A 142,860-nucleotide genomic window follows, 5' to 3' on the forward strand; every position below is an offset into this window, starting at 1 on the left:
TTAAGATGTATGGACTTCAACTCCCAGAATTGCTGGCTGGGGAATTCTGGGAGTTGAAGTCCTCACATCTTAAAGTTGCCAAGTTTGAGAAACACTGCTTTAGATACATGTTGGGTTCAATTCACTCTCACAAGAAAGCAGAGTCAGGACAAAGACCCAAACTAATTTTGAAATATTATAATTAAAACTGAATTTTTAATTAAAATTATTTAGTTGAAATAATGTGTGAGGAGGGTCAACCCACTGAATGAAATAATGCCTCTCATCAAATCAGTTACAGGATTTGGAAACTTTCTTCCCCATTCTGTAGTTGCAGTAGCTGATGGAGAGAGGTCTGCTGTTTAAAATTTAAATATGGCACATTAGTATTTTAAAAGAATACTAATATTAGTATTTTTAAAGAATGCTTTTCTTTCTTGCTTGGGCTTCAGAGATAGGTGGTAAAAACGTATTAAAAACCACCACTTACAATATGACGGGTGTTGCACCTGCGCTGCCCACAGAGAGGTGGCGCTCAAGTGCGCGCCGAAGACTGCGCGTGAGCACTTTCCGCTCCTGCAGTGCGATACTGTAATGGGGCCTCCAGATCTGGCCTGCAAGTTGCCCGGACGGCCACGAGAAGGGAGCAAAGAGACAGAGACAATTGTAACTTTTTGCTGCTATCTAGCGGATATCTCACTGACGCAATGAGCATGAAACTGAGCAAACTCAGGGAGGCAGTGAAGGACAGGAAAGCCTGGCGCGATATGGTTCAGGGGGTCACGAAGAGTCGGACGCGACTTAACGACTGAACAAGAACAACAAAGCGGACACCTAGATTCTTCCAGCTCAGATCTGGTAGCAGCAGTAGGAGATAGGGACAACTGGCTGCCTTCCCCCGTAAGCGGAGGAGGAGATGTTGCAGTGGTCGTGCGTGCCTGCTGCTGCGTGGGTGGGGGGGTCGCCGCAGGAGGCTTCCAACCGGTGAGTGGACCGGGGCCCCGCTCTCTTCGAGGAGCGACGACTTCAGGGCTGCTTGACACAGCTCCTCCCTAGCCAGAGCTGCCGGCCGGACGCCAGCCCTGCAGAAAGAGAGCAGCGGCGCGAAGCACCCTTGAAAAATCAGCGCGCCGAAGGCTGCTCCGCCGGGCCGCCCCGGACTCGCGGAACGGCTCCTTTTCCTTTCGTGCGCCCGCCGTCCTCGCTCCTCCCTCGCCGGCTCGAGAGCCCCGCCCCACTCCCAGGGAGGAAAGGGAGGGCGGAGCGCACGAGCTGCCGCCGCCGCCGCCGCCGCCGCCGCGCACTGGAGCCGCCGAGCCTCGAGCGAGGACGAGCAGGCAGGTAGCGAGGAGCCGGAGGAAGGAAGCCAGCAGAGCAGCGGGCGGGAGGACGGGCGGCTTGGCTCGCCCTGGCAGCAGCGGCAACGGGGTGAGCGGGGCGGCGGGAGAGGGGAAGCGGCGGCGGCTTGGTCGGTCTCTCCTCGCTGGCCCTGCGCGGGGCCCGGTCGCCTCCCTCTCGCCGCCAGGCCGAGGGGCCCTGCAGCTGCGTGTTGGCTCGGAGCCCGGGAGGGAAAGGAGCAGGCAGGGTGCTCCCCCTCCGGAGAAAAGGAAGGGGCGCCTCGCCCCCGCCCCCGCACGCGGAGGGACCGGGTGAGCGGCTGTGAAACTACTGCGCCCCGGCAGCCGAAGGAGGGCTCCGGAGGGAGAGGCTCTGACAGCCAGGCTGGAGCCGGGCCAGAGAGTGGCTACCCGGAGTGCACGTAACGTGTGCGTGTTTGCGGCCGGTCGAGGTTGCGAGGCGGGGGTTGCAGCATGATGGGGAGTCGTGGACGGTCACGGGGGTTTAAAGTGGTGAAGTACTCCAACATTTCTTGGAAGGGAGAAAAAAAGGTAGGGGCGCCAGGGGGAAGGCTAGTTGGATCGGTTGGACAGCACTGATACCTTTCCCCATTAGTTAGAAGGTTGCTGCCTCTCTTTGCGCTCCCTTGCTGTTCGTCCTGCTCCTTCAGGACTGGATGGATCTTTCCGCCTCTTTCTCGAAATAGGGGTGCCCACCCTCTTTAGCTAGAGGGTCATTGTGCGTGGTTGAAGGGAGTGGTCCCTCCTTTTAGAGGAGTGTTTCTCAACGTTGGGAACTTTAAGTTGACTGCACTTCAACTCCCAGAATTCGATGCTGGCTGGGGAATTCTGGGAGTTGAAGTCCAGTCATCTTAACGTTCCCAAGGTTGAGAAACACTGCTCTAGAAGGACCAGAGCTTTGATGGGATTTTTCTCTGTGGGACAGAGAAACCCAGGGACCAAAGGGAGCTGTTCCTTCTTTGGCGGCCATAGTGTGGGTGCCAAGCAGAGGCATTTTCAGGCTACTTTTGGTAACAGTATAACACGGCTGGCATTGGCATGGTTGCTTTTCCTTCTCATGTATATAGTGGTCTTCTGAACGTAATGACATAATAAGAATTTTCATTCTTACTAGTTATAGTGTAATCCCCATTCTAGCTGAAGATATTCTGCTTCTATTTGTATCTCCAGCAGCCACTAGTGACAAGTTGCTTTGATGTGCGGGTGGATCCAAACTTATTATGTTGAAGTCATTGGCATGCTGGGTCTTTAATGCCAAATACTTGAATTACTGCCAGAAAGGCTCCACTTCCTCTCATCCCCCTTCCCTTAAATTTCTGCTTCTGGTTGGTTCCATTAATGAGGAAGTAAAATATAGAATTTCCCCATGTCTCCCATGTTACAGAATGTAAGGAAAAGAAACTGGACTCTCCACTTCTCTCTTTTGAACTTCTGTGGTTGGGGGAAGATTGCTGGCACTTTGCTGCCATCCTGTTTCAGCTTTAGCACAGCTTTAGGCCTTTTGCAATAGCAGTTTTGCTAAGGATCCCCATTTGGGTCAAAAGACAATCCTTAACTTCAGTTGCTTTTGTCTGCCTTAGATGAATAGCTCTCTCCTTGAAAGGACCAATAACTTCCTGCCAGCTGTAAACTTTGTAACAAGCCTCCTTTTGAATATTGCAGTGGCTGAAAGCAGCACTAAACTGAATTACATGTAAACCAGGGATGTTCAATGTCTGCTGTTGCTATCATAGATATCATCCAGTGTGAGGTTGGTGCATGGACTCATTCTCTGTGTTGAGTTGTACATACAGTGAATTAGAAATTATTCAGGTTACAATAATATCTGCTTTGGGGAACCTGAGCAGCTGCTTGCATTTCTAGTTAATGGTCATTTTTCCCATAGAAAACATATTTGATGTGACCTGGCTGGTTCAGCCAAGTATGTGACTTATTTGATGTCACCTGGCTGGTTCAGCCATGGCTCTACAGTGACTGAAAAAGTCTGTAGCCTTGCATTCCAAGTGCACATTAGACTCATTTGATGGGGAGTTGGCAGCCTCTAAATTGCTCTCCCTGCAGAATGGAAATAAAAATGAGCAGTTCATAAAAGCGAAGATGTGACTCCTGAAAGCTAGCAATGTTACCAAATAAGTTAGACATGCATGAATATTTTTTACTTCTTGGAGTACCAAGATTGGAAGACAAAAATACAGTGGGAACCCACTCTCAAATGTATATTTAGCACTTTAAGTTATTATTATTTTAATGCCTTCTAGTCAGTGTTGACTGCTAGTGACTGCCTGGAAAGTCCCTGCAGTTTTCTTGGCAAGGTTTTTCAGAAGTGGTTTGCCCTTGCCTTCTTCCTAGGGCTGAGAGAAAGTGACTGGCTGAAAGTCACCCAACTGGCTTTGTGCCTAAGGCAGGACTAGACCTTACAGTCTTCCTGTTTCTAGTCTGGTGCCTTAACTACACCAAACCTGCTCCCTTTAAGCTATTGGAAGCTAGAATTATTACTGATTTGTCAGGCTTATAATATTTCAACATATTCAATTTGGATTGCTCTTTTTCAGAATGATGGAGTGACTCGGTTTTGAAATTGAAAAATGAGCTTATCTGGTCATTAATACAGTTTCTTGACTATAGGATTTCCTATTTTGAAATAGCAACAACATCTCCAAAAAGGGAAATGCAGTATACTATTTGCAGTATGTCACAAGACAGGAGAGCAGTCACATTGTCTACACGTTATGCCAGTCTTCTATTTTAATGTGATGTGGGAAGTATAATTCTTCTTCATGTATATCATTTCCTTCACAAATAGTACTCCCATGTCATTCCATCATGTGTATACTTAAAGAATCCTTGGGGAATGGGGAAATCTTGTTTGTGTAGATTTTAAAGGAGTTATCTTTAGGTGTGTAGATTACTTCATATGTATCACAATGCAGTTCCAAACCATCTTAACAACCTGCATGTATTGGGCAATGGCAAGATTATATTCTCTCTGGTTATAAAACTTTCAGAATAATTGACTTGCTATAGCAGTAATCCATGAGGTATTATTTGTGTGCCAATAGCTGCTATTTGTAGAAAAACTAGAGATTGTCCAGATACCCGAGATGCTTAAAATAAGAACAAAACTGTCAATGAAAACTAAATGTTATGAATGAAGTAAAAAATTATATTTTTAAAAAACTTAAAATGAAAAATTCATGTTTATAAAACTGATGTCTGTAGTTATATGTTTACAACACTTTAAATTTAGATTTCAGAAGATAACAATGTCCTGTTAAGAACTGGAAGCTTTCATGGCATTTACTTGTTACCCTAGTTAGTATTTGCAGTTGAGCTTAACTGTAGCAGCAGTTTGAATGTCAGGATTTATAATTCAGTACCCAATGTCTTGGTTTTAATTATTTCATGTTACTTAATGAAACAGTTTAAAATGGCATGTAAAATGGATTTCCAGCTTCACTGGCCTTTTAGTTAACCCAGAACCCACTGAAGTGCTATTTTTCAAATCGGTAAATTGTCTTGATATGTTGAATCCAGATGCTTATATTCTAAAATAGTGGAAATACATTCCAGTGAGAGCTTTAGCAGTGCAAATTCCACTGACGTGAAGTAGTGTAAAAACATTTACACTACTTACATAAACTTTCATAGAATACATGTTCGTTTTTAAGGTGCTACAAGACCTTTTGCTGTTTCTGCCACAAAAGTTGACCTCTCTTTTTGAATCTTACTGTAGTGATACCTGAAAATGCTGATTGCATTGTGCCCATTACTACTCAGTCTTTGCAAAAGCAGTGTAAAATACATATGGCTATAATTCTATTAGAACAGCTTGACAGTACCAGTCATTGTATCCTATTGCCATGGATTTTTTTTTCCCAAAATAGTAATGTATATGTGTCAAACTAATACCTGTACTTGATTGCCCTCAACAATCAAAAGGTTTGGTAATTCTGTTATTGGACAATTTGATTACTATATTCTACTGAATTTCTGAAGAACATTTTTTTGCAATTGGTAAAAAAATGTATTTATGTCAGTAGAACATGTGTAGTTTTTAAGGTGGAGCTGAACTAAAACAGGAAGTCCTGTGTTCAGCTAATTCTGTAAACAGATCTATTTTCATACATGTTATTTTCTCCAAAGCTTGACACTTCAGCAGAACAGTGTTTGGTGTTTTAAAAAGTCATAATGTTCATCCCTACTATTTAGTAAAGGTTATGATTAAAAAAACATTATATTGTGTACAATAAATATGTGATTGACAAAGGCTCTCTTTGCCAGATAGATTGGATGACCTTGATCAGAAGAATTGAGGAAATACTATTAGTTCTGAATGGTAGTGAAAGTGATCATTGGAAAGTTAATTATAGTTATGTGAGTTTGAATAAGTTTTCTTTGGAGGCTTGTGTTGCAAACACTTTATAGGCTGAGCATAAAACTAAACAATTTTCACATTAAAATTTACAGCATAAATACATGTATATGTTCATGACCAGATGCATGTTTACATGTATTTTATGCACAAATGACTTTTTGCATTGTAAAAGGAGCCAGTATTGTAGTGCTGGATTTTTGCAGAAAAGTTGGTGTTAACTCTTACTTCAGAGTTAATACTCATATGATTGTAGTGTAATAATATGATCTTAAGTATTTTTATTAAAATAAATTCCTTTGGGTTCAAGGATACCTATTTCCTAATATATATGCTTTTTAGTTTAGATTGGAGTGGCTGAGTTTATTTGTGCAGGGTATTTATATTTTTGTGCACTATTTTGTATAAAGAGTGTCAGAACTGCAGCCATGCAGTGAAAAAGTTTACGCTCTAATATGCCAAATGATACAGATTTCATGCCCCACCCACACCCAGGGGGGCATGGTTGGCATAAAGTAGAACTGAACTTGGCAGCTATAGTACCTGAATAATAACAAAATATTTTTGTTTCTTTGAGTCTTTAGAAATGTGCTTTTGTACAAAGTTAATCATTTCTAATTGACTTGCTGTGACAGTTGTTGAACCCAAATTTATGGCTCTGACAATTGTCATAATTGAAGAAGGTCTGACATTGTTGAACCCAGATTTATGGCTCTACTTACTAGTTCTATCAATGTGTTGTTGCAGGAAAATATTAAAGTGAAATACACTTCATATGTACAAACTTTATGATTTCAGGAAGCTTTGGAACAAAGAATGATTGTTTACTGATCAGCCATGGAATATTTCCTTTAAATAATCTAGTGACCTGTATATCCCATAGACATCTCTTTGATTTTGGTGAAAATTAGCTAAAACATGGATGAACACTCAGAATTTCAAAAGTGAGAAATGTTTCAATATCTATGGAGTGGTGGTGTTCTGTAGATGTTTTGAAGTAGAGCCCATTACCTTATGAACATCCAACAAGCCTAGTTAAACAAGTCATTACTCTCTATATAATGCATCTAAGTTTTATTTTCTCCATGTTTACTTTTTTTCTCTTCCTATCCTATTTATGAAGAATGTTGCAGTTTTGTGGCAATGTTGCAAATAACAGGGAAAATGAAATTCTCACCAATCTCAAGTTTAGTAGATAAATTTATTTATTTATTCATTCAATTTGGATAGCCATCTATTTCAACAAGTGTCTTTAGGTGATGATGAATGATTTCCCCGCGTTATGTAGTTTTGAAAGACGAGAAGCCAGAAGATAGAAAAGTTTACAAAAACAAGGTTAATATAAGGTTAAGATTGCAGGCATTGAAACCATGACTGGAGAGCACACATTTGATTTAAAGATCTGAAGGTGATTTAATCAGAATCAGTTGTAAATCCTATTTGGAAAACCAAATAGACTTGTGAGTCCATCTGGAATTTAGAGATCAAGGAAGTGAATAGAGTTCTCTGTTTAATGAGCTCTGCCACTTCTGGCCTGGATTCAAGAGGTAATTAATACATATCTGAAGAAGACAGTAATGCACCCCCTCTTGAGGAAACTTTTTTTTTAAATCATCTTTATTGGACAACATCTGCTGTGTATGCAGTCTTCCTTTTTGGGGAAGATTTTTGGATCCCTTCTAGTCATGATTCAGGCTTGGGTGTGGGACGGAAATAGCATTGGTCTCCCTGGTGAATGATTTATGTTGGGACCTGGATGGAGGGCATGTTCCCCTCTGGTTGCACCCTCTCAGCGGTGTTTAAAATAATTAATGATAGTATCCTTTATCCTTAACTCCTGTAACCCTTGTTGGGAATGGGAAACACCTTAATAGAGTGATTTTGCTTCTTCGTGAGCAGGTCATTCCAGTTGGTGTACATGGGAGAGGATGTTTGAGCCCTTGATTACACCAGTGAAGGTATCACAAGACTTGGCTGCCTCCCCATGTTATTTAGTATATACCAGAAACTGAAAGTTTTTGAATAAATAAATTTCAATCAGATCCATTTGTACATCCCTATTAAGCAATCAAAGATTTCTGCCTGACTAGATAAAACTATCGATTTTGTGTTCTTCATCCTTTTCATCCAAATTCTCTCTGTCTTATTCATGAATATTTTTTTTGGTAAAAGGGGTGTGTGTGTGAGAGAGAGGAAATAGAGCATGAACACACATACCCCAGCAAAATTCTCTCCCATCCCGAAATATGTCGCATTAAAAATTGCATATATACTTTTAGTTGGCAAGGGGCACAGGATTCAATCTGGTTATGTCATGAAAAGAGGTAGAACTAGAATTTTCATCCCTTTTTTTGAGAATGATTTTGGGTGTGTACCCCATTCCCCAATATAGGTATGCAAAACCTATAGAAGGCTTAATACACCTAATTATACATTTTATTTTTTAAGAATTAAATAATTCATTTATTTATTTCTCAGACTGATAAGCACTTATGTCACAGCTGTTTCTCATGCCACTATGTGTGATGGTTTGATAATTTCATCAGCACAGACTTGATGTGCTCTGCATGCCTTTTGAAAATATGGATTGCCCACCACTGAAGAAGGGAATGAATTATGCCATCCAAATATCCATGGGTGTGCTCTTGGAATCTTAAATGGGCAAATATCCTCAATATGTACACAATAAATTAAATGTATGACTTTGATAGGGAATGACAAGTATTATTTGGCTATTCTGACTTATCTTTTTAACTTATCTTTTATAAGGGATGTATATGAGATAGCCACCTTGATTCAATTACTGCAGAAGAAAAAGATGTGGTTAAATACTACGTTATCTCACAGCTGTTGATTTCTTTAGAATTCATGCGGTAGTTACTATATTTTTCTCAAATGCTAATGCCTAAACTGGCTTGGAATGAGTAGAGATCAGAGTTTTGGGTGGGATAATCTTCATTGTTGATAGTCCCTTTTCTCTGTATTCAATGATTACTGACATGTATTTGGTATTATAGGATATAATAAAAAGGAGTACAGTATTTATTTCCTTGTGAAGTTATTTAACAGGATGCAAAATAAGAATTTTGATGTTCTTCCTTAGAAGTGTTTCTTATTCTCTAATGAAAAGCAACACAATTTAAATTTAGTTCTTGTATAACTTGTAGCCTCTATATTTAACTAATTCTACAATTATACATATGTGCTTTTACAACAGTGATTCCCGGATTTGATAAATCCCTGTGGATTGCAGACAAATCCAGAACTGAACCTATCTAGTTTCTTTGTTTGGAACTTAGTATATAATTAACACACACAAAGGAAAAAATCCCCCCACTTCTCTGAGTGGAGCTTAGCAATTGAAAAATATTTGTATTTAATGCTAAGTTATAACTGTTCTAGTCAAGTTTAAAATATGAAGGTTAGCATCTGGAGTGAGTTCCTTCTGTGAATGATTGACTGTGAGATTTTTTTAAAAAATAAAACTATATTTGAAAGCAGTTCAATCCATTCTCTCCCCCTCCCTGAATTAGGTAGAAATTTACCTGTATTCTCCTTAGAAAAAACTTGTTCAGTAGAGTACAATATTCTAAAATGAAATTGCTTACTGTTAGTTACATTGTAAATATACTAAGCCAAAATCCCCATGATTTTTTACTGGATTGGCTGATATCCAAAGATAAAATTATATATGATCTTATTTAAACTTGGTGGCAAACGGCATTTGCATCACATTGACTAACTGAATAGTTTCGAAGGCTAGTTGTAGACTGAGATCAAGGATGAGGTCTCCTTCAAGTCAAATTCATGCCTGGTGACTTCCTGGACTTTTCATATTGCTTTCTTGGCAATAATATGAAAATGGTTAACCATCGCATTCTTCCAGGTTGTTTTCTTGATTTTCATTATTCTAGGTCCAATTCTGCTTAGCTTTTCAAAACTAGTAAAAAAAGGTTGTGCCGCCTCACTGGGCAGAGTAGGAGGACAAGAGTGTAGCATTTAGTTAGAATCTATTTTTATTTTCCCCTTTTGATGTCACATTCCTAAGAAGTAAAGTGTTGGGACCCACATCACATGCCAAAAAAGGGTGGGGCTGTAGCCCAAAGTGAGTGAGACTGCTCACTTTCCCACCCCTCTTTTACCTCTATTTCTTTTTTCTGTCACCCCTTTTCTTTCTGTTTTATGCTATTTTATCTCTCTTTTCACTCTTCTTTCCTTCCAGGGAAGGGGCAGATGGCTTTTTGAAAATTCATTTGTAGTTTCTATTTCAGCCAGTACAGGTGAACCTTGCTATTTATGGCGGTTATATTCCAAGGTCAACCACATATGATGAAAATGTGGATATTGAAACCTTGAGCCTATGGGAATGGGAGGAGGGAGGTTAGTTTGAGAGTCCCATAAAATGATTGAAATGTCCACAGAATTCTCCAAAAATATAAGCAGGAGTAAAAATACTGTACCAAGATCATATCACAATTTCCACATTCCCGCTCTGTTTTATTATGAATAAAGGCTAGGCAAATAAAAGCTAAAGAATAACTATTTTTGAACATTGTAACTATTTTATTTTTTTTAAAAAAGCTCTAGAATGCAGGTAGTTCTTGTTTAGTGACTACCTCGTTTAGCGACCATTCACAGTTACAACAGTGATAAAAGTAACTTTATGATCAGTCCTTGCATTTATGACCTTCACAAGTCTGTAAAGCAAAGGAAAGCTGAAGGCAGTCCCAGTTTCACATAGCCACCTCTTTGCTTAATGACCAAGTTGCTGGTCTTATTGTGGTTGCTAAATGAGGAGTACCTGTACAGAAGAAATAAGCAATGGAGTTCTTTTGCTCCATTGCTAGAGTTAGCTGCTTTCCCTCCAGCATTCACAGTAGTATCATTTTCCTTGTTTGATCTAGTTTTGTTATTTTTCCTATCCCAGTGTTTTAAGTCTACAGTAGATGTATTTCTTGAGTAGTATTTTAAAAGTGAGTGAGATTGCAAGGTTTCTTCTGGGCTAGTAGTAGTAGTAGTTTATTAATTGATTAGTCTTATGACCATATCAAAGAAAATAAAATATAGGTAAAATACAGGATCTAATTCCAGGATAAAATAGATTTTAAAAAACCAATAAAATACATATGTGATAAATACAAAGAATCAGCATTCAGCTAAATACATCACCTTTACACGAAACTCCAATCTGTTTGATATAATGGGTTCTTAGCTGAACTGCCTTGTCTATAAACTTGGCAGTTCTGCTCAGAATGTGTATGTTAAAGCCCAAGAGGAAATAGGACAATCTGGGATTCAGGTCCCAGTGGGCTGTTCTTTCAAGTAGGGAAGTTAAATATCTACTCCTAAAAGGGGCATAGATTTGACAGTCAAACAAAACATGAGCAATATTTTCGATGGCTGGGGCACCACATATACACATCCTCTCATGATATGGCAGGTGATGGAAGCACCCGTATTTGGCCACGGAATCCAACAACTCAAATCTTGCTCTAGAATAGGCCCTTCTTAAGAACTGCTAGTAAGGAAGTGCCCAGAGTTTCTGAAAAGCTGGCACCTCTTCTGGCAAGGCCTTTACTTCCTAAGTAGGCCTAGCACAGCAGCAGCAAATGGAAGAAATAAGGGGGAAAAAAACCACCTTGAAATTCAGCTGTGAGAGGAAACTTCCTGTGTTTGTTAGATATACAAAACTTTTAAGTATCTTATTTAGGATCCCTTTAAAGAAACCTTATTCTACAGCTCCAAGGTCTTCTGGCATGGTATATGCATTTGAGTTAAAATGAGGACTTGTCTAATCAATGTTTTAGATTACAGTGATTTTTTTCCTCTGAACCATCTGGTATATAGGCAGGATGGTATAAATATGGTTTCATTTTTGGATTCAGTTTTACTGGCCCATCAAATAGTCATAAAACAAAGGATAAAGTATTCCATAAATGTATTTATTTCTCATAGTGCTGCCTCCTTGCATCATTTCAGCAATCATTTTTTACGCTTTGTTATAGTCTCTTTAACACAATTGCAGCCCTGGAGATTTTCATGCCACTGATGTTGACCATGAGAAGCTATTTTGGGAACTCCTGCAGTTTGGATTTGTGTGCATACCCAGAGAACCAGAGCATGCAGATCCTTCCATATAAACAAAAAGGTACCAGTTTGTTCCCAAAATAGTAACTTAGTAAAGAAAATGGAATAAATCTAAGCCTAATTTTTTAATCCTTCTTCAGGAAAAAAAAAAGATTTGAAAGTTTTACTATACTTTTTATTCTGTATTTTCTTTCTATATATGCCCTTTAAAGAATGATTTTTCTGGACTAGATTCCAAATGTTTCCAAGATTTACAAAGACTATTTGTAGGCTGTCCCTTTTCCCAGTAGCATTTAATAGGTCAAGTTTTATGATGCAGCATTTGGGGAAAGACTGCAGCTTTTTGTAAGTTTCCAAAGAGGGACTTGCTCTTTTACAGTACTCTGTTGATATACTACCACAGATAACTAATGAACCAATTAATAATTCTTGAGTGATAATTCTGGTAGAGGTTCTTGCAGATCTGCCCTAGTCCAAAGGTTTTAGCTTTACTATATATATCTATATTTTAAGAGATTGAACTTGGCATTTATTTGTCCAGCCTTTATCCTCACGTGATACTTCTGTAATTGAAGTGTTCAACATGCAACAGTGAAGCTGGGAAGGGTGCTTGAAAGCCTACCATCTGTGTTACAGTATTTGGATGAGATAAGCCTGCTTCTTTTAGCAGGGATGCTGCATGATGGTAACCCCAGAAACTGACCATGATCTACAGTTCATTGAAAGATCAGAAGATAAAATTAAGTTTTATCAGCTTTGAAGGGTAAATTACAATTCTGCAACTCCTAGGTTCTTTTCCTGAAACCTTTGTGGAAGAGAACTGAAAAAATGAGGTGCATTCAGGGTCCATCCTATTTACTTTTTTAAAGATATAATTTTAACATATGTGTTTCTTAATAACTTAATTACAGTAATCAACTGGTTTGATATTCTTACATTTAAAATTAAATATTCTTTCTTTTTTCCCTTTTATTATATTGTTTCAATATAAATAACAAATATTTAATTCCTATATCATCTCATGAAAATGACAATATACAGTATTGTCATATACATATACAGTAGAAGGAATGAAATAAGGTATGTACGTTGCTGTGGGTTTCTTCTTAAACCTGCAACTAGCAAGCACAGTAGAAGAATGAGATCCGGGGCTGCCATATCTAATCCAACCAGGATGATCTTTTGAGCACAAACAGGTGACAGATTTTTTAATAACCTTCAGCAACTGGAAACCTATTGGTTTCAGTTTCAATGAAACAATCGCGACAGTAGCTTTTTAGCAAACAAAGTTGCATTATTTTCTATAGTGACTTTTGGGGCAATATTCTGTACAATTGTATTAATTCAGTATATGTAAACATAAATCATGGCAAATGAGGGCAGGAAAATGTAACTTCACAAACAAAGTGCTGAGATCTTTGTAGAATTTGTAGAAACTAATAAAAAATGATCTTGTTGCCGTGATAGATAGGACAGTGAAAACATTATTTTAGTGTGAAGTGACACTGAAAAAAATACCTATGCTAGGGAGCATTATAGAATGAAAATTGCCTGTGTCATGATGCCTTTATATGCATCTGCAGTACCATTACATAGGAAGGATTGTGAAGAGTTTAGTACACCATTAGTGCAAAGAATATCCTGTAGCTGGAAACCATGTGGAGAAAGGGAAGCATTTGAATCACCTTCTCTGGTGCATTAAATTTTTGAATTTAGAAAAAAGGAGATTGTGTCAAGTTGAGTTGCACAACTTGTATCCCCTAAAGACTTTCCAAGGGCTTTTGCTGAATTGTAATTCTTAATGTGACAGAAAGGGGGAAATTATGTGAGAAACAATTATATTAAGTTATTTAATTAAATTTATTTTTATCACATTTAAATTAAATTTAGCTCTTGTCTTACCACCTTCTTGTCCTGGCTCACTCACTTTTTAAAGCATGGTGCTCAGCACATCATTCAAATCCAAGTCTCAAATCCCTTGGCCTCAAGAAGTGTATTAAAAGTAGAGATTTATAGTAAGATGAGTTGGAATGTTCTTTATTTATTATTAGAGTTTTTATCCCATCTTTATTTTGGTTAACTCAACATCATAGCCAATGTTCCTGTCTCCTATTTTCTCTCCAACATCAATTCTGTGTGGTAGGTTGGGCTGAAAGAAAGCGACTGCCCAAAGTCACCTAGCCGGCTTTTGTGCCTAAGGGAGGACTAGATCTCACAGTCTTCCAATTGCTAGCCTAGCATCTTAGTGCAGCACCAAACTGGTTCTCCTTTTCTCTCTCCCTGGCTTTCTTTGCATCTTTCTTCCATAATGGTAAAAATCTGGTTGACACAATGAAATGTACAGATAGTCCCTGGGTTAAGAATGCTCGGCTTACAGATGACCCATAGTTAAGAAGGGAGCCTATTGTAGCAAAATTTGAGTCAAATACACAATGATTCAAGTTAAATACACAATGGTTTGAGTTCATTACACAATACTACTTATACAATATTATACAATAATACTGTTACGGCTTACGTACAAATTCGACTTAAGGACAGACCTTGGGAACGGAACTTGTTCTTAAACTGAGGACTACCTGTATTGGCAAGTGATTCATAATGGAAAAGAAAGGCCTTTTTCACAAAGCACATACAGGGTTTTGTGGCTTCAGTGAGATTTCCTCCCAATCTCTTGGTAGTTCCTGTGCTCATTTAAAAGCTGATAATATGGCCCCAGTTCTGCATCTGTGGTATATCATTTCCTAATGTGAAATCTTGCAATACATATCCATGACTATAATCTATTAATTGAGTATGCTAAAGTAGCCTACCATATAGCTCAGGATGCTTGGTAGTATTATTTTCATCAAGTTTACTGTTTTCTAGATGTTAAAGTCTATGTTAACTAGCAAAGTCTTAGCGAGCTGTTTTAGCAAACTAATTAAACATGCATTTAGTACTGCCTTATTAATTAATATGTAATTTTAATTCATGTTTCTCTCTAGTGCCTTTCAAGGCCATATTTTCCTTGCTTATTTAACATATAGCTTCCCATGCAATCATATTCCATAGTGGTTTATAATAAAATATTAAAATACAGTTAAAAGTATAAAAATATATTAATACATACTTGAAGCACTTCTATATATTTATGCTGCTTGTTGCTGCTTGGTGTAATAATGCTTTCTCTCCCTGATGCTGCTTTGATAATGCCTGATGTTTAGACGTGAGATAAGTGATGTCTAAACTGAATTACCCACTCAAAATGATCTGGGATGCAAACTGCATAAATAGGTACGGTGTCTGAATGGATGCATGCATGCACACTGAATGAGTTTGGAACTGATCCCTTGGTATTTGTTTGTAAGCAGAATTTAAATTCCCTTCACAAATAGATCTATTTTTAGTGCCTTTTGAGTTACTGTTATTACATGATATTCACTAATATGAACACTTTAAAGTCCTTTTCTTGAGGTATATAACTTGCTCAGAGTTTTACCCAGTGCCTTATTCTGCCACTGTTATGAGGGTTCATAATTAATGCATGTAACCCTCCATTAACCAATGTGTTCTTATTATAGAAGTATACTTCTAAAAATCACATGTAGAGAACACATGTAAAAGATAATAGAAATGTTTAAATTACTTTTCAATATTACTCAAGATTCTTGATTTCTCAGAGACAAAGACTATAGAAGAATGTAATAAAACCATGTTAAAACCATATGCCTTCCATTTTTAAGGCATATTTAGGATTGGATATGCAGATTAGATTCTACAGAGTTTCAACATATTATACAGACAGTAATTTGTGACTAAAGCTCTTTAAGTTCATACATCACATTAGATGATAATGTGGTTGATTTGATTTTGGCTTACTAACTTAGCTATTGTTGCTTAGTTATGTATGAACTCAGAGAATTATAATTTATTCAGTAAACTAAGGTTAAACTATACTAGGTGTAACTATGATACTATTTTTCTTACTTTGATATTAAATCTAATTTATAGTGAGTCTATAATAATGTAATTTTGTAGAATAAAAACTGTTATAGCTCAGAACAGTATGACTGTAATAGTTTTTTACTAGCTTTATATCAGATTATTCAAAAAAGCATACTTATTTTGTACCAAATTGAAAGCTTTTTTTCCCATAATCTTTTAAACTGCTCCTAATAGCAACTGTTCGGAATATGCTGTTTTGTTATCAACATTTACTATTTCTCTTGCTTAGAATAACATTACTTGGCTGACGATACTAAACATTAAAATTAAACTAAAAAAAATTGGAAGCTAAAAAATATAACCTAAAAGAGGGAAACCTTTTATATGTGTACCATACAGTAATGACTTTAGAAGAAAGAAAAGATTCTGAAGTGAAATATCTCAATATTTTGTTTTAAATTAGCTACGTGAATAAATTCAAAAAATTGCTAGTTTATAGGACCTCACCTGTAGGATCTCAGGCTAGTGCTTAAATACAAGACTTGGTTGTAGCTGTGTAACAGGCTGCAATATTTAACATTAGATAATTGCTTACCTGTCATTTATTATACTGATTTTCAGTAATAGAACAGCATAGTTCTTAAGATTTTCCTGGGGGAGGAAAAAAGTATCCAAGTATGAAATTTCAGAGGTTGCCTGATTTTAAGATGAAGATTCCTAACTGATTGGTTATTAAACTCTAAAGATAATAAATAATGGAAATCTGACTTGCTGAACAGAGTCTCTAAAGAAACATTTTAAAGTAGTGATGATGTTGTCTGATTGTTTTGACTTCCTAGGAATCAGTAATACAAGGATTTCTGTTACCGTAAACTAGTACTATTTTTGCAAAAAATCTGCTGCCCCATATTTTGTTTATCCAGTAATTTTAATATGACATGTAGTCCAATTCCTTACTTTCATCCCAGTGTAACTGAACTATAATGTGGGTCATCTTTTCTCTCCCCCATCTTTTGTGGCTCCTTAATCCAAGCCTGTGGCCCATTTAGAGCTAAGCATGCCTTGTGGATCTGGAATGGCCTGTCTTTCCTTTAACACAAATTGAAGTTTGAAACCAGTGTGCATATCAGAATAGTTAAAAGAAACAGGTTTCTCAGAGGTATCTTGCATGGTGTGAGATGGCAACAACAATCAAAACTTTCTTACAATCAGTTCTTCCTTTTAATATTTATACGGAGAGTATGTAAAAAATAAAGTCATCCGTAGGCACTTCTGTCTCTCAGCAGTTACTTATGAAGTGATTAAAACTGCTTCCTAATGGTAAAGCATTCCTATGTCTGCACAGAAAAGCTTGACCCTTCACCACAGACTGACTTCTTTGTGTCCTGCAATGCTAAACTATAAGAAGCTTTTCTCATTTCTTATCCCCCCCACACACACATTTCTTCACTGAGGATAGGTGCCAAATTAATTTTCCTAAGAGGTGTATGGGTGGCCTGCCAGAATCTCTCTGTCCATTTACAACAGGCAGCTTCAGAAAGACCCCAGTCTTTGAGAAACTTTGGCAAATGTTATAAACAGTAAAAAAGTTGGTTCCCTTCTTTGACTACTGAGGCCTAGTTTGGCATCTCCACTATAGTGGGGTGCCACACTGCTGACTCAGAAATGAAGAAAATAACTACCGGGTTAGCTATGCCAGTGGGAAATTCTTATCCTCTATTATTGCAAGCCTAGTTTGCATGTGCATATTTCAATGAAGTTGAATAAATTGTTGGACTTGTTTTCACTGCTAAAGGAGAAAAGCAAATAGCTGATCTAATACTGCAGATGTCGACTATTTATTTATTTACTTATTTAAGTTACATGCTGCTGTAACACAAGACTCTCAATGTCTAACAAGGTATAAAAATACAATAAATATATAAACCAAAACAAGATATGTGACATCAGGCCCCAAAAGCCCTCCAGGAAAATTCTGTCTTTAGCCTTTTCCAGAGGCAAACAATATTGGAAACTGTGGTTTGGATAAGCTATGATTAGCTAGTTTTGTACATTGATTAAAAAACCAAAAGTGGAGAATGGATAAATGGCCAGTATCCAAAATGAAGGGATGTAATTAAGATGTCCCATAAGACCTATAGTAAACTAATGATTTCTAACTGACTTGTAAATAATCAGGAGTCAAAGATAAGCAGTGAGATTGTTAAATTTTTATAGAAATGGTAATTAAAATGTATAACCCTGACCGTACCTATTTGTTGATTGAGCCATAGTAGGCTTAGTTCAATCATTCCATTTTTTATTCTGCTTTTAGGTACAGGTTTCTAATCTGTCAAATTTGGAGTAGACATGGGTTGCACTTTAGAAACTTTGAGATAGTTTCTTCATTTTTAACCATGTTTTAAAAGCTCTGTAAGCTAATACTGTAATATCACTAGGTTTTCTGAAGAATTCATCTTTTGAAGGGCACATCTTGTAATAGCCATGTGAACTAAGAAAGGGATGTTGAGGGCTAGTAGGCATTTTAACAAAAAAGTTGATCCAATGAAAAAGGGTACATTCTGTGTTTGGGATTGTTAAGAAAGTAAAATTGCCAAAATATCACAATGCACTTATATTTGGATTACAGGATGCACACCTAAAAAGGATAGTATAGAGCTTACAAGAAGAGAGAAAGACAAAAACATTACTCCATTTTCAGAAATTATGACATTTGGGTCTTTTTAATTTGGAAAAAAGCTGCACGGGGGCGGGGGTTGTATCACATGGAGAAACTAGATAAAGAAATGTTTTTATCCCTTATTTAAAATCCTAGAATCTGATTACTTCCGTTGAAGCTAAGATGATGGCAAATTCAGGACTGATAAAGGAAGCACTTTGTTGTAAATTTATTGAATTTTCAGGAATTGTTTTATTTGAGTTCGTGGATTGAGTGCTGGACTGGATGGCCTAAATGGCCTTTTCCAATTTGGTAATTTTGTTATCCCACAATCATAGTAACGGTCCCAAATTTAGATGGCTTTAAAAGGGAGTTAGATAAATTCCTAGCAGCTACAGTGTTTGTATGTGGAAGACAGGGAGAGAGGCATGCTGTTGTAATTATGTTTACTTCTGAGAGGTATCAGATGGGTAGTACTGGAACATATTGCTGAACTAAATAGGTTCCTTGTCAGGTCCAGCATATCTGTTAGATAACATTGATGTGGTAGAATAGACTTTACCTAGGTAATCATATTTGTGAATGTTGACTATGAACTGAAAACCAGCCCAGCAAACAAACAGGGAGGAAGTTTTTCTCCTATTCAGTATATATATGTTCAGGGACTTGCAGTATGTATTTTGCTTGTTTGTTCTTAATCCAACTATGTGTTGTAATTTAAGAAAAATTAAGAAGTGGGGCTTCTTTACTGTAGCTTTAAGTGGTACATTCCATTCTGCTCACTCATTCTGCTGCATGAGTAAACTCTCCCTCACTCTGTGCAAACGGCAGAACCAAAGACATTACAATTCTTCCTGAAGTCCTCTAAAAGCCACATGTGGGTGGGGACTGTGGGAGCTTGCTGTGCAAAACAGGGGACTAACCTGTTCAGATGCAAGAACATAATCTAAAGTACGAAAAAGGCCCATGTTGCAATGGATAGAATAAACACTAACTTCTATTTTCAGATGCTTTTTGAGTAGCATTAAGGATTGTGTGCTTGATAAAATGAACATCCTCACCCCCCCCCACTACTTTTAAAGTCGTGCTAATATTAAACAGCTGCATGTTTGAGTTAGGAAATATTGCCACAAAAGAATGTCTGGTACCTTTGATTCCCTCCCTTAGGGAGCTTATGCACCATGGATAGGTTGGAAGCTGTGAGCTGCATGGTCAAAGATATTTCCACTAACACAGCACCTCAAACATGGAAAATTAATCAAACATTTTGGTAGAATATATATAAAAGGTGTGGAAAACTAGTTGTGTGTTGTGCATTCATTAAATATGCACCCATCTGGTCTAACTTTTAAGTTAAAAATATGCTCTTTACTTTGGAGCCTCAAAGAATTTGCTGAAGGGTAAACAAATGATTTTAGGGCACGGTGAGAGGTGTTGTGTGTAGGGAAATGAATTGGTACCTTTTGACATAATCAAGAATGTTATTCTCACTGCCTTTCATTTGCGTCGGATCCAGACAAAAGTGTGCCAAGTACTACTAACCTAAAATTGGTGATGTGTTTTATGAAAAAAGCAGACTTTTGATGAACCTCCCAAAATGTTGTTGTGATTTAAAATTTAGGTTGAATTCAAGAGTTTTCTAATGTCAGTACAATTATTGCCTGATTATTGACAGTCCAATGCTTAGACTGAAATACTGTAGGGTGGGAGTTGGCCCATGAAAAGCCTGAGCAAAGCTCCTTAAGCAAACCAGCATATATTGTAACTGAGTTGTCCTTAGCAGTTCATTCTTGACAACGTAATCCTGCCCCCAATTAAATTTAAAGAGATACCAAGAAAACTTCAAATAGCAAGTCTTTCTTCTGTAAAAGGGAAAGTTTTAATATTTTTAAACCTATCACGTACTTACTTAGCTATATTTAAGTTTACATTTAAAATAAATACTTAAAATATTTATTTTAAATATAGACTTAGCTTGGCATCAATGACCTATCAAATCATAAAAATATAAATGTGACTGGTTCTCAAAGTTTTATAGTGGGAAAAAGAAAGTTGCTTATTTTCAACTGAAATTATTTTTTCCCAGTTTGGTAACTCTAATGGATGCATATTGTTTTGTAGGATTTAGCCCAAAGATACTGCCTGTGGATGTATCAGAAGATACATCAGAAACCCTGAAGTGGAAAGGTATTGGTATGAAAGAACCTGTACCAATTTTTTCTCAGAAGTGGCATTCTCTAAAAATGTTTGGCTGCAGCTCTCATCACCAGCCACCTGGGTAGAAAAAAAAAACAGAACAAAGAAAACCCTGTCCGACATGATTTTGGCAATCCTAGAGTACCAGATGCTACTGGAACTACATATGTTGTAGCCATACCCGAGAGACTGGACACCAAGGCTCTTAAAGCAAGTGTAGTGCAATATTGTCTTTAACATTTAATCATATACTGAGTGTGTGGATGATAAGAAGCACAGTTATATTTATTTAAAGTGTTCGGTGTGTTCCCTAAAATAACCTCCACAAAACCATGATTGCACAAGTTGTATGGTTTATTAGATTTGAATATATTGTCAGTGAAAATTGATTCTCCCAAAGAGATGAAGTGGCATGATTTAAATTAATGATTACATGTGTTATTTGTATATTCTTTAGTGCAACTTAGGAGACACCTTTAAGTCTCACAAGATATGGAAAACAAAGGTATATGCCAGGCTTTATATTCCTAGCACTGTACCTGAGGGATGGGAGCATCAAATGAAGCTAAACCATGGGAAATGCAGAGCAAACAAAAGGGTGTGCTATTTTATGCATACTTGTTAAAGTGTAAGTTTTCTATTATATAAGAAAATTAGACAATGGAGGAGAACTCAGTTATTACTAGTCATAGTACACCAGTTGTTGAAAAGTAAGAATGGAAGGGTAGTATTTTCCTCACATCTGCTTGCTGTAGGTTACTCGGAGATAATTGATCAGCCACTGTGGGAAACAGGTTGCCAGACTGGAAGGACCTTCAGTCAGGTGCAGCAGGGGTCTTAAGTTGCCAAAAAGTAGTTTTCAGGCAATTAATCTAATGGGCTAGTAGTATAGTTTCTATGTACATATTCAGGAATCTGATGATTGAAGCAAGAGCTTGTTCATTAGTCTTTTTGCTTGAAATTTTGCTTTCCTCACTAATATCTAGCTGCCTGGCATTAGAGGTACTATATATTTTCCACAAACTGTTTTTATTGGCACACTCCATTTTGGCAGTGTATTTTAGTCATTTCTTTCTCTGTAATATGAAGTTACAGCTGCCGATATGTTGGGGGTGGGTGGGGGGTAACTTCACTGTTTTTTGTTTGTAGGTTCCTTGATATTTCAGATTCCCACAAGTCTTCTCCCCAATTCAATCAGGCCTGTTTGCAGATGTTACAAAACAGTTGAGAAACATGTAACCAAGAAGCAGCTAAAAGTGGTAAAAAGTAAACCTGAAGCAGAGGCAGAATTAAAATCAGCGTATGTCATGTAAATGTCCTCCCAACATAATACCCCTATACTGTATTTTTTGAATGCTGAAAGCCAATATGATGTAGCAGTTAAAGCGTTGGATCTGAGCTGAGGAGATCCAAAATCCAGTTCTTACTTGACCGTGGGACTTGCTGGAAAACTTTAGCAAGGCTCTCTCTTTGAGCTGAACTTAACTTGCATGATTATTGTACTAGGTGCAATATGAGGTGAAATCTTCACGTGCACCATTTTGGCCCATAAGGGAAAAAGCAGGCTAAATGTATGATAATAAAAAGCCAGCATCTCCCATCCACATAGGGTAACTTAGGGAAGGCTGAGCTATAAGTATCCTTATCTTTCATTACCCAAGCTCTAATTTAGTAGGGAAATTGTTTCTACCATCCTCAGATTGTACCCCACTGAATATTCATACAATATAGAATAGTCACTTCATTTAAGCTCCTCTGCTCTTTATTTCAGTAATCTTATACTTAGCTATGGTAAAGTCTCACTGTACCTCTTTAAATAGTATCAACATAATTTATGAATTGATTACAAATACTTGCTTTATTCTTTAGTATTCTCCTAAATACTCAGCTCTTGGACTGCATGATAATTTGGAGGTTCTAAACTTTAGGTAATTCTTGTGTCTGCACCACTATGGTTCAAAGCCCACTGCTAGAAAGTGATAAATGTGGCTTTATTTCTGTTTTGCTTTTATAACACTTTCCTCAAAATACTGGGTATTAAAGAGATGTTTTGAAGGAAGTATGCTTGAAGTCCTTTTGATTTTAAATTTTAGGAATATTGGAGAGAATTATGCTGGGAAATATCAACTGACCTTTATAAATGTAAAATCCAATTACTGCACTTCCATGCCCCCTGACTTCTATTTATTTCAGCCTAGCCTGTTTCATATTTCTATCTTAGATAGCATTGAACTTTACAAAGTTTGTAGTGTGTCAGCTCCCAGTGAGATTTAAACTAGAAGGGAAATGAGGCAGCTCAGTTTATATAGATGGCTAGAAAGTTTGGAAAACAAGTGTCAGCCCACTTTGGTGAATTAACTAAAGGTCATCTAGCATTATTTATTTATTTTGTGTGTCTTGTCTAAATATGATCTGCATAGGTCTAACACTCAACTGTGTATATTTTAGCATTTATTTTCTTTGTTTACATGTTCAAAATAGAGATAATGGCTGACACAGTGTATAATTCTGTGACTTTTTGATATGTGCATGTTCAAAAAAACCAAGTTAAGTTGTGTTCCTCCTTTTAGATAACTTCCTTTGTGTTCATTGGTCAGTTTAGTTTAGACTGTCACTGCTGAGGAAGAGAAACATGTAGTATTTTATATATACCACATACACATGTAAAATATTCAAATAGGAAGAGTTGGAGATCACTTGTAAAATATGATCACATTTCTGTTTTGCTAGGCCAGCAATGAGGAACTTCAGATGTTGCTAAACTACAGTTCCAAGCATCTCTTTCAACTGGCAATTGATTGGATGTTCAGGAATTCTAGTTCAGCAACATCTGGAGGGCCAAAATATCCCCATCCTTGCACTAAATAAATTGTTCTTAGGTCAGGGTGCCTAAGAGCAAAGGAACAATAAGTTTGGGAGGACTGAAGATGGTGGCATTTTGTATTTTTGATCAACTTAATCTTAAAGTATTGTGCTGAATCAGTTCAAAGACCTATTTAGTTTAGCATTCTGTTTCCACAATGGACAGTCATATATCAAATAAGTCCATAAGCAGGCGTGAGTGCACTAATACCCTCCATCTCAAATTCCTTTCTAAATGGTGTCGAGAACCATATAGCCTCTAATTCTGGAAGTAGTATAAAATGATCATAATGGCTATCTATTGTATTTGTCTAGTTTTCTTTTAAAACTGCCCAAGGTAGAGGCTGTCATTACAAGCCAGGGTTTACATGTGAGTGAGCAGCATGCTGGTGTACATTGGTTAGACAGTACCTCATCATTCCCTCCATAATCAAATACAAATAAGAAACTATGGGTAGTTTCATCCATTGTTTGTTTATCATGCATTCTGAGAGTCAGTTAATAGAAGTACTCAGAAGAAAAGGACTACCTTATGGGTGCTCAAGTCACCTTGAGGTGAAGGTACTTCAGGATTGAATCGCGTTTCCTGTTGTTTTGTTTAAAGCATCCTTTAGTAATCCTCTAACGTTGCTTTGTTGTCTTGAAGGCATTTACAGTGGCGCCTACTTGAGGCTAGATTGCATGCAAGAACAGCACTTTTTTTCCCTAGGTGACTATTCTTCCAAAGATGTGTATATGATTTGTTTATACTTTTTAAAATAGGGAAACACTGTATACAAATGCTAAAAAAAGTGCAGTGCTTTTAGAAAGTAATTATTTTATCCATATATGGGCAAGTTTTGATTTCTATGCTTGGTTGTTCTGAGTTAGTTAAATAGTTTGTTTTCTGGTGTGAGTCGTTCTTACTAGGTCAATATTTATTTGTGTTTTGGTTTAAATATATAACTATTATAGTGTTTGGAAAGCTATACAAATGTGAGACCTCATGGAATGGTCCAACCCTGGAGACAAATGGATTCAAATGGGTTTTCAAAAGATTCTCAGGGATTTTCCAACTGATGTGTTTGTTATAATGGCCTCATCAATCCTGGCTAGGTTCACACATCAGACTAAGCTACAGTGTGGTTTCTTTCAATTTAATTTAGCATTATGTATAAACATAATAATTGTACTTTGTAAGCATGTGAACCAAACTATCTTGGCTAGTTCAGCAAATCATAATTAAAACAGCACATAGTTTGAACCTATCCACTTTGGATGGGACATGATGCCCAAGGGCTCTTTCACTTTCGACAGAGCCAGATTATCTCCTTATTCTACCTCAAGCTAAGGGCACTGGAGCAAGTAGAATTATGGCTTGTACATCAGTGGAGAAATACTTTCACTCCAGCTAATCAAATGCAGATTTGAACTCATTATTCGTACAGGTATTTTCTAGCAGCATTGTCTCCCTGTGTAATCCAGAAAAAAACTGTTTAATGTGATGGAAGGTTTAATAGAATTTGATCCTGAAAGAGAATTGGACAAATCTATAAAATGTTACTGTGAAAAAATTGGAAATACTTGGAAAGTAAAATTGCCTGCATCCAGTATGGTTTAGACCCAAGATGCTGAACTTCAAAGATAGAATCAACATCCAGTTATTAAAGCTTGCATATAGAGATATGATCCTTGGATGAATGCTAACAGCCATTTATATGCTTGATCCCATCCTGGGGTCATTGCATCTAATAAGCAATAATGATAAGATAGATCCAGGACATTTTAAATTCTTCTTTGAAAGATATGGAGTGACACAAACCTCTTGTAAAGAGTCATCAGGCCACTTCTGAAAAAATCTTCATGTAGACTCAGAAACAATATCTATATGCCAGCAGCTATCTCTTGTTGGGCAGGATGTTTGAATGGCTTCTGACCAGTTCCAGGCACTTAGGATACAGTGAACCTTAGATTCTAGAAATTTATAGAATCTTCTAGTGTCATTGAAATATTCTTGTGCCAAAATAACAGTAATGCAGACAAGATTTAATGATGGCTGGGTGATAGCTGGGTGACACTACCAAAGATGCTGTGAGTCAACTTGAAACTTTACATTTGGATTTAGTACAGATATCCTCTTGATCATTCTGTGTGGACATCTTTGCTAAGAAAGAGGTATTGTCCTGCATGTCTCAGCAGCTTCATTATTATCAACCATGGCATCCTCCTGGATCAGTTGTCAGAACTTGGAATCAATGAAAGTATTTCCAGAATGTAGTGCTATGGGATTATTTTGCTCTGTGGCAAATATGCAATATTTGTAGCGGCATTTTATGCTGCCTTTTTTCTAGAAGAGGTTATGAACCAGGTAATGCACTGGTTGAATTGCTGGTAAAGCTTAATCTGGATAAGACAACATTACTATTTGTAGGAAGAAGGATGATTTGTTTGCTCACTTCAATAGTATTTAGTCTGTTCTGCAGAGAAATGTAATCACCTAAAGGATCAAATACACAATTTGGAGCTGTTCTTGGACCTGTTATTGTTATTGGTGACTTAGATAGCCTTATTCTTTGGGAATTATCTTTATCAGATCATGTTGATATACTAACAGTGGTCTTACCTGGACAGGGATAGTCTGGTATCCACAGTGATATCTTCTGATTGGATTACAGCAATTTTTTATATGTAGGTCTTCTTTAATAATGATTCAGAAACTTCAGCTAGTTTAAAATAATACTGTTGAAACTAATTAGGCTACCTTAAGACACTCATGTAATGTCGGTGCTTGCTTGCTTGATCATGTGACATCTAGACAGTGTTGACTCTTAGCAGCTACTTAGATTTTCTCCATGATGATCTGTCCCTAACCTGGTCTTTCAGGTCTTTCAATGGTGTACCCATTGCCACTGTAACTGAGTCTATCAACCTCGCTGCTGGTCATCTCTTCTCTTTCCTTCCATCTTTCTCAACACGAGAGCCTTCTCCAGAGAACTAGGTCTTCACATAATGTACCTCAAGTGAGAACTCTGGGTTGGTTTGTTCAGTGATCCATTTCTTTGCTTTCTTGGCTGATATTCTCAGGAGTTTTCTCCAACACCAAATTTCAGAAGTGTCAATAGTTTTCAAAGTCTAAATCTCAGTGCTTAAGGGATGCAAAAACACTAATCTGATCTTGGGTATGTTCAAGCAATATGTGAGGCTTTCTGAAGAAATGTTCATTGATTGAAAAGGCAGATTTGGAAATGCTTGTAAAACAGAATCCTTCAGCTTAATTTTTTTTTATGTCTATTGCCATTTTTAAGGACTATTCATTATAGCACATATTAGATAAATTAATATATTTTTTCCTGAAATGTTTATGGAGAAGGAAAGCAGAATTGTTCTGTTGCCTTTTAGGCGACAGTTTCTACAGCTAATATTGTCCCACTGCAAATTTTAAGTAGTACACAATCTATTTAAGCAAATAAATAGTTTTGAATATTCATTCTAGCTATATTACAGGTATATCTGTGCTCATCTTCTTGTGGAACTTCCATTCTTCAATCAGTTAAAAAGCTTTATTGAGAAATGAATAATACTGGTTGTGATACCCTATTGGATTATGGATTCTGGAAACTAAGGAACATTTATCAAAATAGTATATTTTTTAAAGGCACCGTATATACTTGCAGATAAACTGACAATTTTAGGTGCCACAATGCACCCCCCAAAAATGAGTTTAGCTTATCTGTGGATGGGCTTCTCTGCAAGTTTATATGGTATATTACACAATGCATTTCCCTTTTACTGTAGGAACTAGAGTTGAAATGGTTGTCAAAGGAAATTGGTTGCACAGTATTTTTATTCTTTTAATTCCAGTCTTTTTTTATTAGAAGGACTGTGGTCTTGATCTAGTTAATATCTGATGTTTATAGTCTCTGGACTCATGTTTGTATTGAAGGTATGGAAATTGAAAGATCCATGACCCTCCTTTGTCTGTTACAAATGGAAGAGGAAAAGCCGATTGGGCTTTTTTCCACCTTGTGATGCATCCTGTGTTGAAAATGCTTTGCAGTGCTGTGCTATGAGAGGCCCTGTGCTAGCAGTGTGTTTTGGCAGCCGAGGATGACGTTTAATCTTGTGGTTGTTTAAAATGATTCCCCCCCCCAATATATATATAAAACCCACATACATATATGCATACACACACACACACACACACACACACACACACACGACTTTCTGTTTTCACAGTATTAATATACAATTGTTCCTCTGTGTCAAAGTAGTTTTACTATATCTCTCTTTTAATCAGCATAAGAATAACACCCCCCATCCCCATTTGCAAAAAACAAAACAAAATACGACCAGCTTAAGTAGACTTCTATCCTTTCTGTCCCACAGACACATTCAGTCCTGTGAAATTCGTGCCAGTACTGCAGTCCATTTAGAGAAGACTCTGCTGCCAATAAAGTCATGTTTTGTTCTAAGTAAAGGGTGTGACCTGCTATTTTCAAGCTCTGCCACTGGGTTTCCTTCTGTCTGCTTTACATCCCTTTAAAGTTCCTGCAAATGTCAATTAGCAGAATTGAAACTAAAGTTTCCCAGTGGAATGGTAGAAGTCTTAGGGCGCGTGTGTGTGTGTAGCAGGCTGAAGAATTGGGAACTATTTCCTAATATTAACGCTAAAAAATAAACATTATTTACAAGGGGATCGCCTTGGCTTGCTTTGTTTTTTGTTTTGTTTTGTTTTGTTTTTGAGGAGTTAATATAATTCAAAATGGCTTTGGAGTAAGGAAATCACGAAGGTAGTCCTAAGTAGCATGAATTGACAGTTTTGAAAGTTCAGCATTTTACATGGAGAAAAGTAAACAGTACCCCTCCCCATCCCCAATCTGACCAAAGACAGCGATTCCCTGAAGAGTCATGGATAACAAATGGACAATGCCTGTGAGCAATGGCTGTTCTTACTTCTCTTCTAATGGATGCATCAAATGAAAGGAAGATATCTAAATCCAAGGGTTTAGAGGTTGGTGGAGAGACTAAAATAATCTGTTTGTTTTTTACTTCAAATGGGTAAGATACCAGATTTACTGACCTGAAATAATATCTGCCATACCTGAAAAGCAGAAGTGGCAGTGCAGGATGAATTGAATGCTGACTTAAGGCCCTCTATGTCAGTGCTTGTCAGATGCTAGGGAAGATAATGATTCATATGGGCAACAGAAGAGTAGGCTGAATAACATCCAGGAAGGAGTGTGTAACTTGTGCATCAAATCAAGTAGCCATGACTGGAGGAGAATGGATGGAAAAACCCTAAACAATTCATTTTTTCTTGTATATGGCTATTGGTATCTTCCCCTCAACACACATTTTGCACTTTCTTTGTTTTGTGGTAATGTAATAAAAAATCTGAAGATAAGCTTGCCCTCTTGCAGCAAAAACAACCTTTGTTTGTCTGTACGTGGCATAGAACAACAATGGTTTCATGTATCTCTCAATATTAATGTAAGTTGTTTTATGAACCCACTTATTGTAGGTTGTATAAAATGTTTTATGGATCAGTGTGATGTATGAACCCAGTTATTGCGGCTTAAAACTGGGCTCAGGCTAGTTTCATGGGTCCTTGAAACTGCTATTTGAAGTGGAAACAGGATTGTACTGATGTCTAATGACATGAAATGCAGAAACCTATGCAGGTCCAAACTATGCTGAATAATGAGGAGAAAAAGTTTGGAGACTCCAGGAGAACAAATGTTTATGTTTGGTATATAACCCTGACTAGTCACCAGAGAACAGATTGAAATATTACATATCTATGTTGGGAATAGTTACTAAGAGCTGGTGTTCAGTTGATAAAGTAGAATGCTTTTAGTGAAATGCTAAGAAGGTCCATTACACAGAGGAGAACACATGTTTTGCCATCAGGTTCAAATTCTTTTCATGTTGTTTGGTTGAGGCTGGAAAAACTCACACTTGAAACTTTCTGCATTGCTACTACACTGAACAGAGAATTGGGCTCCGTAGCCTAAATGACCACTTCCAATTCCATAACTCCATGTTGACAGTATTGAATTACATATGGATAATGCTGCTGGCAATAAGACTTTCTGTTTAGTCCAGTAGCCTGGCTTAATATAAGATAACTTCCAGTGTTCCTAACCATATATACCCAAACTAGTTTGTTTCCTTCATAGCGGTCTACTTCTTCTGTACTATACGGCAAATTGCATTTGAGAAGAAAGTTTGGAACCAAGTGAGTTTCAGCTTCAGAAGCTTCTCTCCCCCCACCCCCAAAAAGGAAAATAAAATCTTTCCCTTCAGCGTGTCTTATATTTTGGGTCCTTGTTGCAGTCAAGTGGGGAATAGCTTGTCTCATTTTTTTTTAAATGTCTATTTTAGGGTTGGTTTGTTACGGTTAGGTTGTATTTCTTTTGGCCTTTGAGTCAGACAAGTTCCATGTAGTTTTTAGGCAACGTTGGTTTGCCATTGCCAACTTCCTATGGTGAGACAGAGATTATAATAAGATGATAGGTGAGTATGTATTCACGCACGTTATACAATTAAATCTTGTTCCATCAGAACGTGATACAACAAATTTCATGTAGCGTCCTCTGTAGTTGATGCCCCACCACTTTCTCCAAAGGGAAGATTGGAGACTGGGCAGAGGTTGTCATATATGGCTGGACTGAGAGATGGTCTCTTTAGGAGAGGGGACTTCATTGTTTCCTTCAAGGCAAATGACACCTCTCCTTTTCTCAAAGAGGTGTTAATAACTCTCCAAGATCAGCTGGACACCTCTCTCCAGCTCTCTAAAGGAAACATAAGTCCAGTTCACAGGTGGTAGAGCTCAGTAACTCGGTCTTTATCCTCAGACTCTACAAGATCAGAAGAATCCCAGATAACATTGGAAGTGTTTCCCCAGTCTATCCACAAAGAATCCTGCAGACATGTGACAGTAATCTGCAAGAGAATTGTCTGCTTACTGTTCCCCAAAAGGGAGCAGCTCACCCTGAATTGAACCACTAGATAAGAATCTGCAGATGCATTTATAGAGAAGTGCAAACACTTCATTTTTATCATTATATTGGCCTGAATATAAGCCCGTAACTGTGCTTGGTAATATTTACTTATAGTCTTCTACCATTGTTTCCTGTTGTTCATTTCCTAAATTCTTTGGCATACCAGGATCAGCACCCAGAGAGAGATTGAGGGTATTGATCATCTGCAGATTAACCAGAAAGTGATCTGACTGTAGCAAACAACTGATGACAGTGTCCTTCACTTTGACATGTGCCAGCTCCTCCAAGGTATTAAGTATGAAGTTGAGATAACTTCTCTAGCTAAAATATTGTTTGTTTGTTTGTATGCATTTCAACCCTACACACAAAAACTTGTTTCCATCTTCTGCTTTAGTGCAGTTGTTTGTTTCTAAAAGTAACCTTGAAAGCAATTTGCTACTGGTAAATGGAGAGTGAAATTTGCCGCTTATAGTGCCAGGCAGGTATCCAAGGAACTTGATAAGCTAATGCCATGCCATGTTTGCTTTAATAGAACTGTGTTGTGTTTTTCTTGCCTGTGTAATAGTGAACAACTTCATAAAGGAAGTGGCTAGAGATAGTATATAGGTTGCATCAAATCACAAATAGATGTTAGTCACATCATTCTTTCTTTGACTCAAAACTCTTTCCTATCTTAAGTTTTTATTCATTTATTCATTCATTTATTTGTCAAATTTATATGGCCACCCATCTCACACAAAGTGACTCTGGACAACGTACAATAAAACCAGGAATTAAAATATTTTACAAACCCATTAAAAATCATATAAATAAACATGAGAGGAGAGATGTTACAATACAGCCAGTGTGCAGGCTCCCTATTACCAGAGTTTGTAATGACATTGTGGATCCATTTAACAAAGGTGAAAAGAAGTATCTAAAGAATATATTTTTCACTTCCTTAACAATACACTTCAACTTGGTTAATAATAGAAGAATTAAAATCAAATGACTTACTCCTACAACTGTTCTGTCTGTGAGAATAGTCTGTATTATATAGTACATACAGTCATAATGTAGTACATTGTCTTGAGTTACAAAATTGGTGGTTCTACTGGTGCAATTTGTTGTCAACCAATCAGTTGGATATGGAGGGTATAGAGGAGCATTAGATTATAGCAAACTAGTGACCTATGTCATCTGAAGATTTAAAGCTTACCCCTCAAACAGCAGCAACAACAGCAGCAATGGGGGATTTTCCTGATGAATTCCAAGGTGTAAGTAATTGCATGAGTTGTATTGTTTGAATTGTCCTATATCTTAAAAGGCAAAGTGAGAAAATTATTCTTTTTTTTTTTTTAGCAGCTCAGTTAATTTAATTGATATTTTAACATGCAGACAAGCTCTATTGAATCCTGATTAGTCTGAGAACTATCCTTTACAGTAGGCTAGACTGGTAAATTAAAAAAAAACAAAAGATCCTAGAAAAGGGCAGTGGAAAACTACTCTCATATTGTTGTGAGGAATTCTATATGGACATGTCTGGATGTTTATAGTCCAATTGTGGTAGGCCTAGGCAAAGTGGGGGGAAAGCTGATGGTGCAGAGAGAATTAGGAATTAGAAATAGTTCATGTAGCTGTAGAGTGAATGAGCTGTCTGGGTAATTGGAAAAATACTAAAGGCTTTGTATATTTTAATAGAACACCCAGAGGGGTTCACAAGAAGACTGCATTTTCTTTATGGCTGAGCATTTGTCTTCTAGTAGAAATGCAGTTAAGGGTTACATAGCTTACGTGAGTCCATGACAGCAAGTTAAGGAATGTTTAGAAGAAAAAGGTTAAAGTGGATGCAATGCAAATGGATTGCAAAAAGGACTTTTAACTGTATATTTGTCTGGTGCAAATCCTGATTTAAGGCTTGCAGCTATAATGGAGTACTTCCACCGTCTTCAGTTTTTTGATAGAATGAATGTAAATTAATTGATTGAGGGAACAGGATATTAGTAGCTTTTCCTCTGATATATGCAGCAGATTCCTCATTAATCACTTCTATAAATTTTAGTTGAAAGCTTAATTTGGGGTAGGTTAAACAAAATGGGGCAATCTTTTATGCTAAGCATAAACCAATGCTCTTCTGAGAGATTGGAGCAGCCCTTGAGAGGCTATGGAAGACAGCATGGAAACTCAGACCCCCTACTCCATTAGTCTTCTGCCAAGGTTGCACAAAATCCTACATTCTGTATAGTAAGGGTTTGCCTATACATCTTCCCTGACTTAGCTCTGAGATGGCGCATTTACAGCTTGTTGAGGACATGTCCTCATGACAGAACCTCCATCTTGTTGCCAGCCTGCTGTTAGGGCAAGTTGAAGTTGAGTCAAGGTGATCCAGCAGGAACATGGTATTTTCTGTGGGAAAATGGAAGAAGACCTCCTATGAGAGCATTCTGGGTTGCATGAAAGAGGAGTCTTCAGAAGACAACCTGCTGGATTCCAATTGGAATGATAATGAAGCCCCCCTCCAATCCAGTTATGGGCTTCATGCCTCTGTGGCCATCTGTACTGTGGCTGCTACAGAGAGCCAACACTTCTCTTATGTAGCTATCCTCTTTCCTTTTCATATTTGGTGAGGGGAATATCAAGCTTGTGGAAGACTAAAAGTTGGATCTTCATAAGGTTGATATTCCCATTGGTAAGCAGAGACCTGGATCTCTCCAGGAACTTACTTAACCTAGAGTTTAATGGTTTATTATGTAAATATTAGCATAACATGCTTAGGATTTCATTTCTCTCTTTGTCTCATCCACTCATACACATCAAAAAGTAAAGATACTTATATTAGCTATAAGAAAAATCCCTGAATCTACATTAGGATAACATCTTTAAGCAAACTCAAAGTCACCAAATAGTATTGGAGAAGGTGAGCAGTCCAATACCAAGATTATCCAACAATCAGCCAGATAAATTTGAGGGACTGGCATGGAATTCCCCTCTTCACTGTGTGGCACAGATGGAAAATGAAAAGCAGCCATGTGAGACTGTACTATAGTTTAGGGGGAAGAGAAGCTGAGCTTTGGCAAGCAGAACTGAAGAGGAACTGGGAGAATTATTTCCCTTACTGTTCTTATTGTGGCAGTGACTCAAACACAGAGCTCCAGTTGAATCACTGCCACCAGCACTTCCTCTTTGGTCCCTCACCCTGGCAGCCTGCTGGAAACCATCATCCCTATCCCTGACAGCAACAGCAAATGTCACTCTTTTGTGAGGACAGCAACTCTACTTTCCTGAGGCATGGTAGAAGGTTCACTGTGGGGGCAGTGGTTTTTAAAATAGCATACTTTCCTCTCCTCTCAATAATAGGAGTAAAACACGTCAATGGGACAGTGTGGATGCCCCCTAAGGTACATAGTGGTACAGAATGCAGCGGTGTGGACAGTTCTTAATGCCCCTAGGAGGGCATGTATAACACCTCTGTTGCATGAGCTGCATTGGTTGCCAGTTTGTTTCCAGGTCCAATTCAAGATGTTGGTCATCACCTTTAAAGCCCTTCATGGCATGGGACCAGGTTATCTGAGGAACCGCCTTGCCCCGGTCATCTCAGCCCGCCCCACTCGGTCCAGCAGAAGGGGCAGGTTGCAGACCCCACCCGTCAAGGAATTTCGATTGGTGGGGTCTAGGCAGAGAGTCTTTTCTGTTGTAGCGCCCGCCCTATGGAACATCTTGCCGCCTGAGGTGCGGTGTGCCCCCTCCCTCATGGCCTTCAGGAAAGAGATCAAATCCTGGCTCTGCCAGAAGGCTTGGGGGCCAGAGGGGGGCCCGCACCTATGGAGATGGCTGGTGGGGTGAGGGATTGTCCCCCCCCCCCCCAGCATCTTACAGGTTTTTTAGGGCCAAATTATAGGAGGTTTTAGGCCATTTTTATATATGTTTTTAACTATTTATAGATTATGTCTATGTCTGGAGAGTTCTGTGTTTTTTCTTTTTTATTATTGTGAGCCGCCCAGAGTCACCCATTGGGGGAGATGGGCGGCATACAAATTTGAAAATAAATAAATAAATAAATAAATAAATACTGGAGAGACAACCACTGGCCTCAATGCTGTATCATATGACCAATACATAATTTAAAACAAGACCAGTGCTCTTATATGGCGGAACTTTGCTAGTAAAGATTGGGCTGTACAGTATTTCAAGACACTATTTAATTATCAGTGATACTCTGTACTGCTGCAAGGAGATCATGAAGATTCATATGGGATTTTAAAATCATGTTGGGTTTTGTGAATGCTTATCTGTTTAAAAATAATCAGGGACTGTTCTGTAGGTTGCTTAGATTTTATCTTCTGTAACCTTCTCAAACAGATCTCAGTTGATGGGTTGGATATAAATAATTCAAGGGAATTTTCCTTTGCCAAGCCAGAGAGATGATGCTGAACCTTCTAGTGATTCTGGTCGGGTTTATTCTCTGTTTATGGCAGTCTTTCTACCATTTGGGAAGTCTCCAAAGAGGAAAAATTTGTACTTAAGAATGGAAAATGTGTTGTACATATAAAAACATTAATAGAGAAGCTGCTCTGGTCTAGATTTCTGTCTTTGTCACTGGTGTTTGCTGAGTCATTAAATTCTGATTTTGGCTTCTGGTAATCCTCTAATTCGGTAACAACTTTTCTGTGTAGTTTTGTTCATTATATCTGTTGACAGAATCTTGATAGCTAAGTAATGCTGACAAGTTTGTATGGTGATATACATTCATAGGATTGTTTTCTGACCAAAGAGCATTGCTTTTGTATTATTTGAAAAAATTGAGCAGTTAAAAATAATTACAGAAGTGGCATTGCAATGTGCCAGTTATAAAGCTTGCATCATGCTATTTCAGTTTGCAGAGAGAGAGAGAGAGAGAGATGCATACTTATTCACATATCTAGCTCATTACAGTAATATCTTAAGAACTTTACAGGAGGCTTTTCTCAGAGTATTTTTTATTTGTTATGTGAAGACTAGGAAAGTGTCTTTTTCTGATTTACCTTCCCCATGGAGCTTGACTTGCAGTTATTTGACTCAAGGTCAAAACTTTTTTAATGTTGGTATTTTTAGTTGATCAATGCATTGTAGCTTATTGTATTCGCTCTATCTTACTGCTGTTTTATTATTGTGCTTTTATTGATTTTCATGACTACATGTGTGTTTATACTGTATACATATAATATAGCAGATGATATATTACTAAGTATAATGGTAGATTTGTGCTTCAGTGAATATGCAAACATGCATTTAATACCATTTTTTAAACTGAATCTTTTTAGATAGTACTAGTGTTAATTCTTGGACTGCCATGCTTTTTAAAGTAGAGTTTTACTTCATTGCCAGAATAATATAATTTGTAAATTAAGTATATATCCATACTTCAGAGCACATTGATTAGCCAAAGCTTGAGAAGGAATTTTCTTTGGCTCTATTTTATTTTCCAAACTTTATGAATTTAGCACAGTACTGCACAAAAATACCAACTGTAATAATGGTATTTCCTTCATTGGCTATGTATTTGACTAGGTATTAATCCATCACCAATTAATTATACTTTTCAAAAGAGTTGACAAAGTTACTAGCCTATATGTATTTGAACTTGTAATTGCAATATAAAAGTGAGAAAAATAGATGCTTTTTTAAAACCTTCCTTTAGGCTCTGTTGGGAATAAATAAAAGCCTTTTTGTTAATAAATCAAGAATACATAAGGTTGATAATCTCCAGTGGAACTTTTTAAATAATGTTCATGAGCTTGATGGTACTTCACCATTTAATTTATCCAGCATAACCAACTGCTAAACACGCCGGGAGGAAGATAGCATGTCTCCCTGATAGCTACTTCGAGCTAATATGCATCACATAAGTTTGGGTAATTAACTCAGCATGAATTCTAGAATCTCTCAGTTTCCTGATGGAAATGAAAAATACAGGTATCAAATTGTTGCAAGAGCTTATTCGTTGACATTTCAAATCACGATAGGGATCAATTGCAATATAGCACTAACAGCTGCACAGGATGAAGATGCTGTCAGTGGGAGGATCTGAGGCCAGAAGTACTGTACTACCTTATCCAAAGGCCTGTTGGGCTCCGGTTGGCAGGGTGAAGAAGAATAGCATTTTTGCTCTTTTCTGGTCTCTTTTCTTTTTTTCCTCCTCTCCCTTTGGTTCCAGGCACAGCAGTCTAGAACTAGCTTGGAGGAGGTGGAGATCCACTGTCTCTCCTGGTGTGCCCCACAAATGACTCCTTTCTCTAGGCTGCAGGGTAGATTTCTGGCATCCAAAAAGCCACAGCATCATTGGTTTCCTAGTGGATAGGTAGGAGCCTCAGGGAAGTTCAACAAACAAGCTCTCTGCCCTTAGACAGAGAAAGAGAGATGGGATGGGGTGGGACACCTCTTACCGACCCCAGGATCATGATGCCCAAGTCTATCAATTTAAATGCTCTGTGTGTGCGTGTGTATTTCTAAGCAGAAAAATTATGAAATGTCCAAAAGCTAAAAGGAGCCATAACCCAATGGAAAATGCATTCTTTATATGTAGAATAATCCATTGCGTCTCCCTGTGAAGATTGTGAAGGAGAGCTAAAAAAAAGAAAGTAAGAAAGCTTTCCCAGATGCCCTGGGTTAGATAGATCAATGGTTATCTGACCAAGTCAATGTATATTGCATTAGCTTAAATATAACTGGACTGAAAATTCGTGTTTATGTGTCATGTTTTGATTAAATTGTTCAACAGCTAAGTTGCTCAATAGTGCTGCCAGTTCTTGATTTAAAGGATATTAAGGAGATAAGGATATTAATTTTCTTTGTGTGGCTGCCAATCTGCTTCTCCCTTAACGGTCGATTTTAAGCTGTGCTTAATCTTGCTGCTGCTTTTCATGACAGCTTTACTTTCACCCTCATCCACCTCAGGCAGATTCCAGCACCTTAACTCCCCCAGCCTGGGTGCCCTCCAGATGTATAGACTCCAACTCCCAGAATTCTCTAGCTCACAGCTATTGCTGAGAATTCTGTGAGTAGAAGTCCACACATCTGAAGAACTTCCTGATTAAGGAAGACTGAGGAAATGGGGTTTTAATTTCTCCATTCATACTGACTCTGTTGCCTGTCCTTCCAGAAAGTTTCAGCTGCTCTAGTTGAAGTGCTTCCTGTCACTACCACTAGCAATTTGCTGCTCCAGTTGCAGTTGCTCTCCCTGTCTGCCATCGGTCTTGCACTTCCCATCCCCTTAAAGGTGGGCAAAGGGCCATACTACTAATACATATATGGATTCAAACAGTGGATAATGAGCTATGCAACATCAGCTGTTGCCATTATTAGGGCTGATCAGTTGTTACGATATCCAATTACAACCTTTTTTTAAAAAAAATTATAACTCCTAGAAGCAATAGCAGTTGAAAACAAAAGTTAATGATAGCTTGAGGTCAATGTCTGATGTCCCTTCTGATCATAATTTTTTAAGCCAGCAGGGATGGTAATGATTGCCTAACGTGACCTCTCACATAGCAGCATGAACTATCAAAACAGACAGTGCTCATTGTCAAGTCCTCAGTTCCAGGAATTGAAATGCAGCCTTTCATCCAGAGCTGTCTGTCATGTGGCAGCCTCTGTCTCTTCACCTAGGGTTTACTTTGATCCTTGAATCTCAGTGTGTATAGAATGAACCTGAAATCTTTTAATCTGCAACACAGTCTGTTCCTCTCTAATCTTAATTACCCCTTCTCTTTATGGCGTTAGTCTCAGCTCATCTGTGCATAAGCCAGTATTACAGGGAAGTTACTGAATTCTTGAATTGTTTACTGACTCTAGAACAGTTTGCATGTCTTAACTTAGCAAGGGTGGCCGGTCAATCTTTTTCTTTTTAAAAAAAAAGACTACAGGTTGTTTGAACTGTGATTTCATTTTTGGTCAGTTGAATATGTATGGCTTCTAAGTACAGTATGTTTAAATATTTTGAGAAGTAATGCTTGCTCAGATTTCTGTCTCCTAAACTTGGAAGAGTTTAGGAAGAATAAAACAGTTTTCTATTCTGTTTTTGAATACTGTCAGATTCCAGCTTGTGGTTTCTGTAGATAATACTTTGAGCTGAATGTAGACTATATATATATATTTTTAAAAAGAGCTAAATAGAACAATTGAGAGCTTTGTGTGGTTCTCTGTGACTGATGGGTAGGCAGTCTAATGCCTATGAAGCACTGGTGTGTTTGTGGATACTTCCCTTAGTTCCTGCCAGATTCTCTGTGTTACCTGACTTAATTTTTTAAAAGATTATTTTAATTAAAAATTCAGAATGGACCTGCTAGTCCAAAAACACTGCCAACACCTTCTGTGTTTACCTACACTAGAGACACATACCACACACATGGTTCCTTTTGCACATTTTTGTGACAAATATTATCCAGCAACCTCCATGTTAATTGAGTGATTCCGACTGACATCATTTTTTTCTTCTGTATCTCTAAAACTGTAAACTCAGGCCTGGGGAAGTGGTCCGTGGTCTCCTGAGAGCCATTGTTTGTTCTGTGTGGATTATCTTATCTGGATAATGCTAAAAAGAGTTGAAAAGGCTCATTCATGAGTTCTGGTATAAGCCATTTCTTCCAACTCTGACTGATTCTTGCTGTTTTGGCACTTTTTAAAATTTGCTTCTTTTGTTTTTTACATATGACTTATGGTTACTGGGTATAATCTTGCTGATTAAGCGTTTTGCAGTTCTTCTTTGGGCTAGGAGTTTCTGTGAACAGATACTGACCAAGTAAAAAGTAAGCTGTAGAATTTCCCACTTAGACTTCACATAGTTTTTAAAATCTTACCCTTATCAATTTACATTTATAATCAGCCTTATTGATAAAAAGGGGGAAATCGTTGTGAGTTTTGAAAAGCATATATCCTTTTATATTATTCTTTGAATTATAGCTTTTCTTCTATCCCATGCACTTTTTTGATCTGTTCTGTTTGATCTAACTAGGGCTCAGAAATTGGTCAGTAGGGTATTGTCTGTTGCTAAATAGAGAAATTAAATGCCTCATAAATAGAAGGCCACACATCCACGTGGACTCCTCATGTGCTGGGACTTTTGCCTCTATCTGTAGCATTTTGAAACTTTCAATCCCTAAAATTGTTTTTGAGGATCCCTTGGGAAGTATTCCCTCCTCTGGTTTTCCCATGAAAAGCAGCCCTGTCAGCTGAGAAACTGCTGTGAGTGTGATACACAGCTGGATTGAACATTCTCATTTAGATCATTTTTCTGATATGTTTTCCCCTGAGTTTTTTTTTGGAAGCTGTTGAACCATTGAATTTCAGACTCTCACCTGCATCCTGATAATATTTGGCGAAACAGCTTCTTAGCTTCTCTGCTTATAAATCAGGTGGAGAAGTTCTGGTGCAACTATTGTAGGAGGAAAGCCATATTAGTCTAGGGCAGCAAAAAATCAGAAGGAAGACATCTGATGAAGTGAGCTGCAGCTCAAGAAAACTTATGACTGTTGATAAAATTTATTAGTCGGAAAAGGTGATTTGATGCAATTGTGTATTCACTTTGAATAATTTTCTAAAATATATTTAAAATACATGGATATATATTTTTTGCATTTCCCAGATTGCATCACTCAGCTACCCAAATGTTGATACCAAATGTGTGGCAAGTGGGAAAGCTATTTTGAATTATTGGATGACAAGATTCTTGGCAATTACAGTACATAGTTGCTTATCTTGAGCGTAGCATCTGCGAGTTGCCTGATGAGCTTACAGCACCTACTATCATGTATCTGTAGAAGGTGATGGTATGGAATGAGGTACTTACTATGCAAATACAAGGGAGTTCCCATTTGAGATAAATAATTGTACAAGAAGACAGAATTTTGAGGGGTGGGAGCGATGAATCAAGATTTCTCTTCCTTTGAAGATATTACATGTGCATTATGAATGAACTCAGCTTTTTTTCTCTACCTGATGCAACGGATTTATGGAAAGTTATAGTGGGTAGATATAATTCATTTGCATCTTCCCCATCATGTAAGAGGATTTGTCCCAGACAACTTATAGGATTTCATGTTTAGGACTGCCAGGTTTGTGGACAAGGCAGCTCAGTTGAGAGCCCGACATATAGAACAGAATGGAGTATCATGTAGGGGTGATGGTCTTATATGAATCTGGATTTATGATATTAGCGATATATTATCATATTAATTTATAGTAGTATATTTAGTACTATCCCATTTTGTTATTATAATATTTTATTGTATCACGGATTTTGTGTATTAGTTATTTGTTTTACCTTTGCTGATGTTTCTTATTCTTGTTGATATGGTTGTAAGACTAATCAATAAAGTTGAAAGAAAAGGATTTCATGTTTGGGAAGGATTCTGAGCACATTGTTTGCAATGTGACATGATTGGTCTTTGCTTCACCACAGTGGCTCATGGAATGTTTGCATAAAATCTATTTCAACTTAGTGGAATTATGATATTTCACCACCAGGAGCAGAATAGCAACATTGGACCTTTTTTTTTTTTTTTTTGGTAAAAGGATCCAGATGGAAGCAGTTCTCTAGACACATTTTGCTGTGATTCTTGGTCTGTTAACACGGTGATTTCTTTATAGTAAGTCTTAGAGATCTTAAATACATATGGATTTTGCCAGTCTTGGCTGTAACAGTAGTGAAGCCCAGGAGACTAAGAAGATTACTTTTTCTTCATTCCTTGAGATGGACTGGCAAAATTGAAGTTTTTGGAGCAATTTATGCCTATCATTTGGAAAATTAACCAGGAATGAATCTTCTATTTGGTTGGACTAGTTTGGCTAGTTTTTTTTTTTTTTTTAAGTCTTTAATGTCTAAAATGCCTTTCTTAAATTAAGGTGTTTTATGTGACTACATGTGATTCTAACATAATGTACCAGTTTGTTTTGCTCCCTTCATATAGCACAGTGGTTTGGTTGATATGGGATACAGTACTGTAATCTGATCGAGAGCTCTGAAAGTGGAGGGTGCTGCTAAAAAGTTGAACTTATGATTTTCAGTTGCTATGGGATCAGCAGCTTGCTTCCAGCAAGGAACTGCATGAATACAGTTTGAGAGCGCTTTATCTTGATAATTTTGCCTAGTGTGTCTTTTGGTCTTCCTCCCCAATTAAATTACCTGAGTTTGAGGCTGGTGATGTCCTTGATAGTTCATTGCTGCAATCAAATTCAGTTGGTGTGCATAGGAGAAAAGTGGTTGAGCTCTTGGCTCATTCAGCATGGTTGCCATAGGGTCTCGCTCTGCCCCCCATGCTTTTTAATATTTGTATGAGGAGAGGTCATTGCTACTGAGGTATCTTTACTACACGTAAAATATTCAGTCACGCTATCAGGATGGGGTGGAGGTCCTGACTAGGTGCCTGGAGGCTGTAAGGGTCTGGGTTGGTCAAAATGAGTTCAAATTATATCCCTGCAAATGGAGTTGCAGTTTATGGCTTGATCCAGATCCCTGAGTTGGCTGTGGGTGGTGTTGCACTCCCTCTCAAAAGACAAGTCCACCTTGTAAGGGGCCTTTTGGATTCATGGCTATTGCTTGAGGAACAGGCTGCAGCCATGGGAATATTTATTCAGCTTCAGTTGGTGCTCTAGTTGCAGGCTTTTTTGGACCAGGATGTCCATGCAACAGTACAGTAACTCATGCCCTCATCATCTTCCAGGTAGACTACTACAAAACAAATTACAAGGGGCTGCCCTTGAAGCCAACTCCAAAGTTGCAATTGGTTCAGAATGCAGCAGCCCAGCTGCTTCTAATGGAAAAAGGAAGATAGGGCAATGTTAAATTTGTGTGGAGGGCAGCTTTTGGACCCAGTTGAAGAAGCTGATTTAATCTTTAAAGCCCTATGTGGCTTGGCACCTGTGCATTTGCAGGATTATCTTTCCCAGCCAGAATCAGCCTGCTCTGTGTGTTCCCCAAGAGAGGTTCTCTAGGTTCCCACCCAATGTGTGGTTAGGGGGGTAGGAACCTGGAGATGCGCCTTCTTGGTGACAGCCACCACATAATCGAACACCTTGCTCTCTGAAAAATAGGTAGCCTCTACCTTGCTTGTATTTCCTTTGGAACGGTACTGTTTATTATGTTGAGTTATGTTGTTTTATTTTTATGTTGTGTAAAATCCTTTGTATTATTAGAAGTAGGACAGTATAAAATGTTCAAATAACAAATAGCTGGTCTCATGTACTTTGTTGAAATCTGGCTAGTCAAGAATCTAAGTTGAAAGGAGCAGCCCCGTACCTAATTAATTACAAAGTAAATGAGGATTTTAAAAGTTTAGCATTCACTGCATAGATTTTATTATTAATCATCATCATTATAATAGTTTTAAACCTTCCATTAGCCAAAAATATGACAGCAGGGTACAAAGGAAGACCACAAAATGGACATATAATCCTAAAACACAAGCAAAACAAAATAAGATAGAGTCACACTCATATCCAAGAAGGCAGTAAAATAGAAAAGGACAAACTAATTAATTAAATGCTTTCTCAAAATGTTGGCATGCTGACTAAATAAAAATAGTTGAGTCAGTGCCCATTTCATCTCTGCATATCAGTCATGCTTGTACTTTTCACGTACCTTTTCCATATTGGGAGCTGTTAAGTGTCTTGACACAATACTGTAGTCGAATTTATGCATAATGCTAGGCTAAGGATTTTGTAACCATGGTCTGTTAAATAGACTCTAATGGCTTAGTTAATTCATAAAACTATAACAATGTCTGGTTCATGTATCATAATAGACCAGAAGGAGATCAGCCACATTATGGTTTAGATTGTCTATAAATCAGGCCAATGAGATCTTCAGAGTTAGAGAATAAGCCCACTTTACTGTCCAGTTTGTAGTTTGGGCAGCAGCATTCATGTATGTGTCTGATGTATGTGTGTAGTTTGGGCAGCAGCATTCATGTATGTGTGTCAAAACAGGCCAGATGACAATTGCAGGAACAGATTGAAACCCTGATCCTTTTGTACATGTATGGATGTCACATGCATGTACAAAGGGGAGGGACTTTGATCATGCTGCTGCAAGCTCCATCTTGTTTGTTTTGACCCACTTTGGTGCATTCCAGGTATGCAAAACAGTATCTCCCAACATCTGAAGAACTGTTACGTAGAAGACAGGGCAGAATGGTTCAGAGTTGTTCCAGAAAGCAGGTTAAGAAACAATGGGTTTATATTACAAGGAAGTAGATTTTGGGTAGACACCAGAACAACACCCCTGATGAGTGGGGAGTAGTGGACTCTCCTTCATTGGAGGTGTTTAAATAGACGTTAGCCTTCACCGGATGCTGTAGTAGTGGATTCCTGCACTGGGCAGGGGGTGTAGACAATCTCTTTGGTCTGTTCCAAGTCTTACATTTATGCTTCTATCCCCAACCAGGTGATGTCAGCACAGTCAAAAGCTAGTCAACAGAGGATACCATTTGCTTGTTCAAGTTTTATCTTATATACCAAAAAATGAACAAAATTTATTTCTAGTTTTAGAACTCACTTCTTTGAGTTTTTTTTTTTTTTTAAATTTGGTAGGTATACCATAAATAGCAGCCTTTATTGAAGCAGACATTTTATACAGGGGATCTTTGAAAGTATTTAACTCTAAATCAGCGAGGTGATAAAATACTGCCAGGGTTTTCTTTGCTGACTCACCCTAATAATTACTGTGTACTGGGGGCTGACTTTTGCAATAGTACTTGTTTTGCCTTATCTTGGGTACATTTTGGAACTAATTGTGGAAGTAGCTTTCTGTTCAACCTTGAGCTATTCTGGTTGATTGGTTAAGCATTTATATATAACCTTTAATGACGAATCAAATAAGGTTTCTGCATTGACCTGTCCTTAATAGCTAATGAGCACCTATTCTTGAATAATATCTTCTTCTGCCACTAATCCTCATTATTCAGCTGGCTGGCAAAGAGATCCACCCACATCTGGCTCCTTCCAAATGGAGTGGACTGAAGCTCCTATTGTCCTTCTTTTAACCATGTTTTCCGGATATGATGGTCCCTCTGTTCCCAACAAATCTGAAGGGGGGGGAGGGGGGAGGCTAAGAAACACTAGATGAAAGTATCAATCATACATTTCTGTCATGATTCTCTATTATGTCAGTAGTGAAAGTTTAGGAGTGAATTATGGGCTTGCATGTCGAGATTTTAAAATAATTCATCTGGAGGCCGTAAGGGGTGCAGGGAATTTTTGTGTGAGCCTGTAGCCGGATCACACTTACCATATGTATAAAATAGACGGAAACATATTGGACTGTAACAAACCAAAGAGAAATTGTGATTATTCAGCTTGCAGAATTTCCTTATTTTTCCTCTGAAGAATGAAAAGTAGAAAAGCTATGTTGATACTTTGTCTGATATTTTAGAAGGTTGATGCTAGTCAGTGTTCAGTACAGAGCTAGATGAACAAATCACCAGACTGGGTGGCTTTCTTACGTCCTTCCTAATAAGGGTAATGCAATTCAGAGAGTTCTTCCCTCTTTTTTTGGACTGTTCTGCTTGCTGAATTGTTTCATGTCAGTTAAATTTTTTTAAAAATTAAATCCTATTTTATAAACCACATAAGGAGCCCTGGTGTATTTTACAAATCTGAGAAATATATAAATGGAATAATTGCAATCTAGTGTAGCCAAACTATTAAACTGGGAGAACTGATAGATTTTGTAATTGTTGGAGGCCTTCCTTTTAAAAGATCAGAATAGCTTGATAAAATAGACTGATCTCAGCTAAGCTTTGTTTTCTCTTGATAGAGTTAGGGCCGGGCGTTCTCATTTTTTGCCTTGCACTGAGTACAGCATGACCTCATGTGTGCACATATGTTAACTGACTTTGCCACTGCCACTTTCTTATTTGTGTTTCTGCATAATTAGCCCGAATCTCAGGGCCTGATTTCTGAGAATGTTATATATTCAACAGATCCTCTGACAGTGACTCTCTTTTCTTGCACAAGGGTTGACAGCACTGACTGACCAATCTTTTTTTAATCTCTCCATCCATGATCGCTGCTTTGTGTTGATCTGCAAGTCCTAATCTTACTCCTAACAGATAGATACACACATACGTGCATCTCACACCTTCTTTGTTGTTTTCTGTTCATGAGCGCATTATAGTTTTGACTGTCATCACAGGATGCTTTTACTTCCTTTCATCTTTGCTCCCTTTCTTTTTAAATAATCCTATGAAGAACTCCAAGCCCAGTGATACATAGAACTGCATAAAGCAAAGTGACAGGATAGCAGATGAGAACGGAAGCTGTTTATGAAAGCACGATTCACGAAGGCCTCTAGTTACGCTTGAATTGAGCAAATTCCTCTCGGCTAAGAAGGTCTTTTGATGAGGACAGTTTTAAAGTAATTGATAACTGAGTGGGCTCTTTAACTTAGCCACTTGTGGATTGTTTTTGCTAGCAGGTCATAAATAACCTTGAAATTTGAACTCCAATTTAACAGCCATGCAATTTTGTTTGTTTATTTCTTTGTTTGGTAAGAAGTATGAGTAGCATTTTTCTTGATGAAAAGTATCTTATTGGCCAACTATATCTGAGTGCACTTTCCTTTATCCCTGCCAAATGTTCTGCACTACTTGAGGCTGGCCAAATTCTTTAAATTTGGGACTGAAATTTCCTTTTCACTAAGCATTCTGTTTCAGGGAAATCCCTATTCAGAAGATCACCCTGCAGGCAGGAACACAGCACAGTGTGTAGAAGTCCAGGACTACATGTGCTAACCCACCCCTTGACCTTGGGCATTTGTTATGAAGATCTAAATGGTGATTTTTAGTGCATTTAGCAAACAGTGTTTAGAAGCTTCACTGAAATGTGGAATCCTGTATTAGCAGAGGTTCTAATTGGTAGGTATTTTCTACTCATGCTAAATTAACACGCGCACACACACACAAATCTCACTTTAATATTTCTCATTAAACACACAAAGAAATTGCTCAGTACAGACTTAGTCTAAATTTATGGGGTTATTGGGGGTCATTGCATACCTTTGTCTCCAGATTTGGGGGTCTCATGCACTCAGTTTGAACACCTAAGTAAGATTAGTGCAGGGCCTTCGTGGTCATATGGTCATTAAATGGGAATTACTTAGTGTTGATAACATTTAAAAACAAATGTGCAAAACAGTGGGCCTTGCAGAAATGTTAGTGATGCTTAAGAAACCTTCTCCTCTAGAAGTAGATGCTGCTGCCGTTGTGAAAAGCCTTTTCATGGTGATCCATAATTTACTTTTTAATATGTATCCGTTGATTCTAAAACACTGACATTTTTTTTAGTAAAAATATGTGGGTGAGGTTTATAAACAGAAGGGAGTGGTACTTGTATTACTGTGTTTTTTTTTTTAAAGTCTCTCCATAATTCTGTAACTGAATGTTTTCAAATTTCTTAACTTTTGAAAACTCTATTTTTACTACTGAGCAAAACACATCCTGATGAAGTTTTCTAGTTGGATCAAGCAGACTTTAACCATTAGATAATGTTTATAAATTGCTGAGTTCTTCTCGAAGATGATATAAGTGCATGATTTGTGATTTTAATGTGATGGTAAGCCTCAACTCATAGAAAGTTACATATACATTATTTCTACATTGTACATTGTTTAAATATTCAGTAGTTTTCTGACTTTTAATTTTGCAGGGTTTTTTTTTTAAAGGATGGAGAATAATTGTACTTTATAAAACAACCGGAAAGAGCAACAACACATAATGAAACTCTAAATTTCACGTAGAGAAGTATCTTGATTCTTTCATCTAACCCCAGTGACCAAATGAAATACATTGCAACTGTCATCTCATTGCCAACATAAGTTTATGAAAGTTTACAAATTTGTTGTTTTTAATTGTGTTTCCACAAACACAACTCATCAAATGAAAATCCTGGCCTTATTTTACCAGCGGTAGAGTTGATGCAGCTGAAACCTTTGTAGACTATGTTGATCTGATATATCTCTTTGCACAAATTAAAGATTATTAAAGGTTATACTTGGGCTACCACTCTATGCACATTTACCTAAAAGTAAATCTGACTGAATCAAATGGGACCCGTGGTGATTCTCGCTTGAGAAGTGTATGTAAACAGTGGGGAAGCTGGTAAAACCTGAATATCTACCTACAATAGAGAGCTGGCAAAGTTAGACAACAAATTTTGTACCATTTAAAAAGAAGACTGAGAATGGCCTTGCACAGATGCAAAACTGAGACTGCACAGATGATTATTTAAAGAACATCAGCTCTAGGTTTCTAAAAAGAAAGGTACTTAAATATTTTTTTATTAAGGAACTTCAGACAACTTTTGTTAGTAGAAATAAGGGTATGTAATACACAACAAACAAATCATATCCTGAGGTAAGGTCTGTTTTGAGCTCCCCCTTTTTCCATTTGTGGCACAATTACAAAGAATTAGCAGCATAGTTTCTCACAATGTTGAGGAGAAATTACACAAAAACTCAACCTTATGCCTTAAAATAGGCATAGCATAGTGTAAAATATATTAAAATAGCAGGACCCCGAGCATAATGTGCTTGGTTAGTGAAAGAAGGAGTTGCCTTGCCAATAGAAGCAAATATGTGTAGCTCAGGGTTGAACTGTGGAGTCCTTGGGGTTCTCTGAGCTTGGTTGTTTTCTTGCAAACATTTCACTACCCAGCTAGGTAACATCTTCAGTGCTAGAATGGGATGGGGTTTGCTCTCCCCCATCCCATTCTAGCACTGAAGATGTTACCTAACCGGGTAATGAAACGTCTGCAAAAGAACAACCAAGCTCAGAGAACCCCAAGGACTCCAGAGTTGCCTTGCTTACGCCACCCAGCTCATGCTGGTTTCTCCGCTTCATGTGCCTCTTTTATGATCTCTGCGCAGTCTCACTGCTTGGATGCTAATTCTACCTACAAACTGCTTGTGGTGGCTTACTGCATTCTATGGATTTTCGGAATAGTCTTGCTTTTTGGCATAGGGTTTTTAATTTTTAAAAATTTTTCCATAAGAAAAGGAATCTGTCAAGGTAACTGTAGAAGAATGAACTTGTAGAAGAATGCAGAAAGATATTCTTGCCCAGTCCTTTGTACTGTAGATAATTTTTCAGATAAACATTTGCAGACTTACCTTGTGTAGTAAATTTTACTATATTTAAAGGAATGAGAACATTTAAAAAAAAAAAAACAAGCTGGGCCTTTCTGGAATTTAAAGGCCAGTTAAGGAAATGATACTTCTGGTGGAAGGAAATGAGAGAAGTTGAGGACTTCTTATCAAGAGCTGTTTGATTAGAGAGAAAAGTTAAGTATCAGCAAGTGGAGTCATCCCCCACTTTGGGCCCAGAATAACTGAATAGCAGAGGAGGAGCTGGCAATCCGTTAGGCATTAATCTTGGAATGATGCGTAGGCAGAGAGAATAGTAGCGATTTCCCCTTAATTCCCAATTCTTTTGCTGACTGTTGTTTGCCTGTCTTAAAAGGGAAAGCTGATCTGCTATACTTTTATTATGACAAAATAGCAATAATAAAAAGGATGTAGTTTTACAAAGTGACATTAATAGTTAAACTAGTAAATGTAACTTTTTCATTTTTTTCAAGCATAATAAAATGTTGAGGAAGCAATATTGAAAAGAAAACAACATGCATGTTTGCTTGGGAATTCTGGGAGTTGAAGTCTACACATCTTAAAGTTGTGAAGGTTGGGAAACACTGATCTTGACCAGGCCTGTACAACTTACAACCTGTGGGGTGCATGTGGCCCCCCAAGCAGCCTTCTGCAACCTGCCAACATTTTTTAAAAAATAACCAATTCACTGCCACCTCCTAGTTTTTTTGCAGCATCTTCCACTCTGAAAGACACCCTGCTGAGCTCCTCCAACACCTCTAGGCCTCATGGGCACTGCCAGCTCCATCACTGCCGCCACACTCAGTGATTATTTTTAAGCTATCAATCTGGCCCTTTGCCCTCTGTTGTGCCAGCCTGATCTAGACCAAAGCTCTGCAATGTGCAGAAAAATCAATGAAACCATACTGTACTCAAGAGTTGGCTGACCAGTCTCTTTTTAAAGATCTCCAGAGATGGAGGCCTCCTAAGCTCTGTAAATAGACTGCTCCACTGGTGTACAAATCTTACTATCAGGAATTTTTCCTTACAGTTAAGTGAAACCTAGATAGCTATACCTTGTACAATTATTTCTAATTCTATTTCTGTGGTAGTGGAAAATAGTTTCAGACTATCTTCCCTATGGCATCCTTTAATGTACCTGAACAGTGATCTCATGTTTTCCCCCAGTCTTCTTTTTTTTAGACTGAACACCCAAAGTTCCTTGAGCTTGTCCTCACGTCCCTATACCTATATCCTGTGGACTTATTCTGCACTGTCAGTATCATCCTGAAAATGTGCCTAGAACTGTAAATATTAGTCCTTGGGTGACCTCATCAGTGTAGAATAAATGGCAAAGGGGCTTCATGTATTTGATATGTTGCTTCTTCTAACTCAGCCCAGAATTGCATTAGCCCTATTAGTGGCTGTCTCACACTGCAGTCTCACATTCACCTTGATGTCATTGACCACACTCAAGTCCTTCTCAAATGTAGTGTTTCCAAGTCATGAATCCCCCATTTTGTATGTGTGCCTTACATTTTTCCTTTCAAAATGTAATACCTTGTATTTCTTCTGTTGAGGAAACCTTGTACCTCTCAACTTAATTTTTCAACCTGTCGAGTTTAAATTACAATCTCTTTCTGACATCCTGTTGCCCACATCTTCCAATTTTGTGTCATCTGCAAATTTGGCAAGCAGCCTGTCAACCCTATTAACCAAATAAGATAATAATACTAGCCTGAAGACAGATCCCTGTGGCACCCCATTGGTTATTGCTCTCCAGTTCAATATTATCAGCCCCACTACATAGACCAAACCAAGAAATCAAACTCCATATGAATGTTAAAACTACAGGATCTTGCAAGTCTGACTGTGCTTTACAACCCCACCCCCCATTAATGTGAATTAGAAAGGTGGCTGCCTGAGTCTTTTGCACATGTCTTCTTGTTTTAGACTTAAGCCATTAGTACAGTCAAAAACCCTGTCACACCAACTTTGCAACCAGGAGTTCACTTGGAAATTTTTCCTTTTTGTTCCTGGAGTTTTGCCTTCAATGGGAAATATTGATGAGAACATCACCTGGGTTCAAAGTTCCTACACCTTCTTCCCCAAACCCATGAAGTCACTTTTGATATGCTGGAGAGGTTGCTTTAAGCATCATTTGTGCCCACATGGATTAATAGGCAGGCCTGATGAGCTACATCACTCCCTTTTGTCACATCACAGATTTAGGAACCTGGGGAAGAAGAAAAATTTGGGCAACAAGTGAGACTTCAGTACCTCTCAAGAGGGAGTCACCTACAATCACAACCTTTCTATTCTTCTTTCTGGTGATTTGTGATGGATCATTTCCACTTGGATCTGGTGACAGAGCTTCAGATATTGGGTCCTTGGTAGCTCACTCATGCTTGAAGAAGTTTCTTCAGAAACTAGAGGTTGGAATTGGTTGACAAGGTCTAGGTGAATGATTTGCTTTGTCATAATTTTGCTTCAGATGATGACATGTTGCCAGCTGCCTTCATGTTCATCCTTTGGTGAAGTTGTAAGCTTCACAGTACCGTTTGTAGTAAGTAATGGCATCCACACTATATAAAAAACCTTTTTTAGATGAATGATATGTAGGGATGATGCACTGGACTCCAGTTCACCAGTCCTTGCTTTCAGAAGTTCCACCGTCTGACATTTTGTACAGATCAAGTCTTCTTTATCTTCAGGGAAAGGGAAAACATGCCAGGTGACCAACAGACCTAATATCTGGCCATGATGTCTCTTGCGGGGGGGGGGGGCAGCAAATAAATTGGTTTAGCATGAGCTGATCAGTGAACACCAGCACCTCTGCTGTTGTCAGTGGCTTCCACTTTTTTCCCAAAAGTCACCAGCGATATGCAGATGATCCCCTTGTGCATCAGATCCCAAACTACTTATAGAGGAGCACAGAGATGACCTTGAAGAAAATACAGTGGTACCTCTAGTTACGAATGCCCCTCCTTATGAATTTTTCAAGATACGACCAGCTCCAGCCCCAAAAATTTACCTCTACTTGCGAACTCCGCCTCTACTTACGAACCGGATCTGCGGCCATTTTCCCTGCTGCCATGCGGTCGTGGCTTCCTGTGGGCAAGATCGCGGTAGCAAGGAGACGTTCGGTGAGGCTTGTGGTGTGTTTTGTGGCGTTTGGAAGGTTTTTGTGGCGTTTGGAAGGTTTTTGAGGTTTAAAAATAAAATGCATATGTTTCAGAACTGTTTAGCCGGATTAAGTTCGTAACTAGAGGTACCATTGTACATGGCAACCATTAGTAAAACTAGAGCTTAGCTCAGGAAAACCAGAAAGTGTGAGAAAGAAACTTAAGATTACACTACCTTGACTCTCTTTGGAACAGGAGGGAGGGATTGTATTATTAGAGCCTATATCAGTCTTTCTCAACTGGGGTTCTACCCAAGATTACTAGATCTTCTTACTACTGCAAGAAATCGTGACTGGAAAAAAAATAGTTTTTTTTTTAAACTTCACATGTTGCACAATGCTAGCACATGCTGGGAATTTTTACATGCCGTGCTTCAGCTGCCAGCCTGCTGCTTTGCTGTTATAAATGTTGTAAAATGTGGAATGTATAGGTTAGAAGTAAATTGTATTGTGAAGTTTTCATATTTTTTGCAGTTTTTATGTAGGGGTTCCCTGAGATTATTTAAAGGATTCCTCCAGGATAATATGGTTGGGAAAGGGTGGCCTATATCAGTAAAGTTCCAGTATTTCTTGTGTTGTCTGTTTTCTGGCCTGGCCTACCTCAAAGGGTTGACACTACGGGCTTGAGCAGGTCAGACGTTTTATGCTCAGGTGGGTTGCTTCTTTGCAGGAAGTGAATTAGATCCAGTGGGTGCTCCCTTGAGCCACTTCCAATACTATTTTAGAGGATTCCCAAATTTCAGAGGAGATTGTCATGGAATGGAAGATTGGAGGAAGAATAAATGAACACTACTTGCTTTGCTTTGTCTTCCAAAATCCCCAGTTCACAAAGATCTATTCCATAACAGTTCTGGATTTAACTCAGAATGACTTAGTTTTGCTAATATTTAACTCTGACCTTAATGGCAAATGTTAAAATATTATGACTCTCAGAGCCAAACTAGATGCAATAACAGTAAGTCCATATTGTGCACACGAATTTTCATTGAGGAGATGCCAGTTTGAATGGCAAAAGGAGAGTATGGATGTATGGAAGATCATCCTAGAAGAAGAGTATTTTCTTCTAGGAACATCCCTCCCTCCGCCCAGCTTGCCCCATCTGTTACTTTGCTAGGAGCACATTTTGGTAAAGATAATAAAGCCTGTCATTTTCTCCCAAAGTATGGGTTTATTTATCAAATTGCTATGCAAATATTTGGGAGTGTTAGGGGAAAAAAGTATATTTTTTCCAGAAATGCACAACTGGAGATTTGAACTAGAAAAGGATTTCTTAGTATACATCTGTCAGTGCTCTTTCTGCCAATGTTGGCAAACATTAACTTCAGCCAAACTGTATTCTTTGCTGCATCTACATTGCAACCTAGGATTGATGCAATGGCAAGCCTTTTTTAGTTTCAGTGGTTTTGATCATAGTTCCTATGTCAATGCTTTGGGAGGTGCATAAACGGGTATTATATATATAACACTTGACCATATAGTTGTGTGTACGAATGCAGTTCTGCTTCACGATAGCCGTTGAAAATATGCCCAAGAAGGATCCCTTTACATTTCATCAATTTTGGACATGTGTTCCATCTAGTTAAAATGTTCTCCTCTACATTGGTACTTGTAGTCTATAAGGAAAGAATGAGAGGATGTCCTGTAGTTTTAAACTGAAGGGTGCTTTATTTTAGCCCTAAGCAAGCTGGATTGAATTTGGTCTAACTTGGTAGCATGTCTCTCTGTGATGCAGATTAAAGCAGCTTCCTTCACTCTCCCACATTTTACATCTGCAGAAAAATGAGAGGCCCACTGATGCTGTGGTATGCAGTTGTTCCATACCTTAATCAATTACTAGGACAAACATTTGTTACATATTATATACCTGAAGTGGATGAATGGTTCATTGTCCTGAACTGGCATGCACTGCTGGAATTGCTAGCAGAGTGAAAGCAAAGTATTAAAGTGAGGTGCCTTGCTTTTATGAAGGTCTTGTTTTACCAAATAAAGGACAAGGAGACTGAATGGAACAGGGAGTGAACATCATTCTTGCCCCTGTGCTTACTATAATGCCATTTATGTTGGATGAAGCATAATCTTTCCATCCCCATTTTTCATTGTCCTTCTCTTATTCAGTTCACAAGAATGGTAAGCTTTGTAAATCAAGAGATGCTGGTTCCTTAAAGCACAGCCAGAGTTTTCCACAGACTTTGTGCCTATACATTTACAAAACCTGCATTCCCAGGCAGTAGATTTTTGAAGTGCTACATTCAATCCTGGATATAGCCCTATGAAGAATTCTAAAACAGTCCAAAACATACATTCTAAGGAATAATTTCTAGCCTTGCTGTTTGGCCAAGGTCAAGCCAGCTGGTCTGTGGCTACTTAAGACAAAGCCTACTCAGGATGAACTCCCTCCTCAGTAACCTTGTCCCTAAAAGACTCCCTTGGGCCTGGAGCCAGGTCTCTCACAGTTCCTCTAATGGGCTGTCATCTCTCAATGGAGACATTCTGTGCTGCTTTTCAGGCTGTGAGTAAAACTTACTAATTTTAGCTCATAAGCATTTCTGTGATAGTGTGGAATAAAGAATGCTGAAATATTAGTTGTCTCACAGGTTGGCACAACAAAATAGAATGTGTTGCATTTGAAATAAGGAGAACCTCTTTGGAAGTAAGGAAAACAGGGGATGTCTTTGCCTAAATTCACTTTGTAGGTCTTCAGAACTAAAATAGAAGACAGAAGGTTAAAAGTATTTAAATCTTAGGAGATCTCCTTATATGGGGAACTTTGCAAGTATATATTTATGTTACTGACACTCTCTTAACTAGTGTTTAGCACTGCCAAATAAAGAGGTATAGAGGATTCATTTTAAGAACTGTGAGCAAGCTTGCTGTCCTTGCAACTGATGGAAGGCTAAATGTAATACGCACTTTTACCTGGGCAGAGTTGATCCAGTCACACCAGTAAGATCTCAAGTTAATGTGCATCCATTCTAATCGACTCCAATAACAATACTAGCAATTTTATGTCTGTTGTGTGTACAGTGAAACCATTACTAAGATATGTTTCCTCTGGTTTCCCATGAGAATCTTTTGCCCCATTCTGCCTGAGGAAAAAGGAGTAAACTAGAACTGCACTGATAGCAAATTACAGGGGTTGGTTAATGGCTGCGCATAGCCTTTGAAAAAGGTTCTTCAGATCACCAGGAACATGTATGAAGCACCTCTCTTTAAATGTTAAAGCAGCTGCATTTTTTTCCAGACTCATGCATCTGCTTCAGAAGTTGCCCCCAGCTGTGTCCATTTGTGTCCCAGCTAAGCAGCTATGTATGAACATGCATGTGGAAGCAGCTGTTAGCACTTTCCAAAGTAACCCTGTTAGTTTGTAAAACAACATGGCTGCTTTAATGATTTGCTTGGCATGTGCTGCTGCATGCTTTTGAACCATTTCTTTTGTAGAGAGCGAATTTTTGAAGAGAGAGAACTGTATAAGAGGGACAACTTAGAGATCTCTACACTTCAACAGAATTAGCTGAGTAGTTTGTATTTTGTGTAAGAAGCATACTTCTGTTTAAAATCCAATTTTAAATGTAAATTACTGGTGGTGGGGTGATGTGATCTTTCCCTCAGGAAAATACAATTTCTTAAAATGTTTTAAAGATAGATTTTGTAGAAAATTAATATTTTTATCAAACAGTTCATGCATAGATTTTACCTTTTTCTAGTATTGGGTATCCAGTAGAATGTGATGCTTTATAGGCAATATTGTCCTGTTTAGCAACCAGCAAAGCATAAGAATGTAACAGCGGGAAGAGATAGGCTTCTGTAGATAAGATCAAATTGTTTAGGTTGGCTTTGCCATTCCTCTGCCCCATGATTTGGAGAAATGAAATGTGTTTGGAATAAGCAAAACAAAACTTTTCATGCTGGAATTTGTGTACCATTTTATCGGCTGGTATAACATGAAATATGTGGATATTCTGATAATAATTTACGTTCAGGTGCATTTTTTTTTATTGGAGTTACAATATACAATAATATCGCTCTTGTAAGCCTTACTTCAGTAATATGATTTCCAGTTTCCAAATAGTTGTTGAGCTTCCTTCAGATCATCTCCCAGTAACTACATGGATACATCCAGATAATTCCCTTGGCAATAATTTAGAAATGGTTTGCTGTTGCCCTACCCATTTCTGTTATTCATAAGGTCTCAATTTAGCCTACAGCCCTGATCATTCCTGATGGTCTCCCATCCACGTACTAACCATGTCTGAGCTTGTTTTATTTTTCAGAATTATCCATGGTCCACTAGGTGCTGTGATCTAGTGGAGCACTGAGTTTAATAAGTACCAGAAGCCAAAATAGATGGGCATTTTAAATTTTCTAATTGCCTAAATTCAGTTCCTTGAAATTGCATATATTTTGTATTGGGACACATGCTGTATCTTTATTTGTGCGTGGTATGGGAAGGATAAATGGTGTCACAGTTTTTTGAATGAGGCTCTGCAGTCATAATCTTTAAAACAACCATTTGAATTGCTTGTTACATTAAGCACATTTCAGTATATATAAATGTTAGTTTATATTTACATTTACATTTTTTAAAATGAATGCTGTTTTTTTTTTCAGTCCCTTAGCGGGAGTTTGGGAAGACCTCTAGCAGGTGCTGTTCACACGGATGAGAGATCTTATATGCCAAGGTTTGAACTATTTTATGTTATATTTACTTTTGTATATTCCCTATACTAGACAGATTCTTGATTCATCTACACTTATCATAGCAGTTCTGTCCATCTTGTCCTTATTGTTAATTGTGGCAAGCTTTCAGACAGTCCCCCCCCCACTAATCTATCTGGAAATACCAGGGAATGAACTTCAAAATATGTGCTCTCCCATTGTGCAGTGTCCCTTGTCTAGTCCAGTGGTGTCTACTGTGACTGGTAGTAGCCCTGGGTGGGTCAGCCAAAGATCTTTCCTGTCCATTGGTGCCAGAAAATTTCTAGCTATACATGCCTAAGATTTGACCTGGATGTCTTCATTCAATGTATGTACTAAATTCTATCCTGGAACTCTAGTCAGTTAAACATGAACTGCTTGGTGTTTATTTGACAGCAACAAACTGGATTTTGTTTGCAGAATGGATCTTACCCACATCATCTCCCACTGCTAGAGTAGATATATCTCTTCAGTAATAAGAGGGCTCTACTAGCTCAATGCAAGTTGTTGCAACTCAGGATAGCTTAGCAGATTATTATATTTTAATAAAATGTTATCTATAGAGTTACTGACGTAAAGATAAAACCATCTGATCCAAGGTACTGCTGTTTATTAAGCTTTAGAACCAAAATACGTTAAAACTTCCCTTCACCTTAGGAACTTTATATTATATTAACATTTTTCTGTGTCACTTTTGAATGTTCCACCATTGAAGAAATTCAGGTCAAAAGAACTAGTATTATTGCTTTAGCAGCCTAGTTAATGAAATTCCTTCTGAAGGAAAGTAGATTAGATCTACTTCTGATAACTTGCGTATGTCCAACAAAACATTTTGATTCCCCAAATCTTGTACATAGGAACCACTGATCCACCAGATCTCCAACTTGTCAGGATTTAATTTCAGATTATTGGCCTTCTTCACCATGCCATTTACCTCTAATTGGTACTACTCCATGATATAAAGATGCATTTACCATGTTAACCAATACAAGTATTAAAGTCATGTACAATACATTTTGGTTGGAAGGTCAGAAGGTTTGCAGAGGTAGCTAGTGGGTTTTTGTTTGGAGGGGTGTCCAAGAGTCTGTATTCTGAAGCACTTATTACCAGCTTTCCTTTCCTATACATAAATAACTTAATTACTTACTTGTACCATTTAAATGTTTGATAACCTGACAATTGTTCATCCAGTGATACCCTCGATGGTTCAAGTCAGACTCTATGAAACCATAGTTTGTGCTTCTAAATGTACAAGTTTAGAAGAAGTTGCCTTATTTCTTCTATCTGCTCAGTATTTTAGTTACTAGATGTTATAGCCTCTCAAGGTGAGGCAACTATGAATTGTAAATCCAATCATGATGCTGTTCCATGATGTTATTACAATTTATTCAATCAGTTTCAATCTCAAAGCATGATTTATCAGTGTAAATATTACATAAAATCATAGATTAATGCTTTCTTAACCATGACATGGGGTTATGTCCGATAACCTGGGCATCTGAGAGATCTCCTTCTCCCGATGTTTCTGCCCATCCAGTAAAATCTGACAGAATGGTTGTGGGGATAGGGAGCCATGGAATTAACCTTGGAGAAGGCATCCAGAAACTGTTAGGACAGCAACAAGTGCAGAAAAAGCATGTATTAAGCCCAGGGGGGTGGGAAAGTATTAGAAAGATACTCAGACTGGCTTCCCCCCTGACTCCCTAGGTTATAAGAGGAAGGGAAGGGAAAACACAGGCAGAATTGCAAGATTCTCTTACCATAGCTAATCTCAATAAAGTATAATTCTAGTTAACTTGTGGAGTCAGGTTCTAGTAAGGCTCACCGTTGTCAAACATACAAGATAGATAGTGGTCCATGTTCCATCTTTAAAAGGGACATGGGACCCAGGCGATGTATCTTCTCTGTCATGGTGCCTGCCTTATGGAACAGTATCTCCCCATGGTTTGAGTTGCCCCAAGCCTGCTGCCTTTTAAACAGGCCTTGAAGATCTGGCTTTTTCCTCAGATGCTAGGTTAGGGAGTGTGCAGTGCTGTATGAATTTTATTAGCGTATTTGGTACATAAATCTCCAGGTTATCTCCTTCTTTGAATTACATTGTATTGGATTGTTTTTATCTTGTATGTTGCCCAGAGCCATTATTGGTTGGGTGGCCTATAAATTTGATTTAGAAATAAGTGAAAATAAATACATGTTTGATGTATGTGATAAAACCTAAAATTGCATTCTTTTACATATGTCAGCCAACAATTACGACACTCATGACCAAGCTGATTCATTTGCTGCTTGGCTAAAATAAATAAACCTTGTGGATGTGCAAAAATCAAAGCAGATTTTGTGCATTTTAAGATCTTTCCCTACCTCTGAAGCAAGAGGAGGAGTCATGGCTCAGTGTGTATCTTACGATTTGACTATTGTGCCATTTTTATAGTAGGTTTGTAGGTAAGAATTTTCATTTGCTATGATGATTAACTTGAATATAGATCTTCTTGCCTGCTATATTAAGACTTTTCCTCTATTTTCCAAGCACAAGTATCTACCACTAGAATCCCTCACTTTGAAGAGGTAATACATACAGCAACAGGCAAACTTTTAATCTAATTTGCTTTATTGGTTGAACTACTTCTAGTTCTTTTGTGGATCTCCTAGTTAGGCATGTGCAACTTTCCTCTGCTTGAGGGCCACCTTGAGGTTTGTGCAGCATATTGAGGCCTGCATTCCCAGAAAGGATGGAGTCAGGACCAATTTTTGAGAGTGTGTTGTTGGGTCACCTGGACCACACATTTTGCACCCATTTTCTAAGGTAATATACTCTTTGTAGGTATGAAACTAACAGTTCCATGACAGTGTCAATCCCAATGAGAATGGACAGCTAGGTGCCCAGATTTCTTTCCCATGCTACCTTTAATTCAGTATTGTTGCCTGTCATATGGTGTATCAAATCTGGAGGTTCTACACCTACATGACAAGCAGTGAAAATTGGCTGAAACTAAAATAGTGGAAATAATAAATTGTGATGGATTAATAAGCTTATGCTTTGAACTGTTTTTCTTTACATAACATGTTCTTATCTGAAGATGATAAGAACATGTTTTATTGGGCTTTGTATTTATTGTGTTGAAGGTTCATAGTTGTTTCTGAACAAACAAGAGTTGAGCATGTCAAAACTCTTTTTATAATATAATACTCACACCTTCAACTAACATAGAGCTTACTTTTTTTATTGCCTTAACCTTAGTCAAGATTTACAGTGAAATCGTAGCTTGCTACAGATACTGTATAAAAATTAAGTAGCAAGACTTTTTATCTATGTAAGAAGAGAGAGTGAGGAATAAAAATAAGCTTTGATAAGGGAGAAAATTCATATCCAATGACAGTTTTATATTTTATTACGACATTTATAATACGGTAATAAGCAATGTATTTTGGCTTTATGTGTTAAAGCAGATATTCAACCATTTTAAATTAGGCTAACCTAAGAACATGATGTCACACAATAGATTAGCTTTTGCTAGGATATTTGGCTTGGATTTGGCAAACCCAAGGTCTTCATTTTTTTTTTTTTTTTTAGCTATCTTCTGTTGTCTTCTGGTTTCAGAATTTTCTTTTCAGATGTAAGATGTAGACATTTTGGTATAAGGCATTTCCCCAGAAAAGGATTTGAGAAATTGTGCACAATGGATTGTTCTGGCTGTTCATCAACATCATGTATCTTTGTCCCAATCTTGTATTGGACTACAACTCTGATCATCTCAAGCAACAAGACAGAGAAAGGGCAAAGCAGCCCTATTGTGTGTGTGAAGAAACTTTTCCAAAAATATTCCCCAAACAAAGTTTGTACCACAATGTAGTTTGCACCTTACAAACCATATATTGTTTGTAATGTAGTGCAGAGCTCTAAAAATCTGCTATTCGGAATCTTTTATTCCATTGCTTTAGTTTCAATTTCAGAAAAGGCACTTTGTTGTTTTGCTATGCTTGCTTAGATACTTTTTGTCCTCTCTTTGAATTGCCAAGCCCTTTGACCTTTTGTCCACATAACTCTAGTATTTCCTGTTTAGATAGATATATATACAGATTTATGGGAACTATTCTGAACTTTATGAGAGATAATTAGGTGCAGATTCAGTAGCATGGCTTTTCCTAAATGCTCTATATTCAAGTATATGATGTTATTAGGGAAAGGAAAACCCAAATGTGCTATATTCAAATCAAGCAAGACCTGGGCTTTTTTGCCTCCTCACAATCTCATCTGAGATTGTGACAAGTAACAATTGTGACAGGCAAAGTGACAAGTTTTTTTTTCTTTTTCCTATCAGACTTGGTACAAGGTGTTGGGTGTTCTGGTGTTGTAGGACAAAGCAATGTATGTTCATTCACTTGATGCTTTTTCACTAATCTGACTAGCTCTATTAGTGTTGGGTGGATGAAAAAGCCTTTGCATTCCCCTTTAAAGTAAAATAAAGAAGAAGAGAGCCAAGCTTACAAAACTTGAGAAGACTTCCAAAATGAAGTGAGTTGATGCTGTGAAATTCTTCTGGCAGGCTCCTGGCAGTTCTGCTAAAATGCTGGGGGTGAGCTTGCTCATTTTGCACCTGCTCTTCTAATTATGTTTGTCGTGTCTGCCAAAAGCATTATAGCAATTACCTAATTAAGTTTCCCAGTCGCTGTGAGGAAATGAGACCAGGTGGAACTATTCCACACATAAGGAAACCGGAGTTGAGAACTGCGAGCCAGTGATGAAAAGGTGCCTCTCAGATCAAAGGCTAGTTTAAATGTTTTGGGGAAAAGCTTATGTAATATCATATGAAGGACATACCTTGGCACTACGTTGTTTCTTTTGTGCTCCTTTTCCCTCTTTAATAAAAGGGATTGTAAAACATTATTTTTATTTTATTTAAATTTGTTATGCCACCCACTCCAGTAGACTCTGGGCAGCTTACAAAATGCAAATAAACAGTTAAAATAGCTAAAAACACAAAACGGTTAAACGGTTTATGTGTAAAAAGCATGCCTCCTAATTGCTGATTTTATACTTGATCCGCCTTGAACTGTTTGGTGGGCAAGACACAAATGTTCCAATTCAAATCCATGCTGAGATTTAAACATATTTTTAGCAAGACCCAGGTTAAGGCAGAGTTTGGACAAGGGATTTCTGTCCTGTACTATATAATCACCAGCTGCTGAAATTCTCCCTAAGTTTCAAAAACAATATTTTTGTGCAATATAGAGTTAAGGTAGAAGAGGGATAGCTAATTGAAAACACAATCCTGAAGTCTACAGAACTAGCTTTAGATTTGTTTGAATCCTGTCTTTGACTTCATTCCCTCATTAACTCTCAGAAGTATTATGTCTGGAAATGTCTTTAGGGAGAACGTTTTTTTAAAAAAAATGTAACTGCTTTTGTCACTTCTCATTTTCACAAATAGGTTTTGTCGCATAGTTTAGAATAGTAACGCTTGGATTTAAACTCTTTATTCATGGATTTTTTCAGGCTTGCATAACAATAAAATTCATACCTTATAGATGAACACTTCAATTTGCTCTGCCATTGTCTTTTTTTTTTTTTTTTAACTCAGGATCAGACTCCATTAATAGTTGCATGACACACTTTCACCCGAGTTATTTTACTGGCTAGGAATGGGCCTCCTAATGTCCTGGTACACCACAATGTCACATTAGACAGACAGCTATTCAGAAGATTCTTTTGCAAGCCATTCTTTCAAGAAGAACCAATGTAGTCATTGTTCAGAACTTCACTGCTCTTTCCATAGCTGCCAGCCAGCAGAATAATTGGCAGAACAGTTGACTTGATGCCTGCACAAGCAAAGAATTGTTATCTTCCTTATGACCCACTAACTATATGACACACATACTAGAACCAATGAAACATTTGAGGAATTACATTTCTAGCCATTATCAGTCTGGACGCATCTATATGTGCAACTCAAAGAAAATGCTACCACAGTCAAATTCAATTTGACCAACTAGATATTGGTATTAAAGTTGCTTCACCTTTTTCCCATGTGTGTAGATCTAGCCCCTAACCCCTTTTCTGTGGCATTCCTCAGGGATCTACTCTTCCCACTCCTATGCAACATCAACATGAAACTAGTGGTGAAGTCCTTTGCTGGTACAGGGTCAGGCATCATCAATACACTAATGACACCCAGCTATTCACCTCTGCCCTAAGCTGATCAAGTCATGGTGTGCAGGTTCTTTCCCAGTATATGGTGGCTGTGGTGATTTGGGATGAGGAACAACAGGCTTCAGCTCAACCCAAGCAAGACCAAGTAACTTTGGGTTTTGAGGTTGATTCTCCTTCTTTAGTTCTGGATAGGGCTGCAGCCCCCTGTCAGAATTGGTGTACAATTTAGGGGTCCTCTTGGACTCTTGCTTCCTGCTGAAAAAGTGAGCAGCTGTGGCCAGGAGGGGCCTTTGCACAGATCCATCTTCGGCACCAATTTTGCCATTCCTAGATTGGAGGGCCATGTCACAATCACTTATTGAATCATTGTCTACATTGGGCTGCCCTTGAAAACTTTCATTCTTTGTAAAACTGGCAACTTTCTTGCACTCCAGAAAGGTACTGGTTATAGTGGAGGGTGTGAAATACAATGCAGTGAAAATTTGAAAATATTTCTTTTTATCAAAATATTGTATTTTATATCACACAGAATGTATGAGTCTCTGCATTATTTTATGATCCTAAAGGCTAATGTGTACTTTTTTCTCTAATGTGAACATTTGTTTCATCTTCACCTGCTTTGAAATGAATGGCCAACAGGTAAAGCTGGTGTTTGGCCTGGTCTAGATACATACAGTTGAATAGTGGCATGGTTAGATACTATCAAAAATAATTAAGTCCTTAAAATGTATAACATTATATTATTTGAAGAAATGATTGTTTTACTTAGAAAAGTGTTCATGCCACATGCTATAGAGGCAATTCTTTCCACAAGAAATGCAATGGTAGTCCTGATTCTTACCATCTTTTCAGATATCCTAGTATGTGCTAAGAGTTTCTAAGCATATGCAAATTATCTTTTCTTTGAGAATAGAATATTTTCTTGTTGGCTAGTGGTTGGGACCCATTTTTTCCTTCTCCTGATGTACCTGTGGATTGATGGAATCCCATAAGATGGCAAGGAGTTATTAGATTCAAAAAGGGAACAGTTTGAACTGATTTTCTGGCATATTGGTGAATAAAAGCAAGAGAAAGATTTGCAAATCTAACTTGTAAAAGTGCTGGGTGCATGCAAATTATTTTGTCTTTTAACTGTTTTTATTAAATCCAATTATTACATCTACTTTTAAAAAGTTGTATTGTTTCTCTGGGGAAAAAAAAAGCCCTGGACAGAATTAATGCTTCTACCACATAAATCAAGTTAAAAGAAGTTTTTTCTTTATTATTTGGTTTACAAAATAACAAGGTATAAAGATTTCATTTTCACATATGGAAATAAAGTGCTCTAGCCAGCTGAATAACTGTCATATCCTATGTCTACATAGCATTTCATTTTTGTCTGCTATATTGTTTTTCTGAGAACAGGGTTCAGCAAAAGCGGAATGAAGTAGAAAAGAGCAACACTGGAAAGAATACAAGTTTGCAGTGTGCAGAATTCTGTTTTCCCATATTTAATTTCAGAAGCTGTTGTGGTTGGTAGTTATGAGAAAGACCCTGTATGGGAATTTTTTTAAACATAGATGGAAGAAAGGAAGAGTATGCAAGATAGAGAGAGCTTTGCAAAGCCTGTTTCTAAAGAAAAAAATAATTGCCACTAGTAAAACTAATTAACTTGTAAACTAATAATATTGAATGATTTGATTTGCTCAATAGTTTAAGAAATAAATACATAGTTTAAAACACTAATTGTAGACTCTCTGTTATTTTTGATTATTTTAAATCACTGGCTATGTTGACATGTAAAGAAAACAATTTTGGTTTGCAGGTCTAAGTGGATCATTTACTCTCTTCCTTCTTCCCCTCTGGTTTGTTGTTGTTCAGTCATTAAGTTGTGTCTGAGTCTCCGTGACCCCATGAACCATATCGCGCCAGGCCTTCCTGTCCTTCACTGCCTCCCTGAGTTTGCTCAGTTTCATGCTCATTGCTTCAGTGATGCTATCTAACCATCTCATCCTCTGCCGTCCTCTTCTCCTTTTGCCTTCAATCTTTCCCAGCATCAGGGTCCCTTCCAAAGAGTCCTCTCTTCGCATTAGGTGACCAAAGTATCTGAGCTTGAGCTTCATTATCAATCCTTCCAATGAGCAATCAGGGTTGATTTACTTTAAGATTGACTGGTTTGACCTCCTAGCAGTCCAGGGGACTCTTAAGAGTCTTCTCCAGCACCACAGTTCAAAGGCATCAATTCTTTGGCGCTCAGCCTTCTTTATGGTCCAGCTCTCACAGCCATACATTACTACTGGAAAAACCATAGCTTTGACTATGCGGATCTTTGTCGGCAAGGTGATGTCTCTGCTTTTTAACATGCTATCTAGGTTTGCCATAGCTTTCCTCCCAAGGAGCAAGCGTCTTTTAATTTCATGGCTGCAGTCTCCATCTGCGGTGATCTTGGAGCCCAAATAAATGAAGTCTGTTACTGCTTCCATTTCTACCCCTTCTATTTGCCAGGAATTGATGGGTCCAGATGCCATGATCTTAGGTTTTTTAATGTTGAGTTTCAAGCCAGCTTTCGCACTCTCCTCTTTCACCCTCATCAAGAGGCTCCTTAGTTCTTCTTCACTTTCTGCCATTAGGGTGGTATCATCTGCATATGTGAGGTTGTTGATGTTTCTCCCTGCAATCTTAATTCCGGCTTGTGATTCTTCCAGCCTGGCATTTCTCATGATGTACTCTGCATATAGGTTAAATAAGCAGGGTGACAGTATGCAGCCTTGTCTTACTCCTTTCCTGATTTTGAACCAATCAGTTGTTCCATGACCGGTTCTAGCTGTTGCTTCTTGGCCTGCATACAGATTTCTCAGGAGACAGGTAAAATGGTCTGGTACCCCCATCTCTTTAAGAATTTGCCACAGTTTGTTGTGATCCACACAATCGAAGGCTTTTGCATAGTCAATGAAGCAGAAGTAGATGTTTTTCTGGAACTCTCATGCTTTTTCCATGATCCAGCGATTGTTGGCAATTTGATCTCTAGTTCCTCTGCCTCTTCGAAACCCAGCTTGTACATCCAGTATCCCCTCTGGTAATAAGCAGGAAAATAAGCAGGTTTAATTTTTTCAAATCTCTGGTTTGTCCCTATAAATTAGGGATTCTAATTTAAAATAGGTTCTAATACTGAACATCCCTCTTCCCCCCCCCAAAAAAAGTACTCAGGTTTCCAATCAAGCACGGTTATTGTTTTAAACAATCTCATGTTTGCATGTAATATGAAAGCAGGATTTGTGGAAGATAAGCTAAAGGTGAACAAAAGCTTATGAGTGAGAAGAGGGATAATAAATATACCAGTTAACCATGGCTTTACCATTGCATGTGTACAGAGCAGTTCAAACACTTCCTTTTTGAATGCCTAAAACTTCTAGTTGTGGAACATTCATTGGAAGTAAAAGCTGAATTAGATCCAGCTTTCATGGGAAGCAGCCTTGCTAACCCTTTCCTTGTTTACTGTAGAAACTTTCAGTAGTACTTTATACCATCCCAAATAAAGAATTGTGCTCAAGTAGTAGGTTTAATGCATCTTTCCAATGCCGTGTCATGTAAAACTTCTAAATATTGTGGGTTCTTGTTATCAGTGCTCAATATTGCTTGATTATGCATGGAGGTTAATAGATATTATTTTGCTTAGGTATATACTAGTTATGCTAGAAATTAATAGAACAGAATAGTGTCACAGTAGTAAAAATTGCCCTGTGTAAATAAATAAATAAATAAATAAATATTCATATTCTTTCTCATATTAGCAACTTACTGTATTTCTTTCATTTATAAGCTGGAGTTATGCTTTGAAACTTCATCTGTCTTGTTTCTTCCAGTGCTGGAGATGATGATTCTCATCAGTTTTTGGGACTTAGATACAGGGAATGATATGTCTTTGTTGTAGTCTTTCTATCTAGTTGGCTGCTAGGGCTGTGCAATTCCTTTGAAAAAGGCGCTTAGCAATGCACTTATAAAACAACTCCTTACAATTCATTTAAACAGCTGTGTCCTTTTTTAGGCTTGTGCAGCTGTTTGCAAGTTGTTCCTATGGAGGACATAGGGAATGGTCTTGAAGGACAAGAAGAACAGCCACTACCAAGGCAACGATCAGACCAGTGGGGCTTGAGTCCTTTCCAAGAAACTAGTTTGAGAATTATTTCAAACAAGCCCTTCCCTAATTCCAGCGAAGATAAAGTGTAAGATTCTAACACTACAGCTGATCCAATAAAAGTAGTTTTAGACCTATATACATTGGTTTCTTGGTTTGGTCCACCTTCCTAGCTGATTCCACATATGTGTACATGTACAGCTACTTTGCTTTGTGTTTCCCCCCAGCAAAGTGTTGTGGCTAATGCAGACACATGTATGCATAGCCAGCCAGGAGGAGCCAGTGAAGTAGCTATGTGAACTTGAAAAAAGACAGAGTTGCTTTCATAGTTTGAAGAGTGGTATGCAGAAGTTCTCCTGTGTGTTGCAAAGCACTTCCTTCACAGAATTTGCACAGTCCTTTTGGCCACTGTGGGAACAGAATGCTGAACTAGATAGGCCTTGTGGCTGATCAGGACAGTTCATTTTAGCCAGTGTTTTAGTGAAGTTGGATTATGGCCTCTTTAACGGCTTTTGCCATTTCTGAATCCTTACTTGGGAGGGCTGAAAAGATAATTAGTAAGTGATGTCATGGCTTGGCTGGGATCAGTTGTTGGGGCAGTGAAGGCTGGTTTGCAATGTAAACATTTCTAAAATGTTTATCATTGGTTTTGCCATTTTCCTTATTTGTCAAGTAATCTTGAAGAGAATGAAAGGTTTTCTGGTACAGCATAGTGACTAGAGAGATTTCCATAAAAAGGCACAGATGTTGCTTTGAGGAACAGAAAGATTTCTGAGTTGGCAGTGGCAAGTGAGGCCTGACCTTGTACAGAGAGAAAAAATTGACCTAAATCATTCCCTTTTGGGAATATGAGAGCAATCCTAGTTGCTTGCAGCTTGCTACTATAATTTTATTGCTTAATTGCACATACTTTTGTGCAACTGAGTGTGGAAACATAAATTATTTAAGTAAATATTAATGTGTTTGAAGGTAGAAGGTTAAGGTCTTGGAGTTCACATCTAGCTGCCTTATGCATTATTTCTACAACATTTTAATGTGTCAGAACAGCGTTCATATTATTTGACTTCCAATAATAGAGAATATAATATCTCTGTATCAATGATGCCTAGAATGTTTAGGAAAAAACAGATCTATAATTTGTTCTTTTCATAGTTACATGTTGCTCTTTAATCTTAAACCTGTTCAAATCTATAAGTAGGTTCACCTTGCTGCATGTACCTGTACTTTTGTAACCTAGCAGTCCTTCAGTGTTCTTACTCACCCAGAAACCAATGCCCGTAGGATATGTACTGTATGTCTTGATCAGTGTCCACCCCGTATAGATGGGTACCTGCTAAACTAGCAATATCCATCAGAGATGTGAAGTTCATGGAGAGTGGGATATATCCTGAGGCCCTTTCATTGCTTGCATATTGCTTTATACAAGCCTTAGGATATTGATTAGGCCTTTTGTCACTGGACCTTTTACTACTTGTTTCTACCTGCCTCAGATTTCTTTTCTCCCTCCTCCTTTTGAAACAGTCATTATCCATTTCTTTACCAGTACCACCCTGTCCAAATTTCAGAGCCTGGAAGCAAGAGATTGTTGAAATTTAGTGTCTGTAATATTCTGAGACAGATATTGTGACTATGGCCAATTAAATTGTGATTTATCTGCTCAGGAATGTGCATACCTGACTTCAGCAAAGATATCTTCATTTCTTAAATCACCATTTCTTTGCATGTAAACTTGGAAACCGTAATTTGAAGATGTCCTCCAGGATAAAATCAGGACTTCATACCTATTTGGAGGATGCAAACAGGTGCCAGTTGGTCCAAAATTTCCCGTGTGTGTGTGTGTGTGTGTGTGTTTGTTTGCATGTGTAAACGTGCATAATACAAAAGATGTGTATTCAGCCCAGCCATAGTTTAGCAGGTTTGGGGTGCTTATTTTCATGGGGGGGGGGCAGGGAGGGACCCACCTCCCCAGAAATGCATAACTGAAAATAATATTAATGTTTCGTTGCCAAAATAGTGTGAACCTGGAGGGTTTGGGCGTGCTGTAGAAATGAGATTAGGTCTACATTAAACTCTTTTCATGCCTTATTAACATTTTACTCAGAATCATCTTGAATCAAGGCACACGTTTATGCCTTTTCTGTTGTACAGTTAAGCAGTCCGGAAATATTGAAAACTTGATAAAGGAGTTTAAAACTAGTTCTGAATGGAACCTAGGAGCACTGTGCTGTTATGAGACAGAAATTAACGAATGGAATACATTTTAAAATCTGCCTTATTTGATTTGTCTTAACAGATGAATAATGAGGTTGCTGCCAAATGAAAGTCTTGCTCTATTCCACTTGTCTCTTTCATCCTTTCATTCTGATTCCCTCCCAGATTTTCTTCACAGTTTGCTGCTAATTATGGATTAAGTTTGCCCTCCAGACTGTAATGAAAAACCTACTTCAAACCTCCTCTGAATCGAGAAGGCAAAGAAGGGGTTGAAACCTACAAAAGAGCAGAGGAAACCTTAGGCCTAAAAACCTCAGTTCACAATAACTAATATTAATAGCTATAAGGATCAAAATTTTTATTTAGGTATAATGCATCTGTTACACTTTAAACCAGTGCTGAAGAGGACCACACACACCTACTTTGGTTAGTTGGGTCCTGTTCCAAAGGCAGTATATGTCGCCCATCATTGACACTATCTTGGCCTTTATGTTAGAGAGTTTATTAATATTCCTTTTAGCTTGGTGTCTTCAGGATATTGTACCTTGGTTGCAAATAATCATGGAACGAGTGATTATTTTACTGGAAAGCTGTCTAAATTTATTTATTTATTTCACAGAAGTTATGTGATGCCCAAGGCAAAAACTCAGAGTGGCATACCGCCATGAAACAGAGAAACTGAAAATACATAGAATTGCCATATAAAACCAGAAAACCATAAATTAAATACATAGTACCAGATAAAATCAGTAGCAGCCACCCAGCATCGTAACCGATATTCCAAAAGCTGAAGGGAAGGACATTGAACTCTGAAACACTGCAGGGCCAGGGCAGCCACTGAAAAAGGCTGCTTCTGAACTGTCACCCTCCCCCCCCCCAAACAATTAATGGGGAAGGAATCAGAAATATACTCTCCCAGGCTGAATACACATAAAATAGACTAAATAGTGATGGTGGGGTGGGTGTATTTTGTTTTGTTCGTTCTATTTCCATTACTTTGACTGTAATTTTGACAGTCATGACAACTAAAACAGTTGCATGTTCACAAACTGTCAAGTACTGCAAGGCAGGGAAATGCAGGAAGCAAGAACCACTTGGCTTTCTAGAAATACCTTTATTGCTAATAAGGTTTTTTAACAGAATCTTGAAAGGCTATCAGAGCAACTCTTCCACTCAACTTATACCTGGTATAATTAAGGCAGAGGTGCTCTGCGCCTCTTTGTCATATTCACTCCTTTCTTAGACTAAGGCACATTTTCTGTAATGATTCAACTCTCTCCTTTAACTGTTTAGCTCCATCCTCCATGCCCCTAATGTCTGATAGACATTCCATCATTTAAACTTAACTGGCTGGAAACCTAGGTTGTCCTTAGTAACTAGTATTATGTTTATAATACTAGTGTGCCATTGTAACTTAATGAAAATCAATAACAAGGATTGGAACAAAGATTCAGACAATTTAATTTGCAACATAGCCAATCAAAATAAACAGGGAGAGATGTTGAATATATAGTCAGTTTTTTCATTGTCAGCTCTATACCAGTTGCATAAGTAACACACCCTTTTGAAATAAATATATTAGTCAAAATATCTTGGTCTTTATAGACCTGAACCAAATCCTTGATTCTGTTGTGTATTTTAGAAGAGTTAGCTGAAAAGTGGAAATAGGACTTCTTGTTAATTAAAATGTTTGCCAAATGAAGTAGTCATATTGTTGTATATAACTGAAAACGGATATACCTCAGTAACTGGAAGTTACAAATATATGCCTAAATGCAGCAGTATAGCAGAAAACTCTTTGTTAATCATTTCTTTCTCTTTTACAGCTTATCAGTATTTGAATAGACCACATCATGCGTGAGTACAAGCTAGTGGTCCTTGGCTCAGGTGGTGTAGGCAAGTCTGCTCTGGTAAGTTGAATCCTCAGGAAAAAGAAAAGTTTCTCTCTTCAAGATTTTGACTTCAAAAATGTGTTTTTGGAATCCTCACATTTGCCCATTAATGGCATAGTTAACAGTCAAGATGTTTGCATTTGAAATATTCAGAAAAGAAACAAGTGTTACTTAAGTAGGTGCTACTGTAGTATTCAATTGCAAAATTCTAAATTAACCTTAACCAGAAAACCTGTTTTATACTTAGAACATTTACATCAAGGTTATCTGATTTCCATTTTCATGGGAGCTGGTGTATCCTCCATAATAGCCTGGGAATTGAAATTTGCTTAGTGAACACATTACCCTCATAAAGTTTGTGCTAATAACAGTGTTTTCTTAATTACTACGTACATACGCTCAGCAATAGCATTTTATATATATAAAAATATAGTGATACATGTAACATCAACAGATTGAACATCTTTAAATATATATGAAGTTGAAATACACATTTTTTCTTTATAAGTGAACCTTTGACCAAACTATATTGATTAAAATTTGGAAGTCATTAGAATATGAGGGAGTATGAGTTTTCCAATTAAAGAAGTCTGCCGTGGAAAAGGGTACATACAGTATACATAGGCTTTAGAGGTTTCACTGTTAGGTTTCACCACCACCTGTTCTCTCAAAGGGAACATTTTTGCCTCCCTCTTGTCCCACTCCTTGCTTCCTGATCTATCATTCTCCTCCTGTCCCTTCTTTTCCTTAAGGGCCCTTTTGCTTCTGGTGACTGTGGGAGAACTCGCCCCTGGTTCCTGCCTTCCTTTTCCTCTCTCCTTCATTTCTATCTCTTCCATGGAGAAATCTAAATCCTCCGGGGGAGGTGGAAAATCTTCCCCGCCCATACGACTGGAAGAAACCCACCCTTCCTGGTCTCTCTGACTGGTAACTGTGTCACATTGGGGAGGAGGAGGAGGAGGAGGGGACCATCAAACCCCCATGCCTGAGGCACTCGGTCCTACTCTCGCACTGGCTCTTTCCCATTGCTGGTCCATTAAGGCAGCCCGAGCCGGGGGTGCATTCGGGATTGTGGGGTATGCTGGCAGAATGCTTTCAAGAGGCCCATAAAGGACCTCAGAGCTTGCATCCCCATATGGATTATGGAGTTTCGGAGGTTTTTGTTGAACCACTAGCACAGTCCCATCACTGGGGTATCGTTTTGGGTTCATCATTATTGAGGCAAAGCATCCTGCATATGCCAAGTCTCCTCTTTCTATTTTGCCTGGAGTTAGTCTGCACCAATCAATCAGCGCCAATGTTCTCTGCCTCTAAGTTTCCCTCCTCTGGCCACGGAGGGAAAATTTCCTTTTGAGATGGCCAATCTTTGTTACAAAGATAAATTAATCTCTCTTTCGTCATTCCGAACTGGGAATCTCCCAGAGCTCACCAATTTTTAATTACACACCCAAGAGGTGTCCCCCTATGAGGGTGTGGCTTATTGGCACAACTGCCCATGCCAGAAGTCTTCCGTACACCTAGCACTAGGATTTTTCTCCACGGGTCCGGCTTGCTTTCGCTCACACACATGTACCGTCACTTGCAGCAGGGTGGGACAAGCTACTGGCGAATGGAACGCACTGGCTTTCAACTCTGGCAGTCGGTCTCAGACCTTGTGCCAAAATTGGGGCATCTATGCCCCATTCGCTGAGCAGTCCTGGTTGCCCCCAGGAGGCAAGACAATAGACACACTGTTCCTTTCAACCGGACCCCCCGGTTTTTCCTTTAACTGGAAAAACCTACTTGGAGTACCCAACTGTACTCACCCGTTCTGGCGCAGCTCATGGGAAATTCCCAGGCAGAAATCGTCAGATCTTCCCTTTATGGATCCCTTAGCAGTCACCGGACCCCAAAGGGCCTCCCCCTTTCAGGATCACTGGACACTTAAAAGAGATCCCAGACGAGCCCTCATTTCTGTTAGCAAAATTTGAGAGTTTCTGACTCTCCCCAATTAGGATTCAGTCCGGCAGAAGATCAGACACAAAAACACCAGCTGAGATTTTAAAGTTTTATTGAAAGCGGGCCAATAGAGTCAGCTGGGGTCCCCCCTTAAGGCAGAGAAGAACCCTGGTCACACCCAAAGAAGATTTTATACATGTTCCTTACACAGAGATGCAGCAATTAACAAATGATTGGCTGAAATTGTCATAAGTTTGGGATCCTTCTTATTATTGGGGGAAACTTATCTTCCTGATGACCTATTGGTTGCTCGTCAGAGTTCGGGGCACCCCCTTTGATCTTCTGAATTTTATTGTTTCCTAGAATGCAGAGGTATCAGCAGAGCAGCTAGAGGTTGTTCTGAAGGCCAGCAGATTGGGGTCACTTCCTCCCATATCTTTATGGCCTCAACACTTAAGGAGACAGGATGTCTGCCTAAAGTCTTTCAACATAACAGAAATGAGGGAAATGTGTGAAGGTTCATGAACATCAGTTTCCTTGTCATCCCTTTGGCTTCCAAATGTAAGGAAATAAAGATGAGAGAAACTGAGAGCCCTTTTTTATAAGGTTTCAGCACCAGCACCAAATAAAATAAGACTAGGGACCCCAACAAATCTAGAGTAACAAGTTGCCACCTTTAATTTAGGGCAATGGCTATGCCTGCATTTTTGGTGAAACATATAGGAAAAGTGTATTTCATCAAATACTAAGCTTGGGAATAAGGACAATAGGTAATAACTGGAAAACCACAAGGGATGCTTGGGACCTGTGCTAAATGCTTCCTTGGCACTTGGTTGCCTTTCTTGGACTGCCTTTGATTTTTAATATGATGCATAGCAGATAATTAAGTGCCAATCTCCAGGATTGTGAAGGGCTTAAGAGCATTTTTAAAAGTTTACTGTATAATGTACTTAAACCCCTACATTGTACAGTTAGTTAACTGAAACTGAATTGATGCAGCTGAATATTGTTGGAAGCTTAAAAATACCACCTGTTAGATGCTGGTAAACACTGGTGCTTACTTTGAATTATAAGCCTTAAATTACTATGCCTCCATGTTTACTTTACTGCTCTTTTAAGTATCATGTATGTAGCCTTGAATAAAAAAATAATGTGTGTAGTGTTGGCCTACTAAAGGCAGCGAATTAGATAGTGTAGGGATTTGTAACATTCTGTGACTGATGGTTTGTAATGCTGAGATAGATATGGAGACTAAAAACTGCAGTGGTAGACTGAGGAATCTCTTTTTAGTGATTGTCCACATTATGCTTGAAAGTAATAGAATTAGAGAGAGAGAACAACTGATGCCCAGACAACCATTTTCTCCAAAAGATTGTGATCACAGAGCAAGTGAATTTGAATTGTTGTGTTATACAGTAGAATGGATCTGTTTTAAATCTAATCAGTTTAAATCATGATAGAAATCATTGATTAGGAAGACTCAGTTTAATTATATGGATACTGATTTATTCACTAGTCTGGAAGGTTCTAAAATTATTTCTAATAAAGTGGATCCTTGTGTGAGTATGTATATTTGTGTGCATGTAAGTACACACACACACAAACACACAGACACATACTAGACAACCCATGACCCGTTGGGTCATCGTTTCAGAGATATTTCCTTCCTAAACAGAGAAACAGAATGACCAAGGACAAAAAAGCAGTGAGCAGCTTACAACTTCATGCTGGCTTCTTCATTGGCTTTGCTTGTGGGAAGCTGGCAGGAAGCGTCAGAAACCTTCCTTCCTTCCTTCCTTCCTTCCTTCCTTCCTTCCTTCCTTCCTTCCTTCCTTCCTTCCTTCCTTCCTTCCTTCCTTCCTTCCTTCCTTCCTTCCTTCCTTCCCTGTTCAAAGTTACGAATGTGTTGAAAAAAGTGACTTTACAACCAGTGCCCGAAATTTCGGCCATTGCAGTGCCCCCATGGTCACATGATTAAAATTGGGACGCTCGGCAGCCCGCCCACACTTAGGATTGCAGGGGCACTTCAACTTCCCCCACCTGCCTGTCTGACCAAAAGCCCAGCCCAGCCCGGTCCAGGAGCTCAGCACAAAGGGGCATTTTGGCGTGCTGCAGCTCAGAGATGGCACTGGCGCGCTCAGGCTCAGGGGTTACATTGCTGTATAACCTTCCTTGGCAATATGAAGGAAGGCTATTTCAGCATATATATTTGCTGCAGCTTCTTGTATTAAGAATACTGGCTCTTTTGCACATGGCTTGGGCAGGTGAAAATTCTCTATACTGAAGAATAAAAATTCTGTGTTTCTTTGGCAATAAATAAATGACTTTATGTTTGAATCATTTACCTTATTGCTACACTGTACTTTGATCTAATTATTTAGGTCAGCCTCTCCATTGCAGGTTTTTTTGTTTGTTTGTTTAACAAGATGAGTTATATAAAAAGAACTTGAACTGGTTTTTCATTTTGATGATATATTGGGAGTTCTTTTTGTAGGAGTAAGTGTAGGTTGAGCTAGACTTTGCACAATTGCAGGAGGGTTGACTACTGACAATTCATACTGCCAGTGAGCATGAAGGCTATAAAATTGGTTTCTCCCTTGTTAGGAATTCACTGAAGCATTTGTCAGTCTCTTGAATACAATGATGCCTTTTGCAGATAACCAGACTTTCAAATCTGAAACCATTTATCAGGAGCATTAGCACTTGCCTTATTTGTTCTCAAGACTCTGGGCAGCATAGAACAATCAAATATATTGCTTCAATAATAATAATTGCTTCAAATTCCAAATGCTTGTTTATACACAACTATCAGAATCTAGCTTCATATCTTAGACAAAAAGAAGAATGAGAGAACAAGAAGATACCATAAACTTTGGTATATTTTTGTATCCTTGATGATTCTTTTAGTCCTGACTTCTGGTTTCTTTTTTCATGTCTGCTTGTTTGTGAGTCATGATTGTCAACATAGTGCCTTGATTCTGATGCCTTGTATCTTTAATATATTATCTCAAAATGCTTCCTATGACTCAGGCCTGGCTTAATTTAGAATATATCCTTGGTGTGTAGCAGAATACCATGGTTAATAAATTAGACCCTCCACAATGGAAGAAGGTCAAAGTAAAAGGGAGAGAGAATACATGGGCATTTTGTTAGACTGATGACATTACATCCATACTGAACCATATTTCAGGATCCATAAATATGTTCTCTATCAATGAGCATATATTTGATTCCTATGAGGTGCATTTGGTATATGTGTCCTTTGTTACTAGGGCTGTTCCTAGTGTATCAGCCTAGTGTTGTTGTTTTTGTATTGCACTTAGGGAGAAATATGGAAATGATCTATAGAATTAACCCATGAGCAAGTCACAAGGTAATCTTGAGAGAACTGGTTCAGAGATCCATTTCTAACATTGTTACATTTTAATACTATCATGTTAAGAGCCTTTTCCAAATTGATGCACTTGGTTTCACTGGATATCAACTGTCATCATTCCCAACCAATAAAAGTCTGTGAAGGCTTTTGAATTATGAGAGCTGAAGTCCAGTAGATTTGAGGGAACCAGTTTAGGAGGAGTCTAACATAAACTCCTCATGCTGGATGCCATGATTTCTTACCTAAGACAGACTAATTAAACATAACTGGACTAGTTTCACACATACTTGGAAATGTTATCCCATTCATACATTTTATTGAACTCATGAAAAGTTGAAACTCAGTAATGAATATGCCCCAAATTATATAGATAAATCTGCATTATAAATATATATATTTACTCCTCTAGGCCTTGGAGCATGAAAATGAGATTGGCAGAACCACACTTAAAACTGTATGCTTTACTGAGTAGTCTGTTGTAGATTTTTGGCTTCAGGGAGCTAACTGAGTCTATTTTTCCCCATTCTTTCTTTTCCAGACTGTGCAGTTTGTTCAGGGAATTTTTGTTGAAAAATATGACCCCACAATAGAAGACTCTTACAGAAAGGTAAAATACGGGCTTTTCAAATTTTATGTCAGATCAAACCCTTTATTTCAGCCGATGAACAGGTGTAAATTTTATGTCTTGTTTGAGATAGAGTTACAATGACCAATAGTTTCCCTGCCATAAAGATCCTGATTGTGGGTCATTGGTTCTTATATTATACAGAGATAATCATGAGATTGTTTAGTTTAGACTTCCTTTTTTTCTGAAAAATGATAAAAACCCGATCTGGACTGGAATCATGGCACTCAGGGAAAAGAGCCTTGATCCCTCTCCCGTGTCATTTCTCTGCCAGAAATTAAACAAAAACTGATATTTGCCCCAGAGGTGGTGTTGGAACAAATCATACCTATAAGACAAATAGTTTTAGCAGTGATTTGTGGGCAGGAGGTGGGGAATGGCCCTTGAAAGAAGGTTTTGCAGCTCTGCGTGAATTGAATTTTCCTACATTTGTAGTTTCTGAAATAACCAGTCATCTCACCAAAGCCATGACAACTAATCATGTAGAAGTCTGTGGCAGGCCATGTATGTTATCTCAGCCATCATTTGGAATGAGATTACAAGTAATGCAGGGTTGTTTTACAGTATCAGACAAAATGTGTAGATCAGCATTTATGATAACTATTTCTTTGCAGTATCTTAATACATCATGTTAATGTGAAAGAAAGATGATATTTGCCACAAAAGCGGAATTAGAGTTTTTTTAAAAATCTCTGCGTTGGCTCCATTACTATAGTCTCAGCAAATCTAAAGCGTTCTTTCCAATTAAGGTTGACTTACTTGGGGAAAACACTAAGTCTTTTTTTTAGTATGTGAATTTCCTACTTATTGGAAAAATAACACAAGCTAACTTTAATTACATGCAACACTTTTTAAACAATCATTTGGCATGCAGCTTCTATTCCCCAATTATCATTATTACAATAATTTGTAATTAGAAGCCACAGCTTTTGGAAAACCCACAAAGTAGATAAAGTACTTTATAATTTCATTTCAGATATTTTTACTCTTCATCTTAAGAAATGTCAACACTGTCTATTAAAAACTTCCAAAATGACTACTACTATCCATTTGAATATGTATTCTAGTATTCCAAAGCTTGGCAATAGGGAATGGTCCAGCACATGCTTTAGTAGGTTTAATTTCAATTTGGCAACTTGTGGTAGAGCTGAAAAAAATTGTTATTCTACAGGTTGGGTTAGGTGGTCTTATATTGATTAATCTCTGTATATTTGTAAACACTTGTGATCATGAAATGTCTCACCGTAGTTGTATGGGAAAGCATTGACATGTTTAATGCTTCAGTGGTGTGTGTCTTCTCCCTTTGCTTTCCAGCAAGTGGAAGTAGACTGCCAACAATGTATGCTTGAAATCCTCGATACAGCAGGGACAGTAAGTACAATCTATAATAAATTTTAAAATACTTTGTATTGGAAGATGGCAGCAAGATCACGAGATTCAATGTTTATTTAGGAAAAAGGACCCATCTTCCTTTGTCTAATCTTGCTTATGATATATTCAAGAGTAGCTCAAGTCATACAATTACATATTCAAGATGGCTTTTATGAGAAGTAAATCAGAATTTCATGATCTTGGATTTGGATTCCAAGTACAGAATTCCAATAATATATTTTTAAATATCTACAGAATTCTGGAATAATGTAGCTTTGCTTAACTATGACTTAACTGTATCTCTCTCATTGGACGCTCATCAGATCAAGCCATTATGGTCATTGGCCAGGGCTAATGTCAAATGCAAATCAGGAATATATGGAGTTTGTAGTGGTTCTTAATATTGTCCTTAGATCCTCCTGTATTTTAATGCTGCTTTACTCTTTACAGCAGACGTTTATGTTATAGATTTGATACAAAGTCATGTATTCCCATAGCATATGGTCTGACTGCAGTTTTCTGAGACTAGCCAGTTATTTCAACTGTGCTGTGTATGTGTGTGTAAGAGGGAAGAATGAAGGGTATAGATAGAATATTATACAGTTGTCTTTCACTGGAGAAATTGAGACACACTTCTGCTGTAAAATATAAAACAGCTCTTAAATTAAGACTGGAGAATGTCAGTGTTCAAGATATTTCTGGAAGAGCAGAGTGGAAATTTTAAATTAACCATGGCACTTTTGTCTCTGGTTCAACATGTGAGTCTCACGGCTAATTCTATTTAATAGTTAATTTTTAAAAATATATGTATATATATATATTGATTACAGGAGCAATTTACCGCAATGAGGGATCTGTATATGAAGAATGGTCAAGGATTTGCACTAGTTTATTCTATTACAGCACAGTCCACGTTCAATGACTTACAGGACCTGAGGGAACAGATCTTACGGGTCAAGGACACTGAAGATGTAAGTAAATGGGGTTTTTTGCCTTGTGAACCATAGAATCTTTAAACAAGGCAGCATCTGTTTTTTGTGCAGTGTCTATGTGACTGAAGAACACTGTTCTAAATATTTTGTATGATACAATAACATTCTCAATTGATAGACCATTTCTTTATTTATATAGACATTACTGGAGAGTTAGTCACCAGTGTCCAGCATTCTGAACAGGCACTGAACTCTGGAAAAGTTCAAATCATGTAAAAAAAGGGATCACTGCAGACGTATTGCCACTTACAAGATGACAGTTAAGCTAGATGCCCAGTCCTTTCCTCCCAAAGCATTAGCTTCCACTGAACTATGTTGCAAGTGTTCTCAAAGGCTCATTTATTTCCATTATTATTTTTTAGCTAGAGATGCATTTTGTTATTTTTCTTAAGAGATGTTGTTTCTAGTTGTTGTTTACAAGTATTTAGTAGTTGAATAAATGTCTCTACAAGTTTGTGGCTTTTTTTTTTTTAACTCTGTGAAGTTATTGGTAAATTAAAAAATCAGAAGTACCACCAAACATAATTGCATTACATTTTTAAGTGTTGCACATAAACAGTTCGCCAACAGCTATGGCAACACAGTCATTTTCATTCTAATACCCTTAATTTGGAGAAAGTAACTCTTCCAGAATATGGTTTAATGACATAGCATTCAATTCCATTTGGTGAGAAGGAAACTCATTGTGTACTGTCTTAATTCATTCCCAAAAAAAATCACTTAATTCTTTCCAAATGATTTTTCTTCAAATACTTGATGCATATAATATAGGTTGTCTGGCCATTTTGCTGAATTTGCTTTATAACCAATTTAGGAAGCAGTCCTATGACTTTTGGCAGTACTTTGGCCTAAGCTGGCTTTGGATGCAGCAAAAGTCCTGTTCTGTTACTTGGAAAATCTGCCAACAAGATAGTGTACATCTTGACAGAATGATCCTTATTGCAGTGGTAGAAGACTCAGCTGAATGGAACCAAAGTGTGAGTGTTTCAGAGGAAGGTTGTAGGATTCTGAGGCAGTCTGCTCCTCTGTCACCTCCCCAGACCAGAAGCTAATTTCCTTCCCTTTGCAGTGGGAAAATAAAAAACGTAAGCAAGAAAATTAGAAGTTCTCGCCCCCAATCATCTGTTTGAGGCATAGTGAGTCTTGGATGCAACAGTCATTGCACTACAGAATATAAATGTTCAGTCCCTCCCCATGTTCCATTTATGTTTTCTACTACAGAATTTACCCAGAAACCCTCCTATGCTATTTCCTAAATATACTCCTAAAACGTGGTTGTGCTTTTTCCTACATGTGTTCTTCTGCGTTATCTCTTAAGCTGCTGCTTAAATAAAAAATATTGGTGTACATTTTCATTTTCATTAATATTAATAGCTATTATCAAGAATCCTGAACTTATTAAGTGCTTATCAAAGAGACATACAGGTATTCTGTTAGGTTTCAGAAAATGGCATTGGCCAAATGTGTTTCATAAAGCTGCTTACTGCCATACTATCCGCCCACCTGCCCACCTGCCTGCCTGCCTACCTACCTGGAGTTTCTATGCTATTCTAGTCAGAAGACTCCAAGCAGCTTGCAGTCCTGTGTTATAGGATTAAAGTTAATAGTTCACCCATCCTCTCCCTGCAACAGCCAGCAGAACAGAACTGCTCTAATTCCATCATATTAGAATGCTTACCTTTTAGATGTTGTTCTACATTCCACCCTGTCTCAAAAGGCCCACTGAAAAAGCCTGGTCTTCAGACACTTAATAAAGAAAGATCTCTCCTTGTAGCTGGGGAAGGCTGTTCCAGAGACGTGGGGCTGGCCCTGAGAAGGCTCAACAGCACGGTCCCTAATGATGACATTCTTTCAGTACCCATGATGTACCTTCTCTCTCTGAGTTCACAAGACAGATTCCATCCAGAGTGAACACTGTGTTATAAAGAATCCAAAAAAAGGATGTATTTGTTTTATAAGTTTTTCCATTGTTCTGAGTCTATTCTTAAGTATTTCCTCAAGTGTAACCATTGCTTTATCTTGGAAGTTGTGGTTCTGACAAAATCCTGATAAGGCAACCAGTCTTTTGGATCTTGGGGAAAGAAAGTTGGAGAAAAGTTGTGTTTAATACTTGTGCTTAGTGTGGTTGTGCAGTACTTTATGTTCAGAAATAATATTTTCTGTTACTTAGCTTGGCCCAGGTTACTTCATTATTTGAGCTTCTTTCAGTCACATTTGAAAACATTTGCTACTGTTCCACCCAGATTCTGGTGATGTGGGTTAGTATGTGTGTGTGTGTGTGGGAGGGGCGATATAAATTTCTTAATTAAGTACTACTCATCTTCCAGCCAGAATGACTGGCCTTCCTTCCTTTTTTCCTAAGAACTATTTACTTACTTACTGCATTAAGCTTTGCTAGAAATGTTAACATATTGCCAATTCTTATTGCAGATAGGGAAAAGAAATTACTATGTCTGTTTGATAATATGAACATCTGCCAGCCTGTGTCTGGCAGCTGAATTGCTATTTAGTATTTTATCTGCTAAATGGGTAGTTCCAGTTGATAAATGGGAAGGTCTGTATGTGAATATATTATAGTACTGTACCCTTCTGCAACACATACAGTGGGGCAAAAAAGTATTTAGTCAGCCACCAATTGTGCAAGTTCTCCCACTTAAAAAGATGAGAGAGGCCTGTAATTTTCATCATAGGTATACCTCAACTATGAGAGACAAAATGGGGAAAAAAATCCAGAAAATCACATTGTCTGATTTTTAAAGAATTTATTTGCAAATTATGGTGGAAAATAAGTATTTGGTCACCTACAAACAAGCAAGATGCCTGGCTCTCACAGACCTGTAACTACTTCTTTAAGAGGCTCCTCTGTCCTTCACTCGTTACCTGTAGTAATGGCACCTGTTTGACCTTGTTATCAGTATAAAAGACACCTGTCCACAACTTCAAACAGTCACACTCCAAACTCCACTATGGCCAAGATCAAAGAGCTGTCGAAGGACACCAGAAACAAAATTGTAGACCTGCACCAGGCTGGGAAGACTGAATCTGCAATAGGCAAGCAGCTTGGTGTGAAGAAATCAACTGTGGGAGCAATAATTAGAAAATGGAAGACATACAAGACCACTGATAATCTCCCATGGGGTCAAAATGATCACAAGAACGGTGAGCAAAAATCCCAGAACCACACGGGGGGACCTAGTGAATGACCTGCAGAGAGCTGGGACCAAAGTAACAAAGGCTACCATCAGTAACACACTATGCCGCCAGGGACTCAAATCCTGCAGTGCCAGACGTGTCCCCCTGCTTAAGCCAGTACATGTCTGGGCCCGTCTGAAGTTTGCTAGAGAGCATTTGGATGATCCAGAAGAGGATTGGGAGAATGTCATATGGTCATATGAAACCAAAGTAGAATGTTTTGGTCTAAACTCGTTGTGTTTGGAGGAGAGAGAATGCTGAGTTGCATCCAAAGAACACCATACCTACTGTGAAGCATGGGGGTGGAAACATCATGCTTTGGGGCTGTTTTTCTGCAAAGGGACCAGGACGACTAATCCGTGTAAAGGAAAGAATGAATGGGGCCATGTATCGTGAGATTTTGAGTGAACACCTCCTTCCATCAGCAAGGGCATTGAAGATGAAACGTTGCTGGGTCTTTCACCATGACAATGATCCCAAACACACCGCTCGGGCAACGAAGGAGTGGCTTTGTAAGAAGCATTTCAAGGTCCTAGAGTGGCCTAGCCAGTCTCCAGATCTCAACCCCATGGAAAACCTTTGGAGGGAGTTGAAAGTCCGTGTTGTCCAGCGACAGCCCCAAAACATCACTGCTCTAGAGGAGATCTGCATGGAGGAATGGGCCAAAATACCAGCAACAGTGTGTGAAAACCTTGTGAAGATTTACAGAAAACGTTTGACCTCTGTCATTGCCAACAAAGGATATATAACAAAGTATTGAGATGAACTTTTGATATTGACCAAATACTTATTTTCCACCATAATTTGCAAATAAATTCTTTAAAAATCAGACAATGTGATTTTCTGGATTTTTCCCCCCATTTTGTCTCTCATAGTTGAGGTATACCTATGATGAAAATTACAGGCCTCTCTCATCTTTTTAAGTGGGGGAACTTGCACAATTGGTGGCTGACTAAATACTTTTTTGCCCCACTGTAGCTGTTGAACAGGTACTGTACTACAATCACCACTGATCACTGTGGACTCCAAGTTAATATGGTTTGGATTGCATGCTCAGTTCTTTGATGTTATAAGTGTGGCAAGCTGTGTTGTGAATGGATAATAACAGAGTCTGTTATAAATAGCCCTTCTTGATCCGTTTAAATGTCCATCTTGTCTAAAGCTAGAATACTATATATTTTTTTCCTTTCCCCCAAATTGTAATAACCAAGACTGTAGTTGGAAGTGGAAGACTACATATTTCCATTGCAAATGGAAATAATTTTTAATAGGAAAAGTATCAAGAATTCAGTGGTGGATGCTAGAAGTATTGATTTATGCAAAATAGCCATTATTTTGGCAGTAACATTTTACTATTTGAACTAATCTATTCTTTCTCAGGCCTTCTAGAGTTGAACCACAAATGAGAAATGGGGATTAACTTCCCCTTGTTTGAAATGGAACCATAACTTTGTTTGTCTGAATACAGTTACAATTGTCCCTGCTATGGAGATGAATGAAGAATGAATGAAGTTTCCCTTCAAATCTTCTCTGTCAGTGTAGGGAGATCAAAGTGGGGAAATGGAACTAGAGGACCTGTCCCAGTCTCTGCCTAACAAATTAGATCTGACAAGGCTGAAGGAAGCTTTATTTTGAGATCAGAAAAAAATGTAGGCTTACCTCTCCCACTGTATTTAAATGTATTCATTCACTGTATTCATGAAGAATAACCTACTAAAATACAGTAAGTGGGTAGAGGGATCTTAGTTGATTTAAATAGTGGCTTAGCTGCATTTTTCTACTTTTCTAATGTTATACCAATCATTATTTCATTTTCTTTTCTGTAAGTTTTTGCTACCCACTCTGACTTAAGTAGCTACATTAAAAAAAAAAAAAAAACTCCTAAAACTAATATTGCTTAAAATAGGCATTATTTTTCTTCCTTTGGAGCCCAATTCTTTTCTTAGCATTTAGGTCAAAGTACTATAGCTTCTGAAGCTGTTTACACCCATGAAGTGAGACTTTTATCAGGTGATATATCAAATGAATCAGATTGGAATCTAGTCCTATAATTCTGGTTGTTTCTGATTTTCCCTTTTTGTAGTAATGCATTATTTGTCAGGCTTTAATATGCTGAAATGGTCTCATGACCCTAAATTTGTACTGCTGTGAATGGCATTGCCAAGCATCATGAATTATTAGTTGTAAAATATAGTATAACTTGTTTTAATCAAAATGTTTTCTATCTGGAATATTACATTTTCAAAACAGAAAGTTAACAGGCAGCTTGAAGTAAATTAAATGCTATCAGTGTGGAGCAGTTGAGAATATGTAACACCACAATGTTCAGACTTCACTTAAATCCAGAATCTATTCAGTTTTAATCATTAGGCTATAATTTGAAGCAGAGGTATGCAAGCTAAAATGATGGATTTACACAAAGCATAATAAGTTTGCTGAGAGGCAGTATATTTCCCACTTGGTCCTATTCAATCTCGTTAATGCAACAGCTTTTGACATAATTCAAATGAATTTATTCTCTCCACCCTCCCCAAATATTGGAGAAGTTAAAATATTTTTAAATTAGAATGATTTTATGCTAAGCATTTCTCCTAAGCTTTCATATCTCTTTTGGTAGAATAGGTTCAGCTTGCGAGAGATTATTTGCAAAATCCCAGGCTAACATTTTCTCCCTGAAACTGAGCACACTTTGATCACTCTGAATTAAATGAGGCTTTCAGAACTTTCAGCAAATTTTTAAAACCTACTTCTGATTTTTCCTTGTTTTGATTATTAAAATTACATAACTGTGGTTATATATTAAAGGATTTCATTATCAATTCTAGATTGTTGAACAAGGAAGTTCTATTTTCTTCCTGTTCTAGCCAACAGCAGATCTCTTTTCCTCCACTTGCCTCACTTCATTTTAAAGCTCAGGCAACATTAAATTAGTAGCTTGGTATATTAAACCTCTGTCTCCAGTGGAGCCTGGATCTAGGTGCATGAACTGCCTCTCCTATTCTTACCTATGCCAAAAAAAAAAAAAAAAAGGCCAGGAGCTTTATTTAAATGTACTAACAAATTCCAAATTATCTTTAATTTTGCAGGCAGCCTGATTTGGGATTCTAGTCTTCATCTCTTTCCAGAAAAGTTCAAATGTAGTTTATAGTTTGAAAATTATCTTTATATATGGCAAGCTTCAACGAGGTGTGGGGATTTTTCTCCATTTTCATCGCTCACATATCCCTCTCCTAAAAAAGCAAATTTGGCTAGTGTGTGAAAATTATATCTGTGTAGCCACCCGGGGTTGGAAAGTCCACCACATTATCATTCTCCACAGACACGCATGGATTTCCTGTGCCCTGCCCAGTTTAGCTAGGCTTAAAAAAAAAATGTTGATAGGACCAGTATTTATAGAGGTCATCTCTCTTTTCTTTCCACTCTCCTGTTCTATAGGTCAGATTTTAACTGTAATAATCAGGCCAGTGTTATGTATGTTGCATCTCACTTACCTAATAATCCAGTGATGGAGAGTAGTTTTTGCATTTGCCCCTGAATGTAATGGAGGAAACAACTCCCTTAGATGTTCATTTTAGACTTGCTGGCAGGTGCAGAATTGTGCTTTCTCTCAGATTCAACCTTATTAAGATTTTTGTTCATGATCTTTAAATTGTCTGCACTCATGCCAAATCTCAGGGATAATTCCTTTTGTAATAACCTTTACCTTTTTATTCCAGCTCCCAGTTCTTTATGAAGTGCCATCCTTTTCTACAGTAAAGAAATGTTTAGGTTATGTTTCATAGATTGCATTCTCATCAAACTGTAGGACGAATGTAGGGAAGGAAATCCTTTGTAATTTCCTCCCTTCCCACCCCAAACACCCATAATTTGGCAGGGTCTTTATTAAGGGCAGCTCAGTGTCTACTGTTCTAATATATGAATAGTATATCAAACTGGATATGGGGTGAGGATTAGGATCTCATTTTGACTACCTCAAAACTGGTGTCAAAGATTCTCTCCTTTTCATGAACTCATCTGGACTTATAAATCTCCTTTTGATGTTATCTCTTTGGATTGAGCTGCATACCATGCAAATGTAATCTAATTAAAACAATATGTAATTCAATTTCAAACTGAATCCAAAATTCAGATTGAAATCAGAACATCAAGGACTCTAGCACCAAACATACCAGAAATCTGACAGAATGCATCTCTCCAGAATGTCATACTGTTTTTGCAAGTTTCATTCTATTATGTATTTGTGTGTCTGTGGAGGTTTGGGGTTTTTTTGAGGGGGGGGGATATTTGTTCATTTCATTTTTTAAAGTAATAGGCATTTCTGGATTGCCTACTATAGTCAATGGTTTCCAGAATTGGGTTTTGAATTTTGCATTCTCCAAAATAGCTTGATTTTGATTGGTCAGTATTTCAACACTTTCTTTTAAAATACATTGCTTGCTTGTATAAGATTTTCCTGATAATATTCTCTCAGGAAGTGGTCTAATAGAGGAACAAAAGATCTCTATTGATGGACAGAACTAATAGTAATGCATTTTAATGTACTTTGTCCCTCATTTTGCTTCTGCAAACATGAGTTGTCAGTAATGGTAATTCTATTAATAGAATTGCAAAACAAATAGCTAGAAATGTCCATCTGTTATAAGATCTCTTTTTTGGGAAAGAGGGCTATATTAATATCTACAGGTAGTCCCCAGTTTAAGAACAAGTTCCGTTCCCAAGGTCTATCCTTAAGTCAAATTTGGAACAGAATTATTGTATAATACTGTATAAGTAGTATAGTGTAATGAACTCAAACCATTGTGTATTTAACTCGTATCATTGTGTATTTAACTCAAATTTTGCTACAGTAGGCTCCATTCTTAACAATGGGTTGTGTGTAACCCGGTGTTCTTAACCCAGGGACTACCTGTATCTAACTTTTCCCCAGGAGCTCAAAGCAATGTACAGGGCAGTCTTTTAAATTTTACATCTTGTGAGGTAAGCTTGACTAAGAGACCATGATTGGCCAAAATCACTTGATGGGTTGAGAGGGAACTTGAATATTCCTGATTCCAAGTTCAGCACCTCAATCACTATGAGACTTCAGTACAAACTCCTTTGGGACCTTATATCTCATTTAAATGAAGACTAAAACTGAGGGGGCTCGTCTGTCTATTTGTCTACCTATCTGTTGTATTTTAATAGAAGTTTGTACCTTGGAGTGATGGGAGGGAAGCTGTATGGTAGTAATTATAATTTGTAGCTTAACAGACACAAAACTGCTATATTCTCTGGAAATTAAATGTTTAAAGTATATCTTGTGTATTAAAGATTGGATTATACATTAAACACCAGCAAGAAAGTCAGCAAACAAAACCTTTTTTTACCTTCTGATATTATCCTGACTACATTGCCCTGATAATTATGAAGTGACTTGGCAACTATCAAATAAAAGATATGAAAGTTTGGAAAGTTCATTGATATGCTTACCTCCTCATGGCAGGAGAATAGCTAGCAATTATTTTTTCAGGACAGTCCAGACTAAGGAACTTCAAGCTTTTATTTCATTGTCAGTTACACATACATCTCTTTTCTCTTTGTACAGGTTCCCATGATTCTGGTTGGCAATAAATGTGATCTGGAAGATGAACGAGTAGTTGGCAAAGAACAGGGACAGAATTTAGCAAGACAGTGGTGTAACTGTGCCTTTCTAGAATCATCTGCAAAGTCTAAAATCAATGTTAACGAGGTAACAATTGGTTGATTTTTCAGAAGGCATTGTGTCAACTGGCTTGTAAACATGAGAAAGCGTTGTATATCTTCTCTTTATATTTCCTATTATATATCTCTTATTTGTGTAGTACTAGACAACCCATGACCTGCTGGGTCATCATTTCAGAAATATTTCCTTACCTAAACAGAGAAACAGAATGACCAAGCAGTCGGAGTATGAGCAACTTGCAACTTGCTGGTGGGTTCCCCATTGACTTTGCCTGTGGGAAACTGGCAGGGAGTGTCAGAAATCTCTTTCCCTCCCTCACATATAATATAGGCTTGAGCCATTTGCCTTCCCCTCACGACCCTCAGGAAAGCCCCTGTGAAGCCTCCTCCTCAACTGACCCACAGAACTGCCTGCCACTTTGTTGGGGGGAGGTGGAACAAAGGGAGCCATGGACCATGAGGAAATGCACCCTGCTCCCCATTCTGGTGAGTCCCCAAGGGCCCCCTCAAGGGAGGAAGAGGGCTCCTCTGTTGACCACCAGCGTCCCCCAGTCAGCCTGACCTCATTAGCAGGCATCCAGGTCACTCCCTCATCTTTCCCTCAGTGCCCACAGCCGTTAAGATATTTCAAATTTTGGCCTCAGTTCCAAAGCAGCCAATCACTGCTTGCCCATCGGGCCTTGCTGCCAGCTGATTGGACACAGGCCAGAGGGAGGTGGGAAAGAGGTTGGGGATTCCTCCCTCCCTCCCTCCCTCCCTCCCTCTCCACATATAATATAGGCTTGTGCCATTTGCTCTCCCCTCACAAACCTCATGAGAGCCCTGGTGAAGCTGCCATCTCTTCTTCCTCCTCAGCTGACCAGCAGAACTGCCTGCCACTTTGCTGGGAGAGGTGGGGCAAAGGAAGCTGCGGACCATAGGAAAACTGCACCACCACTCCCCATTCCAGCCTGTCCTCAATGGCCCCCTCCCTCGTGGGAGGAAGAGGGCTCACCTGTCAACCACCAACAACCCCCAGCCAGCCCTACCTCACCAACAGGCATCCAAATCACTCCCTCAACTCCCACAGCCGTTAAGAGATTTCAGATTTCTGCCTCATTTCCAAAGCAGCCAATCGCCACTTGGCTGCCGGGCCTTGCTGCCAGCTGACTGGGGTCAGGGGACAGAGGGAGCTGGGAAAGAGATTGGGGATATGCCCATGACAATCATGTGACCTGAGCTGACCACAGCAGTGCTGAAGCAGCCATAAATTTCCCAATTTTCAATCCCACGGGAGTCAGGGGCCCTGGATTTTGGACGCATTCTGTAAGTTAGCCCATTTGAGGTACCTTGGTTCAAAAATTGTTGCCCTATGATACACTGTTTTGCCCACTTGAAGGTTACAGACATGAGAGTTTTAGTAGTATATAGAAGATATATCTCCTGTTTGTATAGTCCTATTGCATTTTGCCATCAGAATCTCTCAGAAATGTTCCCTTTAGTGTGTCCAGTCTGAAGGAAGCTTTTTCAGATAATCACCAGTGATGCTTTTGTTACAAAAATTTCATTAATCAAAAGTGAGACTTGCCCCATCAAAGCATGTAAGCCCACACTGCTGCATCTTAATATTTGCTTCTCTGATGTGTCAATATTGAATTCGTTCTACTGTTGCATTAACAAGACAGAGAACAAATGTCTTAGCAGAAATTTCTTGACTCATAATGAGGAGATTGAGGTATTCTTTCTAAATGATCAGTACCCAGATGTTTCAAAGGCAGTAGCATTTTTTTTATTTATAGCCTTAGCTTATAGAAACTGCTCGGTGCCTTCAGTGAATTGTTAATTTTATAGGGTTTCTTCCTTTTATATACATATATATTGTTACACATGTATGTATTAATGGTATGCTGTATTTTTAAATTCTGTGATTTGGTCTTGGACTGTAAATATACACATCAATATAAATAGACCTGTATAAATATGTGTGCCGTGCACAACATTTATTTATTTATTTATTTATTTATTTATTTAACTTAAATTTCACCCAATCCCAATGGTTCTAGATAGCAATAATAATAATTTGACATGCCTACTCACGTCTCATGGACATCCATGTGCACAGTTTTAACATTTTTAAAAATAGTTTGAACATATATGGCACACCCTAGAAGCAGTACTTGTCACCCATGCTTCTGCATTCTGGGCCATCTGTGGTTTCCCATCCACCATTAATAGCCATCATACAAGGGGAAAATTGTAATAATCCAGCTTTGAGATTTGAATAGCCTGGGTTCAGCTGGTTTATCAGCCAAAGATGGTAAGTGTGCCCCTTTGGTGCCAGATTGAGGAGGACCCCAAAGTTGTGAACCTGATCCTTAAGCTTGAGTGCAGCCCTGTCCAAGTCAAGTATATTTTCCAGTTCCTAAGGACCATCTTCACAACAGGGCTAGTAAGATATTAAATAAATCCCTGAATCATAAAATATATATGCCAGCTTTGCCTAAGTTGCCATGCCGGTTGGAGACAATGGAGTTGTAATCCAGTGCAACTGGAAAGTATCAAGTTATGCAAGATTGGTAATAAGGTGTCTTGATAAGACCAGAAACACAAGATTTGGGATTTCCAAAAGCACTCTATATTAAATTAGCAAGTTATCCCAGGAGCCGGTTAGTTTCTAAGTTCAGTATAGACACTTACAAATTACATAGCCATTCTCATCTAGTGAATGAGTTCTTTTATGTATGTGTCTCATATAATCTATTTTGAAGATGCAAATATGTACACCCTCTTTTTTCATATATATATATTTTAATTGTTGCTGTTCTCTCCCTCATGCCCTGCCTTGTTCTTTCTCTTTTTGAGGAGGCTAATGAAGTTTCTGTACTGACCTTTAATATTCTTAGGACTCTGCCAAGGCTGCACAACTACTAAAGACTGCATTATTATTTTATGTTTTGGAAGCAAGAAATGACTTCCTCTTATAATTTCCATTTTTCAGAATCCAAAAGGTTTTTTATCCAAAAGAGCTGTTGTCATACTTGCTTTGATTTTCTCAAACAAGAGCCAGTATGGAAAGCATGCTTTGCCAATCTAGTTCTGAACAGTAGAATCAAAGAGGACTCAGCCTTCCTTAGGAAAGGAAATTTTGACTTCCAGGTCCCATAATTCCCAAGCAGAATAGTTAAAATTCACAGCTGAGTGGGAATTATAAGACTTACAATCCAACATATCTAGAGGATAGCATATCTAAGAGCTCATTTTTCTCTCTTTCTTGTTGGACTCTTAACAAGTCTAAAAGGATTTGAATGTCTTATTCTATCATTTGAGAGTATGAGGTTAAGGCTAAAATCTTCTGCCTGCTTTACTTAGTAATATCAGAACATTTCAACCTCCCAGGACACACTGTTGGTGGTCATTTTGGAAAAGTAAGACTTTAAGAGTACCATCGAGTGAGAGATTGATGAATCATATACATCAAAGAATTTCAGGCAATCTCAAAAGGTCTCAACAAACCCAACATTGCAGTTGTTAATTGATAAGGTACTTGTAAACTCACATGTAACCTGAATCTGTATACTCAATCTATCTTCCTTTTCCCCGTCTCATCCCAGTTTAAATCCTACATCAGTGTAGCCACTTTATGCATCTGATGAAGTGAGCTGCAGCTCATGAAAGCTTATGCCTTTTAATAAAATGTGTTAGTCCTTCTGATTCTTAGGGGAGGGATATTCTTTTTTCTTTTCTTTCTTTTGTGTGTGTGTGGGGGGGGGCGGATACTGGATAAGGTAAGGCTGTCAGGATTTAGTATTTCCTCTCACTAGGAAAGCAGGCTGTGTTGCACAAACGATTGTGAATGGCTTCCTTTAATGTAGCAAATGTTGATTTCAAAGGAAATGGGCATTTTGACCTCTGTGAATTTCATGTTACCAAATTCTACATTTTTGTAGAATGTGGTTATGTTGTTGTTTTTTTCATAAAAATGAACAGGTGGAATGATTCAACCCTAATTTTTAAAAAATTAAATAATATATTAATAAAAACATTAAAGTTATAGTGCTAACAATTACATTAAAATAAAAACAATCAAGGACTTCAGATAATTAAATAAGAAATAGTATATCATAATCCATAACTAATTTGTAATGCTATTTTTAAATCTTTTCCTTCAAAAGAATTATTAATCTTTACTCCACAAAAACTACATTATCAGTAGTTTTCTTGATGTCTCTTGATTTGAATTTTTAGCAAAGTAATATTTTTTTTCCTAATTAGGTTAACAGAGATATTGTTTCTAATACCCTGCATTTTTTGTACTGTGCAAGTGTTTTCATTAAACTGTTTCTAATAATTTGGACCACCAAATGCCTGGAATACTAGTCCCCTTCCATTTCTTGGCCACAGATATTCTTGTTGTCACCTCATTCATTCATTCATTCATTCATTCATTCATTCATTCATTCATTCATTCATTCATATTTCAAATTTAGATACTGCCCATCTCACAAAAAGCGACTCTGGGTGGTTCACAATAAAACAGGAATAAATATTAAAATACAATAAAAACAATATAAAATACAATAAAAATAGAAGAAAAACCGAACCCATACACAAATAATATCTTCCAAGATGTTGATGGTCAGTAAGATGTTAACATATGGGAGCATCTTCAGGGTGCTAGCCACCCCCAGAGTTGGTTGCCCTTTTTTGCGCCCCATGCCAGTTGGCAGAGCCAGGCCTTGACTGCTTTCTGGAAGGACAAGAGAGTTGGGGCCTGCCTCACCTCTGGGGGAAGAGTATTCCATAGGGCGGGGGCCGTGGTAGAGAAGGCTCTCTTTCTGGACCCCGCCAATCAACATTCTTCCATCGACGGGGTCCACAGCATACCGTCCCTGCCTGACCGGGTGGGACAAGTGGATATAATGGGAGTGAGACGGTCCCTCAGGTAACCCAGTCCCATGCCATGTAGGGCTTTAAAGGTGATAACCAATATCTTGAATTGGACCCGGAAGCAAACTGGGACCCAGTGCAGCTCACGTAGCAAAAGTGTAACGTGTGCCATCCTTGGGGCACTTAAAATTGCCTGCGCAGCTATGTTTTGAACCAGCTGAAGCTTCTGGATACTTTTCAAGGGTAGCCCCATGTAGAGTGCATTGCAATAGTCTATATGGGAGATGACTAGGGCCTGAGTGACTGACTGGAGGGACTTCCGATCCAGAAAAGGGCGTAACTGGTGCACAACACGTAGTTGAGCAAAGGCCCTCCTGGCCATGACTGCCACCTGCTCTTTGAGCAGGACTCATGAGTCCAGGAGGTCCCCCAGGTTATGCACCGGGTCTGTCTGGGGTAGTGCGACCCCATCCAGAACCAAAGATGGTAAACTTCCAGATACAGAGGAGCCCCCAACCCACAGCCACTCCATCTTACCAGGGTTCAGCTGAAGCCTGTTGTTCCCCATCCAGACCCCCACAGCCTCCAGGCACCGCGAAAGGGTAGCCACAGCACCACTCAAATCACCTGGGATGGAGATATATAACTGGGTATCATCTGCATATTGATGATACCTCATCCCATGGTGGCGGATGATCTCGCCCAGCGGTTTCATGTAGATGTTAAAAAGGAGTGGGGAAAGTATTATATATATAATTATGTCTTTGTTTTTAATATTCTGTCTCCTTCAAATAGTGATAAAATAGATAATTGATGGTTCTCAGATCTTATTTATCTCCCTGAAAACTTATTTTTATCAATCTTGGTTGATTTCAAAAAAGCTAAGTAGAGTTAAGCCTGATTATTACTTGGATAGGAGGCCACCAAAAATCCCAAGGCTATGCACCAGACCTGGCTGGAATGAAAAAAGAAAAAGAAGGTCATGGAAAAAGAAGGCAGTGGAAACCCCTTACCACGTCCTGCTGCCAGAAAAACAGCATGGACATGGATATGTTATCACCAAAGTTAAGCTCAGCTTGAAGGACATTTTATTTAAATGGCATGTCCACATAGGAGCTGGCCTAATCTATTCTTGCTTTCTTCTCTTCTGTAGCTCATAGCAGGAATCCAAGCCAATAAATTTTACAGCCCAGATGGATTTTGAAATTCCCCTTCAATGTTAGGGATATTTGGGGGTAGAAAGCATCTCTATCAGCCTCATCTCTCTTTGCATGTTTAGAGTAACGGTCCTTATAGTCTCATTCTTTATGCAGCTATGTCAGATTAAGGGCAGGGAAAACAGTTAGAAATCCTAGGACTCTGCAAAGTATTTGAAAGTTTACTTCATAAAGCATGTTGAAATCAATGAAGTATCCCGCCTTGAAACAATGAGGCAGCTGCATCTTCCAGAAGGTGCAGCTGCTTTAAGGATCTTCCCAGGTCATCCATACTGAGGAGCAAATGTGAAGCACATGGAAACAACCTAGGAGGACCCTTGAAACAGCTACTTTCAAAGGATGCAGCTGCTTTGTACCAATTTACTTCATTAAGCCCAGTTCAAATATTTTGAATAGGCTTAATAAATGATTAGTAGTAAGATGGAATGGCTTTGAGGCATTTTTATCAGAAAAGATGGTAGGTGCTGTCTGCCTATTCCTCCAGAATCTTTTCTCAAATCTGTCCATTGCAATCTTTGACCTCTACGCTTTTTTGAACATCTAGCAAGAAGCAGGCAAGTTGACCTTATTAGAGTGCTGATAGGTTTTGCTTGGCTGACAGCAGAAACTCACATAACTGTTTACAGAATGTTATTGTATTGAGTAAAACAGAGCTGGTTTTATCATGCTTTTAAAAAATGCTTGGCTATACTTCAGGGTTGTTGTTTTTTAACGTAATATCAAGGCACTAATTTATAGATTTTGTAGTTCACAAAATACTAAAGCTTGTTGGAATCTTCAAATCACACAGGGCTGAGGGAAAAAAAGAAGGTTTCAGTAGAAGAGAATATATGTAGCTCAGGGTTGGACTGTGGAGTCTTGGTGCTCTCTGAGCTTGGACTGCTCGCACTGATGATGTTACCGAGTTGGGTCATGAAACAACTGCAAGCAACCAAGCTCAGAGAGCACCAAGTACTCCACAGTAAATGAGGTTTCCATGGTGGTTGTATTACTACAGAGCTGGCTTTACTTACAGCAGCTGTGTATTATGGCAGTCTCTGGGACAGGAAGATGCCTTTATTCCCCAGACTTTACCCGCACCAATAAAATATGACATTTGTGTTTATATGATAGCTGCATATACAAGATAATTTATCTCAGAGGGCAGTGCTTTACAAGTGCAACACTCTGGCACTAATGATTTGATAGATTTCTTTCAAGTTTTCTTAGCATAGTTCTTGTTAGATTGAATATTCTTCATATGTCCTGCAAGAATTAACTCTCTTATAAGACAAAGAGTGAAGGGGAGGCAAACAATGTTTGGCATCGTGTTGTTACAGTATACAGAACTTACATATAGACAGTTGCCTGCTATGGCCCATTGACTATGTTTACAATAGTCAATAGGACAGTAGTATTTTTACAGGCATTTCTAGGATATGATACTGTCTTTAATTGTAAGCCGCCCAGAGTCTCCCTCTGGGGGAGAAGAGCGGCATGTAAAATAAATAAATAAACAAACAAACAAACAAATAAATAAAATCTTTGCTGAAGTAATACTCATTTAAAGTAATGGGAGTAATTTTAAGAGTACTTTTTGTTTTATGTAGCATTCACATAGTTTCCATAGTTGGGAAAGTCCCAGTAGGAAATCAACTAAACCACCATTTTAACTCAACTGTCTTGTGCTATTGTGACAACCTCTTCTTCAGACTCCCTTTCCATCTCTTTCTCACTTAATATAGCCCAAAGCTCATGGGATCAAATTTTATAAGTTTCCATCCTATAACATCTGTTTTTCTAATTGCTTTCTGTGCTTTTTTATTTCTTTCTTTTCCAGATCTTTTATGATCTTGTCAGACAGATAAATAGAAAAACACCAGTGGAAAAGAAGAAGCCTAAAAAGAAGTCATGTCTGCTGCTTTAGACCCACAGCATGCAGCAGCTCTGAGCCAGGTAAGCAAATATGTCCCCTTTAGGTTCAGCCTTCTCAAAGCTCAGGGATCTCCAGATGGGTTAGACTCCCATTCCCCAGTTCTCTGTCAGTATGGCTGAACGGTCAAATCCGATTATTTTCCTGAGACATGTTGCTACTGACTCTACCCTGAAGCTGTTCTGTTATGTAAGGGCAACTGTAGACTGTGAAACAGAGGCTGCAGTGGAATTGAAAGCTGTTTTCTGTAAAGTTTTGGTAAGCATTCGTTCCAATCCAGTACTTCATATAAAGAGCATCCTTGTTCTTGACTTTCAGGGGACTTGGACACACAATTTCCACACTGTAAACATGACATACACAACATTGGGGTGGTGCCCAGTTCTGATAAATCATTCTTCTTTTATGTACCTTCTTTAGCCAGTATCCTGCCACAAGTGCTTTCTTCTGCTGTAGACAAGTGCCTCATCATTATGTCCTAGGATGTTCTTTTCTTCCCCATATCACATCTTGTTTTATTTATTAGATTTCTCTCTCACTTTTCTGTCCATCTCTTCACACATTTCTTAGAAGGCTTGATTAGAGCATTAATCTACAAGCTCTAAAAGGAGTTTCTGCTCGTGTGAGTTAAGTAGATTTACCTTTCAGAATTCCCTGCTCAGTGCAAGAACTGAAACTTGGGGGTGGGGGCGTGCACAGGAAGGTGAACACCTATTGTCCTGTTTCCCTCTTTATTTGGTACTCTCATGCATTTGGAGGAAAATGAGGAATTGAGGTCTTTTGAGAAGTCAGAAGCTTGCATAATTCCTTATAACATTTTAGTTGATTCAATGAAAAAATAGATTTATTGAGTTAAAGTGTTTGTATCCTACCCTCCCAATGAAAAAATATGTTTTATGATGAATATGTATCATTATAGGCAAAAAAGATGCAGTCAATACCACAAGGTTAAAACAGCAGCTGCAGAAATCTACACCAATCCTCTTTACACCCATCCCTGAACTGCTGTCTCATATCCCATGCCATTTCAGAAGGGCCCCTCACCCCCGGGACTGACAGCTGTTGAAAGAAGCTGGGAATCCCCTTCTGTGTACATGTCTGTTGTACTCAAGTTTACTATGATTAATTCATTAACAAATCTGAGCAAATTCGAACTATTTTAATCAGTGCTTACAGCTCAACTAAGTCTATACCAATCAAACATCTCTAGGGAGGACGTTCCCCACTTGGAGTACTGATACAGAAAGGGCAGGTTCTTCAGTAGGTATCCACCCTTAGTTCTGAAACCTGAAGCATCAGGAAAAGATTTGCATGTAATCTTGAAAGTCGAAAAGATAGCTTTCCCAGTTTGATTCACTCCATATGCATTGGACAACAACTCCCAGAATTCCCTGCCACTATGGCTGGTTGAAGATGACCGATAGAGAACTTAATGCTCTTTTTTATCTGTCTGCATGCATATTTTATGCTGCTACAGTGAAAAAGACTCTCGGTGCTCACATTAAAAGTTTTTGTCTGAAAAGTCTGTTTTGAGTTGGATGCTAACTTTTCTCTTCGGCTTCTTTACCCAGGATCACAGGAATGAAGAACTGTTGCCTAATTTGGAAAGTGCCAGCATTCCAGAAATTCAAAAAAGCTACACCACAAATTGACATCATATCTGAAGAGGCTTCTGTTTTTATATATTATGTGAAGAATTTAGATCTTACAATGGTTTGCACAAAGGTCCCTGAGGAAAAAAAATGAAAATAAAATTGCTCTGTGTATATCTCTTGGAATTAAAGACAATAGTACTTCTCTTTTGCAATAGCAGTTAACAAATGTGATAATAAATATAATTGATTCTAGTTGTATGATTATACAAGAGCATGGATGCATTTCAAATGTTAGGTATTGCTACTATAATTTCATATTGACCTCTTCCCATAGTCCCGTGCCCATCAAGCACTAAAAATGATCAGTCATTAATACTTGATAATCTATCATGATAGATACAACTATACAAATTTTACTGTTCATACTCACTGCAGCGATAACTTTCCAAGTCATTGACTTCATTTTATATTTAAAAAGTTATGGACTATCATTATTTTCATTCTGCCCTATATTCTAATTAAAATTGTGCATTATGCTTTGGAAAAAAATGGGTCTTTTATAGGAAAATAAACTGGGATAACTGATTTCTATGGCTTTGAAAGCTAAAATATATAATATACTAAACCAATTCTAATATTGCTTCTTGTGTTTTACTGTCACAGATTAAATTACAGCTTTTATGATTGATTAAATTTTAGTACATTTCCACTTTGTGTGTTTCTCTTTTAGGTTGCAGATCACGGCTTTTAACTGAAACGGTGAAAAACATTTGTAACAGTAAATACAAGTACACTAGTAACTCCCAGCTGGGTTGTACAAGAAAGTCCCCAATGGGGACCCCATGGCTGAAGAGATCTGGTGGTGATTTTTCTTAGCCAGTTTAAGTAAATTTGTGATGCGCAGGCAGAAGTGATTTGAAATTTCAGTTAAGAGTTTATGTATAAATAAACAATTCATTAAAGAATGCCCACCATTGTATTAGACAAACACAGTAAGTAAGATGTAATAGTTGATTCACTAGATATGATGCACCAGTAGATTATAATTATGAATGTAAGTGCCTTTTCAGTTTAATTCTGGAAACTAGTACTAATCTGTTCTCTAGTTTGCTTATATGTTGGACCCTATAATACAAATCTGTTGAAAAACAAACTTTGGTTTGGAGCAATGGCTATAAATGTAGTGGAAGTGGGAGGAACATTTAACACCATCAGACTTACATTTTTGCCTTCAGTTCAGGTTTGCATGTGTCCCCAGGAATGAGGGTTGTATTTAATGTTGTAATAAATAGTGTTCATCTGCCACCTAGTGGACATAAAAATACAGTAAGCTTTTCCCCATTAGAGAAACTTTGATCATAATATTGAAATATATTAGTAATTCATTGAAATGTTCTAAATATTTCCTATTATTGTCAGAGAGGGGTAGAAGTTCTAGTTTCTGACCAGGAATTTTAGTAATTTAATAAGAACGCTAATTCAGTAAAATAATGGCTTTTCTAATCACATCTCCTATTTGGTGTTGCAATAGTACAGTCACCTAATTGCTAAGATGCCAAGCCACCAGGCACTAATGGATAGAAACATGGTACAGATAACAAATGTGGTATATTATCACTAATTATCTATTGTGTAGCTCCTCTCTTTCCTCTGCTAAGCCTATCTAGGCCCACACAACACTTATAAAAAAGGGTCAGTCATGGCCACCATCTCAACATTTCTGAACTTCCTGCAGAAGCCCCTGATGTCAGCTCACTTTACTTCTCAGTAAAGTAAGGCAGAAAAGTTGGATGTAGCAGACAAAGGTTACCCAGAAAGCTTGCTCCCTAGGAGGCCCCTTTCACAGGCAAATTTCATCAGTGGTTCCCAAGCTTCTCCATTATATCAGCAGTGAAAGCTTTTGTGGACCAACACATCAGCCAAAGGTTGGCAATATAGTGCCTGTCAGCACTGCAGTACGTATCAGCTCTTCTTCTCTTGATATCTTCAGGGCCTTGGCATTCAATAAAAAATATTTTTTTAAAAAAAGTCCAAGCTTTTTCCAGACCACCAGATCAGATGAGATGATTTCCCCAGTAGTTGTGAGTGAAAATGCCAACAACTTATGAGGTCTAGTGATGTTGATTTCATCCATTTTAATTTCTTTTTTATTGTGGCACCCAGGACACAGATAACTTGCAATATCCTCACAGATCCAAGTTGCCTTTGGAGGTCTATGTTCTTTTCTTTTTTTATCACTGAACTGCTTTTAGCTGTCACTGAAAGCAGCAAGAGTTCCAGGGTCCGCCTGACACTCTCTTCCTCCTTTCCGGGTCCATCGGGACCCGGAGTGCAGGCAGTTCTAAGTTTGGCTTTGAGGCTGCTTGCCTCCCAGAGCTACTCACCTGGGTGAGCTTGGGTGAAGGGAGGCAAAAGAGAGACTTAGGGGTCAGCAAGTATGCAATCAAATAAAGAAGAATGACATCGTGCAGCCTGTAAAACAAGCTCCAAACGACACAATTCTTGGTTTAAACAAGCCATTTCATAAATTGCCAACAACTTGGTTTCAAATAGAGGCTGGTTTGTGGGAAATGTGTACAAAGTCAATCCCCACCCCCAAAAAAGTTTAGCTTTTTGCGTGACCCAAAGTAATGTATGTAAATGAGATTAGAGAGATCCAGAGGGAGAAAGAGAAGTGTACATGTTCCTTGAAGATGATTTTAAGAGATGGTTGACAGTGTGTGATGTAAGAGATGTTACACGTACTTTCCTCCTATTCAGGGACGTTGTTTTAAAAATTATTTAGAAGTGATCTGAGGAGCATTAGATGTTCCACTGTGAAGCAGATACTTTGTTGGAGCAAGAAACGGGGGGCTGAAATGAGTATGCTTGTATCTAGTCTCACTTGTTTGGATGGATTTTTTTTTTCTTAATTTTTGTGATTTTGCCAACGTCTGGCAGCCACTACATCTTCTCAAGAATCCATAGGCCTCCAAAGTTTGGAGACTCCCTAATATTATCCTTACCCCAGTAGATTTCCCTGGGCAGTTGAAGTGGAGTTTTCATCTTTACTTTGACACAACTCTGTGTTGCACAGTGGAGAACGTTTTCATTAACTGGAAAGGTAGAATGAAATACACATGAATTTTTTCCATTTAAACAAACATTTTGAGCTCATCTCAGAGCAAATTGGGCTTTGTAGTAACTACTGATAACTGTTGTCAATGTCTTATACATCTCAGGACTAGGTGAAACGAGTAGAGTGGGAAGGTTCACTTAATAGCCCTCAGTGAACTGAAGAATAGGCAAGTTTTGTTCTTAATGTCTTTGTTGTATACGCATATTTCTTTCCCAGTGGGCAATAAAGCAGCCTACAGAAATTTATTACATTGGTATTTATCTCTACTGGATGGCATGTGAAGGCAATTTTAGTGAAGTGACTGCAGTTTGTTTCAGGAAAATAATGCTTTGTATTTTTTAAATGGGATAAACACAAATCAGGTCTTTGAACACCTTTAAAGAATAACAGCTTATTCTAGCAACAGCTTCTGCTGTAATAAATTTGTTAGTCTTTAAGATTCCACAAGAGTCTTTATTGTTTTGTCACCACACATTAATATTACTGAGTTTTCCCATCCATGATTACTCTCTATCCCTACAACTATGCATGGGGCAAAGCAGGAGCAGCAGCGACCGAATCTGTTGAGATCAAAGAACGGGGACAGTGCCAAGCCCTCAGATTGGTACACGGATAGGGAGGAAACTTTATTGAGAAAACAATGTTTTGCTTCCTGTGGGCAACTGTAATTTGCCCCAAGACTACTTTTTGTGGTTGCCTGAACCTCCCCCAACTACAATTTCTGCACACGCATTACAAAACAATACGTTCTGTTCATTAAACATATTGGCTCCCCAACTCAACACAGCTCTGTACATTGTACAATATATGAAACTTAATGTAGTCCTCAGACATAAAAGGTAATGTTTCTCCCCCCCCAAAAAAATTCAACCATAATCTCTCAGATCAGACAACCCACAAGGACTTTGCCAGCCACTGTAGCCCAAGGCCTTGGGGGGGGGGGGCATCTTAAGGACTTGTCTAAATAAGGTTAGGGTGAAGTCATTCCAGAGGGCAGGACTTATGACAGAGAAGTAGTTACATCAGATGGTATTGTTTGATTATGGGATATGGAGCATGCCAGCTCTGCCAGATTGTATAGGACAGAAACTATGGAAGACAGGAGATCCCTCAAGTAACCAGGCCTTATGCCAAGAAGGGCTTTATATGTTATAACCAGCATCTAAAATTTGCATCTGGAAGCCACCTGATCACCAGTCCAGCTTACAAAGCAGAGGTGTTACATGGGCCTACTATGGGCAGGCCCATAACTGCTGTGCCACTACATTGTGGAGCAGCCATTCCAAGGCATTGTCAGTTCCCTTTCAATTGTGTTTCAGTCAGGAAACACAGACCAAAATGTAACTCCTAAATTAGGCTTAACATAGTTCTAAAAACAAAGAGGTTGACTTATCTCCAAAAGCTGGCGAGAAGAAAATGCAGCAAGACCCCTACATGTGATAAAGACCCATTCAGTTTACATCATTGCCCCATCCACTGCAACTCTCAGCTCACACACACCCCGTTTATTTTTATTTGGTTTTTAATATATGTTTTTAAAACATAATTGATGTTTTAACAGTAATAGATTGTTGTAAATAAACAAGAAATGTGGGGAAAATGTTGTAAGGCAACCAAGAAAATGGTCCGTGCATCTTCCTTATTGACTTTTCTCTCCAACTAGCCAGTAGGTGGCACTTCAGTAATGCATGTTACAGCAGAGAATGGAAGTGGATAAAAGCAAGAGGCATGACTCTCCCTGTGTCTAGTTCTTAAGCGAAATAGCAAGCAAAAAGATCTGTAGAGCATCTCCACTTTTAAAATTGTTCTCAGTCAATGTGAATTTTTTAAAAATGAAATTCTCATGATGATGCACCGTTTTTGCACTAATTGTAGTTATGAGATGATAGAAGATGTGTGTAAATGTCCCACATGATGATGACAACTTTTGGGAAACTAAAGAGAGATCTTGATGCAATCTTGTTAAACAGCAAAGGTAAACAAGCATTGAAGTCAAAGATGTTCAGTTCTCTTTTCACACTCAGAGGCAAACACCTAAAACAAGTTATATTTTGCAGGAGATTTTAATCTCCCACACATTTTCACACATCCTTTATTGGACAAGTACAAATACTCTTAATGTTTATGTCTCTCAGAAGAAGAAGCTGTGCAGTCTGAAGTTGCTTTTGGATTCTAAACTCTTTCTGGTTTCCCAGATTAAAGCAATGGCCAGGAGTACCTTTTTTCACCCTTGGGTGATACACCAATTGAAGGCAGACTTTCCTGGAAGAAACTCATCTTGAAACAAGTGCCTCTGCTGGTAACCCTCAGGTTTGACTGGAAACTGCAACTCATACAGAATTCAGCAGCCAGGTTTGTCTTTGAAAAAATTCAGGGAGGGGACATTACTTCTACCTAAAGAGTTGTGCTGGCTGCTGATTTGTTTGTGGATAAAATACAAAACACTGTTTATGATTTTGGAAGCCCTGTGCAGCTCGCTTGAAAATCCCTCTTTCTCTGTAATCCTCAAACTCACACATTCCCTGAACTCATCTGAGGGGATTCAGCTGCAGTTGTCATGGGTTTAGTGACTTAGCACTGAACTGTCCCCATAGCTTCCTCAGTTGTTTCTTCTTCTTCTTCTTCTTCTTCTTCTTCTTCTTCTTCTTCTTCTTCTTCTTCTTCTTCTTCTTCTTCTTCTTCTTCTTCTTCTTCTTCTTCTTCTTCTTCTTCTTCTTCTTCTTCTTCTTCTTCTTCTTCCTCTTCTTCTTCTTCCTCTTCCTCTTCCTCTTCCTCTTCCTCTTCCTCTTCCTCTTCCTCTTCCTCCTCCTCCTCCTCTTCCTCTTCCTCCTCCTCCTCCTCCTCCTCCTCCTCCTCTTCCTCTTCCTCTTCCTCTTCCTCTTCATAAAAACACTCCATACTGAGATTAGCAATTTAACTTCTTTGTTGGCTTTTTAAAATAGAAGTCCTAAAACCACACCTTTTAAAGAAGAATTTTAATTGTTGATTTTAATTAGTTAATTGCTGCTTTACTTTGTTGTACTATTTCAAGTCTTAATGAAATTAAAGTTTTGTGTTCCAATCTTGTTGTCACTAGGAGACCCAAGTAGCTGGTAATATGAGAGAGAGAGAGGAGGGGGGAGGGAGAGAATATACACATGTGGGAGGTAGGTGAAAGATACTGAAAACTAGTGTTTCCCTACATGCCTTCTGCATGGTGGTATACATGAATGAAGTGCCCACAAATAAAAGGGTGAACAAAAAAGTCCCTACACATTAACTATTGGATTATTAAGGAAATATTGCATAGATGAGTAAGAACCGTGCTCAGTTCAATATCAATAGTACCTTGGCTTGTTCTTTTATAATTCTGCCAATTACTTTTTTATTTGGCACTTGATAGTTGGTACCATCTCCTTTGTGGTAATACAAAAAGTTGCTTCTCTAGCCAATTGTGAGTTATCAGTCTTTTAAAATTATTGGTCCCTTGCACTATGTTTTAAATTGTTGCATGGAAAACTCATTTTCAACCAGAGACTGACATTTTTAGGTCCTCAATCTCCTTTAGTCAACTTCCAATGTTCTATAGATCTGTGTGGGCCTGACCTTTGGCTCCTATAGGTTGCAGAATCTAACCAGACTGGCTGTGCCTGAAACAACTCCCTGTGCATCCATGCTGTATCTGTGCCTCTGTGTTCCACTCTCTGCCAACTCTGTGCACAGGAAACATCAGCAGAGGAATGCAGTATTCCAAGAGACTTTGAAACCCCCTCAACATACCCTTCCGCTATCTCAATCTCCCCTGCTCATTCACACTACGACTGTATTCCATGGTGTCTTACGGTAGTATGTACTTTAAAAATCTATACTATGTGAAGCTCTGTGCTTCAGAATTAACATTTCAAGCCCTATGCTCAGTTGTTACAGCACTCACGTTTACACAAAGAGTCCAGCTCCTCACTATGATACCAAAGGAAATGTCCCCTTAAAATAAGGACAGTTGGTGTTCAGTGCTGAAATGCAAAGGTATAGGCAAGTATAAATTCACAGTTGCAGCCATTCCATCTTGCTAGGGTTGCATTTAAAGTTGTTGCAAATCCCTTCAACTTATGTTGACTGCCCCCAGAAGAAGTTTAAGCACCCTTCCCCCATTCTGCAAAATAGCTCTGTTTGTTGTCACAAAGTCCTAAATTTAAAAAGAGGATTCCTGGATGCTTAGGATAACTGCCAAGTCTGGTTCTAGGAGAGCGACAGATGATGTTTACTTCAAGAGTTGTTATTTTAATTATAAATGCAAAGTACCTGCTGTAAACCTGGCTGAATTTCAGTCTCCATATATGTGTCTGCTGTTATTTGCTTCTAGGTTCACATTTTCTCTACGACAAAGGCAGAGAAAGATAGGCAATTTTTTCTTGTTCCCTTCCTTCCCCCAACCTGAAATATGCTAATTTCCAGCTGCAGCTAAAAAAATTATGTGCAAATTTAAGCTATGACCGAGTGACTGGTGAATAGTCCATGGAGCAAAACTTCAGATGCTTTGGATAAGAACATAAGAAAATAGGTGTGTTTTTAGGAGCATTAATAGAGCCAGCCTATACTGTATTTCTGGAAGAGATGCAACATGCTGTTGGATGGATCTTTATTTCTCTCTACTAGTTATTTCACATTTCATAGTGAGAACTATTACGATAGAATTCCTCACTTGAAACTTCCCTATCATCAAAACTAAATTCTGACCTCAGTCATAAGCTGCTCCTATGCTTGTGACATTTTAGAAAATAGCTGACACATGAAATTCCACCAAGCAGACTCAGATATTTCTGTTCTGTACCATCCTTCAGTGGATCTAGATTTTCCACCATTAAAAAGCTCCTGCATGTGAAAAAAGCTAACTTTTCCTGGTTGCTACTGTTTAATATCCAGGAGTTTGTGAAAAGGAGAACTATTCCAGGATTTGATCCCTCCATCTACAGTTTGATGTAGCAGAGTCCAACAGAATTCGGATGACTGCTCTTGGACCATATGTACTCAAATATATATCCAGCAGGTCTTAACAGGTTCTATAAGAGTCAGATGGCAGAAATTAATTTCATAGAAATAGTGGCCTGTCTTGCCTGCACATACCTACTGTACCTCTTGAATCGGCCAGGGGCTGTTTGCATGGATGCAACATTGATGTTGTAAATCACAGCTCAGCTGCTACATGAAAGGCATTGAGGGACTTACGCTGGATGCTTTCCAGGCTGCTCAGAAGGCTGCAACTTCTGCCTGTTCAGTAGTTCCCTCTGGCCCCTGAGATTTCAGACAAGAGTCTCAAATAAACTCCTGGCAACAGTAAAAGTGTCTGAGCCAGAGTAATTCACAATGCCCAGAAGAAGGTAGCAAAACTGCAGCAGCTGCAGGAAGCTATCTTTCTCAATGCTGTGCTTGAATGCAAAGCATGCATACAAAAAAAGGGGGCAAAGAGCCAGAAATGTATTGTGTGTCATCAATGGCATGTTGTAGATGTTTGCCATTGCAGCTGTACTGGTTTGTTTAAAAAAAAGAAAATTCACTCTGCAGAGTTGTGAATTGATCTTGTAAAGAAGGTAACCCAGCTTCATGCCAATTCCATCAACAAGTCAGATGACAGAGAATGGTGATGGAGAGCCATTCGCTCAGAGACATTTCTTTCATAGATTCTCCTCCTTTGTTGTTCCTGTATAGTTTAAACACTTACTTCAAACAAGTATGTGCAGATTGTGAATACGATCCCTGATTGAGCAGCTGAAGTCACAGAGGAGTCTGGCTGGAATTGTGACCACCATTTATTTAGCTTTGGCTTAACTGAGTTAATATAAAAGAAAGACATTTAATATGACTTCCTCCAATCGGTTACAGTATTTATAGCTGAGTTTACACAAAACACAAATGTGGTTGATTTGTTTTTAGCTTAGCATAATGTATGAGCAAGCTATTATTATTATTGTTATTGTTATTGTTACTGTTTATGTTCATTGTTCTATTTTTTTTTTTAAGATAGATCAGAATAGTGAAAACAACAGTATTCCCCATGGATTCCCAAAGTTGGATTTTGAAGAAGCAGAATAGAAAGAGAACTGACACTTTTGAACTTTGGTGTTGACGAAGCCTCCTGAGAATACCATAGACAGCCAAGAAAACAAATAGATGGATCATCAAACAAATCAACCCAAATCAACCCAAAAGTCTTACTCAAAGCTCAAATGGCCAGGCTCAAATTATTCTACTTTAGACACATTATGCAAAGATGTAGCTCACTAAAGAAGGTTCTAATGCTGGGAAAGGTGGAAGGAAAAAGAAGGACAACCAGCAGCAAGGTGGAGGAACTCAGCTATAATGGTGAATGGGTGCACTGCTGGAAGACCTGAAGAACCAGCTTAGGAACAGATCAGGAAAATCTATCTATGTGGTCGCTAAGAGTTAACATCGACTGATGGTATATAATCAATCAATCAATCATTTTTATTATTATTTCTATCTTAAACCACCTAAAGTCCCTCCAGACTGAGTGGGGATAAATTGGGGGAAAAAAAAAAACCTTAATGTAACATGATATATGGGTTCCATCAGGGTCAGGAATGAGATCTATTGGTCAGTTCCTGAGATTTGCACTAGATTTTCAAAGGTTTCTGATTCCCAATATGTTAACTGAAACAAATAAAACTGCAAAGTCTCAGACATGGCAGGCCTTATGATAATCCCTTATCTCTTAGCCTCAGTGTTGCTCAGATGAAAAAAAATGAATACATATGGGTTAGTTTGGATCAGTTTTTTCACAGTTCTGCTAGCCACTTGGTTTCTTAGTGGATTCACTTGTCTATAATGACTCAGATGTAGATTTATATTCACTGGACTGCTTCCCCTATCAGTCTGTTGCCCAGTCATCTTAGAATAGATCTTGTGAATTCATCTTAGAATAGATACTACAAACCATCCATCTTTGGGTTATATCATAAATATCTGTTTCTAAACTAATCAATAACTATATGGATATTTCTTTACCATTAAAATATTTATATTCTTTCTTTCAAAAGAAAATTTAGGTAGCTATTAGAAAGTCAAAGCAAGCCGCAGCATTACATAAAACCAAGTATTTAAGGAAATGAAATATTTCTTCTGCATAAAGACCTTGATTAAAGACATCAACATACAAAATTAAAATAGCAGTTGTTCAAAAACAACCCTCTTACTATAGATGGGATTCATATATGGTTTCTTCAGCTTGACAATCATGTTAGGCAATTTCTACCAATGGCAAATAGCCAGGACAGGAAGTCGAATGGCTCAGATATTCTGGAGATCTACAGAAAAACTTATACAGCTGGCTTCATATAACATATTGAACTCTAAACCTGGGTTTACAAATCACAAGTGCCATGATCATGAACCATATTATTTCTAAGCAAATACCATATTATAGCTCAACATTTTAACAATAAATTTTAAAAGAGGGTCAGAATCATTTGACCCTTTTCAACTATGGATATCCTTTGATGGGCAGATGGAAGAGAGAGAACAAGAAAGTGGGGACAGATAAAAACAGCCTGGCAAGGCAATGGATGAACTTTATTGGAAAGTGTAATGGAAATTGAATTAGGAAGGGTAGTAAGGAGGGCTGTGGATTGATAGCATTTTCGGACCAAACTATAAATGATTTTCTCTGGTCATGGTACAAGTATGGTTAAACTAAGATGGGATTAAATAGTGGTAGGAGAGAAATGTAGTCGTATGCTAATGAAAATTGAATGGCCTTAGACAGACACACTTTGCCTTGGACAGACAGACACACAACAGAAAGTTTGAGGTTGGAGCATTTAGAATTGTTTCTGCATAATACTCTAAAAGCAGCAGTAGGCAACCTTTTAATAGCTGGGGGCCACTGTTAACAGTTTGGGGGTAAGGCCAAGGGCTACAAAATGGTAAGAATTTGAGGAGGACAAACCCTGGCAAACACCAAGCAGGGTCAGGATTTCTGTTGTTTGGGGAACCTAAGTTTTGGTTCTTCACATTTTTTGTTTGTTTGATTGTTTAAACAATGTTAAGCCTGTTTTTTGGTTTTCCTGTTTCCCTCATCCAAAGGTCAAGAAATCATGCCAGCAATTTTTAAGTAAGAATGGTCAGAGAGAAAGCCAGTATGGCAGAGTGGCTAAGATGCTACACTAGAAGGAATTCTAGTCCTCCCTTAGGCACAGACACCAGGTGGGTGACCTTGGGCCAGTTACTCCCTCTCAGCTCTAATCAGTGTCAGGCTCTGTGACAAGCCATTGAAAAATAAAACTCCTCATTGCAGCATGTATTGTTTGATGCTGTATGAATCAGGTGAGCACAGTGCAAAACAAATGGACCCTGTAAACTAGTGGGACAAATGCTAAGAAGAAGAGCAACAACAAGTAATCAGAGGAGATACGGAAGATGCAAAGCAGAGGCTCACGCTCTGGATGCAACCATGGTTGCCCACCTCAGCTCTAAGTTAATCATCCATGCACAGTGACACTTGTTGGGGATCAAGGAGTAGTCAAAATGGGGTGTGAATGACTATTTATATTCTGGACCTTAAAAACCTTGAACTATTCTTTATAATTTAGCAGGCTAATTTCTGTTTGTGAGTTCTAGGCTTGCACATGAGTTTTATTAAACCAAATAATCTATCTTTCAGACTGGCTGTCTGAAGTATTGTTTGGAGTAAAGCCAACAAATTTTTGGCCAAGTCTATCATGTGATCTCAGAGGTATTTCTCTTTAAGCTGAAGGATGGTATAGCTGAAGCACTTTATATTAACCTACAGAAATGGTTTCATGGATGAACAAAGTATTCCATCTTGTGTTGCTGATTGCAATCCATTAAAAGCATCTCTGCCTACTTTATTTATTTTTAGGTCCATTGACCCTCTGCATGACATGTGGACTGGAAAACTAACAGGACAAGCTAGACAAGGGAAGAGAAGTACTCTCCACACAATTTATTCCTAAGCTTTCCCTACATACTGTAGTTCTCTTACTTGAATGTTTGCTGGAGGCTCTTAGTAAGATTTGAAACTTTATCATTTCAAATTACTTCCCATAAGACCTTCCTTTATGTTACAGTTCCCTAAAAGGATCTCTTCCCCCCTCCCCCAGTCTGCTAGAATGTTTAAATAACCCCTACTTTTTAAAATTCTCCTTCAGCTCCTGCTGTGTTTCTGAAAAGTGGTGCTCAGATTACATTATTCATAAACAAAGCCCAGAAAGCTAAACCTTAGAACATGCAGTGTTTGTACCACCTACCCCATCTCTCTCTCTCTCTCTCCCCCTCCCTCTCTCTCAACACACGGACACAGACATACACACAGATGAAGAAGTTCACGTCCAAGGGCAGGGTACAATCTACAAAGCCTTTAATTCCAGTCCACCATCTCTCCTGTCTTCTCCTCACCCTTTTGTAGTCTAAGCTCCAAGTTTCTGAACCACCCATTTGCCTGTGGGTTTTTCACTCTTCAGAAACAATAAATGTGGTGGCAATATGTGAGAAGTAATGACAGAGAGGGAGGGAGAGAACGAGAGTGATTATGGGAATATGAGGTGGCCTTATCATACATAATTGCAGATTGTGTCTGAGAGAGTGTGACTCTTGGAATAAAAAAAAAGTGTTTCTCATCCCTGACATATATTGAAATACACAGTAGTTATGAACTGAGGACTGCAGAATCTTTCCACCTGCTCCTCCATTCTCCTTTGCAGCATTAGAAGGACAAATCAAAATAATTCATAGCTGTAGGAATCCACCAAATGAGAAGTATTCTTGAGCATATCACTTTCCACTGAACCTGCTCAAGATTAAATTAATCTAAGTTTGATATTCCAGAGAAAAGCAATAAACGTAAAACTTCTATGCTGGTCTATGACTGTAATAAAGATTTGATGTAGAACTTCACTCCAGTAGGGCATTCCTTCAAGGTAAATTATCCTTCTGATTTCCTGTATAAGGGAATAGTAATTATTTCTATTTGTGTCTCTCTTCCACATCATTGTTCAAGCAATCTCAACTGACAGAGTTCTGAAGTGAAAAAAAGAAGAAATATAGTTGATAGGCTAAGAGTCTGAACATTCAAAAAGGCAATGAGATGTTTGACAGAATGGGTACTGAAAATAAGTGAACCTGTGCCTCAAAATCATAGCTGGAAGAGCCTGAACAAGACAACTGGAGAAAGACCTAAGTTTAAGACTTAATGTTGTTGCATAAACCAGCATGCAATATGTTCTTAAGCCCAATTTGTTGAAATGGTTTCACTCCACTTTAAAGTTACATTAGCTACCAGGAGGTACCATTTGAGTGGTTTTACACTTACTGGAAATCACCAGATGTTCCCAGTAAGGCTAGGTGGGCTGGACAGTTGAAGTCCAAAATACATGTAAGATGTTAGGTTATAGCAAACCAGGAAGTCCTGGGGATCAATGACTATTAGCTTTGATGGCAGTGTGATTGCCTCTGAAGGCCCGCTGCAGGGAGACTGGTGGGCTTCCTTGGGCAGCTGATTGGCCACGGTGAGAACAGACTGCTGGACTATTAGATGGGCCAGGATCTGATCTGGCAGGGCCCTACTGATGTTTTTATTTATGTTCTATCCAATGAATTTTCCTCTAATGAACGCTTAATAAAGACTGTTTTTCTTCCTAATTTATTATCAGCTCCACCAAAGTACAAATGCATGATGAGAATATTACTAACTGACAGCACAAGGCTTTGAAGATTTCTCCGTCTGCTTTACTCTGTATGGAGATCTAAGTGATTATTCAGTTCCTCTTTCACATATATAGTGTATATATGCACATACACACGCACACACACACACATGGCTCTTATTAAACGAATTAAGTATATTAAGGATCCAGTTCAGCGTTCTCTGCAATGACAAAAAGAGGAATATTCCAACATTTTCATTATCAGAAAAAGATTATTGACTTTGAGGGAGCTAGGAAAGACTCTGGATATGCTTTCACATCTTTTTATCATAGCACACTATATATAAACTTATTTTCTACTAGTTGTACAAAAATAAACATGCTTTGAGCCAGAAAAGGAGAGGGCAGCTTATAGGTGCAGTCTCAGACCCCTTTTTTGTGACCCCTGGAAATTCCCTTTCCCAGGTAATGCAAATGAAATTTGATGGCAGCATTTTCAGGTTTGAAGTCAAAATAAGCATCTATTAAACCCTGTGGGGCTGGGAAACTCAGAAAACAAGAACCACTGGAAAGAGCTTAATTACTAGTAGAGTAATATAACAGAACTTTAAAACCTACCAAATTAATTCTCCTGCATAACTTACACCTAGTGTAATTAAGGTGGAGTTATTCTGAGTCTCTGGTTTGAAGTGTGGACTCCTTATGTACACAGGTTTTGTGTTCTTCTGGAACAGTGCAAGACCTGTTTGTAAGCTCATGTTTAGCAGCCTTTTGAAATAAAGTGAGACCTGTGTTCGTTTATTTGTTTTAAGGATTGGTACTCCAAGTTGGATTTTGCCAACTTTGTGTGGCTGATTAGGTCACCACTCAGTGCATTACAGGTTTTCTGCTGCTTCTGCTAACAAGGAGTTCCATGTGGCTATATTTTTTCTTTTACTCTTTTCATTACTTTGGTTGGGGTGTATATATCCCATGGGCTACATCCTGGTGCTACTGGCTGCAACTACTTGCTGCAGCACTGATATTCTCTTGAGTACCTATCCATTTAGGATATATGGGAGCTGGGATGAAACTGATAAGAAATTAGACCAGTGACAGGTGACAGGCATAGTAGATGGGTGGGTGAAGCAGGAGGCAGATTGCCTAATTCATTGCGAAAGCTTCATCCTGCTTCACCCAGCATCCCTCTTCTTTACCACTGACCTGTTTGCCACACTGTTTTTGGACACAGTTTAGTGGTCTTCCATAAGATTACCAGATCCATGTTCAGCAATAGCCTGAGGTCACCAGCATGGATAACTTCTGTGACAATGACCTTCACTTGGGCAACTTAAAAGGCAGCTAAAACCTCCATCCCCTCCCCCACCACACAGTAGACAACAGTTGGTTTTTCCTGATGGATGGGGAATAGGTGACACTGGCTCAGGGAAGAAATCCAGCCAAGGGACTCTATTAATTGCTATTAACAAGTGCTGCATTAAACCTGTAAGGATACCCCCAGCTCCCAGCTTCTTCACTGAGGCAAAATAGAGCTGGAATAGGTAGAATAGGTAAGCACTTGGATCAAAAGTAACAAAACTAAGCAAAAATCACAGTGTTTAAGGAATGATAATTTATAATTTCTGCATCCATCCATCCATGAAGTGCTGTGTGATCATAATCATCTCCATACTAATCTCAGATCAGTGTCTTGGGTGCCTAAATCTTTTTTAAAAAGCACACTGGCTATGCACAAGGAGGATGCATCTGTAAAAACCTGTTATGAAATTGCTAGAAACCTTCAAATGAAGAGGAGGAGAAGGAGCAAGAGGAGGAGGAGGGGGCCGGGGACCCTGAATAGCTTAAACCTTGAACAAAAGCACAGTGGTTTATTCTTCCATCCAAGAGTTAGAATTTTCAGATACTTTAATCCTATACCTTATTTCCAGAGAAAACAATGGAGTGAACTCAGAGGGGCTTTTGAGCTGATAGGAATAAAATTGCATCATAAGGCACTCAGAAAACTGTTGACACAAAATAATCTTCTGTCTCTGTAATACAGCAGCTATCAGATGCATTTATTTGCCTTCCCCAGCCAGCACAATCTTTGTTGAGAATTCTGAGATATTCCGTATATTGCCAAAGTTGGAAAGTGTTGCTGTAATGCAGAACTCACGGGTCTCCAGAGCTTTCTGAACAAGATCTCTCTGCATTCCTTATTGGCTGGTTATAGCTACTGAGAGTTATGATTTAGCTCCATTTAGGATGTCAATGGTTTCCCCATCTTCTCCTCGTCTCATGAAATGTGAGTTGCTTCTTCTGCCGTGTTCCTCTTTGAACAACTTCAGTTCTTAATAGGCAATGACTCACACAATATCTCTGTCTTTCAAATCCTAATCAGAAGGAAAAGCTCCTGTTGCTGAATTCAATGCTTAGAACAATCCTGCTATGTTTAAGAGTTGCAAGGAAGCAAAGCTGAGGTGGCAGCCAACCCTAAGACTTTGGCTGAACTCCAGGCATTATGTGCCCAATAAGAAATGCACTCAGTCATACAATGTCCAACTGGTCCTTTCCACTACAGCAGCTGAAACAGCAGCCACAAAGGATAACTTCATAAGTGAACAGTAGAGTACTTTGTAATCTGAGCACACAGCCTGCACTGTGGAGGCTGAGAGCCAGATGTCATCCTCCTACATCCTAGCATTTTCACCACAGCACCATTGCAGGGAAAATCAAGGCTGGCCTTATCATTATCAGTGGCCTAAAAGTACATGCCGATGGGTCCCCACTGGCACACATATGTGCTGATAGAGGGAGGTGGCTGCTGCCCTATCACGCCAGAGTGCTGGTTTGTGTGAAATGATCTACATCAGTGTTTCTCAAACTTGGCAAACTTCTGGACTTTAATTCCCAGAATTCCCCAGCCAGTCATTCCCGGAATTCCCCAGCCAGCCATGATCTAGAAGCAGCTTCTGATTTAAGAGTTGCACTTCATTTTACTGATTGATTGATATCACATGCTCAACACCATCAGCATCAATATATCAGTTTTGAAGTGGAGTTCAATGGATTGTGGAGTTCAATGGGACATATCCCTAGGAAAGTATGTATGGAATATTGGAATTACAACAGCCACTTTATTTAGGAATTCTGGAGACTGTAATCCAAACACATCTAGAAGATATAGTGGATTGGAAAACAAAGTGTATAGGATAGCAATCCAAAATATTTTAAAAAGCAAAATATCTTTGCATCATATTAACAGCCATGGGGAATCAGAGTGCTAGAAATTCAGGACTCTGAATAATTTCTCTTCAAAACACCACATCATTTAAAAATAAGCTTCTAGTTGTTTTACTTGAATTTACTTGATTTTAATATAGTTGTTTTCAATTTACCCTCATCCCACCCACACCCTAAATAACCCTAAACAAATATTTCTTCTTTTAAGCTCACTGGGACAGTTAGATTCAGATTTACCATGGAATATCAAGAGAGCTATTTAAGAATTTAATGTCATAGGATAGAAAGAGAACCTTTGATATTGTCCAACAAAAAATTTTTTGGAGCAGGGGAATTTCTAAAAGAGGGACAGTCTGCTGCTTGGTCTTTATTCCTTATTGCGCCTAAACATGGGAGCGAAAAGGAAATGCTTGAAAATAAAGGTATCAAGAGAGAAGTAGAGTTACATACAGAAACATCAAAAGAAAAATCTTTCAAACTATTTAGTTTGGGGGGAAAAAAAAGCCTGTGACATTTTTCAGTTAAAATATTAATCCCTTATTTCTAAAAGCTTTAAAATTACTAGCCCTTTACTGTCAAAATGTAGACACATTATCTGACCCAGTTAATGAAGTTTTAAATTTGCAAATGAAATGTACTTTGTCAGGATATAAAATAGATGAATAGAATGTCATTTTTTACAACATAAAATATTCAGCCAGACATTTAAATCTAACTGGAAAGAAGCTTTTAGTGTCTGATTGATAAGAAAATCCAGGACATTTTTTCACACTCTTCTTATGTAGAAACCCATCAGTCAGGGGAAGAACCACTCAAAACATCTGGCTGTAAATTCTATTGCACTGCTTCGTGCCAGATATCGCCACCTTCTAGACAATGAATTTGCCGTCTGCATTTTTTGGCATGATGGGACAGAAATGGATATGGATTAAGTTGCTTCAAACCATCATGAGGTAAGTAAGTTCAGAACAGATGAAATAAAACAGAAATTATGGATGATGTCATGTTATTAATTACATTATTTTTGTCACAGATATCTACAGTCTTATTTACCAAATTTTATTCAGATATCTATGGTAATGAAACTGTGAAGCAAATTGTATATTTAGAGTAACTTTGAAATCATGGCTCAGTTCGAACAATAGCTCATCTAAACATTAGCAACCAGTTTCCTGCATCACACTAGGACTTAATATGTTTAACATGGACTGAATGCAGAATGTGAGTGAATTGGGCCACTGTGGTTTGTAATTTATAATTTATTGTTTAACGAGTTATGTAAACCCACCCAAATGTAGTTTATTTAATAAACTATGGTTAAACTATAATGAACATTGGAATTGTTAGCCAGCATAGGTAGAAATTCTGGAAAATTATATCTCTAACATACCTGGAGAACATAGGTTGGGAATGCTGGAATATTTTCCATAGTTTTTTTTTAAATTAAAGTAGCCATGGAGTTGTATGTGAAGAGTGTAAGTAGCCCATTCCCCCTATTTCATTTTTCCAATTTAAATTATAACCCTGATGATATCTGCCCAGCTAGAAAAACATACACTGACCATAGAGCTTTCTGGGTAATCATCCAAGCAGCCATTTTGGTCATTTTTCCTGCCTGTCCTGAAGCCAGGTGGGACTCCTGTTGCCCTAAATCTTGCTACCGTGCATCCAGAAAGGTTCCATGCTGTACTGCTGTCTGTACTGCTGTACGTGCTGTAATGGTATGTGGGAATGACCTTGGGAGACAAGTGAAAGAGCTGCAGACTAGACAACGGTCAGACAAGCAGCAGCTGAGTCTGCAGAAGGAATGTGGGCATGGCAAACATCTCAGAAGGGACCATCCCTAGTTTCTTGGACTGCAAAGGCGAGGTGGAGAGAGATGTACTTTACAACTTGCAGGATTATGTTAATGTAACCTTACAATAAAGTCAGAGCTAGTATTTCTGGGTGTGCTTCTTGTCCGGAGTACTTCACAAGGCTGACATATACAATGTTATCTAATCCTTGTAAGGACAAGGGTTAGTGGTTTCTCCTGGCTGAAATTTGGATGTTATTGACTGTTGGAAAAAGCTCTTCCAATCACCATACAGATGTGTGCCATACAGTGCTTGAACAGTCTGGTTGTTCTGCCCAATCAGTCTTTTCCCTTAATTTTTTACCCCAAAGGAGTGTCAACCTATCATCACTTAAATGGCAGCAAAGAGGTCATCTCCTCTGTGTATAATGTACTGGTGTCTCCCAGATTTGTGCTGCTCAGGTACAGGTGCTTGGGGTCTGGGTATGGGTGAGAGCTCTTTCCAAAATCATTATTTACCAATCAACCTCTAAACTAATAAGTGGCAGCAAAGAGGCTTTTTTGAATACATCTCTTGTCTGCCACCTAGTGGGTGTCTGGCTTTGTGCAACTGAGATGCATCTGCTGGACTTGTTGAAAGTCTTGTTGAAAATCTGAAGTGCTGGGGTTACTCTGCTATTGTAGGGAAAGGGGAAATAAGGTAGACCCCCTTCCAACCTATAGCCAAGTAGTCATCAAAACATGTGTATATGATTTATTCCTTGATCACTAGCAGCTGAATGTGTGAAGTGAGTCCCTTGTGCATGAGGTGATGAGAAATTATATGGAAATTTTATCTCTCTTGTATTACCAATGACTCTTTCACAAACAAGTTGTTATGATCATCAAGATATAAGACTGAACCAGCCTTATGTATGACTTCCCAATGGGCTGTGTAAACTTAGCCAATCATTTTTCAAAGTTAGGTCTGCCACCATACCATCACCCTTTTCATCTGCAAATCATTCCCAACTGACCTTAAATCCACCCTGCATTTCTCCCATTTTGTCCTTGCAGTTCACATATCAAAGATGTATTCAGCATGGCATTATCTATGTTTGTAATCTGGAGCTCGCAGATATCATCCCTAACCACTCATTGCTCAGCTAGCAACTGGAGCTTCCTTTATGGAAAAAATAACAAATAGAAGCAAAAAGAGGGTTATCATCTTCCCCTTCCCCCCACCAATATGCAGAGTCTGAAATTTTGTCCACATTTATGTATGTTGATTTGATGGTTGTTCACAGAAGTATTCCTTTGATATCTGAAATGAGGCTAGTTGCAAAAGAAGATGAAATTTCGAAACTGTTACTCACTGGCAAGAAGCCTTAAAGATTGTTGTTCTACTATGGAATCAGATCAGCAAACTCCATAAAATTAATGCAGGGTTTATGGCAGCAACAACTTCACAAGCAACCCAAACTCTATTTTAGAACTTCTTCTTGGACTTGGAACATAGCAGACTGTTTCCAATGGGGGCAGGGGGGAGATCATTCAGAAATACAGAAAAATACAGTGGAAAATGTATTTCTAACCTGAAGCAAGAGAGCAAATAAAAAGTAGTTTTTTTCCAAGGTAGTCAAAATCATCAGTTTTTTGCTGTTTATAACAGCTGTCCTTAAAGTGTAGTCTGGGGACCCCTGGGGGTCCCTGATATCCTTTCAGAGGGACCACAAAGTCAAATAAATAAATATTTTAACATTTCTGAGTTTAAATTTCTAGTACAGTACATATCAATAGATACAACCCACATAAACCAAAGCTCTTTGGGGTCCTCAATCATTTTTAAGAATGTAAAGGGGTCCTGAGACCAAACTGTTTGAGAACTGCTGCTCTGCAGTATTTACTGTTAGTTTGCCATCAATCTTGTGCAATGGGCAGGATCATGTACTGTAGCAGAGGTGTAGTAAAATGATTGTGTGATAGGAGCCCACACCTAATTCTCTCTGATGGCTTCTACTTCCTTGGAACAGGAGTTTCATATCACATGCATCAAAAGTCTGACCTGATCTTATTTGAAACCCTTAAACCCAGCTATACAACAAATAAAGATAAGCAGAGGGGAATGTCCTTTGGACCTGATGAGTTGGCATACAAGACCTGACTCAATCCATTGTAATTTGCTTAGCCTTTCAAGCAAGAAACATCAAGCTGTTGTATGAGTGAAGTTAACAGAGCTCTAAGGAAAACTCACTGGGTTTTGATTCTGAATGGCTGGATATTGAATTTCAATTTCAGTTCTGGATATTGCAAATGACCGTGCAGGAATCCCCTGAAGAATAATATTTCCAGTGAATGAATACTTGATATGAGGGCTATTTCTTTATAGAGGTCTGTGGCTACCAACTATTAATCTGTAGAAGAAATTACACAGTCAGTCACATCTAGGGTAGTGAGGGTGAAGCCTAGGTTTTGCCAAAGCAGACAGTTCCTAATCACTGAGCAGGGATAGGCTGAAGCAAAGGCAGGCTATGCAATTATCAGTGTTCAAGGCACAAGGATCTCCAGGGCCAGTAGCCAAGGGCAGAAATGTCCTGGGTTCTAAGCTCAAATGATAGATTCTTCTCTTTCTCCTCCTCCTCTTGGGGCACTATTTTATTTTCATATCTCAAATTTTAATTTTTTTATTATGGCTAATATGCCTATACAGTGTTTGGTTTGATTAATTAGAATGTGGGAGGGGGAACATAGTACCTGTTTGCAACTCTATAAAGCAGGAATGTGTGTTTGTGTGTGTGCATTTCCTGGAATTGTACGGTAGAATTGGGAACTGGGAATGATGCCCCGTGGAAGTACTCTATGTGGCTGCAAGCAATCTACAGCACGTGGAACTCAACTGGTGTTATGTTATACAGGTGAGACTCAAAAGTAATCTGAAAAATGTAAGTCCTTAACCTTACTATAAATGAGGAATATAATTCCTAGGATTGTTCAGTGCTTTGAACTTCATCTCCAAAAGATGCTTAGAACAATTAGGAGAGCAAAAAATAATACTTGCCTGCTACACCTTAATATAGCTGCATGCTTTCCAGGGATTGCAAGGCAGCCACAGAGAACAGTTAGGAAAATGCTCAGATGCTTTAAAGTGTTTCAGAGAGGCAATGCACAGTCCAAAATACCTTTTTGAGAATAAATCATTAGTCCTGCACAACCTAATAATAACAAAATGCTTCTAAATATATAAATGATCATCTTGGAAAAAGTAGGGGCTTTGGTGGGAACTGGTTCCTGGACAAAATTATTGGTGGAATTTAAAAGGTAAAAAGTTGAAAATCACTGATCTAGAATTCATCAAGCCCTTTAACAATATTTATGTTTAAATAATACAGATGCACATGTAACAGTAGATATTTAAATTAGAAACAGTAGATATTTAAATTAGAAACAAGATCCCTGGGTCCCTTGTTGGTTTATTGAGGGAAGGAAAACAGTAGAGAACAGCTATGAGAAAGTTATACTCAATAGATATTCCTTAACATCTGTATATCTTTTATTCAAGACCTGATACTATGGATTACTTGTCTAAAAAACTTACATACTCTGCCCAGCTGTAAAATTATTACACATGTACACCCCATTACATGTACAGTGAGAAACTTCACTTTTCTCGGGAGATCACTGAATTAACCTATATTGTACACGTGTGCTAATAAAGCACATACCCAATGTTAAAAGGTCACTAGTGACGTCATCCTCTTTAGTTCATGCATTGTCATTTATTTATCACCTTTCAGAAACTGTGAGAGATGATAAATACCCAGGTAGATTTCAAGCATCATCTTTGCTCCTATGAAGTTGTGAGAAGAAATTATTAAAGAGAATTCAAAAGATTTTTATATAAAGAGCTCACTCCTTTGGAGTGAAAAAATCTTTTGAAAATGGCAAGTTCTTTCCCTTTATGCCTAGCTGGCTTATGGCTATTTCACAGTGCTGTTTTGACATTTGTATGTTCATCATCCTTCAGTTTAGATTAGATAATTTGTTACCCTATAGATAGATTGGATTACACTGAGAAAACATTGTCATTGATGTTCTAGAGCAGTGTTGTCCAAACTTGGCCACTTTAAGATGAGTGGACTTCAACTCCCAGAATTCCCCAGCCAGCATGGCTGACTGGGGAATTCTGGGAATTGAAGTCCACTCATCTTAAAGTGGCCAAGTTTGGACAACACTGCTCTAGAGAGTACTAGGTTGCAAAAGCCTGCTTTAGATGATCTTTACTACTTCTTCATGGTGAATGCTAGGGGAAAAGCCCAGTTTCTCAGATTAGGAATATATATAATATATTAAATATAATATCTGCCTCCTAAGTCACCAAACAAGCATCTAACAACTCAACAAAATATTAATGTCGACAAAGGCATGGTTAGGTCTTAATGTGATTCCTGGCCAGAGAGTTGAGTTTGGCAAATAAACAATAGTTAATTAAGAAGCCTGGCTTAGTTTTCAACTACTAATCTCTTCTTTTCCTCTAAGATTGGAGTGTGTTTAGGACAAAGAAGTTCCTGCTTCCTCTGTGATTAACAGTGGGAGATATATATATATATCCCTTCTGTACCTGACAAGTAGGAATGAACCATGATATAATGAATATTCCAGCTGGCCTCAGCAGAAGTTTCCATTCTGAATATATTGATTTGCTCTGACATAAAATCTATTCGGGCTCCTGATGTACAGTGAAAAGGGAGATATCCAGGCTGAGCCATTCATAACAACTGATTTGGTTCTGATCTATAGCTAACTTTTCTGTTTTTATTTCCAGCTGTAACTGCAGCTTTCTATGTAATAATCTTGAGACACCATGTCTCAGGAGGAACTGTAAAAGCCAATACACACTTGTCCTTCCTTTTCCTTCTTCCAGGATTCAGAGACAATGAGTTCACACACTGAACTAAACTGTACTTTGTTTAATCATAGCTTATTGAATGAACCACAATTGGCTAGAATCATGCAACATACTAAGCCAAAAATCATGATTTGCAAAACACAGTGACCAGCTTCACATTCTACTAAGCTGAAACCTCATGGTAGTTCAGCCTGATGAGTAAATCAAGTGAACATCTTGTAGCAAATATGTTCCAAATTAGGGAATTCAGGCCATATTTTCCATAGTTTGGAAAAGTAATGGAGCATTAACAAAATACTTGAGCAGCTTAGCTATATTCCAGCACTTACTGTAAGCAAGATGAACTCAAGATCACAAAGGGGAAAGAGAAGTATCGATCAAAATAAAAATTGCACAGTGTAAATAGGTTTGCCTGAAAACTACTACTCTTCTTGCAGTGTTTTAATAGAAGTGTAACCCTGCCATTTCATGAGAAGCTTCAGTAACCCAGTTTGTGCTTGTTATACAACTGTGAAAACAGCTCCATATTAAAGGTAAAAAGTCCATTGAAATATTTAAATGTTGCAGATGTTTTTAATCATGTGAGCCAACTCTCGATAAAGGAGTAAGCCTACTCATTTACCCCGAGTCTTCAAAATAGGTTTAACTAATAGTTAATGTGAACCAAGGGAAACAACTTTCTGGTTCAACTTTTCTCAGACAGCATATAAGCAACAAAGGATTGTGGGAACTGTAATTTAAAACATCCAGTGGCTACTAAATGTTTATGTTTTAAAGCCTTTTCAAAATTTGGCATCTGTTCTGAACTTTTAAAAGGTTGCTTCTTATTGCTATGAAACATGATTGTAAACCCAGTCAAGTCCCTGTAGAAGTAGGCAGTCTGCAAAGGATTGCATAAATAATATATGAAAAAATATGGATAGCATACAAGCATTTAAAATAAACCAATATATTTAAATAAAACAGCAATAAACAAATTTACTTCCAAAAGAAATCTGGGTACTGTAGAGCATGGTTTAGATTTGTCAGTTAGAAAGACCAGAATAGCATGTCTATATTACAGATACATGCTGGATGTTATCATGCAAAAAGGCACAGGATAATCTGTAGAAAATATTAGCGATACTTACTAAAGATGGGTTAACTGATCCAATTTCCAAAATTACTATGTATTCTTCTTTTGATATTAAAGGCAACTATTGGCAAAAGGAATCTTGTCAGATGTATGCATGACTTGGTAAGCTGGAATCTAAATTATGTAATTACATCCTGTGTCCCCAGATAGTTTTATCTCTCTGGGAATCATTCATTTGTGTTCAACTACAAGGTGCTGTCTTGCAGTGGGATTCAGTAAGCAATAATAATATGTTCAGTCCATTGAATCTCCATTTCCCAGATCCTTTGGTTTCTCCTTTTTCCCAGATCCTTTCTGTCTCCTTTTTTTTTTTTTTTAGAATAGCTTGGGAAATGTGATATTTTTAGAATCAATTCCATATTAATACTGTTTTTAAAACCAACAACTCTCCAAGCAAATCCATTATCTGCTTGGAGTTGTAAGCTGTTAGAAACCACCAAACAGAGGATGGGGGAAAAGAGACCCAAGGAAGTATCCGTGAGCAGAAAACAGTTTTGAATGACAGCCCACTTCTGCAGCCAGGGCAAAACTTGGGTACCACAAAATGAAAGAAAAATTCTATTTCCAATGCTCAGAGTTCAACTGGAATATGTATAAATATAGAGATGAAAAATAAATTACAATAAGTGATATAGAAGGGAGAACTCCTGCTCTGGATTCCAGCCATCTAGGAAGAATGCCCTTTTTTCAGTATGCTTCTAACCATTCCTCCTTCCCTTGATTCCCCCCACCCCGGCTCCAGGTCTCATTCAGCTGTTTAGTGGGGAGTTCCTTTAATGTTGATTGCATTTCATAAAAAAAAAAAAAAAAACATGCTAACCTGAGTTTGCTGATCCCTCCCTCTTGGGGCAATTTTTGCCCTAATCAGGATCTACATTTGGAGAATGAATTTTAAGACCTTAATATATAAGGGCTGTATGGACTGGCAGCAAATATTATAGTGTGGATGGACTGTTCCTGTTCAAAACTACAATCAATCAGCAGTACTGTCTTTCATGTAACTCCATTCCATCTCATCCTGTTTCTATCTCACCCAGGACTCAGGCATTATTTTGTGGCTCCTGGGCTTGCAAAATTCAGCTGCCTTGAAGTGTGCGTGTGTGTGTATTAAAGTTGTTATTCAGTTGATTTTGGTCCCATATTTTCCTATAAAGATTTTTTCTGTATGGTTTTGGACATCTTAGAATTATCCCAACCCTAATTCTTTGAAGGGATGTGTGTAGTGCTGGTGGTTTTACTAGAAGGTGGGTGAGGAGGAATTGGATAGTAATGTGTACCTTTTCCTCTTAGGTACATGGTACACAGAACTGTGTATTCCCATGAAATGGTTGAGTATGTAAGAGTCATATCTGGGTCATGTTTTGTTTTGTCCTACCCTTGGTGAGACACCTGTGTAGAATAGGATGATCTTAAACAAATACTCCCTAACTTTGATGGTTTCATTCTTAGCAGGACTACAGAAAGTATTCCAAGCACAACTTAAGGTAGACTTGTCCTTAGTAAACTCTAGTGAGATGAGGTCATCAAAAATAGGTGTCAATAATAATGGTGGTTCAGAGTCTTATTAAGTCAGTCAGAAATCTCCATGGGATAGAAGTTTGGTGCAGACCTAACTGGGATGGTGTTGCATATTTTCTGGCTTTGAAGGGGTCCATCTGCCATCATTGCCTTGGGGTTCCCTGACTGTCAGAAGGAGCATAACATCTTTCTTTCTTTGTCTTATTGCATTCTTGAATATTCTTTGATAGTTGTCTTGTGTTATGTTATATCCTTTAGTGTTCTTGAATTTTCTTTGATTGAAATCTCATGTTATGTTATTATATTCTCTCTCCCTCCCTCTCTCTCTCTTTTTCCCCCTATACTGCCTTGGAATAAAGCCTTAAGTATTCATGCTGGTGCGGTCATTGTTTCCAAATCCAGAAGAACCCATGGCCCAACCTTGCTGGGCTGGGGATAGAACAATACAGTATGTCATAGATCTTTATGGCTCTCACTAATGTCAAGGCAGTTCAGCATCAAACTGAAAGAGGGTTGCAGTTGCTGCCTGAAGATAAGTCAAAAATAGCTTTGCAGTTTTGATCTTCAGCATCTCTATACCATAGAGGAGAAAAGGGCAGGGCTTCAGTGATGGGGCTGCAGCCATCATCCTGGCTTTTTTCACCCCACCTGTGGACACTTCTGCCTTGAGGGCTATACAAAGACTTAACTTGTCATTCAAACCGCTGCAGCTCACCCAGAACCATGCAACCATTAAGCATTACTACTTCAACACTATTTGGGAAAGATGGCAGAAGTTATTCTGTTCCCCTTATCTCAGACTTGTGCAGCATTTTTTTTCTCTGAGATAATTTAGGAACTACACATCTGGTGAAGGTCACTTGGACTTCTGACTTCCAGACCCACCTGCAGTTTTTTCAGCATGGAAGGAAAAGCTTCTGGCAAAGTTACCATGACATTGGCTCTGAGGATACTTAACAAATGTTCACTTTTTCTGACTCCCTCTGCTCAAATGAAGCAGAGTGTTATTTTAAAGCTCTGTTAGGCATCTGCACTGGAATTTCTTAGAAAATGTTTTATGTATTTTCCTGAGAAAAATTTGAAAGATTTTTTGTTTCTTCACTCCACTTCAAAGCCGAACCCCATGTCACTTGCCAGTATGGCAATGGCCACCAACATCTCCATTAGAAGGAGCCCTAATATTACATTTTTTGTTTATAAAATTATTATGTAGTATGTTTCTGTTTACAATTTTAGTTGGCCTGTAAGCTGCAGTACTAGGATTCGTCTCCTAAAAGGCAAGACATGTAAATGCAAATAATACTAATGAAGTCACTAGACAAATTTTTATTCAAGTATGCTCCACAATGGTTGGTTTGGACCATAGTGGAAAGTGCTGAATGGAGGCTGGGCTCCCAGGTCAGCTGTTGATGTTGCCAATGGCAGCTGTGCTCCTGTCACTATTAATAGCAAGCTCCATTTTCCAGAAGTCCCTGGAAGAAATTTGATGGAGTGCTCCTTTCACAGAGAGTGAGATATCTGAGCTGTACCCCTAGGCGACAAATTGAATTCAGAAGTGGAGTTCCCAGTTGTAGCTGCAGCATTTATAACAGCAGTTAGCTCAGGTTATTTCTTGGGACCTTTTCCTTAATGTGAATACTGTTAATTCTGCTAGATTTATAGCAGACTTTCTGGAACTAAAGATGAGTGGAACTAAAGCTTCCATAATTTGCAGCCCGCATGGCCAGTGGCATGATCTGTGTAAAGAGTGACCCAGTTTTTAATTGGAAAGGTGATCTCTGTACTTCAGAATCTTTATACTTTATCAGTAGACAATTAAAAAAAATGCTTATAGGGCAGGTGAATTCCAGCACAGCTTGCTTCCTTCCTTCCTTCCTTCCTTCCTTCCTTCCTTCCTTCCTTCCTTCCTTCCTTCCTTCCTTCCTTCCTTCCTTCCTTCCTTCCTCTATATGTTTTACACTTCTGGTGTTCTACTCAAACCATCAACTCCTACAACTGAGAATGAATGACACAATCTAGTCATAAGATTACTCCTGAATATATATCTGTCTTGCTTTCCTGTCTGATGGAGAATGTTTGCTTGAAAATTATTTGTGATACATCAGCTTTCCCCAACCTGATGCTATGTGTTGAGCTTCAATTCCCATAATCCCCAGTCCAAATAGGAATTATGAAATGAAAGACATATCTACAGAACTTCAAGTTGGGAAAGGTTGCTGTAGTTCTCTTTTCAGACATTATCTCTGGTGGTCTAAAATGCTGATTAATTAGGCAAGACAAGAATGAGAGAAAAGTACAAGAGAAGAATTAGAGTAAGAAGTAACTTTGCTCTAAAAAAAAGTATTTCTGATCTTAAGAAACAGCTGTATGAATAAACATGCATTCCCCCTCCCAGTTTAATCATTTCATTTTTGCTTTTTAATATTAATTAAACATTCCTCAGGGATTGCTCGCATCCTAATTAAATTGGGAGCTGACAAAAAGATTCAGAAGGAAACAAAGCAAAGTGGTTGAGGAATGGGGGAGGAAAAGAAGAATCCTACTCCATGTTCATAAAGTCTGTGATACCTTGAAAAAAAAAAGTAAGTTCAGCATTCCAAGAATTTAAGAAGAATTAGCTTGCCTTGCTGGACATTTATCCACTGGAGGCACTAAGCTTTGAAGCATCTGATTTTAGGGCAGAAAAAAGGGAGACGGTTTGGATCTTAATTTGGGGAATCAATTGGCTGTCTGCTTCTCTCCCCCTGCTTCAGTTAGACATCTTTGGCAAAGACCCATGGATGGTATCAAAGGGCTAATTAGCTGGCAGCTGCTGTAGAAAGGGGGGGGGTAGTGGAAAATAAAGGGGAGTGAAAGGAGACAGATGAATATAAATTCATACTAAGAATGACAATCAAAAAGATAGCAGCTGGGAAGCGAGCCCATCCCATAATAGTAAGTTAGTAGAGAAGTCTCATCTCGCCTTATGGTGCCACGTCAGGGGATGGGGTGGGGACCTGTCTCCCCATGCCAGAAGATGAGGCACCCCTAAAATATCAGCTTTCATTCCAACAATGATTCATTTTACCTTATTTCTATTATTATGTGTAATACACTGACAATTTGGTCCGAGGATTAATATACTGATGAACTGCAGTTAAGGCTTAACCGAATTGCATTCTGGGAGAAATCAAATAATCATACATATCATGCCCCTTGGCATCGACTTTGTAGATATTAATTTGCTTGTCAGATAGTTTAATATATTTCTACCTAACCATACAACTGCATCTGAAAATAGTTTACATTTAACATGTTAATATACAACAGTAAAAACAAATTTTAAAATTTATACCAATATTTTCATTAAACAGCTGGTGGGTGGGGGAAGGAAAGCAAGTAACAAAACAAAACAACTCATGTGTTGTTCCTAGACAGAAGGCTGAGTGAAGAGAGATACCTTCAACAGATACTAAGAATTGTCATGCGGGACGCCGTGAAAATTTCAGGGGGAGAATATTCCAGAGAGCTGGTGCCACCAGAGAGAGGGTACAACCACAAGTTACCAAACGATGACACTCAGTCTTAGCATTACAGATCTTAACATGATCTGTCAAGTATCCTTGTGCCATGTTAACTAAGGCCTTGTATGTCAAAAGCAAGTCTTGAGTCTGGCTCTGTAGTTAATTGGCAGCCAGTGCAACTACTCCAAACAGAGAAATACAGTGAGCCAAGTACCTCACTCAGTTTCCTGGATACAGATTCTGTACCAGTTGAGGTTTCTGCATCAAGTACAAGAGTAGCTGCATGATAGAGCACATTATAGTCACCATGAGATTGCTGTTGCATGAACACTTGTCACTAGGCTGGCCCTGTCCAGGAGACGATATAGTTGGTATACTAGCCAAAACTGATAGCAGACGTTATACTGCTGTATGGACTGCTGTGCTACCATGTTACTGGGTTACAAAATTGGTGTTTGTCTGCTGTAATCATTTATTTGTGTGTTTGTTTGTTCATTTATTTAAATATAAGAAAATATATGTAGCTCAGGGTTGAACTGTGGAGTCCTTGGTGCTCTCTGAACTTGGTTGTTTGCTTGCAGACGTTTCATTACCCAACTAGGTAACATCATCAGTGCTCACAGTGAGTGCTGATGATGTTACCTAGTTGGGTAGTAAAACATGGGCAAGCAAACAACCAAGCTCAGAGAGCACCAAGGACTCCACCTTTATTTATTTATTTATTTGTTCAATTTGTATAGCCACCCATCTCTCATACATGGCTGACACCCCTACTGCTTGAACCAGCATGTCATTTCCCTCCAAACACTTTTACGTTCTGAGCTAAATCCACCACTCCAATATTTACTACTGCAACTGTTCTTCCTATTAAGGGCATGTCTGCGTTACTTGGTTGCCCCAACATCAGAACAGGTAAATAATTGTTTCTGGAGGGATGAAATAGAAATATTGCCCTCTCTTAATTCCTCACTCATTGTCAAAGTGACCTCCAGGCACATTTTTCTGCACTCCTTCCAATGTACACTTGTTCATGTTATGTCACCTCAAGGTTCCTGTTCATTTTAGATAGTGCCAGTTTCTTGCACACTAACTCCACCAGTTCATGGGGTTTTTTGCAGAGGCAGGCATGTCCCTTCAGCTGAGTCACTGTTTACCATGTTGTCCAATATCCTTTTACTTAAAAAAAAAAACCTGTGAGTGATGTAACATCTTTGTGGCTATAATTCTTGCCTTGCAAATAACAAGTTACTAGTGCAAAACCTGGAAGAATTTTTTTCAGTTTTTTATTTTCCTGAAAATTTATTGGAAAATAATTTTTGTTCCCTTTATTCTATTCTGCTCTGTACTATGTTTCTTTACAGATAAATGGTGAATCTATGAGGTAAAACACCGACGACATATCGTAAAATAATATGTACTGTATAAAATTAAGCTTAAAACTAGTATTATATTCCAGGTAGAACAAGAATGATTAGTTTTTAGCATTTTTGTATAAATATTAAAACACACATGCATCATTACATGTATTTGTTTTCTGCCAAATTTATAAACTGAAGCTTAAACAGGCTGAAATTAGCTGTTGGATAATTAAAAATCTGAGTGAAAATAAAATTCACCTACGCCTACTTACTGATTATTGATTTAATAGAAGCAAATTCTGAATGCCATAAACTTTTTTTCTGAGTTAAATCTGGTACTCCTAACATTTCTTTATCAGAGACAACTAAATGTCCTAAATTGTATGCATACATAATTAGAGAAGCAACTTGTTCCTGCCGTAAACATTTTTCATTCTCTTCACATTATAGTTTAAAAAAATAGAATTAAAAGGAAAACTATCCTCTAATATAATCAAAATAGCACTGAAACAAATAATGAGAATGTTGCCATACTGCTGAAGTAGGCTTCAGTGATTTGTAATTATCTTCATTTGCTTTATAAACACGTCATATGAAAGCTACTAGTAAATCAATTTAACAATAATATAATAATAGTTAATTCCCAAAGTACCAAATGGAGTTAACTGATGTTTGGATGGAAATAATATAAATATGATCCATTCAGATGAATTTTTTTACTTCACCATTTTTGCATGGCTGTTTGTCCCAGTAGAAGTTTTGTCCATTTGTACACACGTGCCAGTAAATGGGGAAAAACCTTCAAGGTCACAAACCTTTTAGAGAAAATGGCTGATTTCATGCTTCTAGGAGGAGGTGCTTTGCTTGTATTGCCTGCTTTATTTTTTAAAAATTCAATATGATCAATATAAAATACTTACTTACTTGATTTAAATTGCTCTACTCTATACATCTTTTAGCATTTAAGAAAATAATATATTGTCATAAGACTCTAAATCCAGAATTATGAGAATAGACCTCTGCTTCCCATAAGCTTCCTCTTGTACTCCACCCCTGTGCAGAGGTATGCTCCAGAGGCACAGAGGAGGTGCAGGGATATGAGAAGTAGGTTTCAATGACAGATGAACACAACAGGATGCAGCCTTAGATATCTCACTAACCCCTACTTTTGGATTGCATTGACTTTAGCCTCCAAAGTTGATTTAGATAAATGTTTTGTTTCAGTTCCTTGACAGTGAGAGAAAGTGTGGTGGTAACACATGACAAATATTTGTTAAATGTAGAAATGAAGACTCTTGGCTCAATGACTAATGGATTTTTAAAAAAAAATAATCTCTAAAAACAGAGGTTGGCAATTGAGGCTTTATATGGTGCACCAAGGACCACACACAAAAAGTAGATGGTGCCATGAGTGAAAAATAGTCAGAGCTAGAGCAAAAAAGAGTATACATTAATATTTAATATATTGATTCAATAAATCAAATCAATTATGCCTCCAGTAGTAGCCAGACAGTAGCTTATAAGAAGAGAATCAAAACCTTTGTGAGAAGGCTAGCACATTCTCATTCATATTTTTGTTATCACTGTTCATATTTTTAATGGAAAATGAACAGTTGCAAAACAGATTTATAGTCTCACCACACACACACACACACACACACACACACACACCCCTCATCAAGTGAAACAGGCCTTAAGTTGGGTTGGGGGTCAAGCCCCTTTGTTTGGTTATTGGCTGCTTGGCTTTTGGGCATTTGGTTTCTGTCAACTCTCTTCTATTTCTTCTTGATATATTTTGTTTTCTTTTAATTTTTATCTGTAAGCTGCCCAGAGTTGCTATGGAGTCAGGCAGCCTTGACACTGAAATAATAAAATAAATAAATAAATAAATACCCACTTAAAAAAAAAAAAAAGTACATGATAAACAAAACAATTCCACCTATTTCTTCATCTATAAGTCTTAAATTGATATTTTTCACCTGTTAACTTTTTTCTGATAATATTTTTGTAATTTCTCACCCTAGAGAGATTGCTTCCAAGTGGTTCTGCCACTGAAATGCAATGGCAAAATTCATTGCCACAAGTTTTCAGGAGAAAGTGAGAAGAGACAACCCACTGAAGCCTCAGAAGGTTCTCATGACAGTGGTATAGTGATTAAGACAGACATAGGACTGGAGAGACCCAATTTAAGTCCAGCCTCAGTCATGGAAGGTCACTGAGTAATTTGGGGCAGTCACTATCACTCAGCCCAACTTACATCCAGTTTTTGTGGAAAAAACCTGGAGGACTAAATGCTATCTATCCTGCTTTCAGCTGCTAGAGGAAAGGTAGCTATCAACTGAACAATAAAAATACAGTCCACAAGCTTAGAGTTGTCCACTGCTATAATATTCTTACACTTATCTAAGAGTAAAGAAAAGGTCTTGTTGAGCTGGACTCCTGATGACTTCATGGACACATCCATGTAGTTTCTTTGAACAACAATATAGAAGTTTGCCACTGCCTTCCTTCAAGATGGTTTTCAACTGTGTACTTAACCTCTAACCTTGGTATTTTCTGGTGTATCCTGTCCAGTTACTAACAAGATACAAACCTGTTTAGCTTTTTGAAATCAGTGTCAGTTAGGTGTTGTAGTCCCACTGTAATGAGATGTACTTCTAAGTAGATATTCCTAAAACTGTGTTGCTGTTGATTTTTATATTGGATGATAGCATTCTCAGATTGTTATCAAAACCTAACATGATACATATCTGTGTTCTTTTCCAACATGCTCAAGGGAATGCTAAGTCTTATACAGCATCTCTCACTATTGCATTTTGAAAACGTGATTCTATTTGTCTGAGCCTGTTATCATCACAGATGAATTGAAAGAAATTCTCCCATAAGGAGGAAATGGAAGAGAGTCACAAAGTACTTTGGAATATTTGAGTCATCCAGGACCTGTCAGAACATTCCTAGTTTCTTTCAAGCTTTGTGATCATTGGTATTGTATGAGGTATTGTGAATTGAATGCCAAATTATGCATGCAATTAAATCCAATGAGAGGGTGCCCTGCTTAAACAACATAATTAATGGGGAAAGGAGAGAGAGAGATGATTGTAGCAGCTTTTTTTTTTTTTAATGGTTGTCTAAATAGCATTTTTAACTCTTTGTGCACTAATCTACTGAAATGGAAGGCTTCTATATACCAAAGCCATTTTTTTCAAACCTCTGACAAATTTCACAATATGCAAGATATGGACTTGACCAGAATCTTTCTTTATATCAACCAGATAAATACATAAATGCTATAGCTTCAGAAAAATCACAGAAGTCATTAGCTAAAGCAACCTGCATTTCTCATGGAAATTGTTTCTTGATCTGCTTCTGTTCTGAGATTTTGGAGTCAAGATTTTTTTTAAAAGATATTGTCTAATGATTTAAAACTACATTCTTTCCTGGTTACGTGGGCTCTTCTCACATACTTCATCATGAGAACTAATCATTCTTCCTATTCCGTATCTAAAATGTATACATCCTCTTGTTTTCCTATGTTTTTATTTAAATGATACCCAAAAAGACAAACCAAATAAGAAAATGGACTTTGTCTCCATGATAACAGGAATAGCATCCTGGAGAATGATTTAAGACTCCGTACAAATCAGATGAAAAAAAGATATTTGCAGTGAAGAATAAACTAATGCTATACTATACATATTTCCTATAGAAACCAGGAAAATATTAATGCTTTTGAGGAAGAAAGCAGTATTTTAGGAGCATTTGCTATCTACCAATAATTTCTGTATTCATGAGATGCTTCTATTACAGAAAACTGGGGAAGCAAATTTTCCTGATTCTTACTTCCTCCCACACCCTGTAATGCAGTGTTTCTCAACCTCAGCAACTTTAAGATGTGTGGATTTCAACTCCCAGAATTCCCCATACTGGCTGAGGAATTCTGGGAGTTGAAGTCCACACATCTTAAAGTTCCTGAGGTGGAGAAACACTACTCTAATGAATGTCTTTAAACACCAGTTTTGGGAAACATGGCTGGGAAAGTGCCCTTTTTAGTGCATCTGGTTAACTGCAGTGGGAAGAAAAAATCCTGGTCTAGACAAAATTCTTATATGATCCAGTTAGCCTCTTCTTACACTCTGGAAGGTTGGTATCCTGGATAATTATGACTTCTGTGAGTGCAAAGAACGTTTCTGTTTGTGGAAAGGCAGGGTCCGAGCCAAACTTAAAGAAATGACTATTTTCCATTTTATGTTAAAATATGTATTTCCCTAGGGACAAGAAACTGTTTAAATGTTTAATAATTCATTCAGTATTAGGATGCTTCTGGACAGTTCCTAGTGTTACTAATCAAAAGATATTGTACAGCTATTCCATTATTCCCTTAACAGATTTCTTATAGTGAGGAGGGGGGAAAAGTGAGCCCGGGATAGTTAAAAATGAAATACAGTGAAGAAAGAAAGCAGTTGGATGATAAAACTGCATCTGGAAGTCTTTTGCAATTAATCAGGATCAGTTACACCAATTACTGGGCAGATGCTTATGGGAGGAAGGAATAGGGTGGGGTGGGGTACAGTACTGTGAGAGACCCTAGCAATATTTTGACAAATATTCCCTGGAAGCAAAACTAGGGGAAATTAAGAGTTGACCTGGCTGCAACACAGATGGTTGGAGTGGATATACTTACTGATGATCCAGTTCAAGGAGATTTGTTTCCTGAGTTGCATCTGTGTCTTGTTATGTTATGAGTTCAGAGTGGCCACATCATCAAGAAATGGCTTATATACATCCCAAACTTATCATGATTCAAATTTCTATTCCTTTTGCTATAGGGCAGAGATGAAGGCTCCTGTTGGACTCCACCTGTGATTACTAGCTTTGAACTTAATAATTTAAAAACTGGGCTTCAGGTCTTCCTGATAAACTGATGGCAAAAAAGGACAAATCTTTAGAAATTGGATGTAAAAGAAGATATCCAGTTTCAATTGGTCCCAACAAAAGGTACCATCATCTGAACTTTTCAGATACTTTCACCTTTCATAAAGGAAGGCTATCCACAAAGAACCTTATTTCCTAAACTGAACTTCAGTTCTAGATATTATTTCTAAATGTTATTTATACATATAGATCAGTATGCATACATTTTATAAAAATGTGTGTCCTCTTTTATAGTTTTTAATTTGAGGGTGATCCCTCTTGGGGAGCAATGTGTAAGTGATCATTATAAAATCATAACCGCATGTTTTTCAGGTGCTTCAAGACTTTTTGTGGCTTATAAAAATACAGAAGAACAGAATACAAATTCCAGGCTAGATGGGAAGCTTCTTTGCTTCTCAGTTGCAAAGCTGTAATGACTGACTGAATACACACACACACACACGTATACATGTATATATTTCCATTACATACAAAATATCTATCAATTTCTTTATTCATATATTGAACAATGAAAAAATAAAAATAAAAAGTCTCTTTAGAAAGCTCTATGTAGCCTATTGTAATGCAAAGTCTTGCAGACATTGCATTAGTATCTTGTAATAATAAACCAGTTATATTATAATGAAGTCCCTAAAATGATCAGAAAGCCCCTCCCTTCCATCTTGTCCTGAGAAATTCTTACTCTTGAAATTCCAATACTGAATCACTCTAGACTTAAACTGGATGAAAAATCTTCATAACATGACAGGTATTTGACAATGTATGGAGCTACTGCAAAGAAAAGCTAATGAGGAATTCTTCTTCCCTCCACCCTCCACATGTGACCTGTTCCTCAGGTGTTATGCCAATGATGCCTGTAAGGATAAACCTTCCACTGTGGAGAGATGAAACAACATGTAAGCATCTGGTTTAAACAATTTGTTGATTGAATCACAAGTCTGTTCAGTGCTGATTACCTTGAATGCAGGAGGTGAGGGGTAGCACATTTTAAAAAGAATCAGAACTGGAAAACCTTTTCTGATCTTTCTCCATGGGTGAGAAGATGCCACTGTGGCCCCTTTAAATAATCCATACTGGGTAGACACAGTATAAAAACCCTGAGTTTTTGCCCAGCCATAGAGAGAAGAATAAAAATTACTTTATTTGTAATTTTTTCAATTCTTTAGCTGAAAGCAGTCATGGGAAAACTGCAAAGTTCCTTACAAGCCTTACTATTATGAATCTCAGAGAGAAACCCATTTTTAACAGCTTTCCTATTCAGGCTAAAGTCATTCCAGGGGAAACTGTTGGACAACCAGCTTTGCATTATCTCCATCTTTGCAAGCCTGCTTCCCCAAGGGAATTTCTTTGAGCCAATTGAGGCCAGTGTCCTTAACAGACTGGAATTAAGTCCAGTCAATGCAACCCTGAAATGGGCAGAGGCCTGTCTGGATTGTCTGCTGGCCTACACTTGCAGTTATATCTTCAAAAATGCTGTCAAACCTTCCAAAAACTAAATTTAATCCCTCTCTCTCCCCCAGTAAGTTGCCATCTTAGACTTTAGAAGCACCATCTTCTGAGCAGAGCAGCCTCAGCTGAGTTGGGTTCCATCTCTGGGAAGAGCCAGCCAACTGCCTCTGCCTCTGATCAGACAAAGGGATGGCATATCAATGCTCAGGAGAATTGGGGGTTCAGGAAGTTAGGGACCATGCTGAGTTGATTCAGACAAAAAAGCATTGGTGAACAACAATTGATAAGGACCCACTTCCTTCCTTTCTCTTCTCCTCCTTTCTGTCCCCAGTCTATCTCTTATATGACTTTACATAAAACCAGTCTGAACATCATGGAAATTTAAATTCCACAGGAGTAATGGGGTCCTGGATTTTTTACGCATTCTTTAAGTTAGCGGATTTTAGATACCTTGATTCAAAAATTGTTGTGCTTTAATGCACCGTTTGGGCTAACTTGAGGGTACAGACAAACAGACAAACACAATTAGAGTTTTAGTAGTATATAGATATCGATCCTGCTTTCTTCCCTAAAATCTTCAGTGCGCATGCTGTCCCATCACTAATGATTCTCTGGAAACTGCTTAAATGGTATTTCCACACTGATTGCTTCTTTCTTCTTCAGTGCCATTTCCCACAGACATACTTTTATTCTGCTGTTCCTCAGTAAAATCCAGACCTATCTCTGACACATGTGTGATCACTTGCATACAGTACTGGTTCCTGCTGGACAATCCCTGCCTAACAGAGTGATGGAGAAATACAGGCAACATGGAAGTTCTAGGTACACGTGAAGACCCTGATATATACTTACCTCTCAAGTGTGGTATACTCTCAGATTAAAATGGACCTCTCTCCATCCACAAATTCTTCCAGTTGCTGCCTGGGGGGCTCAGACTACTGGCACTTGATCCTGTCCTCTTCCCTTCTCTGACTGTAAAAAAGGCATTTTTACTGTAAAAAGACTAGGTGGTTCATGTCAGGATGTGAATGCTTTTCATGAAAAGTATCTTTAGAAATTTCAATACATTCCAAGCAATACAGGGCTAACAATCTGGTAGAAGTTACGGTAATAATATTATAACAAGCTATCAGATCAACATGCTTTCCAAAAGGATGTATTCCTTCCCCCTCCCCTCAATGCTTTTTGGAGATGTAAGAAAGCATCAAAATACATTACATGACTCTCCGGTGGACAATAGGTTTGTTTAAAAGGGGTGGACTATATGATAACAGGACAGGCATGCTTAGCTTCGCTGTTCCTTGTTCTGCATCAAAGGATAGCTTTTCTGTGGCTAAGATATGCCAGGACCTAAGGTGCCAAGCAGATAATGATAAACTAGATTGCAGCTCATGTGACCTATTCTCCTTTTTCTTGGAATCATTCTAGTAATCAAAGCAGTAGCTCTGATGGGGATTCTTTCCACTCTATTGATGCTCCATTTTACAGGTCAGACATTTGGAGCTCCCTTTCAAAACTTTGGGATCTAGTCAGATATGTAACTGCATCAACTGATTAATTTGTAGCAGACAGATTAGCTGATCATAGCATGACACGCCCTCAACAGCAAAGTAACAAAGAGGCAGAGAGGCAGGATGACATAATGACGACAATCAGATTTCCAATCTCATATCCAAATCTGATGAACGATGTGCTATGTAAATTCATACCTTAAGGATGAAGTAGTTGGAAGTTTCATTAAAAAAAAACGAATTTAGCATATAGGATGAGGGCTGGATGATGAAATAGATAAATGAATAAGTGGCATTAATACCAGTGTGCATGTGTGTGTGTGTGTGTGTGGGGACTAGTTGTGTACATGTGCCACATGATTTAATAGATTCTGTGCATTTAATGGACGTTAGATACTGTACACAGGGTTAGGAAGAAGGAATTGCAAGGAAAAACTTTAACATGTTCAGTATTATTAAAGCACTGTCCTATTTTATAAAAGTGCATTTTAGATAACCTCAACATTTTATTAAAATGAAAATTGTGTATAGTTGAAGGTCTCTCCTTGTACTAATTTTTTGTTAGTCTCTTTTCCTTTTGTTCCATTTTTAAAACTTTCATGGTAATTTGTCTATACCAAAATAAAATCATTCTTGTTTTTGTTGGAAAAGACATGACAAAGGATTACACCCCAAAGAGTACAAATTAATGGTTAAACCACTTTTATAATTTTATAGTTTATGATTTTGGGGGTATCAGAAAACATGGATTCTCAGCTTGAATTTGAGTATAAAATGTCTGCACGTACAATTGTGTTTGATGTATGATACAGGCCTGATCTGCTCCGTTGCTTTCTTCCTTTGGGCTAGGGCTAGACAGTTTGGGCTGCAATAATCTGGATGAGCAGCAGCCGGCAGCAAAAGTTAGTATATAATTCATGGAATTGCTGGACTTTGCCACTGCTGCTTTAATTCTTCATAGTGAGAAGGTTATAGTTTATTAATTTGTTTATTTAAGACATGTATACTTTCCTTTTCATTTGAAAGGGCTTCTAAACTGGCTTTAAGATCAATAAACACAAGGCACAAAAGGTACACTAAATGGGAAAGGAAAACCAGAAAAGCCAGCTCCTGATGCTAAATCTTGCACGGGTCTTTTAACAACTAGCTATATCACAGCTGTAATGGCCATCAGCTGGAAGCTTTTAGTTTTCTTATGACAACTGGTTGGAAAGAGTTCAAAGAGAGAAGGAGCCAAAACTGCATTACGTTCTCTCATTTTGCCAAGCTGATGGAGTGGCCTCATTTTTCCCCCTCTTATTCTTCTGCAGTCTGATGAAACTTGCTCTCAGCAGAATTGATGATAGTCTGGATTTTCTCTGTTTCAATAACTAGAGCAAAAAAGAGTATGGGGGCAGTAATTAAGCAAGATAGATTGCCATGTTAATTATCCTTTGTTTAGGAGCTCCATTTGGGATACTGATATCATATCCTGTGTACATCAAATCATTAGGGGAAAGTCCAGTGTGGTCTGCTTACTCATTTAAAGATGGTCTGAATAAAGCATAACTGCCTTAATTTCAGTAGCTGGAGGATAGTATGAGAAGCTTACAGGAGGATGAACTCCACTTTTGCTATATTTGCTTGAAATTCTTTCATAACTTTGTTGCAGTTGACCAGTTATTTCCTTTTACGATATAACTGATCTTTTTTGCCTTCTTTAGCGATCAAAGCACAACATGTAGCTGTACATTAAACGTTGCACTAGCAAAATCCATTGAAATCCAGTTCTTGGAAGCTGTGCTGTTCACTTACAAGGAGGCAATGTCACAAGAAACAAATTGTCTTTATAACAAGCTGCTTAGAATCATCTGTAATCTTGAATAAAAAGGAATTTAACATATTCATAACATAAGGGACATACCATTGCTCTTCATAATATGGGCGGGTTCAACTTCTAGTAATTACAACTTCCTTTCATGGAACTAACACGTTGGCTGGAATGATTTGCATTTTCATTTGGGAAATGTATAAAGTTGTATTAGGATGAAATGATGACAAGTGGTCCATTATGGTTACCATATCTAGGTTGCAAAAATCTTGATAACCATTAGATGGTAGCAAAGATACAGAAAACAGTATTTTTGCAGTTTGGGTATAGTAGCCATAGCTTCACAGGATTACCTGAAAGGAGCTAAACCCTGCTGTTGAATGATTCTCAGAGATTCTCAGAGATATAGAAAGACCTGAGGTTCTTCTCTCAGTTAATATCCATTTTTTCCTCCTCTTGTTTCCCATCATCATAGTAAGAATTTAAGTTTTGGAAGGGTTTCCTAATCATGACTGTGTGTGTATAAGCTATGCATAATATTGCTCAGAGACTGCTGATATACAAGTCATGTGTATAAATCCATAGGAATGAGTCATGGACAGATGCTTAAAATAAGCAAGAAAATCAGACTCTGATTAAAAATGAAATAAATTAATTAATGGTCTAACACATGAGTCCATTCTCTGCTAACATACAAAGTAAAAATGAAAAAGGAGTGCATAACACATGGCACACTAGATGACATGGGCTGTACTTTACTAATTTCCATATCATGGTGCAGAATTCTGGAAGACCATGAGAGTTTTCTGTGTAACTCTGCTGTCATCTAGTAGTCATCCAGATTTTTGCAGCCCAAATATAGTAGCCCTATGTTAAAGGGTATCAGAAAATTCAGGAACATGAGAGCAAAGCAGGAATTTAAATAAACCTTCTAGTATCCTGGGACTTAAGGGATGCTCCTAGTAATAATGGAATAAGTACAGCCAAGAGAAGTTTAAAGAAAAAAAATACAGAAAGATCAAAAGAAAAAAAATACAGAATGTTTTTTAAAAGATCTATTTTTTTGCATTGGACTTGTCTTTGACTCAGGGGAAATCCCCAAGTTGGCACCATTGTCTGATACTTAAGTGCATCTGACTATTCATTAAAATAAATGTGGCACAAAGCCAAGCAGTCACCTTGTGTGACCTGTGAAGGAAAGGCAAGTGCAAATCTAGGAAGCAGCCTCTGTCATGCATTTTATTATAAATTCGAAACTTTAATGCTTCCTTGCTGCATAATCTTGCTGTATAAATGGTTCCAAGTCTCCCATCAAAATTAAACAGACAAGGACAAGAGGAATTTTCTCCTTCCTTCAGTGAAGGAATGCTTGAGAAATTCCATTTCATAGCAAGAAAAATATCCCACAGATATTTGATTTGATGACAACAATGATGATGACGATGGTTTTAATTACTGACCACTTTTCTTGACAAGTGGTCTCCAGCTGTATAAAAAAGGAGATATGGAAAAGAAAACAATAGCAGTTGTGTTGGGGAAAAATATCTATAGAAGCAATGCCTTTATTAGTCCAACCAAAGGCTTATATAACAGTTGCAAGCTTTTGAGTTTTCAAGAACTCTTTGTTGGACAAGATGTTTAGAAGCCAGAAAAAAAGGGGAGAAGGAAAATTATGGCTGTTGACACAGAATATACTTTAACACAGAGGTGTTTTCATGCATGATACACATAAAAAGAGGCATGTTTCAACTGGATGTTTTTGGCAATCATTTTGACTTTTTTGATCCCCACCCCACCTCCAAGACCCTTGTTTGAGCCACCTGTTCCCTTATATTCAGGGCTGAAGGTATATGAGGCCTGGAGAGGATGTGAGGCTGAGGATTTGTTTTGTGAGTGGAGGTAGCTGTGTGGGCATGGGAGGTGAGCAATGAGATAGGGGCTGAGGTGTGGGACTGCTTCCTGGTAGCGCCTGGAGCCACTTACTGCTGTTCTACAGCCCTTCCTTCGCTTGAATGAAGCAGAAAGGGTGCCTCTTCTCCTTCCTTTATTAGCTTCACTGTGCCCACAAAGTGAATAGCTGATTTCTTTAGGAAGTCATTGATATGAAGATTTCCTGAACACATTTCTCAGTCCCATGCAGAGACTCAAATTACATTCCATGTCTTCCTCCACCTGAACATGGAGCCAAGAGGTGCTTTCATTCACAAGAGAGTTTCTGGGAACTGAGAAAACCATATCGGTGAGAATCATTGTGTGGGCCTTTGCCATGGAAACAAAGCCATACCAAGAGTCAGTGTGGTGTAATAGTTAAGGGTGTTGGACTAGCACTAGGGAGATCCAGGTTCAAGTCCACCTTCAGTCACAGAAACTCACTGGGTGACTTAGTGCCAGTCATTCTGTTTCAGACCAAGCTACTCTATCTCACAAGTTTGTTGTAAGGAAAAAGGATGTGTGATGGAATGTGTCTATGAAGAAGAGGGTGATGTGAAAGATCAAGTCTATCAGGAAGGAGGGGGTGCATTCCAGGAAGGGAAAGGAGACAAAAGACAGTACAGTCTGCAAGGGGAGTGTGGGAAGTGAAAGAGGTTTAGGATAGCCACTCCCTAGAAACTCCCAGATATATCCACTAGTTGCCGTAGTATTGATTTAATCTGGCAAGATTCTGTCTATAAGATGTAAGCAAATAAAGGAACTTTACTCAACTGGACTGTTTCTCTATTGTTCTTGGGCTGGGCCTGACAGGATGAGAGTGTGCTATATGTATGCTGACTTGAGCTCCAGAATATAAATCTAACAAATAAATATATATTACTGGAGTGAGAGAATTCCATTGATGTGATTGATGAGATCAACACCACCTGCATTGCTGTATGAGTTATACATAGTGCTTAACTTCATGGGGTTGACTTATGAGATAAAAGACTTGGTGCATTTAAAGAACATCTCTGCTTATGCTGAAAATAAGAAATGATTTTTATTTCGGCACTGCAAGATTTGTATTACATGATATTTTATATAAACTAGCACAAGTGGTAAAGTACAAGGCCATCTAATTTCATCCTCAGGTACATCTATCCCTTTTCTGCAATTTTGATGGAACCCCCTCAGAACTACTTATGAAACTGGCATGATAGAAACCTTGATCCTATATTAGTCAGGAGTAGTTGTCATGTTTGGACACAATTTCCCATCTTGCACATAAATCCTAACGCTGACTAAATTAATCAGAATGAACAGAATGAATCCAAGAGTGAAGAACTTTTCAAAAGTTATTCTTCTTTAGAAGTTAAATGGGCACAACAGAGAGAAAAAAAAATCCAACAGTTTTCTTTGGGAAGTAGAACAGGCTTACTGTAGAAGCAAGAAACTCAAACAAATGTTTGCTCTACCTGGTTGCTAAGCAACATGGGAGCAAGGCTCCTAATTAGGTCTGCTCACCCTGAGTGACCTCTGCTAACATACATTTTTATACTTCTAATGAGAAATGAACACTTAGTTTTACACCTTCTAGGTGTGATGCCCTGACATTGCTATTCAGACATCTGTGAGGATAATTAAACCAAGAATTGTGGAGTATTTGAGATACTAGGACATGATAAATGATACAAACACCGCTCAGCCTAAACCCTTCAAACCAGTTGTGGATGGAATCTGCAAGTCTGCTTTTCTGCCATAGGGGCAAAAATGCTCTCTACTACAGAAATATTATTCTCCTTCTCTTCAAAATGCTTCCCAGGCAACATAATATTGAATGCCTCTCAATAAATGGATTAGCCTTTACTAAGCTGGATATTTATCCATACGGTGCTAATGTTGTGGGCACTGTTATGTAGGAATTGTCATACCTGGGAAAGGTAGAGGTACCTGGGTCTCTACATGGAATGCCTTTCATAGCCACAGGGGAAGTGACACATAAACCTGGCTGCATATGCATACAGTTGCTCTTACACAATGCAGAAAAACAGCCTGCTATTGTTGTCACTTAAATTGACAATTGGTCCATTTTTCAGAATAAATCCATAAGGGCCAGTTGATAGATTAAAATTCAAAGCTGCAAGTGACAAGAAATGGCAGTTTTAAAGGAGGCAAATTATTAACAAGAAGAGATATTTTATTAAACGATCATAGATCGAAAATTCAAACCCCATGATTTCCTATGACTCCCCTGCCCTAGCCCCTCAGGAGTAAAAGTAAAAGCAATATGTACATGGCAAGGGATGGGTTGATGTGCTCCTTTGATTGTGGCTGTCTGCTGGTGTTAAGGAATGTTATGTGCATCATTGTATCATTGCACAAACGATGTGAATTATATGATGTGTCTTTTGTGCGATTAACATATGTGATGTCACTGTGATTTCTGTCCGATGCCTATGTGAACAGATAGGGCAGAATTGAATGCATCACTGCCATTGTTTGGATTCACA

The 142,860-nt window shown here is 38.2% G+C and overlaps 1 protein-coding gene across 3 annotated transcripts; it reads left to right on the top strand.

Moving 5' to 3' along the window:
* The first annotated feature begins 1,247 nt into the window (after positions 1-1,247).
* On the top strand, positions 1,248-98,251 carry RAP1A (RAP1A, member of RAS oncogene family). 3 transcript variants are annotated; one of them, XM_088154516.1, is made up of 9 exons: positions 1,248-1,407; positions 56,307-56,377; positions 70,693-70,776; positions 76,611-76,679; positions 78,012-78,068; positions 78,899-79,039; positions 87,837-87,980; positions 95,855-95,970; positions 97,519-98,251. In XM_088154516.1, the coding sequence occupies exons 3-8, from the start codon at positions 70,720-70,722 to the stop codon at positions 95,939-95,941; spliced, it is 555 nt and encodes a 184-aa protein (XP_088010642.1). In that variant the 5' UTR covers positions 1,248-1,407; positions 56,307-56,377; positions 70,693-70,719; the 3' UTR covers positions 95,942-95,970; positions 97,519-98,251. The 3 variants fall into 3 exon arrangements, with proteins under 3 accessions (XP_088010642.1, XP_088010643.1, XP_007425587.1); XM_088154517.1 differs by having other exon boundaries at positions 1,256-1,316; XM_007425525.4 differs by lacking the exon at positions 1,248-1,407 and adding an exon at positions 1,664-1,745.
* The last annotated feature ends 44,609 nt before the right edge of the window (positions 98,252-142,860 follow it).

This window comes from Python bivittatus, unplaced genomic scaffold, assembly GCF_059951505.1.
Source record: "Python bivittatus isolate LINGU-HERP-01145 unplaced genomic scaffold, Pbiv_v1 ctg000700_np1212, whole genome shotgun sequence".
Classification (NCBI taxonomy): domain Eukaryota; kingdom Metazoa; phylum Chordata; class Lepidosauria; order Squamata; family Pythonidae; genus Python; species Python bivittatus.

Bases quoted from the DNA above. Each gene is read 5' to 3' on its own strand.
- RAP1A (XM_088154516.1), top strand. From the start codon at position 70,720: ATGCGTGAGTACAAGCTAGTGGTCCTTGGCTCAGGTGGTGTAGGCAAG. The intron at 78,069-78,898 runs GTAAGTACAATC...TATTGATTACAG, and splicing joins TCCTCGATACAGCAGGGACA to GAGCAATTTACCGCAATGAG. The intron at 79,040-87,836 runs GTAAGTAAATGG...CTCTTTGTACAG, and splicing joins GGGTCAAGGACACTGAAGAT to GTTCCCATGATTCTGGTTGG.